Genomic DNA, 144,179 nt, shown 5'->3' with positions numbered 1-144,179 from the left:
GTAGCGCTGTTGAGGCAGCTTCAATGTCCCTACTGCACAGACTTTAAGGAAGACTCCCTACAGGAGATGCCATTTGAGCTTTGCCTCAAAAGATAAAAAGGATTTTGTCCAACAGACATGGAGAATGATGTTCCAAGGTGAAGAGAAGAGCCTATGTTAAGGAAGTCCCAAAGAGCCTCTTAGTGTGACTGAGCTCTATCCTGGCAGGATGAGAAAAGGGAAAGAAAGTCAGAAAGCGTTTGTGGCCAGATTATGAACAACCTTGAACATCAGGCTAAAAAAGTCCAAACTTTATCACATGAACCACGGAGAGCCATGGAAGTTTCTTCAGCAGGGGAATGATGTCTCCGTGCAATCAGAATCAGGTTCCCACAAAAGGTAGAAGGGGTGCCCTGATTTCTCATTTTTGTCATGACTACAAGATTTATGTCAGAAGAGGGAGAAACGCCAGAAAGACGCAGAAGCCTGGAATTAACTGCGCAGGCCTGTATTTTGAAACAGGTGGCTCGTCTTCCTTGAAAGAGGACAGTTCTCCAATCTTTTTGAGGAATTGTTCCAAGAAAGAGGAGTAATAAAAGACTTCCACTCCCAGAGAGCATAGCTCTGCTCACATGTTCCAGTAAGTAATGTTCTCTGTACCACAATGAACAGAAAAATGTGCGTGATGGAATGAAAATCCGCACTGCCTGGCTACCCGTGGGCAGCCTTGGTTACTATGGAAAATTCCTGATTAAAGTCAGCAGAAGAATTTCCTAGCTAACGACTATTATTAATAGGAGCTTCAGCCTTGCGCTGACATTCAAGATTGGGTTCTTTAATATGTCATTGCACAAGCCAGGTGATTAAACTCTTATGTTTTTTAAAAGCAAACAGAATGCACGCACCTTCTCTAGGCTGACTACCCTTTTTAATAACCCATGCGGTCCTGCGCAGTTAGTATGAGAACAAAACTGCAACCATGAAATTATTTTAATAAGACCATAAAAAAAACAATTTGCTTGAGTGATGTTTAGCTAGAAGGGGGGTACCCACCCTCTCTCTAAACTAATTAAACTGTACTATATGTCCTTGTGTAGTTCCTGACATTTTTCTGGTTCACTCAGTTTGAATTGCTACATGGGGATCGGTGCCAAGCTCCCAAATGGCTAACTCAAAACAAAAGCAGGGTCTCCGGAGTATTCCTAGGCATCCAGCAAATTGAGGGAAAGTTATTTTGGGTTAATCAATGTACTTCAGTTGCAATCACTTCTTGCCCCATAGAAAAGATGAAAACAAGGACTCACTGTTTGAAGTCTAACACAGAGTGAACTAGGAAGTGACATTGACCTTGTTATGTTCTTCCTGTTTCATTATTTTATTTTCTTCTGAAAAATGACACCCTGCTTTGGATGAAGCCAAAAACAGTAGCCCCTCATGTTTCATTTCTCCCCCAACCCGCTGATAGTTTACGTCTTTCCCACTCACACTGGCGATTACCAGAAGCCACCGGCAGCTTCCTTGAATGTCTTTACAGGCACGGAGTCTATTCTCAGCCTGGTAGGGACTAGACATTGATTAATGGCTGGGAACTTTGGTTTCTGGCAAGACAGGCCTTAGTTTAAGCTGAGGAGGCCTTTGGGTGTTGGTCAGACTCTTGTCAAAGTCAAACTGGGAGGCACAATGAGTGTCTTGAACACAGCACTGTCAGGATTGTCTTAGTCTCCTGAGAAACGTGCCCCTGTGTATTGAGACCCAATATCATGGCCTTACACTCCTTGAAACTAATGTTTACCAACCCCTTCAGAGTTTAGAGAAAATGTTTGCTTTTGAAAAGCTCTTTAACATTGATGAGGCAATCCTTTAAATTCCGAAGAACTGTGGAGCACAGATAAAACACATAATTCAATTCATTTCCATTTAAAACAACATACAATGAACAACTGCCATGTGTGAGGTACTGATGGGGTACCATCCTTTGCGTGAACAAGATGAAACTGATAGAGGTGCTTCTTGACTTCAAGGAAATTAGACTGTCCTAATTTAAGGGAGGAATCAGTATGATAAATGGTAGAACTGCTCATAGTGATAAGCCCTAACATTTTCATTACATTCTGCAATATGCAAAGTGCATGCGCATAAGTGTATACACAGCTACGAGTCCATTCTTATCTCTTGGCAATGGATGCCAGTGGTCTCTGATTGTTCCCCCACTGGTTCATCCAACCCAGTAGGAAAAATATCGGCTGGACTCATGAGGTATTATGCAGGTGAAAACAATCAGATTGTTGACTAAGAAAGTCTGGGACTTTGGAGTCAAACTGAGATGTGAATCCTGGCTGTTCTAACTCGAAGCCTGTCAAATAAGAAACAAAATGCCCACCTCTAGGGCCACTGAGAGATAGTTCCAAGATAAAATATTGTGGCCTCAATCCCTGGGACGTGGACAGTTCTCAATGCCAGTCACGTTGTTCTCCATACTCGCTTTATCAATTCCAGGTGTGCCTTGTACAGACGTGCTGGGCCATGCCTCAGCCCTGCCATGCTGTCCTCTACCTGGGTGCCCTGTCCTGTGCCATTGTACATGTTGTCTCCTGCCCCAGAGCTCCATGAAGAGTGTCGTCTTGCTCTTTGCAAAACATCTGCCTCTTTCTTTGTCTGGAGGAGGAGCTGCCGGGAAGGGAAGCTGCCGGCAAGAACAGCAACTCAAGTTGGGCTACTTCCTGTTTTGAAATCCAGGGACTTGCTTGCAATCAAGGAAGGGTTGTAGAGGCTTGAGGAAAATAGTTCCCAGCACCCCATGCAAAAAGGGCTGGTTGTGGCCTGTGGTTCGCACGGCTGGCAGTGTGCTCTTGAGCCTACTTCTGGCTTAACAATATGCCCTCCCTCCATGGGACTGCATTTTCTTAGAAATCCAAGATGCCAAGAAGGGCAATGTTGGTGGCCTGATCTGGTACAGGAAAGCTAGCCTGATGGTATGTGTTCCTCTACCTTTGCTACTTAGTGTTTTCCTCCTTCCTTGTTCCCATGGAGAAGAAGAAGCAGAGCTTCTGGTGCACTTGGGGAGAACTCATGACTTACTCCCTGCAGCTTTCCAGAAGCACAATGCCTGGCCCTCACCTCTGGCACCACAGTCGCTCCCCTCTTTCAAGCTGCATCATCTCTTATTTGAATGCCTACAATATCTCCTAGTCACTGTCCACACCCTTGCCTTCCTACAATACGTAGTCCATGCAACAGTATCATCTTTTCAGAATGCAACTGTGACCCAAAGCTACCCAATCAGAGCATGACACCGCCTGGCCGGCATGGCTGGTTGTGGGATGGCCTGTAATCTTAGCTAGTGAATAATTATAACTCTCACCTTTTAAGCACTTGCTGTGTGCCAGACATGGGGCAAAACCCTGACAGCCAGCATCCCACTTCAACCTCACAATAATCCTATGAGGTCAGCACTATTATTATTAGAGGGGGTTAGTAGCTTGCCACAGGAATCTAGTGAGAAAACCGTCAGAACCTGAATTCAATACTTTCTAACTCCAGAACCCCTGCTTATGATGAAATGTGAATGAAGACATAGAGCACCCCGTGGCTGTTCTCTCCCAACAACACTTTTCACTATGAATTGTATGTCTTCTAGTGAGGCCAGTGTTGTGGTGCCATGTAGACAAAACCAAAAACAACATACAGGGACTGGGGGGGACCTGCTGAACAGCCTGGCTACCCAGGGCTTATCAGCGAGGTTGTCCTTCCTCCTACAAGCAAGGTAAGGCATATATGCCCCCTAACAGTAGTAGGCTTTTTTTTTTTTTTTTTTTCCTGAATAAAAAACCATCGCATTGTAGTAATCTGCTACATCTTGGTGGACTGATCAGGTTCTCCTCCTGAAATTGATCTGGACATTTTTTCGCATTTATCCTGGGATGGAATCTCCTGCAAGATTCCTCCTTTTTGATTTGGTATAAAACATAATGGGCTTTGCCACCATTACCCACATCCTCAGCACACTTAGCAGACTGTCCCAAGAGAGGAAGAGTCCTGTCGTGCACTGGGCCATGAGTCTGGCGTCAGAAGGACCAGTGTGAAGAGCTGTGTAACTCCAACACAGCACAGGAGCTAGCTAAACCCATCTCTCAATGGGACAAGAACCCTACCTTTCAGGGCTGGAAGGGCTGTACTCATTTCTGTCCATGCTTAGCCAAGTGCCTGGCACGTACCCTCCTAAAGACTTCGTAAATTGTAGCTTTTATTATTCATTGTTCTACTGAAAGGAAGAGTTGATTTTAAACTTGTGATTATTGGTTTCATTAATTTATACCCCAAAATTCAAACACATGTTGCTGATATATAAGTAGCCCAGTCCTTCCACTTTTTGTCTCCCTTTCTTAATAAAAAAATATTACTCCTCCTACAAAATGATCGCTAACACCACTGATAGGGTGTGGCTGTGTCCCCACCCAAATCTGATCTCACATTGTAGCTCTCATAATTCCCGTGTGTTGTGGGAGGGAATCAGTGGGAGATAACTGAATCATGGAGGCAGTTACCCCCATACAGTTCTCGTGGTAGTGAATAAGTCTCACAAAATCTGATGGTTTTATAAGGAGTTTCCGCTTTCACTCGGCTCTCATTCTCTCTGCCTGCTGCCGTGTAAGACCTGCCTTCTGCCTTCCGCCATGATTGTGAGACCTTCCCAGCCACCTGGAACCTTAAACCTCTGAGTCCATTAAACTTCTTTTCTTTATAAATTACCCAGTCTTGGGAATGTCTTTGTTACCACTGATTTCTATTTTTTAAATTGGAAAATGTACATGACATCAGTCATTTCTCCCTATATAAAAACCCATGATGAGGTACTTAGGGGCACCAGAAATCACAGAGACAGAAAGCAGAATGGTGGTTGTCAGCGGCTGGAGGGAGGTGGAAATGGGGAGTTCTAGTTTAATGGATACATAGTTTCAGTTTTACGGAATGAAAAGAATTATGGACATGGATGGTGGCGATGGTTGCACAATACTGTGAATATATGCAATGGCACTAAACTGTATATATTAAACACAGTCAAGGTAGTAATATTTTATGTTATGTATATTTACCACAAATTTAAAAATTGGAAAAAACTCATTGTAGTTTTCTGATTATAAATTCAACATCCGGGCTAGGCACAGTGGCTCACATCTGTAATCCCAGTGCTTTGGGAGGCCAAGGCAGGAGGATCACTTGAGGCCAGAAGTTCAAGACCTGGTCAACATAGCAAGACTCTACCAAAAAAAAAAAAAAAAAATCAACTTAGCCAGGCATGATGACATGTGCCCGTAGTCTCAGCTATTTGGTAAGCTAAAGAAGGAAGATTGCTTGAGCCCAGGAGTTCAAGGCTGCAGTGAGCTTTGATCATGCCATTGCACTCCAGCCTGAATATATAAAATACAAAATAAAGCATAATTCAATAATCATGTATTCCAGAAAATTTAGAAAAATCTTAAGACCACTGAGAAAGTAATATGTCACTAACATTCTCATGCTACTACCTAAATAGTTATGATCAATGATTTGGTATATTTCCTCAAAATTTTCTGTCTATGTATATTTATGTTTTTAAAAATAAATAGGATTATCTCATGTTAAAAAAAATGTAAGTCATTTCCAATTTAGGTGACAAAGAAAGTTTTACTTCTGGGCAGGGTGCAGTGGCTCATGCCTGTAATCCCAGCACTTTGGGAGGCCGAGGCTGGTGGATCACAAGGTCAGGAGTTCAAGACTAGCCTGGCCAAGATGGTGAAATCCCATCTCTACTAAAAATACAAAAAGTAGCTGGGTGTGGTGGCGGGCACTTGTAATCCCAGTTACTCAGGAGACTGAGGCAGAGAATTGCTTGAACATGGGAGGCAGAGGTTGCAGTGAGCTGAGGAGCTGAGATCATGCCACTGCACTCCAGCCTGAGCGACAGAGCGAGACTCTGTCTCAAAAAAAAAAAGGAAAGAAAGTTTTATTTCTGAGACATAGTATACTTTTTCCTTATACGGTACAAATAATGTAGCACCATTTTTTTTCATATTTCAAGCATCATCATGTTTTCCTTTTTGTTGTGGCCACTGGGAAGCTCAATCTAAATGTGTGGCCAACTTTGATAAATGCCTAGAATCCTTTGTCTACTTGTTTATGTCCTAACTTCCTTCCTGCTCTTAATCTAGTAAATCAATCTTTCCCTAATCCTGATTTGTTCTCTATGTATAGCTTTCTAGTTTATTGTTGTATTGTATTGTGTTATTGTACATACATAATATTATAGCTACTATTGTAAGCTCCACATGGAAAAGGGTCGATGATATATAAGTAGTCACTAGGAAGAAGATTCATCAACATTAAATATTCTTGTAATCTGTCACAATCACCTGATTAACCTGTCATCATCTGGTAAGCCCCAGGTGACAATGAAGCAGGGGAGGGGATGGCCAGTGTTTATATGTGTGTGGGGAAGAGATAGAGACAGAGAGGCTTCAACCACCCTGTATAGAACTCCAGAGTCTGCTTGGGTTCCTGGTGGCAGTTTGTCACTTGAGAGAGTGTTTGTGAGCTTTATCTGCAGTCTCCTGATAAGCCTGGGTGACTCATTTGTCTCTGGCCTGTACGTCTGTCACAGCTCCTGACCACTCCCTGGACTCCAGAATGGGCACCTTCAATCCACTTTCTACTAGGTCCCAGGGTTGCTTTATTTTTGTCTTCAGTACAAATGTGACTACATGACTCCCCTGCTTAAACCCTTCAGTGTTACCCACAAAGTACCCTTAAAAAATTCCTACTCTAATGCAGCCCTCTCATTTCATAATTGAGAAGAATGCGACCCAGAGAGGTAAAGCAATTTAGTGGCACAGTAGGGACCAGAACTGAGGCTTCATTTCTTTGTTCATTCATTCCTCCATGCATACATTTATTTACTAAAAAATTTTGAGGACTAATAGGCATCAGGCACATTGGAGGCTCTGGAGACATAGCAGTGAGTGACACACGGGGTCTACTGTCTTACGGCTCCCACGCTGGAGGGGCAGGATGCAGAAACAGATTGACGCAGAAATGAACAAGGTAGTTTCAGATTGCTCTAAGGCCTATGAGACTTAAAAAGGGGGGCACCATGCTGGAGAGTGGGTTGGGGTGGGGAGGTGGAAGAGGCTTGAGGTGGGGTAGTCAGGGAGGCTCCCTAGTTGTGACATTTGAGCAGCGGCCAGCATTGGGAAGATCTGGGTCTGGGCATGCATATAAGTTCCTGAGGAGAGCACCCACTTGGCTCCTTCTAGCACTCTGAGGAGAAGGAGGGGGCAAGAGGGGAGTTCTGTAGCAGGGATGGCAGAGTCGAGACTTGGAGAGCACTGGCAAGGTCTCCTGCCCTGTCATCACAACTGTGGTTTCCAAAACTCATCACAGGCTCAGGTGTGTTTTCAAGCCAAAGGACTTTGGTTGAAAAGCAAGGAGAAAATGGAGAGCGGAGCCTTTCCTTCCGTGCCCAGCTCAACCAAGTCACAGCCCTTCTCACTGGATCAAATTTACACCTAACGTTATTTTTAGTCTTCTCTCTCCAGCTCAATGAATGCACCCCACATGAAAGAGAAGATGAATTTCTCTTTGTGGTTGAGAAATGCTCACATGTGAGAGCAGGAAAGAACACAAACTTTGGAGAGAAGGAGAACATGGTTGAAACCTCAGTCCTGAAACCTGGTGTGGTCTTTAAGCCAGGTTCCTCACCTTCTACCCCACAGTGTCCCATCTGTCAATAAAATAGTAAAGACTGGGGTTTATAGAGTGCTTTGTGTTCTTTACAAATATTATCTCAGTTTATCTCCTAAGAACTCTCTAATGGTACTGTTATTTTCAAGCCCGTTTTACTGATGGGGAAACTGAGACCCAGAGAAATGGACCTGAATTTCAAGCCCAAGTGGTCCTACACCAAGGTCTACCCCAAAGTCTTCATCAGGATGCTGTATCATCTTGTGCATGGTACTGCCATTGGGAAGAATAAAAGAACTGGGGCTAGTAAAAGGCCCAGATTAGAGTCTGGGCCACTTCAGCAATGAATCCATCTTCTTTTTACTCTGAAGAACCAGACAGATGGGGCACAAGCAGGTGCCCCATGGCTGCAAATGTGAGGCAGTACAGGGAGCTAAGACTGGCTGGCTCACCAGGGTCCCCAACCCAGCAGCCTGATGCCCTGGTATTCCTCCTGCCTTCTGCCAAGGAAAAGAAAAATAGGTTTGACTTCTTCTCACTGTAGTCGTGATCCCCAACCATGACCCTTTCCCCTAGATTTCATTGTTATTCAAAGACCACTCTGTCCCAGGCAAAGCATGTCCTTCCTTTGGGCTCCCACTGCACCACGTACATCCTGTATCTCGGCCCTTATAAACCTGTATGGTAATTACTTTACTTGCCCAGGGCAAGAGTACAAACAGAGACCCACATATTATATATCTAAATATTAAAAGTTATAAATCAAGCTAATGAACTGTTAAATAAAATATGTTCTAGCTGCATACCTTGACAAATATATCTGCCTAACAATCTGGAAGGCCGAGATTGAATTTAGAAATCTCAGATGCCTCAGCATTTTGTGCCTATAGGTGGTGACGTTCAAGACCCAATCCCCAGCCTCAGGCCCGACCCCTGCCCCACTTCTCCCCCCGCCTTGGTCTGTAGCAGTACTGAGATTGGCCTTGTGTGGGCAAAAACACTTGAGGGTGCCCCAACCTCACGGCCAAGCCCTGTTGTCTTGTTCCCCTCCCAACCAACAGCTACCCTTTGGCCACCAACGGGCTTCAAGTTTTGCACATGGGCAGCTTGCTCAGCCTTTGGGAGGACAGACCTGGGGAAGGAGTCCATGCAGTTTCTGGAAATAAGCTCATAGCTGTTTGGGCGAGGCATTCTAGTCCCCAGAATGTGTGCATAGACCGTGATCTAAAACATTGCTATCTAATAGAAACATAATGTGAATCGTAAATGCAAGCCACATGTGTAATTTAAATTACAGTTAATCTTTGAATAACACACAGGTTAGTGGCAGTACCCCTCCCGAATCACAGTCAAAACCAGCTTATAACATTACTTCCTTCAAACCTATCTACTAAGCTGAAGCAGGAGAATTGCTTGAGCTCAGGAGTTTGAGACCAGACCTAGCAACGTAGTGAGACTCTGTCTTTACAAAAAAAAATAAAGAAAAATCATCCGGGTGTGGTAGGGCAGCCTGTAGTTCCAGCTTTTTGGGAGGCTGAGGAGGAAGGATCACTTGAACCTGGGAGGTTGAGGCTACAGTAAGCTGTGATTACGCCACTGCACTCCAGCCTGAGCCACAGAGCAAAACCCTGTCTCAAAAACAAAAAAACAAAAACGAAAACAAACTACTAATAGCCTACTGTTGACCAGGAGCCTTACCAATTAACACATATTTTTTATGTTATGCATATTATACACTGTATTCCTACAATAAAGCAAGCTAGAGAAAAGAAAATGTTATTAAAAAATCATAAAGAAGAGAAAATACATTTAATATTCATTAAGCGGAAGTGGATCAGCATAAAGGTCTCCATTCTTATTGTCTTCAGGCTGAGTAGGCTGAGGAGGGGAGGGGGAGGAAGAGGAGGGACTGATCTTTCTGTCTCAGGGGTGGCAGAGGTGGAAGAAAATTCATGGGTAAGTGGACCCAGGCAGTTCAACTGACACCCTGTGTTGTTCAAGGGTCAACTGTATACTAATAGCTCACATTTTTTTTTTTAAATAAAAAGAAGTGCTGGGTGCAGTGGCTCATGCCTATAATCCTAGCAATGTGAGAGGCCGAGGCGAGTGGATTGCCTGAGCTCAGGAGTTTGAGACCAGCCTGGGCAACATGGTGAAACCCCATCTCTATCAAAATACAAAAAATTAGCCGGGTGTGACGGCACATGCCTCTAGTCCCAGCTACTCAGGAGGCTGAGGCACAAAAATCATTTGCGCCTGGAAGATGGAGATTGCAGTGAACCAAGATCGTGCCACTGCACTCCAGCCTGGGCGACAGAGGGAGACTGTGTGTCTCAAAAAAAAAAAATAAGAAGAAGAAGAAGAAAAGAAAAAAAAAAGTGGGTGAAATTAATTTTAGCAGTATATCTTATCTAACCTAATGTATCCAAAATATTAGTCCAACATGTAATCAGTGATAGAAATGTTACACTCTATTTTGTACTAATTTTGTTTTCTTTTTAAAAAACAATTTTAGGCCGGGGTGGTGGTTCACGCCTGTAATCCTGCACTTTGGGAGGCTGAGGTGGGTAGATCACTTGAAACCAGGAGTTTAAGACCAGCCTAGCCAACATGGCAAAACCCCATCTCTACTAAAACTATAAAAATTCACAGCTAGACAGCCAGGCGCGGTGGCTCACACCTGTAATCCCAGCACTTTGGGAGGCCAAGGTGGGTGGATGACCTGAGGTTGGGAGTTTGAGACCAGCCTGAGCAACATGGAGAAACCTCATGTCTACTAAAAATACAAAATTAGTTGGGCATGGTGGCACATACCTGTAATCCCAGCTACTCAAGAGGCTGAGGCAGGAGAATTGCTTGAACCCGGGAGGCAGAGGTTGTGGTGAGTGGAGATTGCACCATTGCACTCCAGCCTGGGCAACAAGAACGAAACTCCATTTCCAAAAAAAATCTAGCTGGGTATGGTGGTGCACACCTGTAATCCCAGCACCTCAGGAGACTGAAGCAGGAGAATTGCTTGAACCCAGGAGGCGGAGGCTGCAGTGAGCCGAGATCACACTCCACTCCAGCCTGTGTGACAGAGTGAGACTCTGTCTGAAAAACAAAAACAAACAAAACACCATAAAATTCACCGTTAACAGCACATAATGCAATGGATTTTAGTATATTCACACAGTTGTACAACTATCACCACTACCTAATTTCAGAACCATGTCATCATCTCTGAATGAAGCTGTGTACCTGCGAGCGGTCATTCCCCATTCCCCTCAGCCCCTGACAACAACAAATTATTTTGTACTAAATCTTTTAAATCCATTATGTGTTCTGCATTGACAGTACATCTCAGTTGGACTGGCCACATTTTGGGCACCTAGTAGCTACTTGGGTGAGTGGCTGCCTTGTTTGGCAGTGTAGGTCTAGAACTTGCTACTGTGAGTGTGATCTGTGGACAAGTAGGAGCTGTAGGACCTGTAGAATCTCAGGCCCCCACCTAGACAAAACCAGCATTTTAGCGAGGTCGCCAGGTGGTGATCTGCACATTAGAGCTAAAGAGGCTGGCTGCTGTAGAAGGTTCCTGAGCATAGCCCTTTGACCTGCTGACTTGACCCAGAGAGGTCCAGAGCTGAACTGGGGGCAGGGTTGGGGTCCTCTTAAGGGTAGTTTTGTCAGACTCTTCCTACTGATCCACAATGCCTCCCCTTAAGGCCCTTGACTTTGAGCAGAAAAGACCAGCACAACCTGAAAAAGGAGAATGCTGAGGGCTCGGTGAACAGGAACAGGCTTCCTAGGCAGTAGGAGTGGAGACATCTGTGAAAAGGAAAAAAGACAAGAAAGAGCATGATCACAGGGGCATAGGAGGCCAAGAGTCCCAGAGGCAGGTCTGGAACAGGAAGCTTTACAAAGGCTCTGGTCAGGATGGGAGATGGCGGTAAATAGTTTGTGCTGGTTTCTGGGCATGACCAGGTAACTGTCTAGTCTTCGAGATAAGCACATGGGAGGCTTCTGAAGAGAGCTATATGGGGAAATTTCATATATTGAATTCTTGATCACAAGCCTTTACATTGTAAAATCAGAGCTGTGTCTCAACAGATTAAATTCACCAATGGTGTAAATTGGCATCTTGTACTGAGGGTAGAAGCCAGTCCCACAATATGCTTTTCACTGAGATTTCTCAGACATGCTGGAGGTGAGCTCTTCTGCTAGAAGTTACATTGTGGAAACTTCATTGTGTTTATCACTGACATCATGTATTTTTTTTTTGGTGGGGGAGAGAGAGAGCAGCTCTCTAGGTTCATTTCACTGTTGGCTCCAGCTAGACGAGATTGAATGGACAACAGCACCTTCAGATGAAAAGGAGAGGCAGAAAGAAGCTAAAGTCTATGCAAATAAACTCGATGCTTTGGCTTGATACATATGAGATCTCCATTCATGTCCACCATGCCTCTCTCAGGTAAGTGTCGTTACATCAGTCAGGAGGTGTTCAGCAGCAACCAATAGGACATCCCGGCTAACAGTGGCTTAAAAAATGTCTCTCAAAACATGGTTCAGGCCGGGCGTGGTAGCTCACACCTGTAATCACAGCACTTTGGGAGGCTGAGACAGGAGGATAGCTTGCATCCAGGAGTTGGAGACCAGCCTGGGCAATATAGCAAGACCTTGTCTCTACAAAAGAAATAAAAAAACAAAAATTAGCTGAGTGTGGTGGTGCATGCCTATAGTCCCAACTACTCGGGAGGCTGAGGCAGAAGGATCACTTGAGCCTAGGAGATCAAGGCTGTAGTAAGCTGTGATCACACCACTACACTCAGCCTGGGTGACAGAGTGATACTGTCTCAAAAAAATAAAATAAAACAAAATAAATTGTTCACTGGCATCATCAGCATCACCCAGGAACTTGTCAGAAATACACATTCTTGGGCTCCACCCTAGACCTACTGAATAAGAAACTTGGGGAGTGAGGGCAGCAATCTGTGTTCGAACAAGTCCTCCAGATGATTCTGGTGCATGTGCAGGTTTGAGAAAAGTGGTTTCAACAATAGAGACACTAACATTTCTCAACAAAATGCTCAGAAGCAGCTCCACACGGCCAGCACTCTGGCTCAGCATCTCTGGGATTCTTTTGAGCTTTCCCTCATGGTCACAAAATGGCTGCCACCGCTTTTAAGCATCACATTCTCACCTTGCAGCATCTCAAACAGGAAGGTCAGGGTGACAGCAGAAAGGGGACTCTTCTTCATGTAGACTTTCTCTTTTATTGAGAGGAAAATACATCTCAGGAACCTTGTCAGCAGACTTCCTTTCCCAACTCATTCTCCAAGGTGGGTCTCATGGCTGTCCCCAGGCAAATCACTGGTCCCCACAAAGACTTAAACAGAGCACAATTCATCCCCTTGAGCTCACTGCTGCTCCTCCGATGCCTGAACAAAATGATTTCCTTTTACTATGAAAGGATCAGGGCATGGGGGTAGGGAATGGTTGTTCGCATGCCACTAGCGGTGTCTGCTACAATTATTGTCCCCGGTTTACAGATGTGGAAAGTCAGGCTCAGTGAAGACCACATAGCTAGGAAATAGGGCAGCTGAGATTCAAGCTCACTTTTTTTCTAGCTCCCAAAATCTTTCTGCTACCTTCCTTCACCCGCAAATTTACCAGTGACCCAAATGCTGGAAAGTATAAGAGGTAGATTCTGTGACTTTATGCAGTAGCGAACACTGAGATATGGACTACAAGTTGGAGCACAGGATGTCAGTAGAAGAGAGGTCACCACCTGGGCACCTGTGGGCCGTGTGCTTCATTTGGTAAAAAGTTTAAATTTGTCTTTTTAATTCATGTCCCATGTTTAATATTGGAAGTCTTCACATACAAATTCTGACTTCTAATGCAGATACACCTTCATGGCAAGAATCTGTGGGAGCTGAGTGGTGCCTGCTCCCTTTGGATGGAGCGAGGCATCCTAATTTTACTCATTTCCCATCATTCTCTATGGCCTTACACCTGGCCCAGTTCACCTATTTGTATCACTTGCCTTGTCCTAGCTGGCATGTTGTCCCCCAACCTGAATCTTGTGCCCGTGTGTCTAATACTGCAACGCCAACGGTAAGGTCCAATAGCATCTATTCCCCTCTCTAGCCCCCAAAACCTGCAGCCAAGTGTTCCACAGAAAGAGAAAAGATAGTAGGAGCTTTCAGAGTGAATTTGAATTTTCCTGCCGGGCCTACAGTGCTGTAACTCCCTAGGACTGTTCTATAGTCACTGCTCTGCAGTTTGCGACATGACTCCAGAAGGCAGGACTGGGATATACAACTCTGGGTGTCATTTGAGGGCCCTGAACCAGCGAGCAGTTTGGGATAAGGTCTGGAATTAAGGAGGTAGGGACAAGCCGGGCTGCTTTACTTCCTAGAAGCTAGCTTCTCCTGAAGATCCCAAATTTTCCTTCGCAATTTTATATTCTTCAGTCTCTGTATGCCCTCTGAGACCTGTAGTTGTAAAATGCCACCTGGGGACTAATTGTCCTCCAGCTTAAGTCACTACCAGAAGAAGTTGTGTATAAACTTTGCACCTATTTCTTTATCTTACTTTTCAACTCTGAAATGCTGGTCCCCTATGTTAGTTCATTTGCAATGCTATAAGGAAATACCCGAGGCTGGGTAATTTATAAAGAAAAGAAGTTTATTTGGCTCACAGTTCTGCAGTCTGAACAAGTAGCACGGTGCTGGCATCTGCTTCTGATGAGGCCTCAGGAAACTTACAATCCTGGTGGAAGATGAAGGGGGAGTAGGCATATCATGTGTCAAGAAAGGGGGCAAAAGAGGGAGAAAGAGGTGCTACACACTTTTAAACAACCAGTTCTCTCATGCCTGTAATCCCAACACTGTGGGAGGCCAAGGTAGGAGGATCACTTGAACCCAGGAGTTTGAGACCAGCCAGGGCAACAAAGTGAGACCCCATCTCTACAAAAAAATAAAATCAGCCAGGCATGGCGCATCATGGTATATGTGTGGACTGACATGTCCCTGGAACCAAAGAGGAAGGCTGTGGATGAGGCTGTGGGAGTAAGAAGCAAGTCAGTGAGGATGGTGGGCTTCATCTGAAAGAATGGAGACACCGTGAAGGGCCTTAAGGAGAGATGTGACATGACCCGATGATTGGAGAGTGGATAGGAGCCCAGTGACTACTCTGTGCTATTGCCCACTAAGGAAAGAAGGAAACTCATATTTGCCCTCCTTCTCCAGGGTGTACGATCTCTGGAAATGACACTGCCATCTACCCAGTTGATCAAGTCAGGGACATCCTCCTTAACATCTGCCTCTCTCTTACCCTCAATATCACCAAGACTTACAGAGTCTGCATTCTCAGTATCTCTCCAACATGCTTATCCTCCAACTTCCCCGCCATCATAATCTCCGATGGCCTCGTAATGTTCCCCTGCCTCCAGCTTCTTGCTCTTCTAGCTATTCTCTACATCACAGCCATGGTCTTCCTAAAGTGCCGGCTTAATCTTGGCATTTCTTAGCAGAAAAAAAATTTTTTTTAAAGCCCTTCAGTGTCTCCTGTGTCAGTCAGGATTCCTACTGCAATCAGAACTCTAACTATTGAAACAGAAAATAGATGTATAAAAAGGATATACAGCAGCAAGGCAAATCATCAGAATTTCGTTTGTAAGCTCCTTTTGTTTGGCAAATGATGTGCCTTATGTTTCAGTCATCTGTTGTGTCATAAACCATCTCAAAACTTAAAACAACACCAATTGTATACCATGACTCAGGGCTGACTGGGCTCTGCTGGGCAGTTCTACTGGTCCTCATGGTTGTGGCAGGAGCTGTAGCCTCCTGGAGGCTCAACTCAGCTGAGACAGCTCATTCTCATGACTGGTGGTTGGTCCTAGCTGTCAGGTGGGAACTCAGCTGGGGCTGTCAACTGAGCTTCTCAGTTCTCCCTGTGGTCTTTCTATGTGGCATGTGCAGCTGGATTCTAAAAAGGAATATTCAAAGGGTGTGAAAATGAAAGCTGCAGATCTCCTATGGCCCCGCTTTGGGAGTTACACAGAAGCACTTCTGTTGCATTCTTTTGGTCAAAGCAAAGCAAGAGGGTCAGTTCAGATTCAAAATAGACTCAAAATGTGCAGCCATCTTTATATGAACCATCCCTTACTTGTATATCCTCCTAAATCACCTAGTAGGATACATAATAGGTGCTTAATAAAAATTTGTTTGGGATCAATTTATTCAATTATTTATTTAGAGATGGTGGCTGGAGTGCAGTGATATAATCTCAGTTCATTGTGACCTCCACCTCCCGGATTCAAGCAATTCTCCTGTCTCAGCCTCCCTAGTAGCTAGAACTACAGGCACCTGCCACCATGCCCAGCAATTTTTTTTGTATTTTTAGTAGAGACAGGGTTTTGCCATGTTGGCCAGGTTGGTCTGGAACCCTGACCTCAAGTGATCCACCCGCCTCAGCCTCCCAAAGTGCTGGGATAACAGGCATAAGCCACTGCATCCAGCCTGATTTAATCATGTATTTATTCATTTATTTGGGAATAATTGACCATGAAATAGACCAGTAGTCTTGGAAAACACTATAAGGCAGCTAAATGCTCTGAAAAGAGTCCCCCAGACCTATGGTCAGACTTTGTCTTGGTAATTTACTTAGTCTTTGGAACTCAGTTTCCTCATCAGTAAAATGGGGATAACTATGCCTACAGATGAGAGTAACGACACCCACCTCACAGGGTATTTCCAGATTTAATTGGTCATGTGTTCTAGCCCTACTTGTTCACTTTGAGGTGATATGACCCAGTAGAAGAAAATCTTACTCCCCAGAGAAACAAGTTTTATTTTAGTGGTGCGAGGCTAGGGGACTCTCTTGTGTTACTTTAGAGCATTTTCATTTGAAACAGTTACAACACTACAAACAAACAAGACATAGACTTTTTGTTTTTTGGAGATAATTAATTGAAGAAAATGAGTAATAGAGGTTGCCTCTGGGGAACCAGGAAGCAGAGATGGAAGGGAAATGCCTGCTTTACTCTGTACTTGTTGGCACTCTGTGAAGATTTTTCTTAAATGTCTCTCTCTCCAAACAGAGATTTCTCTTACATGTGTCTTTCTCCAAAAAGAGAGAGAGAGAGAGAGAGAGAGAGACAGAATTTAAACATGAGGAATTCAAATACTGTTGAAACCATTTCTTCTGGGTCACAGTAACTTCAGTGAGCACATAGCTGTTCATTAATATAATTCACAGCCACACACACACAAAAAAGATGTAAATCACATTTTCCCTATAACAAGGAGCCTCGAAAAGAGCACCCGGAGGGTGGCTCTGAGGCTTATCTTTCCACCCGTGTGGCAGTTTCCTCTCGGATCCTTGTTCATTAAGTGCCTGCTCAGACTGGAGATGGCTCAGGCAATGTCCTGTCATTGCTGGACATGACGTGTTCCATATACTGTCACAGCCTCCTTGCCACATGCCCCCTCGGTGGCCTTCACTTCTGTTTGGCTCAATCATTTAATTTGCAGATTCCAGACAGCCTAATTCCTAATCTTTCTTTAGCAAGATCATGATATGGGATGCATTGGGAGTCAGTCAAGGACGGGAGGGGAAGTCTGGAAGAGGAATAGATGAAAGAAGGGCAGGAAGGGAGGGAGGAAAGAGGAAGGAAGAGGTGCTGATTCTTGCAATTTTCTAGAACCTCTCCAAAGTCTCTTTTCCTCCATGCCCCGTTCTCCCCTTGCCCTGGGATTCTCTTGTCCTCTCTACCCTTGCAGTCTCCCACTCCTGCGTACTGTACAGGCTGGTGCAGACTGAGAAATGTTGCTCTGAAAGACAGAAAAGGAATTTTTTTTAAACGTCTGCTTCATTCTCCAGCTCCCCACTGCCCAGCCACCAGTACACACACACACACATTGAATGCCTCCACAGGTCCTCTCAGCTCTGTGAAAATGATGAACTATCCAATCATTCACTTCTCTAAGTCTCTACCACTCCATCCCTGTCACTCCAGATGAGAAATTCATATAAAGATGGCTTTGCTCAGAAAACAATGTTGCCTGTGGCCATTAAGAAAAAAAGGTCTACCCACCCTGAAATGTTTATCATAGCTCCTGATTTTTTCTTTTCTTAAATCTTCTTCTTTTTTGACTTAGGGCAAGGAGGGTCTGATGGCCACTTGGAGACTGGTTTAGCTCCAAGTGACAGACAGACCCTCCTTGCCCCAAGTCAATACCGCCTTCATTGGTAGCTCTGTTATGGGTAAAACTGTGTCAGCCAAAAAGATATGTTGAAGCCCTGACCCCCATACCTTGGAGTGTGACCTTCTTTGACAGTAGGGCTGTTGAAGATGTCCTTAGTTAAGATGAAGTCATACTGGAGTAGGGTGGGCCCTTAATCAAATATGACTGGTGCCTTCCCAGAAGAGGAGAAGAGACATATACATGCAGTCACATAAGGGAAGCACACCATATGACACCGGAGGAAGGGGCTGAAGTGATGCAGCTACAGGCCAGGGAACATCAAAGATCGCCAGCAAACCACTAGAAGCGAGGAGAGGCAAGGAAGCATCTGCCCAGAGTTTCAGAGGAGCAGGGCCCTACTGACACCATGATTTTCCAACCCTGGCCTCCAGAGCTGTGGGAGAACGCATTGCCATTGTTTTCAGCCACCCAGTTTGTGGTACTTCGTTATGGCAGCCCTAACAGGTTGATATAGCTTTCCGCTGTTGCCTTTGAAACTACAGCTGGACAACAGTCTTTCAAAAGGAACTAGGGGTTTGATTTCAATGGGACGAATTTGATTTGAGTTTTGGGAGTGAAACACATGTGCTCTCACTGAATTCTAAAAAAGCCTGATTTCCTCTAAGTGTCCTATCAAAAATATAAAGACATTTGAAGATAAAACACACCTTCCTTTTCCTTATCCAAGAAAACCCCAAGTTCTCAGGATAACAGACACAGGAGGGCAGATCTCAGGAGACGGTGGACTGGTGCAGAATGTGGAATCCCGGGCCCACCGTGTGGCTATCAGCTGTGTGGTCTTAATAGAATGTGTCAGTCAGGATCCTGGAGGAAATGCCACTCACTGCAGATGGGTCAGGTGAAGAGAATTTAAGGAAGGGACCACATGCTGTGTGCTGTGGCTCCCACCTATCATCCCAGGCCAAGGTGAGAGGATCACACAAGCCCAGGAGTTCAAGGCTGTGGTGAGCTATGATCGCACCACTGCACTCCAGCCCGGGTGACAGAGTGAAACCCTATCTCTACTCTAAAATAAAAATAAAAATAAAAATGAAAAAGAGGGAAGGGACCACACAGGTGCTGGAAGGATGAGGAAGCAAACCAGGAATGATGAAACATGCAAAGAAGAGCAACAGGGAGGAGTTGTTACCCGCTCTAGAGCCGAGGGGACAGAGGGAGGAAACAGTGGGATTGGCATCTATCAGGCATAACACTCATGGAAGGACCCAATGACTGACAGACAGGTGGCACCTAACTAGGTAGGGAGGGGGAAGAAAGACTTCAACTTCTCTCTTCTCCTGCTAGTGCCTCTCTTCTCCTGCTAGTGTCCTCCTGCTGGGTTAAGCAGGAAGCCCAGAGGACAAGGAGCCCAGCACAAAGAGAGGGCAGAGAGAGCAAATGGAGAACTACTACAGCAAGCTATTCTCCATTCCTAACTATTTCCCTGGCCAAATGGGAGTAAGAATACTGACTGCTAGGCTTGTGAGATGCCTATCGCTTGGTCATGAATTATAAGGGACCTAGCGCAATGCTGGGCAAAGAGGATTGTCCTGGAGAAACACCCAGTGAATAAACAATTAATGGGCTGAGTGGGTTTTCTTACAAGGCAAACACATCATTCTTTTAAAAAAAAAAAAATTCTCCAATGATAGACTTGGATAAATTATGCCTCAACTCCATGTCATAAAAGGTACAGAGGGAATTATACAGCATATTAGAGATAATTAACTCCAAGTTGAATCAGGGCTGCCAGAATTCAGGAAGGACTCTGCGAGTCAATCTCACCCTAAAAAGACACTGAGGCACATGTACAGAAAGGAAAATAGAAGCCAATTAATTCAAAACATTTGGTACCTTGTAGCCTCAAGAGGTTTAGATGGAAGCACTTAGCGAGTGTGACTGAAATAGCAAGTGCGTCCGGCTGCATGTGATAGACTGGTGAAAGCTGATGCAGCCACCATGTAGAGTACTGCGAAGTTGTGTCCATTTCTAGGAACTGTTGACTCAAAGGCAAAATGCAAGATGGAGCTTCATTAGGGCAGGTGGGTTTTGAAGGAGAGTTGAGACAAAGGTTATTTTTTTCTCAGGGAAGCTGTTTTCCAATCTCTCCCCACTTTCAAGGAAGGGAATGGATAGAGCACCTACTGTGTGTTGAGTATGAGATGGAAGGCTCCTGCACACCACTTCGGCAAATCCTCACAGCAACCAGGAGAGCGAGAAGAGGCAACAGGCTCAGGGAAGGCAGGAGCCTTGTCCAAATTCCCAGCAAAGCTGGGGGGCCCAAGAGGAATTCAAACTTATGTTGTTTTCACGCGATACCATGTGATTATTTTTTCCTTTTCCTTTTCTTTTTCTTTGTTTCTTTCTTTTTTCTTTTTTTAGACAGGGTTTCACTCCATCATCCAGACTAGAGGGTAGTGTACAATCATAGCTCACTGCTGCAGCCTCAACCTACTGGGCTCAAACCATCCTCCTGCCTCAGCATCATGAGTAGCTGGGACTACAGGCACAAACCACCAAGCCAGGGTGACTTTTAATTGTTTTTGTACAGAGCAGGTCTCCTTATTTTGCCCAGGCTGATCTCAAATTTCCTGGGCACAAGTGATCCTCCCACCTCTGCCTCCCAAAGTGCTGAGATCACCGGTGTGAACCACCGCACCCAGCCCATGTGACTTTTTCCATCTCATCATGTGAGTCAAACCTCTTGGCTCCACTCTCAAGATATGGTCCTAACAAACTACAGAAACAATTTCGCCATACTGGAAGAAAACAAATATCAAACAACAAGGGAAGAACAGAAAGAGGGATCCTGCAGGGAAATTCCAGTTCTGCCTCTGCCCCGTAGTTTGCTACCACCAGATTTTAATGGTTCTACCACACACATTTTTTGTTTTCTTTTTCACATTTTAACGTCTCAAACATCAGAGTATATTTTACAATTGACGGCATGTCAGAGTTTAATTGACAGTTGTTATTCTTTCTTGATGGCACATTACACAATGGTGAGCTTTATCATGTATTGTTGGTACATTTATGAAATATATTATTATCAGCTTCATTTTTTACAGATGAGGAACGCAGCCTGTTCACAAGCAAATTGGTGCTTCCCTGCCCGTCTCTCTGACCTCACCTCCTCCTAGGACACCTGATTCTTTATTTTCTTTCCTTCCTTCCTTCCTTCCTTCCTTCCTTCCTTCCTTCCTTCCTTCCTTCCTTCCTTCCTTCCTTCCTTCCTTCCTTCTGTCTTCCTTTCTTTCTTTTTTTTTTCAGTCTCACTCTGTTGCCCAGGCTCTGGGCTCACTGTAGCTTCCATCTCCTGGATTCAAGCAATTCTCCTGCCTCAGTCTCCTGAGTAGCTGGGATTACACGCACCTGCCATCATGCCCAGCTAATTTTTATATTTTTGTGGAGACAGGGTTTTGCCATATTGGCCAGGCTGGTCTTGAACTCCTGACCTCAGGTGATGCCCCTGCCTCGGCCTCCCAAAGTGCTGGGATTACAGGCGTGAGCCACTGCACCTGGCCAACACCTGATTCTTTCTACATTTGCCCTCTCTTCCTCCCTCTAACCACTGTCTTGTTCCTATTTGTACTGGGCCCTGTGGGCTGCCTTGTTAACACTCTTTCCTTTTTCCCTCCTGGCCAACAGGACTCTTATTTGATAGAAGTGTCCACTGACTAAGATAGGTTATCTTACCCAGTATCAATTAGATACCCAATGTAATCATGGAAAATACCATTTCTCTCACTTGTGTAGTTCGGGCTGGGCTTGTGAGTCACTTGCGGTCTAAGGAAAAGTGTGCTGGGGACTCCTGGGGAAAGCTTCTTCTCTTTTAGAAAAGATACAGAAGTTTTCTTTGTTCCGCTAGGCACTGTTATGTCTGGATGTGCCTGGCACTACAGGCACCATGAAGGGACCCAGTCTTGGGATGGGCAGAGACACAGAAGGAACTCAGGCCCTCATGACGTGGTGGAGCAGTGCTGTGTTCCCCATTTTCCACCCTTTTACTTGAGAACTCCCAGCTCAGTGAGATAAAAATGTGCTTATCGTAGAAGCCACCTTGAGTCCGCCTTTTCTGTGACTTTCAGCTGAAGGCCTCCCTCACTTACGGAAGGTCTCCTTATTTACAGGCAGCCTCAGGGCTTTCCTCTCTCTGTTTTTCTGCTCGACCCACTCCCCCTGGCTGGCTCCACCTCATTCTTCAGGCCCAACTCAGAGGTCACTCCTGTCACCTCCCTGTTGGATGTGCTCCCTCCAGTCACTCCATCTCATTCTGTTCTGTTTCCCGCAGAGTCCCTGGGACTCATTAAACTCATCTTGTTTAGGGACAGCACTTGACTCCCTCACATTAGAACATAGGCCCCAAGACAGCAAGGACACGTCTGTCTTATTCACTCCAGGGCTTCAGGACTTAGCTTAGTGCTTGCCATATAGTAGGCGCTCAATAAATCATCTCTGAGTGATCAAGAAGTGGACAGCTGGCATTTTAAACCCAGACATTTTACATCTTGCTAGATACCACCTTTCAGAACTCTTTACCTCCCTGTTTTAGGATTCAGGCTCCTTGTTTCCCTAGCGAGGCCCTGCTCCTTAGCTCACAGATGCAACTTCCAGTGAATTCACCTCCCTGCCATTTCCCCATCAGCATCCGCATTCTCTCTTTGCAGGTGAACTCTTAAAAAAGAGACAACCAACACATAAGCAGCTGCCTGCCCTGCCCTCCATTTCTCAGCTCAGGATTGATGGCTGTTTTCTCTAGACCAGAATCCTGGGCACAGAATTGGAATGGCCTTATTTTCCCTCTACTCCACCTCCTCGCTTTCTCTGCCAGTAGCCCCCACCTAATCTGCTGCGGGATTGGGGGTGGGGGGCAATAGTTATGATGTGATGGCACGATGGATCCCAAGAATTCCTCAGAAATTAGAAATTTAGGCTCAGACAGGGGAAGTGATCTGGTCCTAGACAGTAGCTGGAAGATATGGGAAGAGACCCCGACTTTCCGCTATCTCCAGGTTCCAGGATCTTTCCAGTAACCCGTTACTTCTTTTTAGATAGAGACACAGTAAACTGAAAGTTGTCGTTACATCCAAGGTGACCTAGAGCATCTGCCTATGTTGCCCAGGCGTTTCTCGAACTCCTGGGCTCAGTCCAGCCTCCCACCTCAACTTCCCAAAGTGTTGGGATTACAGGCATGAGTCACCACGTCCAGCCCATGTGACTTCTCTCATCTCTTCATGTGAGTCAAACCTGTCGGCTGTTTCAGTTCTGTGAGCCTCAACTTACTAATCTGCAGATTGAGGCACTCAGCCATTTTCTTCACAGGGGGTGTGTGTGTGTGTATGTGTGGGCGTGTGTGTGTTTCTTAGAAGATCATGCAAGGGCTGATATAAAGGCCATAAAAACACTAAAGCAGGCTTTCCCGTAGGTCCAGGTTCAAGGGTCCCTCTAAATCCAGCATTTTAAAATTTGACCCCTTATAAACACACAGCTTCATCCTTAACAAGATGCTTGGCCTGAGCATCTATCGTCTGCCGGCTTCCTCCTCCAGCCCATCTATCCCCATCCCCTGGACATCTGGTGCCTACAGCTGATCCATTAGCTGCCTTGCCTGCCCCAGAGCAGAGCGATCCAGGCCGCCATGAAATATTTAAGCAGCCCTGACAGCAGATAACTTACTCTGACTGGATTCTGCTTTGGCTGTGGGTTGGGTTACAGATGAGAAGCCTGACCAGCTAAGGCAGAGAAGTTAAAGGCCTGGTGCAGGGCTGCCCTTAAAATGGGGAATGGACACTGGAAAATAAATTGCAGCTAAGGATGCCACTTTTTTTTTTTTTTTTTTGAGACGGAGTCTCGCTCTGTCACCAGGCTGGAGGGCAGTGGCGCGATCTCGGTTCACTGCAACCTCCGCCTCCCTGGTTCAAGCGATTCTCCTGCCTCAGCCTCCCGAGTAGCTGAGACTACAGGCACGTGTCACCACGCTCAGCTAATTTTTGTATTTTTAGTAGAGATGGGGTTTCACCATGTTGGCCAGGACTAAGGATGCCATTTTTTAAACAAATACAAACTTTGCAAGCTCAAATTTGCTCCCGGCTTATAAAGAAGTAGCCAAGGCGTGAGAATCCGTTCCTGACAGTAGAGAATTTCAGCCTTTAGAGGCATCAAGACATGAGTTCAAGTCAGCCTGGCTGCTTTCTAGCTATAGTCCGCTTGTGAGTAACTAAATTGTGCTGAGACTCAGTTTCTCTATCTGTAAGCTGCGGAAAACCGCCGTTCTCCTCCAGCTTGCCATGAGACTTAAATGCAATAAGGTGTTTGGAGGTAGCTGACAGGTGTTTACATTATGTGAGTTCCCTCCTTCCACTCAATCGGGAGTTTCTTATCTGGGTCAGCCTTAGGAATGAGAGATAACTAGGTATCTGGATGGATATAGGATGACAGTTTAAGGGTCACCTGCACTGGAACCAAATTCACTTCATCTGGGCTGTTAGAACACATTCCAGACTCCTAGAATTTCTTTAACAGAGACTTCATTCCAAAAAAGGATCTGAGGCTCCAGAGTGCACTTACACATATTACTGTTCATAAAATAGGAGTCGGAGTAAGAGCAGCTAATGTTTATAGGGCTTACTCTATAGCAGGTACTGTGCAAAGTGCCCTACCTCACATTATTTTTCTTAAATACAGCACCCTGGCAAGCAGGCAGAAGGCTATCTGCTAAGCATCAATGGCCCTTTCTGGCTTTAATGCCAGAGCAACCCTGACTTCTAGGTCACGGTTGTAAAATAAATTGTTGCGATGGGACCGACAAAAGGGGAAGTTTATACTAGAGAACTCTATAGTCCCAATAACAGAAATAATTTTTCCTGTAGGAGTCCCAACAGTAAAGGTGTTTTTATAGCTGGGAGTTCATAACCACAAAACCTAAAGTCACCAGCTCCTACAGGGAAGGATCACATGGCACCCTCCTTATCACCACCAGCTCTGACATTGGTGCAAAGCATCTTACGCATTTTCTAATCCTTTTTATCATCTTTTCCAGCCAGTGTTATGATAAAGTCTTGCAAACAAAGCAAATGTTACCACGGCAAAGCCATTTGACCTATTGTCCTTGTGGTTCTCTCAGCAGGGGGACCCTGTAAGGCCAATTGTATCCCATAATAATCCATCAGGTTATCCAGTTGCATGATGGGCACTCCCACGGCAGAAGAAAAGCTTGTGGTTGAGTGTCCAAGGTCTCTCTGAGCTCCTTGGCAGTCCCTTCCCAAAGGGAAATACAGTGAAATTTAGAGGGAGCCCTCCTTCCCTGAAAGGATGAAGAAAACACTGTGGGTGCTGTTGCTTTGGCTTGGTTCCTTTGAAGTGGGGTGCTGTCTAACCAGGCTCTGGATGTTTGCTTTTCAGCCTCTTTGGCTGTGACTTCTGTGGGGTGAACATAGGATCTGTCTGTCCCACTTAGCGCAAGAAGCTGGTGGGATTTGGCAGACCCCCAAATGTGCCAGATTCCGTCTACGAGGATGGATTCCACGTTCTTCATCTCATGGAATCTTGACAGTTCTTCTGCGAGGCAGGCAGTCCAATCCTCATTTGACAGATGAGGAATAAAGGAGGCTCAGAGAGATAGGTTGAGCTGCCCAAGCTCACACAGCAGGGAAGTGGCAGAGTCTGACTAGACCCAAGATCCCCTGACTCCAGCTGCAAGCTTCAGAGAGTAAGGATGATGACGTGCCTCCTCGCACATAGGGAACAGGTGACAGAGCTGGGGAACCAAGTCCAGCACTCACCCCACTCCGCCCAGCACTCACCCCACTCCACCACACAACCTCCCCGCTTGCATTTGCCCGACGAATAAATATTTGCTGGCCACCTGCCAGACACCAGAGGCTATTGGATGTCCTGAGGATGCAGCTATGAGCAAGTCAGGCAGGATCTGTGTGTCCCCAAGGAGCTCACCTTCTAGTGTGAGAGACAGATGATAAATAAGAAAGCTGGTAGATTGACAAGGTTATTCTTGTTGGGATTATCTCATGGTGGAAATATGCAAGGGCTGGAGCAGGGGAAAAGGGTGGGGTATGTGGTCACTGCTTTAGACAGGAGGATCAGGAAAAGCTTCTATGAGGAGGTGACATTATCTGAGAACTGCAGGATGTGTAGGAGCCAGTCATGGTAGGGAGAACAAGAAGGGCAGGGGCCTAGAGGTGAGATGTAGCTCACCCCGGACAGGGAATAACACAGGGCAATGTGGCCAGAAGGTCACAAATGAAGACCAGAAGGGCTCAAGATGAAGGTGGACAGAGGCTGGCAACAGATCTTGAGGATCACATAAAGGGGTTGAATATATTTTCCTAAGGGCAACGCAGAGGCATCGAAGGGTTTAAGTATGGAGGTGACATGACCAGATTTGCATTTTAGAAAGATTATTCTCTCTCTCTCTCTCTCTCTGTGTGTGTGTGTGTGTGTGTGTGTGTATGTGTGTGTGTGTGTTGTATGTGTTTTAGAAGGAGGGGAGTGGGGAAGGGTTGCAGGATGGGGACCTGGGAAGCCAGTGGGGTGCTGTAGAAGGCCAGACACAGCTGAATGAGGGCAGTGGCAATGAGAAAGGAAGAATGGGGCAAATTTGGGACATGTTTAAGAGCAAAATAATGCACACTTGTCAACAGCTTAAAAGTGAGTAGCAAGGGAGGGGAGGTGTTCAGAATGACTTCCAGGCTCCTGGCTTGAGCAAACTGGGTGAAGAATAGGGCTAGTCTAAGGGCTACTGGAACAGGACTGTGCGGGAGGGCCTGGGTGAAGATTAAGAACACTGTCCCAGGCTTGAGTTTTGAGTCCCACCCTCCAGCAGAAGCCCTGCCACCAGCAGCAAGATCCCTTCCCCCACAGAGCAGGCAGGACCAGCACCGAGATAACAATCCCCTCTGCCCAGAGCCTTCCGGGAACGCCGGCCAGCCAGGCCTTGCTGCAGCCAGGGCACTGCATGCTCTAGATTGGGTTCCTGGAAAAACTGTTCAATTATTGATAAGGAACTCTCCTGACAACACTGAAAGACAACAACCCTCTCTCCTTGCTGCCCCGCAGATCTGGGTTCCCCGGCTTGGCAGCTGGAATATGATGGGGGCAGGGGCCAAAGCAACCCTTGAAATGCAGCCACAAGAAAACACTCAGCACACAAAAATAATAACAACGCTGTAATCACTTACATTTTCTGAACCCTTGCTATGTGCCAGGCAGGGTTCCAAGAAAGCTTGGAACCCCGGAATCTTGGAACTCTTCTTAAGAACTCTAAGATGGAGGTCCTATAATTATTCCCATGTTACACATGGAAAAACTGAGGCAAAGGGAGGTTAAATAAATTGCCTCCTTAGGTCACCCAGCTTGGAAATGGTGCAGCAGTCTGGCTCCAAAGTCTGTGGTGTCTTCTGCTTCTCTGAACTGCTTCCAGGTAATAACCCAGGTGGGGAGGGGGAGCTAGTAGCAGAGAGGCCTATTTTACCTTTCTGCATTTGAAATAAATAAGTTAGATATTAGAATGGGCAACATTGAACTAAACCCCTATTCAGTGCAAATATTCACCACTTTACTAACCCTCTGTGCAGCGAGGAATCTGCTCATACCTATTTTATAGAGGAGAAAACTAAGGTTAAGAGAGATGAGAGGTTTCACCAAAGACTGGGCAGCTTGGAAATAACTAACCTGAAATTTGAACCTTGGTCATTTAACAACAAGGGCAGTGAGTTCTGTCTACTCCACATGTAGGTATGTGCATATACTGTGTATATAAATTACGCACAATCCCTGAAAAGAACACTGATGTTCCCACATAGAGCACACATGCTACACAGTCCAACCTCATGTTATGATGACCATCTGAGTATTTCCATCCTCACAGAAAGCCCAGTGAAAGATCCACTCTGTAGCTAACACTCCAGCTGCGGCCACCTTACTTGTTTTCTGATCTTGGGTGGGTGCACTTCTTTCTGTGACCTTAGAAGAGAGGAAGTTACACCCTAAACCCGTTTCTCTAATCTTCCACCAATTTTCTGCTTTGAAATATTCAATTACTTCCTTTTATTTTCTTGTCTTTGAAATTTGTTCAGTAGTTTGCCTTCTTCTCTTCCTTGCTGTCTTCCTTTTTCAGACAACCAACTTTTGCTGAGCACCTACTTAGCAGTACAATGTTGTAGAAAGACCATCACAGTGGAGCAAAATAGGCCTATGATCAGATACCAGCTCTGTGGCCTTGGGCAAGTTCTTTCACCTCTCCCAGCCTCAGCATCCTCATCTGTAAAATGGGCAGATCCTACAATCTATTCCTCATGAGTTGCCACAAACAGAAAACAAAGCCACAGTTGTGCAAGTATCTGACAGGAAGCTTGGCGCATAATTGGTGCTCAGTACATATTTGATGAACATTGAGACTTCAGGTGGGAAGGAAGAGAAGAAGAATCAGACACAGGCCCTGCCCTTGAATAGGTTCCTGCCTACAAAGGGAGAGAGGCAGAAATGAGTGAGGCAACCCGTGACAAGGTCATACAAAGGGGCAGATAAAGAGTCCTGAGGACTAACAGGAAGGAGAAATGCTTGTCATGAAAGTACGTTAGGTTCCACAGAACAACCTAGAAACACATTCCTGTCTCTCCCTCTCTCTGAGGGGTCAGGAGGATGCTTTTCTAGGCCAGATCTGAATCTGCCCTGAATCCTCAGCAAAATAGGGCACAAGGTGATGAGAAAGAGTGGAGATGACACTACCTGTGATTGAGGCCAGTGGCTTAGAAGCAGTAGAAAGCAACCCTTGGCTAGTCCCATACGTGGCAAGAGCCAGACATCCGGGTCTGCCTCGCGTCCTGGCTTTGCCATTTCCAAGCTATGTAACTTTTAGAAAAATGTCCCCCAACACCCCGAAGCCTCAGGCCCATCACCTGTAAAATACAACTAAGGCCGGGTGCGGTGGCTCAGGCCTGGAATCCCAGCACTTTGGGAGGCCGAAGCGGGTGGATCACCTAAGGTCGGAGTTCGAGACCAGCCTGGCCAACGTGGTGAAACCCTGTCTCTACTAAAATACAAAACTCAGCTGGGTGTGGTGGTGGGTGCCTGTAATCCCAGCTACATGGGAAGCTGAGGCATGAGAATCGCTTGAACCCAGAAGGTAGAGGTTGCAGTGAGCTGAGATTGCACCACTGTACTCCAGCCTGGGTGACAGAGTGAGACTGTCTCAAAAACAAACAAACAAACAAACAAACAAACAAAAACTCACAATAGCTTCTATCTTCAGAGCCGTTATGAGGATTGATGGAAAGCACAGTAGGCAAGCTCAGGGCATATGGAATCCATATAATAAGGACCAACTTTTAGCTTTTGTTCTCTTTTTGCTAAGTGGGGTGTGTTTGGGGCTCTTCTATGGCAGGTGCATTTTATTGGCCAATTAGAATTTTGGCAGCTCCATTTTAGAAAAACGAAAGGGTAGGCCCTTGACAATTTTATGTTTTTACTGTTCAACAGAGGAAACTGTTTGAAATATGTGTGTTGAATTAATGGAGACAAGCAGGAGCCAGATCCCTGCATCCAATTTAGACGTGAGTTCAGCACAGCATCCATCTGACCCCATCTCATATTGAACAATGGGTTTAACGTAGACTTGAAGGGAGAATATCCATGAGTACTTGGCAGCAACCATCAAAGTGGGACGAGCCCTATGAGCAGGCCAGCACCATCAATTGATAGGTTCAGAGATTCACAAAGCATACACACACATACAGAGGCTCTGCTGGGCTCATTCATGCAGCCAGTTCATGCATATGGATAAAGTAACTGTTCAGCGGCCAATCAAGGGACAGCTCCTGAGCAGAAAAGGAAAGAGCATTATACCAGGGAAGCAGAACTCTATTTCAAATTCTCGTCTGCCTCTTTCATCTCCCTGAGCCTCAGTTTCCTCATTTGTAAAAATGAGTAAAATATAACCAGGGTTATCAGGAATATTAAATGAGCAAATTGATACGAAAATGGCCTGATATAGTACTTGGAATGTAGCGGGGGCTTAATAAATGCCGGCTAAATTGGAATCTGCTAAGGACTACAGAGACATAAAGATTTAACAAATATTTATTGGTATTCTACAATATGTCAGCCTTGTGTCAGGTTCCGGGCATGTGGAAATGAGTAAAACATACCATTGTCGGGAGTCTACATGTTAGATCTGTATTTTCATTTTATTTGTGTATGTGGAACAGGCATACAGAAACATCAGGGAAGACACCACAGAAGAAATGAAGCAGGATTTGAAGGACGTGAAGGAATTTGCAATCAGAGTCACTCCTGATCTTGGAAGGTTCCCTTTGGCTATCTGTGGCATTTAAGAGTATGACCATAGAGAAAACCTAGGTTGAGTACTAATTTCATTTTGAATAGGCAAAGAGCCCACATCCCTAGTATAGAGGGTTAGAGGTCATGCCAGCCTTCCAGTTCAGCCAGCACAAACCTAGTCTTAGCCCTGCCACGCGTCTCCACAATCCCAGAAACAGGTCACTACCACTGGGATTCCAAACTTGACTTTTCCTCTAAATCTCCAGTCCTGGGGGACGACAGCCTCTCTAGGGTTCCAGTTGAGAAACAGGGTTTCAGAAATCTTCCCTTTGCCTCTCTAGACCCACAGTCTAGCCTCTTGCAAACTGCTCTGTGATTCTGGGAGCTCATTTCAGTGACCAGAATCAATGGTGCCCGTTTGCTCTCTGGTTCTTTGTTGGGCTCAAACAACAGGGGGTGGGGCAGGAAACAGAAAGTGAGGTTGGAGTATTTATTCCCCTGCCTCCACTTGCTGGGCCACTATCGGTTGGCTGAGTCCCTCCACCAAAGGCTACAGATCCTGCACACCGGGCTCTCTATCTCAGGGTCCAGGTCAGCACTCTGTCTCTTGTCCCCTCAGGCCTAGGAGACTTGACAGCACTCAGCTATTACCAGCCCCAGGAAACTACACCGTATCTTGTGGGTTGCCCATACCTTTGTAAATAGCTCCTTTATTAAACATTCCTCAAATTGCCTAATTTGAGCATGCCATCTGTTTCCTCCCAGCCCCTGACTGACACCTCCAGGTTCTCAGCCTGGAGACTGCTTTGCACTGTGCATATATTTTTCTGGACCAGTGGAAAATAAGGCTGCAAATTTGGCTGTGACAAGGTTGTCCTTCCAAATCTTTGCACATCCTGTTTGCTCTTCAGTTTGGGCTGGTTATAAGAGTCACTTTTCCTCCCAGTCCTTAGGAAAAGTGATTTTTCTGGAGTAATCTGAAATCAGGAAGCTCAGAGATATGTGTGGACAAAATTCACATTAACTGAAGGAACCTATTCATCTACCACACACCGTGATCTCGGGATGAATTTGAATTACACAATGCCAATCTTCCAGGACAACGTCTGGCACAGAGTAGGTCCTCTTAACTTCATTAGATCGTATCATTGGCTTGACTTTACTCCCCAGTGATTCCCATGGATATTATCCCAAACATCCACTCTGCTCTGCAGCCTTCTCATTTATACACCTGCAATGTATAGAAATGTAATTCACAGTTTTGGAACTCCTAGTAGGTGCCAGGCGCTTCAGGCAGTAAGGTAGAGGGTGGCAATTGGTACAGTGAGTAGGCAGGCTTACCCTACCCACTTCTTCCTTTATTCACCTACTAGCTTGTAGCCTGAACCCGTTACTTAGCACCTTCGTTAATGTCTTAGTTTCCCTATGTGTAAAATACACATAATAATATTACCTACATCTTAGAGTCGCTGGGAGGATTAAGTGAATAAGATGTGTAAAGTGCTTATATACGTGTATTATGATTATACCCATTATTTCATTTAATTCTCATAACCCTAGAGGTATGTGTGAGTGTCACAAATTTGCAGGTCTGTCTGACTACAAAGCCTGGTTTCAGCACACTGTCATTATGGCCAGAAGCAGCTGCCGTTACCAAAGCCGATCACAGTGCCCATGAAACAGGAAGCAGGCAAGGACCCTGTCTGTCCGGGCCCTCCACAATCCCAGCTAGTGGGAGATTATGTTGGGGAAGAGAATTCAAGGGGGGCTGTAACAAATATATTAACAATGGCTGCTGTGTGTTGGGTGGGTACTCTGTGCCAGGAATCATGGTAAGCATTTTGTGTATATTATCCCGATTTCAACTCACAGTGATGCAGAGAGGAAACCATTATCAACTTCATTTTACGTGAGAAACTGGGGCACCAAGGTTGAAGTTACATGCCTAGGGTCACACATACAGCAAGTGGCCCTGGCAGGATTGAATCTTGGTCTCTCCACTCAGAATTTCATGCTCTTAACCACCAAGAAAAGACAGAGTAGCATGCTGCTCAACTGACGAACCAAGGATCCCACAGAAACCTGTCTAGGGATTCTGCACCGTGAACTCCATCCTAACATAAACCTGGTTTGCATCCTTGCTGCAGCAGTGAGGAGTGTAGCGCGGTGCTGAGGCTGGCAAATGCAGCATCTGATGTAATCTATTGCATTACTGAATGTGCAGTAGCTCATGTTTTAAAAACAAAAGAAAAAAGGAACGAAAAAAAAAGAAAAAATAAAAAATAAACCTCTGTAGAAATGGTTGGAAGGCGGGGAGGCCCAGAACCTGGCCAATTGAAAAGCAGCAGCTGGCATTACCAACGTCGATCACAGTGCCCATCAAACAGGAAGCAGGCGAGGACCCCGGCTGCCCAGGTCCTCGCCAATCCCAGCCAGCCAGACAAGGAAGGCTGAGGGCACTCTGACAAGGCCCTTTCAGCCAGCTCCCTCAGCCAGGCCCAGCTGTACAAAGCAGGGTCACTGCCTCAGAGGAGACCATCTGGGGGACAACAGTTCCGGGATAGTCTGTCCTCTCTCTGTGCGCTCTGTCACCCCCAGGCTCCGCCTCAGCTGCTGCCTACACCAGGCCAGGGCCAGACTTCCCCATTTCCTCCTTTAAAAGGCTCACTAGGAAGGAAAGAAGAGCAAAAAGCAACAGGTAAAATAAGGTTTAGCTTCAGGCAACACAAAAGGGGGTGAAATAAAGGACAATTGTGTGTCAAACCCAGTATGAAAGATACTGGGGCAAGGCTAATGAGTGGTGGCCCACACGAGAGAGAACGTCAATAGGATCTAGCAGCCGGTCGCCACCACTGTTCAAGGGCTTTTGCTAGGACCAACTGGACCGTGTCTGCAGTCTTCTGGCTCGGACCGACAGTTTCAGGGACAAGCAGCCCAGGATGCCAATCCCAGCTCAGTCCCAGGTACCCACATGCAGCCACCTCCGCTGCACCCTGTAGCCCCGGCCCTAGGCACGGATGATTGAGCTAGAAGAGGTCAGCTGACCAAGAAAGACCAATCAGAAACCCACTCTTCCAGTGGGAACACCCGCCTCTCAACACCTCGAGAGGAGGACCCTTTTGTTTTGGTGTTTGTTCTTCCCCGCCCTTTTCATCTATTTTGTGCACTGCTATATCTTAAATGCCTAAAATAAAACCCAGAACCTAGTAGTTGCTCAGTATATATTTAACTGAATCATGCTCTACACTTCAAGTCTTTATTCAGCCAACTGGTCTCCCTCGAACTGGAACTGAAGTTCCCTTAACTGGGAAACTGGGGTAGTCCTGCTCTGCAAAATGGACTTCAGGGTGTGCAATGGAAAAAGAAGGAGGAGAATGAGCAAGAAGAATGGAGGCAGAGAGAGTGGTGACAGGCTTCCTGAATACATCCCAGTATCCTTATGATAATGTTCTTCTTCCTTAAGTTAGCTGGAGTGGGTCTTCACATTTAAAACCAAGTCATTCTAGCCCAAACAGCATGTCTCCCTGAAATCCTTTCCCAAAAGGATTAGTGAAAAGTCCCGTGAACTCCTGAAATATTTTTAGCTTAGTGCACTTGGAGGCATGAGGCCCAACTTTAGTCCTTCCTCAAATACCTTGTCTGATTTGCCAACTGAGACACCTCAGAGGGAAAGTGATAGGGTGGCCAGTTCTGGGGCCTCACTGCCTGACCCCAATCCTGGCTTCTGCCCATCCTCCCTGAAACCCAACTCAGGTTATCTAACCCTTCTGAATTTCTTCCTTTGCAAAATGAAATTAGAATAGCATCCATCTCCATGGCTTATTTTGAAAATATAAAGTGCTTTGTACAGTGTCTAGCACATGGTTAGTGCTAGATAAGTAATCATGTATCCAATACATTGAATAAGCAGGACTCATTAAAGCAACTTTATTTTTGTCTCCCATTTCTCTTTAAAACTCTTCATTGTGTTCAGTCCATTCTTTGCCCTAGAATGAGAATATGGACAGATCCTTGAGTTTTCTAATCATTGTTAAGTAATAAAACATCCTGTGGTAGCTTTAAATCAGGGATGTTGCTTCAATTCATTATTTACATTTTCTTCCCTCTTTCCCCTAAGGCCTGCTGCCAAAAGAAACCTGTGGGTCTGGCTTTTCTGCTTCTCCACTAGCTTGCTAACCTATTTTCTGGTCCTTCCAAGAATCACATGGGGATAGAGAAGGGAGACAAAGGGGATGGGGAAGTTCTTAATTGGATGGGACTATCAAAGACTGGCTTTGTCCTCTCTGAGTCTGAGAGATGTTTTAAGTTGACAATTTCCCTCCTGAATGCTCTGTAGGTTATTTGGGGAGAGCCATGCTGCCCCACCAATGATTGCAACTCCCTCGATGCAGGTGAGCTTTTTGTTTGCCCAGTGACTCGCCACTCCCCTTCTTGGCCTCTCCAGGTACTTCCTTCTGAACAGAATCCCTTTCACAATGACCCCAGGCTGACATTCCTACTAGGAATGTAACACCCCCTTCCCCTACCCTCCGCCTCATCTATCATTGCCCAACCATTGTAGGCCATGTCCCTACTTCCTCTCCTCTGCTGCCACCAACTACAGCTTCCTTAAGCCTGAGTCAGACCCCAGCCCACCACGATCCCCCAGTTACAAGGCACACAAAACAAGCTCTCTGGGAGTCACTAGGAACTAGGGCTAAGAGTGAAGGCACAAACTCCTTTTCCAAAGAAGTCTTCACAAAATCTTTCCGAAATTTCCACAGCCCAACCCTTTTCTGTCTTCCAAAGAGGTGGCAAGCTTCGGTAAGTGTGCAACTGGTTTTTGCATTTTACTTTTGTAAATTCTGCACTCTTGGGCTGGCCTCAGTCCACCTGTGGCTTGCAGCAGCTGTCATACCTTGGTTCCTCAGCTAAAACTTCAATTTTAACTTTCCGTTACACTAATAATAAATCAACATGTGCACTTATCCTTTCAGAGCCCAAAATGTGGTCGTGTGCATTATCTTAGCTATTCTGCACTGCAGCTCTATTGAGGTGGCAGTTCTGTTCTCTCCATTTTTCAGATGAGGAAACTGAGGCATAGAGAGGTCAAGGAGCTTGTTCACGATCACACGTCTGGGAACTGAGAGTCAGATTTGCACCCGTGTCTACCTAACTCCTTTTCACTGCCACAGATAACCTCTCCAGGGGAAAGATGTATAAGGGCCCTGTGCCCTTGCTCTGTGAGGCCTGGCACTTGGGCCTTGAGACTTCCATGGCCCCCAGGCCCTCCTGATTCAGGGGATGTCCCAGAAGACTCCCTGGAAAGGCAGCGGCCTCCTCAATACAGAACTAAAATACAAACGTGAGACTTCCTTGAAGCGGATCGAGGCAGCCAGCCCTGTGACAGGCAGCTGAGTTCAGAGAACCAGCCAAAGAAAAGCCGTGTTTCCTTTGCACATAAAGCATCCATTCTCAGCCATGCACACTGGCACAGACACTCACAGAGCAGAGCCTCAAAGGGCCGGACAAAGAAACAGACACAGGCAAGAGCTAAAGATTTTTTTTTCTTTTCTAAATGCAAAGCCCAGATAATACTCAACATGTATATACAATTTTCATATGAGCTGAATTTTTTATAGAAAAGGCAGAGATTTCTTGTGCCAAAGTTTTGGGGGCAGATGGCTGGGGGGGTGTTCATAAAGACAGATTTATAGCCTGTGGCCACTTCTTCATGGGCTGAAAATACCCCGGCTCTGTTTCCCCCATATTTCTCATTTTGCACCCATCTTCTTTCTCGTTTTCCCCTTTTCATTTTTGATCCCTTTCAGTGGCCAGCCCTGGCCAGCTACCTTTTAGTAACCACAGAGATGAGCTATTCAAACCTGCCTCAGGGCCCTACGGTCAGGTAGGGGAGACAGACAAGAAAAGCCAGCTACTTGGAAGGCTGAGGTGGGAGAATCACTTGAACCCAGGAGGCAAAGGTTGCAATGAGTGGAGATCACATCATTGCACTCCAGCCTGGGCGACAGAGCAAGACTCTGTCTCAAAACAGAAAAAAAAAAAAAGACAAGACACGAATAGAGCAAAGGAAATATACATAGAGTGGGGAGGGGGCAGGTGGGATCACAGGGGATTTTCACAATATGTTACCAGTGGTACTAACTGACCAGAGAGAATGATTGCCTGACCCATTGGAATGGACTCCAGCCTTTACATGGGATTTGGTGACTATCAGCTCATGGTAGAATAAGAGAAAGCTTCATGGAGGAGGTGAAGACTGAGCTGAGTTGCAAAGGACATGTTTGTGAGGCGGGCATATTTGAGATGTGGCAGTTTCAGGCCAAGGGAAGAGTAAAGGCAGAGAGGCAGGAGAGAAAGTCCATTAGGGGATCTATCAGGACCTCTCCATCTCTGATCCCTCGGAGGCCCAGAGTGGTCAGTAGATATCTGTTGAATTAATAAAAGAATAATGAGTGAATGAATGAAGTGGAGAAAGTGTGGTTGGGAGGCATGGAGGGTGAGGCTGAAGGACAGCAGGGAGGCAATAAGATAGCTACCATTTATTGCAGTCTGAGATGTGCCAGAACTTTACACAAATTATATTATTCCCTCCTTCCCATCAGGGCTAGCTAAATTGTTTATGTTGGATAAGTGAAGAACCTAGAGCAGTCCCAGGCACAGAGAGAGTGTTAGATAGGTGTTAGTATTACTCCAGAGGTACAGATATGCACGTTGAAACCCAGAGAAATAAGGTAACAGTTTTTACAGCCAGCTCTTTCTGACCCCAAATCTCATTCTCTTATCCCAAATCCTAGAGGAGAGTAGGGCCATTTAACTTATGTGCATTTCACTATACACATTTGGGGGGTTGGTGGGAAAGGAAATTTTAAGAACATGGGCCATTCTTCTCATCATGATTTATGCCATGGAGTCAATGTGGGGCAGAGTCTGAATCTAAAAATGTTGCCTTCATTCCTCTCTGTTCCTTTGGGCTTCTCATGGCCAATGTGTGTAGGTGCCCACATGATTTCCATACAACAAGGTTCCTAAACGCAAGACCACTACTTTACTGGGGCTCAATCAAAGAAACAGTGATGTATCTCAGCCAACTGTGGACGTTAAACAATCACTCTTCCTATACCATGCACAGTGATAGACAAGTTAGGAAATTTTTGAAGGTGATTTTTACAATATCAATGCGGTCCATGTTGTCTTTGGAATGTACCGGCCCCAGTGCAATTATGCCCAGGGCAGCCTCTAGGTTAGGAATGGCCAGCTAGTCTGTGGGTTAAAGACCCTTGCCTTGGCAGCCATCTTCGTGCTCTTTTGTGCTTAGAGTGCCAAGCGTCTTCTGATTCTCAACGGCCAAAGCATCCAGATTTTATCTGAAACCCAAGAGTGGTTTTCTCAGCTATGGGAACATGATGAAGACCAAATAGACCACACTCTGGTATTGTGGATGCCATCCCTTGGCTTTCCACCACTGTGGTCTTTCTGTAATTAATTTATGGCTCCCAGAAAGGAAGGCTCCATAACGGAGCTGGAAGGTTCTCTTCTGGGCAAGAAGGAGCTGCTGAGTTGAGACCTTTCTCTTGACATCTGAACATCAGAACATAATCAAGTATGAGGACAGTTGCTTGGACCCATATTTCTAAGGTGACTCAGCCTGACAAGGCGCTAAATAACATCCAAATATTATCCCACAGAGGGAGAAAGAAAGAAAAATAAAATCAGGCTACTTCATCATTTGTCTCTCATGAATGCATCTTATGAATATTTTCCTTTAAAAGACTAATCTGCTGAGGACTTGGAAGAACGTATTTGTGTGCATTCATTAAGTCTCCAACTTAGAGGCACATTCTGGGACTAATTATTTTTTAACTAACTAATCAGCATGTTTCATTCATAAATTGGGATTTATCAGTATAGCACATGAAAGGAGAGAACATATTATTATTTTAATTTGGTTAATATGCAAAAACGTGCTGTGTTTGTAATGACCTGCTTTCACTGAATAGACACAGCCTGGAAATAGTAGCAGCTTCCTCTAATGAGGGTTCTGGCTCCTGGCCCCAGCTGCTCGGCACTAGAAAGTCGGTTTGCTCGCTGACCCGTCAGCGTTTGCGCTTCTCTGGTGAGGAGGCAGGAGTGATTTCCTCACAAGCAGAAAAACCAAAGGCCTTGTGTTTGTTCTGCTGATAGAACCAGTTACACCCGCTTTGTTAGTGGGAAGAAAAAGCATGGGGGCGGGGCGGAGAGTGGTGGTTGGAAGGGGTTATCACACACACACACACACACACACACACACACACACACACGCTCCCAGAGGCCCAACTCCATTAATAAGAGATTCCACCATAATCTAGTGATTCTTGTGTCTTCTTACTCTGTTGCGCCCATCATCCATGTACAGCTTGTCTACCATGCAAATACATCCTCTGTTCTGAAGTCCCTTGATAAAGGGATTTATTTATCAGCCTAAACTGGTTATCCCATTTGCTCCTGCAAATGTGTGGTTCCTCCTTGCCTCTGAGCTGTCACACACGCTGGTTTAGAGCCACCGAGCCACGGCCTCAGGTTCACCCAGCCTGTCGGGAGCCTGTGTTATCTCCCAGACCCCTGCAAACATTCGGCCCAGCTTTGAACCTGAATCATCTTGCCCACCGGCCGATGGCATTGCTCTGGCCTCACCTAGAAGGGCAATGTGGGGCATGAGTCACCGCTGGCCTTTCTGTGACACACTGGAGCAGGGTCCAGCTGTATGTTTTCTGTCCAGCCCTGGTGCCAGCCTGCTGAGGTCTCCACCCAGACACATCCTGATGCGGCACATTTTAGAGCCAGGCACTGCTTTTGTGTTTTAAAGGAGGACATTTCCTCTCTGTTTTTGTTTTGTTTTGGTTTGGTTTGTTTTTTTTTCACTGTAGAAGCTCTTTTTGCATTCTGAAAGACATACACATGCTCATTGTAGAAGATTTAGAAAAAGCAGAAAGCTATCCATTAAAATTAAATCTACAATCCCACTAGCAAGAGACTACCTGCGTGCACACTGACATTTGGGGCGTTTGCTTCTGGCCGCTTGCGCCTGCAGCAGAACAGGTCTTCTCCAAGAGGGACAGTGACCTGGGCTTCCTCTATTTGTGAATCTCTGGGTGTGACGTAATACTAAAACAGAATGAAATCCATTGTGCTGTATTTTAAATGTGTATACTCTTGATATACTGTGCACAGATATACTCTTGCCATTTATCATGTGACTCTTACAACAGTATATCTGTGACTGTGTGAAACAGTGTTTAGAGTATTCCTGTGATTATTGTATAACTGCATTTACAGGTCACATCCAAAGTCTCAATTAATGAACATGAGGCCTGGTCAAGTGGCTCTCCTGGATCCCTTCCCATAACCCCATGGGCATTTGTACTTACATCACATTGGAGATCATACTGCCTTCATATTTTTATATTCTGAGTTAATATTATTTTGTTAGCCTTTCTACAAGTTAATAAAAATTCTTCCACAACAAACTTTTAGTGGGTACTTAGCATTCTACTATGTAAACTTACTACCTAAGCTTTCGCCCATTATTGAACATTTCAAATGGCTCCATTTTTTCACCATTATAAATAATACTGCATTAAACATCTTTCTGTGAAAATCTTTGCAACCTCTGGGGTTATTTCCTTTGGATGGAGTCCTAAAAAGAAAACTAATGGACTACAGGGTAGGAACATCTAAGAGTATCTTGTTTCATGTTGCTCGATTTGTTTCCAAATAGGTGCTACTGATTTATCCTGAAAGTTAAAACATTTACACTTTTTTAATTAGTCTCTAATTGCACAAGCAATTCACAGGAATACACTCTCCTTGTACAAAATTTAAGAAAGTAAGGCCTAAGTCTCTTTTAACCACCCCCTCCAATCCCTGAGGTAGCCACAGTTTTCAGCTTAACAAAAGTCCTCTAACAATGCATTTATTTAGTTATCTGTGTTCTTATATAAAATTGCATTATCTATAAAGTATTAAAAACTTGCATACTTCTATAACCGTAGAAAACAGTATTTTTCTGTGTGAATTTTTTACGTAAATGGTGTCATAATGTATAAGTATTATGCGACTTGTTTTTTGCCTTCTGCTCTCTGTCTTGGAGCTGTTCCTTTGTACATATAAATCTACCTCATGCTATCTAACTTTCCATATGTTTCCATGGACTACATATAGCCTACATATTTGGATCCTCCCAATTTTCTCACATTTACAAACAGTGGTGCAATATTTACACTTTTACACAAGCGATTTGAATAAGATTTTTCTCTACTTGAAACCAAATGGTAGAATTTCTGGGTCATGGGATATGCACACTTTTAATTTTAATAGATGCCAAATTAGGCTGGGCATGGTGGCTCACACCTGTAATCCCAGCACTTTGGGAGGCTGAGGCGGGCAGATCACTTCAGGTCAGGAGTTCAAGACCTGCCTGGCCAACATGGTGAAAACCTGCCTCTACTAAAAATGCAAAAATTAGCCAGGCATGGTGGTGCGCACCTGTAATCCCAGCTGCTCAGGAGGCTGCGGCAGGAAGATCGCTTGAACCCAGGAGGAGGAGATTGCAGTGAGCCGAGATCGCGCCACTGCACTCCAGCCTGGGCAACAGAGCGAAATTCCATCCAAAAAAAAAAAAAAAACCATAGAGGCCACGTCATAGAGGACATTTTAAATTACTTTTATTAGGATATTCTAGAATGCTGTGGATTGGGGCCTAATTATCAAGGATGTAGTTCTGTGTTCTATTATGTAGGACGTCACCCAAAGGTCTTTTCATGTCTTCATTCATTCCCTCCATCTCCATCTGCTCCAGGCCCAGGGTGGCCACTTACCTGGAGTACACAGTCAATGAATGTGGGTTAGGCACTTTCCCCTTCACCCAGTCCCACCCTTTCAGAGCCCCAACCTGACATCTGATTCCCTTCAGCACCTGCCAAGACCCTGCTCATCTTTCTAGATAGAGCTCACATGTCCCATCTTCTTGGAAGCCCTCCCTAGAGTGCAGGCTATGTAAAGCAACCTCTCTTCAGTGTCCCCATGGCACCCTTATTTATTGGCTTGTCATGCTTATTGCAATTTGGAATTTAGTCACCTCTATTCTGTTAAAATGGACAGTCTTGGGCTTTCAATGGTGCAGCATTCGGGTGTCAGCTGATGAATGTGGACCACTGACTGAATGACAAATGTGCTCGAATGGCAGTCTGTCGGTTTTCAAAGGGAAGGGACCGAGCACATGCAGTTTTTTTCATAGAGAGCTTAACAGAAAAAAGTCTGCAAAAAATTAGATGGCTAATAATGGACCCTTCATGGTGACCATGATCTTAATAAAAATGATAAACAGTTGGTGAGTAAAGTAAATCACAAACTCTCACACGTACAAAAATTGAGAACCATATTCTCCTCTCTGGAAAGTGTTTATATCACTTCTTGCTTCAATATTTCTTCATGAAATCTAGAAGCTTTTTATGCAACTTATTTTTTAAAATGCATCACAGGGAATGATAAACAGCAGCAAGAAAGCCACTCAAATAGTTGGAATATGGTGATTGTATTGTCATAAATCTCTGGGTAGAATCTCAATTATGAAAACAAACGTATGAAAAAAAGACTGGAAATAAATATAACAAAATGTTAATAATGGTTGCTCCAGTGGGACTGGGATGCTTTGCAAATTTCTTTTTTTTCTTTTCTTTTTTCAAACTTTTGTGATTATTTTACCATGAACATAAATTCATTTTGTATTAATTTTCTATTTTTTTGGAGACAAGGAGTCACTGTGTCACTCAGGCTGGAGTGCAGGGGTGTAATCATGGCTCACTGCAGCCTCAACCTCCAGGGTGCAAATGATCCTCCCACTTCAGCCACCTGAGTAGCTGGAACTACAGGCACACCACCATGCCCAGCTAGTTTTTGTATTTTTCGTAGAGACTGGGTTTTGCTGTGTTGCTCAAGCTGGTCTCGAACTCCTGGGCTCACGTGATTCACCTGCCTCGGCCTCCCAAAGTGCTAGGATTTATGGGCTCGAGCCACCATGCCCAGCCATAAATAGAAATAACCAAAAATTTTTTCAGCAATTAATCAAGCTTCTAAAGAGAAAAGTTTACATACTCTGATTTGCATACATATATGACAGGATAAAATAATTCCAAGAGAACTAGTCAAAAATATCAACTCTCAGATTAGATAGTCACTCATTCAGGATTTACTGGGTACCCTGTGATGTGCCAGGGACTATACTGGGGGAAAGGGTATAGCGCTAAACAAGTCAAGTGCTCTTCTCACCCTCAGGAAGCTCATAATTTAGTAAAAGTCACAAACTCAAATATCAACAGATGCCAGGCCGCAAGGGGAAAGCAGTGAAATCCACCAACAGGCCCATTCTCAATATTTCCTAATATTTGCAGGTCCAGGGAAATAATATAAATGGAAGCCCGCTCAACATAGTCTAAATACTTACAAGCTCTAAATCAAGTTATCAAATTTAATTAATTAATTTTTTTTTTTTCAGATGGAGTTTCACTCTTGTTGCCCAGGCTGGAGTACAATGGCACGATTTTGGCTCACTGCAACCTCCGCCTCCCGGGTTCAAGCAATTCTCCTGCCTCAACCTCCCAAGTAGCTGGGATTACAGGCATGCACCACCAGGCCCAGCTAGTTTTATATTTTTAGTAGAGTCAGGGTTTCTCCATGTGGGTCAGGCTGGTCTCGAACTCCTGATCTCAGGTGGTCTGCCCACCTCGGCCTCTAAAAGTGCTGGGATTACAGGCGTGAGCCATTGTGCCTGGCCAAATTTAAGCAATCTCTTATCTTGACAAATATACCTTTATAACCACCCGGAGGTCAAGTTCAAATTTAGCATTCTCCCTTGCCTAAAGATGATGACTTAGGAAAAACTGGTCCCCAGTCTAGGGTCCCCCCTCTTCAACACACCATCTGCTCTTCTTCTCTTCTCATGTTTGACTCCATTTCACACAGCAGGGGGCTTTGCGCAGGTGGATGGACACTCTGGCCTGCACATCCAAGCATCATCCTCTTCCTCACCAGAGAATAATAATAATAATAATAATAATAATAAAACAGCTTTTCATTGCCACCCCTTGGGTCCCAGGGTGTGCACCCTGGCAGTGCTGGGTGAATTAACCAAGAAAATAGGTCTCTGCAGGCTCCAGAAGCAGGCTCGGCTTATGTGGGCTGGGCATTCAGGGTCTCTTGGTACCTGCAGTATGGTGTAGAAGAGGCAGTGCAGGCCTCTATTGGCTCCTCAGACTTCTTGCAGCATGGAGAAGGTCCAGGGTGGACCCTCTAAAGCAGGCCAAGGGCAGGGGCCCCACTTCTCTGGGCCTTTGGTCAACACCAAAGACTGGATAGAGACTACGGAGAATTGGAGAGCAGACACCCCATCTTACAACAGCAGCAGCTGCTCGACTCCAGCCCCAAATTATCATACGTAGGAACATGTATCCAGATGGCCACATCTTATACTTTTTGAAGAAAAGACACAAATCTGGGTTTTCTTATGAAATTGCATAATTTTTATATGTTAGCAGGTAATAAGAATAAAAATGTAAATTACTCTGCAGGCCAAACTAAAAATATCTGTAAACCACCTGTCTGTGACTTCTATGGAAGGAAAGCAAACCAAAATTCTGTTTACACGTTGCTTGACCACCATTTAGTTTTGAAAATGATATTCTCCAACTCATTAATGTCATTTGAGCCCATAAGTAAACGATGATGTCTCCATGGCTGTATATAGGTTTGAATTTCATGCATACCTTGTTCCCCAGCAGAAATAGAATTTACCTGGCACCTTCCATTACTGATGTATGTCCCCATGAGCCATCAGAAAAGATCTGATGTATGGATCTACACATTTGTCTTCCCTGATGCTAACTTTGATCATGCTCTCCTCTCTAACCTTCCATCTTAACCTGTGCACAAAGCTCTCACTGCACTGCACATATCTCTTTACGTGGCTGCTTAAATACCATTATCTCCTTACATGGCTGTTACTTTGAAAATTATCTCCATGTCCCCAGGGCCTACCATGGAGCCTGTCATGTGGTAGACACTAGTACATTTTGTTTGTTCTGGAACTGAATTCACTGGTGTTTTGTTCTCCACGATGACCCACATGTCCCCAATCACAAATGAATAATAATTATAACTGATAGTTCTTGGACATTTGCTGTAGGCTAGGTGCTATGCTAAGAGCTTTATACATATTACCTCATAGAATCCTTTCAACTAACTGCTCAAAAAATTTTATCCTCATTTTCCAGATGCTGAATCTGAGGTTCAGAAAGACAAAAAGACCTGCCCACAAGTCTCTCAGCTGGTAAATGGGACTTGAGCCAATCCTGCCTGCTCTGAAAGGTCTGTGTTCTTAACCAGGAAGTCAACGCTTCCCTAAATGTCCTTGAGCTCTTTCGGATAGTACACAGAGGAACTGTCTCTTAGTTTGATTTCTAGACATTTGTTCCACTCGATATGCACTTATTTCAGTGTATATTAGGAAAAATAAATAACAGTAACTTCTTATGGCATATATTGATTTTTCATTTACATTAGTAATACAGAATTTTCCTTTTAACATTTACTTGGGTTCTAAAATATTGAGTCCATTTATAAGCAATGTTGAATGAATAATAAATATGATATGTAGTACAATAATACAATACAAATTATGTATCTAAGTATATACAAAGGACTAAGATTTGAAAAATCCTGCCTCAGAAACCACCATATATGGGTTTAAAAGAAACACACACACAATGAAACTAATATTTAAACTCTCACCACTCTCACTTGGAACTTGCATTTCCAAGTTTGCAGAATGTTGCTTAAAAAAAATATTCCAGACCCTGCCTAATGAAGACTCCAAGCAGTCTCTAAACTTCTAACTTTGAAGCGTGTTTATTTCTTTTTCCTGTTTCTATTTCTGGAACTTAAATGGCTGAATGGATTTTTAAAAATTGCCTCTAAATAAAAAATGAGCCAGGGGCCTGGAGCTCTCCTCTGTCTCATTTGAACTCTGAGCAAATGGTGAATTACAACACCCCTGGTCATAGTGGTTTCTAACTACCAAGCTGCCAGCCTTTTAAATAACAGCAGCACAGAATTGTGGCCATAATGCTACCTATTTCCCTTGCTAAATTATTTATGCATTTATTATATTTTACATGGACTGCTGAACCTGAAGGTACTTCTTCAGGGGCCAGGTCATTTCAAGAAGCCCATTACTAAGAATCAACTCAACAACATTAGAAACTAGCACATCCAATTGTACGTGATATTGCTCATTAATATTCTATCATTACTGCCTCAGCAGTTGTTTCGGGTGGTGATAACTTTATGTGTGTGTGTGTATGCATGCACTATACAAAAGCTTCAAGGCAATCCACTTCATTAAGAAACTGTTTAACATTGAGGGTACATCAATAAAAACTAGCTTAATGCAATCGTGGAACTGTACCTAAGATGAGTCGGCCAAATGAAGCTATTACCCGTATAATGTGTTTTACACAAGATGGAAATGGTTTACTAAGTTTATAAAATCACTCTCCAGGATTTACAGTGACTGATTTGCTGTAAGATCAGCAGTGTGGTAGAAGTTTTATTTTAACAGTAACTTCACATATGCTCTTAGGAAATTGCTATATTTTCTTCCAAAATGACACAAAACAGCAATGAAATAGAGAGCACTGTTTATCAAATGTTCCAAAGCATGCTTGTAACTCACCATAACATTTAGTATTTGGACTTTTTTTATGACTTTCATAGAAGAAGAAACACATTAATTAATTCAGCCTTAATTCAACAAACACTCATTAAAGACTTACTATGTGCTGGACACAATGCTGGGCCCAGGGAACACCAAAGAGAAAAGAAGAATTCCTGACCTGGTGGAGGAGCAACTCCAGTAGGTAGGAGCTAAATGGTCAATTCCATAATTGCCAATTAAGCAGCTAAGCGTCCATGCCAACCTAGGAGAACCTTCTGTTCGAAGAGCAGAGAAGGCCATGCATGCTTAAGTAGGAGCTCCCTGGGCAAACAAAGCAGGTGAGACCTACGGTAATTTTATGGTGGGCATGCAATACACTTGTTGATTCCTCCAGAGCCTTTCCCTCCTCCTTTGCTAGCTGAGTCCTGATTTTGTTTATGTTTTAGCTTGAGCTCCTTTGGTCCCAGGGAAGGTGGGTCCATGTCTGATCTAGATCAAGGAATGTGACCCAGCTCTGACCAAAAAGATGTAACAGGGAGTGAGCAAGTGGAAAAGGCCTTTCCTATCTCATCAGAGGAATGTTCATGATGAGAAACTCTAGGCTCTTTGCAGCTCTTTCCCTCTAGCTTCTGAATGCCTGTATGATGACAGGGACTGTGGCAGATTTCTTAAGACCTTGGAGGGAAGACCAAAAACATCTACAGATTCCAATCCAGATCCCTGACATCACTGGCCTGCCAGCACCAGCAACCACCCACCTCCAGCCTTCTTGGTGTGTGAGAGAAGTAACCTCCCATTGTTTAAGGCACTGTGTTACTTGCTGCAAATAGCATTCATAACTTATTGCAAGTTTGTGGGAACACACGTTTTTCAGTGTGCTTGGAGCAATACTCTTAAAGGGTTGCAAGAGATGATGCTGAGACGTCAAGCAGGTGCCAGGCTGTTGATGGCCCTGATGCCACATTAAAGGAGTTTAGCAGTGCTTTCCAGGCAATGGGTCCTTTCCCAGTGGGATACATGAGATGACTGGAGGCAGCACACATATAAGGCAATGCATAATCTTGAATCATACAACAAGACATTTAGCTCTGTCCCCATTTTCTTTCAGTCCTTCTAATTACATAAAGAAGATCTTTCAAAATTGGCCTAGGGTCTGGCCACCGTGGCTCATGTCTTAATCCCAACAGTTTGGGAGGCCAAGGTGGAAGGATCACTTGAGCCCAGGAGTTCAAGACCAACCTGTGCAATATGGTGAGACTCTGCCTCTACAAAAAATTTTAAAAATTATTAGCCGGGCATGGTGATGCACACCTGTGGTTCCAGCTACTCGGGAGGTTGAGGTGAGAGGATGGCTTGAGCCTGGGAAGGGGAGGCTACAGTGAGACAAGGTGAGAGAGCCGTTGTACTCTCTCTGGGTAACAGAGACCCTGTCTGTTAAGAAAAGGAAAAAGAAATTGACTTAGGAAGTCTTTATTCTCTCCAACCTTATTAATCTTCCTTTTCAACAAAGATAAATAATTTTGATAATTACCTTTTGGTTATAGCAAGTGGTAGCTGTTTTTCATTTTGGTTGGTGAATCAAGTTTCATTGAATGTATACTTATTCAAATTTTTTAAAAAGTGAGCCAACTTACTGAAAAATATTGAATAGGTGATAGTGCAGGAGCTACACCTACATGGCAAAAACGGCAACGCTGTAATGGAAAACACTGAAGTTTGAAAAATACAGTTGAGTACATCAGGGAGCCACTCAAAAGTGTTTAAGCAATGGAGTGATGTAATTAGACTCCCCATTTACAAAGATTCAGTGGACAAGGCCAGACATTAAGCCTGAAAATAACTTTTGAAAAAAAAAACAAACAAACAAATTTCAGATGAGAAATGATCAGACTTAAAGCAAAGCTCGAGACAGGGAGAAAAGGAGATGCTAAGGTGGGAAAAGGAGGAAAACTTAGGGACCAACAGTAAAAGGATGGAGAGGGAGAGGGAGGAGTTTGGAATGATTCCACAGTTTGGCTTAGGTAACCGAAAGAATGAATCATGGCACCATTAAATGAGCTAGAGAAAATGGGAGGAGGACTAGGGCTGGAGGGAGGGTGATGGGTGCAGTGGGCCACATTGAATTGATGGCCTCTCATTAAACCCAGATGGTGCTGTAGACCAATGGTTCTCAAAGTGTGTTCACCAAACCATCAGCATAGCCTGGAAACTTGCTAGAAATGCAAATTCTTGGCGCCACCCATACTTATTGAATGAGAAATTCTAGTCTGGTTTCACTAGCTCTCTAGGTGATTCTGATGCATGATTAAAATTCAAGGACCACTGAGCAAGAGACAGAATTCTGAGTCAAGATACCTGGACCAAAAAACCCTGGATTATTTTAGACAAGGCCTTTCCTTGGGCCTCAGTTTTCTCAGTTGCAAAATGAGGGATTGACTGCGCTATAAGATCTCCAGTAAGTCACCAAACCTCACTGGGTCTCAGTACTTTACACCTAAATTACCATCTCCCCCTTCTTCTTTAGTAATAGAACCCCAATTTTTAACTAAGAACTTGGGAGTCCAGAATAAAGACCGTACTTTCCAATCTCTTTTGCCACCAGGTATGTGACTAAGTTATGACCGATGTGCAGAGAATGGAAGTAATGTGTGTGTCGTCTGAAACGTTCCCTCAAAGAGAAGAGTTCTGTCCTTTTTCATCTTTTCCTCTGTCCTCTGGTCTGGAATGCAGACATAATAGCTGGAGCTTGATCAGCCATCTTGTATCATGAGGGAGAAATCATACTTGGAGGAGAGAAGAGCAATGAGTTAGAAGGAAGCTGGGTTTCTGATGACTCATTGAAACCACCCACTGGCTCTATGTTAACTCTTCTAAACTTCTTTAAAGTGAGAAAGGAAATATTTTATTCTAGCCATTTTTATTTTTGACTTTCTCTGCTCTTACATTATTACTAGAAAATCCCTTGTACCTTACACTTTTATTAAAAAATACTATGAGAAAGCTGAATCAGAATATTTGGGGGCAGGGCCTAGGAATCTGCATTTGATGACCTCCCTTGGGAACTGATGAACTCTAAAGTTTGAGGTTGGGTGCCTAGGAATTAACTCATATTATTGTTTTATAGTAATATATATATACTCCAAGAACAAGGGAGTAAGAAATTTGGATATTAAAAAGATTATTTTGGTTTTTGTTTTTGCACATATTGATGACTTTCTTTGCACTTCTTTTGCTTAGGGGTTCAGAATTGAAACTCTTTATAGTACAAATTCTGGCCATAAGGAAACCATCAGACAAACTGGACCAGTGCCTGTGAGCTTATGGCTATGTTAGGGCTAGACTTTTGATCCCTGACTCCCAGCTATCTGACCTCTGGACCCTGCAGCTTCCCTGCAATCTCTGAAAAGTTACTTTTTTCCCGGCATTGCAGGTGAAAATCCTCCAGCCTAGCCACAAAGTGTTACAGGGCAGCTGTTCAGCAGCATGGCCACAGTTTTGATAGAGAAAGCGAAGTATGTCCAATCAAAACAGCAAAGGGCAATCTAGGTCAGCAGCCTGGCCACATAGGTGGCTGGAGCCACAAAAGAATCCAACTCATCCCAAAGTGATGTGTGTCACAGTTTGGAAGGTCAACTCCCTGCTCTAGTTCACCTAAATCTTTGCCAGCATACGACAATTTCAAGTGAAGCATATCTGTGTCCTGGACCTTTCCAAACCATTTATTCAATAACAATGCATTGGAGGGACTGGCTTCACAACTCACTATCAAAATAGCTTGTTAACTATTCACTCTGTGTTAATGATAATACCTCAAATGGGAAGGCAGGAAGAAAATCATGTTTAAAATGCAAAGGGCTTAAACAGGTTGCAAAACAACAAACAAAAGAAGAACACACGACCCAGCATTAGTTGTAAAAAAAAAAAATTGGTTATTTCTAAGTAAATATGCATACTTTCCAATACTGAAAAAGAGTGAAGATCAGAAGTAGGGTTTAATAAAACCTGCTTTCACGACTTGGTTTTGTTTCTATCAAGCTTGCCTTATGGTAGTGAGCTTCCAGGTACTCTTGGAGAAGAGGATATTCCAAAGGTAATTTCTTCCCCTACCTTCAGAGGCCCTGCCTTTGAATATTATTATTATTTTTTTTAGTTTCATTAAACATATATTCCACCACTACATCAGAATGCTTATTAACGCTGCCAGGCAAAGTAACTGCTGGGTATTAATCTCTTGGAGGCCTGGACCATATGCTTGTCCAGACTTGTCTTCTCAGTACAGCTCACTAACCAAAACCAACACCAAGGACACAGTGTCCTTCAATTCAATTACAGAAAGTTCCTGGGCCGCTAACTCTAAGAGGATCAAGTGCTTTAAATATTTCTTTGTGCAATAAGCATGGCTCATGTAATGAGCCTTTTTTATATGTGTGTCAAATTTGTATAATGTGCCCCTGTGTCTGATGTAAAGGAACTGAAACAGGGCCACTGCCTTGTACAACTCCACTGGATGCATACACATACTAGTCTGTGGTGCCTTACGGAGTTGCACAGTGCACAACTCGGGCAGCCTTGGGTAGTGGTCCTGATTGTTGATCATTAGACAGGCCTCTGGGGAGCTTGGGTGTGGGCTATTGGGAGAAGGCTGACAATGTATGCTTCAAGGAAAGTAGGGGGGACATTAGAGCTGGATTGGGGCAGAGTTCACCCTGTGTGATGATGGGGTGGGATTTATACTGCTTGCCAAGCTTTAAAAAAGGCTGATGAAGGAGATATTAATGCCTTGCTTCCTGGGAGGCTGTAGGTTCTGGGTGTGGTTGACCTCAAACCCCAGAGGGGGCTGGGCAGTAGCCAGCAGGTTACAGGAATTCCCCAGCCTACAACTTCTCTGAAGGTGTGTTAGCCCTCACTGTACTAGATAGGGATGGAGCTGTTTATTATTATTTTTTAACTAGTAGCACCTTAATGTTTGGGCAGAACTTGCTTTCCCTGCAACCCAAAAACTTTCTGGCGAGCACACCTCATGAGAAGGGCTCTCTTCTGCCAGCAGAGTGCTCAAGCCAGCGCTCACCTACATCTGTAGATCCTTTTGGAGATCCTAAATGGAGCTGCTGAATTGTTGTCATAGTTACCATGGGAAGTTTCTGAGGTCAGAATGTTTACAAGGAGCGCAGCCCTGGGCTCTGGGTATCCTGGGTTCCTGAGTAGGCAACTGATGCAAAAAAAAAAAAAAAGAAAGAAAGAAAGAAAGAAAGAAAATAATAGGTTCCCCCTTCCTTCTTCCATATTTCCAGTCCCTAAGCAAAAGTCTGATGTCTCAGTGGTCATCCTAGCTCCAAACCATCCCAAATCTACTGCCCACATCTGACTTAGCCTTAAAAGATTAGCCTGGCCTGGCAGCACCTGACTGTGGCCCTGGGTGTCTCCACCTTTTATCAACCAAGACAAGTTCCTGGATTCCCTTGTGCAGGCAGCTGCTTCTAGGCAAAAGACACTTGCGAAGGAATTCCCTGCATTTAATGTGTTACAAAGGAAGTGATATTTTTGAACACCTCTGATATGGTTTGGCTCTGTGTCCCCACCCAAATCTTATCTCAAATTGTAATCCCTACGTGTAGAGAGAGGGAAGTGATTGGATCAAGGGGGCAGTTTCCCCATGCTGTTCTCTTGATAGTGAGTTCTCATGAGATCTGATGGTTTTATAAGTGTTTGACAGTTCTTCTTTCACTCTGGTTCCTCCTGCCGCCTTGTGAAGAAAGTGCTTGCTTCCTCTTCACCTTCCGGCATGATTGTAAGTTTCCTGAGGCTTCCCCAGTCATGTGGAACTGTGAGTGAATTAAACCTCTTTCGTTTATAAATTACCCAGTCTTGAGTATTTCTTTATAGCAGTGTGAAAATGGACTAATAAAACTTTTTAGGAGTCTAGCACTTCACATGTATCTCATGTAATTTACAAACTTAGCAAGAGAGGAAATATCATTCACATTTTATCTAGGAGGAACCAAGGGCTTATAGAGGTGATGCCCAGGTCTGCACAGCTAGGAAGCAGCAGAGCTGGTATTCAAATTCATGGCTGTTTGGTTCCAAAGGTGCTCTTTTTTCCAAGTCATGGCTGCCATTTTAGCCACTGATAATTAGTAGCTCTGAGGGACCCTCAACCATCTACGGGGCATGGAACATTCATTTGTTCATTTGATAAATGTATTTTGAGTCTGCTCTGTGCCAGACCCTCTTCTGGCCACTGGGGACATAAAGCTAAATCAGACACAACCTCTGCCCTTAAGAAACTAACCCACTGACAACCAGCAGTAATTAAAAGAGAGGAATCTACAAGATATTAGAGAGAGGGCCAGTCAAGGAAACCATTCTGGAGGAAATGACGCCTGACGGAACCAGCTAAGTTTCCAGGCATGTCCAGTTGTAGGGAATAAACAGCAGGTAAGACCCAATCTCTATGCTCAAAGAATCCATAGAAGAGTTACAGAGACACGACTCATGCTCATGACACAATGAAAGAGAATAAAATCACCAGTTGAAGGCCCTCAGGTGTTCTACATGGAAGTGATGGAGGATTGACAGACTGAGGCAGAAGTTGAGACCATTAGAGGAAGGCTATGGAAAATGAAATGGAAGCCACCTTTGTTCACACTATTCTTCATTAATCTTGGTATCTTACTTTTCCCTCTAGTTTTGCCAGTTACTTTTGGCTCTACCCTGATTTCTTTGTTCATTTTCCTTCCTGCTAAAGGAAAATACTTATTAACATCTTTAAAGCTGTGCTGAGAGCAAAGTATTATCCTAAGCCCTGATGGTGGTCATAGCATTGGAAATGTACAAAGATAAACAAGACATTAAAGCCCTTGAGTAGCAAACAAATAATGAAAAGTCTGATATGTGAGCTCCAAACCAAATGGCAAAAGGAAGGAAATAATTAATTCAGACTTGGAAACAGGAGTGAGGGGTGGGGGATGGGTGATGGGTGGAAGGCGTGGTGGTGGGGTGGGGGACTGTCACCAGGAAAGACTTCATTGTTGCTGATTTGTTCATTCACATTTTCAGGATTCATTCACTGATGTCTCCTATCTACAGTGTCTGCTCCTCAAAGAGCCCACAGTCCAGCACAGGTCTGGAAGACATAAACCATCACAATGTAGTGTGAGAAATATGTACGAGACCTAAACAGGGCCGTGGATGCTTATAAGAGAGAATTCAGAAGATACTGTTGGTGGCTTTGGAACTGATTCCTAAAAATAAATAGGAAATTACCAAAGGAGAAGAGTGGAAAAGGCATATAAAAAGGCATTGAGAGTGTGTTTGGAGGGGGATGAGGCACTAAGATATATTACCCGTTAGGTAAAAAGACTTGAATACCAGACTAACAAGTTTGGCCTTTATCTTCGAAATAATGGGCAACCATAGAAGAAATAGGAGCATATGAGGGCCAAGATAAAATTTTAGTTTTGGAATTTTCCCTTTGGTATTGCGTGTAAGGTGTACTAGAACGGGATGATACGGGGGCTTAGCCACAGACGCCTCAGCTGCATCTCTGTGCCTGGGAGACTGCACCACATGCGAGCCTAGCTGAATGGGAGAGTGGGAGGTGCGGGTGAGTGCTTGGAAGGTTAAAGGAGAGTCCCTCGTGAGGTCTACATTCTGTGCAAGGGCAAACGCAGTTCTAGGCACCCCACAGCTGCTGGGAAGACCCGCCTCCCCTTCCAGATCCCTCTGGGGCGGAGCTCGGACCAGAGCACGTGATGCTTGGAGCACCACCTTTACTGTGGGCACTCTTCTCATTCATCCGCGGTTTCACGGGCCACCACTTCGATCTCCAACACCTTGACCGTATGCCTTCGTGAGCGAGGAATCCGTTCTCCTTGACACGTCGCTATTACTCCTCCTGCAAAGCCCAGTTAGGGAAGAGAAATATCAAAGAAGTCCCTTGCCCACACAAAAGATGGCGACCTGCTGCGCTCACTCTGGGTGGGGAGAGCGGGTTCCAGGCGCCCGGCCTCACTAGGCGAGGCGCAGACGGAAGAGGCGTCTCTGGAGGTAACTTTTCGACCTTCCTGGGAGTAGCTCTGAAGCGAGGGGGCGTGGTCTAGTCTGAGTTCTAACAGATGATTGGTCTTCCGGCAGGTAGGTGGGGTATGCGCGCTACCCCACCCCTCTCTCTTCGAACCGGAAGTGTCTCTGGGTCTTTCCAGCTGGTTGTCATTTCACTCGGCTCGGTCCTGAGGAGAAGGACTCAGCCGCGGCTGCGGGACCCGGGCACCGGGAGGCGGTGGCGGCGGCGGCGGCGGCAGCAGCAGCGGCGACAGCAGAGGAGGAAGAGGAGGAAGAAGGAAAGAAAAAGAAGAACCAGGAGGAGTCCTCAACGACAGCGGGGACTGCGGGACCAGGGTAAAGCGGCGACGGCGGCGACGGCCCAGCAACCGTGAGGAGAAACAAAAGCCTTCTAAATTATAGTTTAAAAAAAATTCTGGGAGAAAGAGAGAGAAAGCCGAGGGGGGAGGCCCTTCTCCTTTAAAATAACTACGGTAGTGGGTTTTTCCTTTTTTTCCTCTTTTTTCCCTCTCTGCGGAGAATCGAACTGAGGGAACTGAACAAACCGCCTCTGGGTCCCATGAGGGAAAAAAACCCCGGAGCCGCAGAGAGGGGAAGAGGCAGAAACCGCAGGACCTTCCAGGTCGCCCCCTCGGTCCCCGCACCCCCGGGCCGCCCGCTCCCCCTCGTCGAGTCTCGCTAACCCCTCCTGATCGCGACCCCCACAAGAGGGAGAAACGGGTGTTTCCAACCCCTTTCATGGGGGAGAGGAAGCCGCGGGGAGCCCAGGAACAGCGACCGCAGCAAGATCTGCACCCGGAGCCTCAGGAACAGCCCCAGAGGCCAAAACTGCACCCTGCGAAAGAGCAGAAAACAGGACCAGGAACAGCAGAAACCTCCCTGCGATCATCTTTCCATTAGTCAATGCTGATTTCCTCTCCCGAAACCAGGAATTCACTTCCCACCCCAGATAACCTAATATAATCTATATATATAAATATATAATATATAATGTTCTTAAATTATTCCTGATTTTTTTTTAACCAAGCTGCCAAGAAAAGAACGTATTCCCCTCTTAGCCCTATTCTAATTTTTATGTGAGTGAATCTAAACTGCTGAGGAAAACCATATGTGATTGTTAAATTATATATATCTATATTTTTACTCCGCGCAAGGCTTATTCTTCTACATCCATAGATGCTTGAGAAGCTCTGTTTTTGTCATTCATGTACATTTTCCTTTGGAAAAAGAAAGCGCCTATTTTACTAACCAAAGACTTGATTTTTACCCTCTTCATTTTTATTCCCTCCTAAAAATAAGCCCAATTGGATCCATGTCAATGTTTTAAGAGATTTTTTTAAGAGTTGTTTTTTTCTGTCAGAGACCAGAATTCCAAATCAGAACAATTTAAGGTGATAAGCTGCGATCTTTGAGCTAGCTATAAATAAGACATTTCAAGCAGGCAAGCAAACAACTTAAATTTTGGGTAGAGGAAAAAAAGGCGTGAGGCATCAGGTTGTCATTTTTTATTGTGAGATTCTGCTCCTAAAAATAATAAATGGGGGATTACGGGTTTGGAGTGCTAGTGCAAAGCAATACTGGGAATAAATCTGCTTTTCCAGTCAGATTCCATCCACATCTGCAGCCTCCACACCATCACCAAAATGCCACCCCCAGCCCTGCTGCTTTTATAAATAATAACACAGCTGCCAATGGCAGCAGTGCTGGGTCAGCTTGGCTTTTCCCTGCTCCAGCTACCCATAACATTCAGGATGAGATCTTGGGGTCAGAAAAAGCAAAAAGTCAGCAACAGGAACAGCAAGACCCTTTAGAAAAGCAGCAGCTTTCCCCCAGTCCAGGTCAGGAAGCTGGAATACTGCCTGAAACCGAGAAGGCAAAATCAGAAGAAAATCAAGGGGACAATTCTTCGGAAAATGGCAATGGGAAGGAGAAAATAAGAATCGAATCTCCAGTGTTGACAGGGTTTGACTATCAAGAAGCCACTGGGCTGGGTACTTCAACCCAACCCTTGACATCTAGTGCATCGTCTCTTACTGGTTTCAGTAACTGGTCAGCAGCGATAGCGCCTTCCTCCTCTACAATAATCAATGAAGATGCAAGTTTCTTTCACCAGGGAGGGGTCCCTGCTGCTTCGGCTAATAACGGTGCTCTGTTGTTTCAAAATTTTCCCCATCATGTCAGCCCTGGCTTTGGAGGCAGCTTCTCTCCTCAGATCGGGCCTCTCTCACAGCACCACCCACATCACCCTCATTTCCAGCATCATCACAGCCAGCATCAGCAGCAAAGGAGGTCTCCTGCCAGTCCCCATCCCCCACCCTTCACACATAGAAATGCTGCTTTTAACCAGCTGCCTCATTTGGCGAATAATCTTAACAAACCCCCCTCTCCATGGAGCAGCTACCAGAGTCCGTCACCAACACCCTCCTCTTCCTGGAGCCCGGGCGGTGGTGGATATGGTGGCTGGGGAGGTTCCCAAGGCCGAGATCACCGCAGAGGGCTGAATGGTGGAATAACGCCCCTGAACTCCATCTCGCCTTTGAAGAAAAATTTTGCAAGCAATCATATTCAGCTCCAGAAGTATGCCCGCCCCAGCTCTGCCTTTGCACCTAAATCCTGGATGGAAGATAGCTTGAACAGGGCTGACAACATTTTCCCTTTTCCGGTAAGATGATGTTCCATTAATAGATTAGGGTGAATAAGGAAATCGCATGGTGTGGTATCTGTGCAACTAGAGTTTGAAGTGCCCGTATTCACATCAGAGCTTTTCTTAGATCGAAAAGGATTCAATAACCAGACTTTATTTTAGCAGGAGTGTAATTGGAACAAAATATTCAGCTGTTTCCTTGGCAGTTTTCTAAATTGTAGCCTTAATCTTGTCATAGATAATTATGAATACCTAGTAGCTGGTGATGTAATAATTATTAACTCTAATACCTTTCTTGCCTGACATGAGAATCAGGGTCAGTTTTTTCCCTACTTATTTAGATGAGAATAAATAATATGTAGATATAAATATATTTCATTGCAGAAACTAATGAATGTTTTCTGAAGTAACTATATAACTAAACAAATTTCTTTTGACACTGTAAGGTAGTGACTCACTGACAACCAGCTATTGAATTACAGTTTTCTCTCTGGTTGGTTGCATTTTAAAACTGGAAACTCTCTGAACCTTGTAGGTCTGAACAGCCTGAATTGATGGATTTGGCAATTCCTCTTAAACCTCTTCAAATTTTGGCCTACGTTGCATGAGTAAGGACTATCTAGTGAGAGAAATTATCTAAATGTTTTCTTCATCCCCATTTATTTTTGAACACTGTGAAACTGTTCGTCTCAGAGTGACTCTTTATGCTTTTCACCCATTTGCTAATTTTCCAATGTTAACATTGGTGGTATAGATAATTAAACCATTCCTAAAAATAGATCCGGGCAAAGATCATTTGTCTTTCTTGCTACCAGAATATCTTTATTCTGGCAAGAGTCATTGATGTTTTTGAATTAATGAGCAGCAAGTTAGGTTGATATGAACAAGATAAAGGGAATTTCATAGGTGGTTGAATGTCAGATGCTCCACTAAATGTGTGTACTTTGAGGGTATGATTGTATGTGTTTAGGAAATTTATAAGGAGTAAGAATCTAGCATTGAATCTAGTTTTCCCAGCAACCTCACAGGGTGAATTCTGTTATTATCCCGATTTTACAGATGCAGAAGTTGAATATGAGAAATATATAATAACTTAGCCAAGGGTACACAGCTGGTCAGAGTACAAATTCTAAGTTAAAAAAAAAGACAAGGATTGAAAATATGTATACATACATGTGTGCACATACACATGTGCTATAGCTAGAGGGTTGCTTTAGAAATATTTCTGCAAAGGCTAAAACAGATTACAGAATCATTGCACTGTTCCCAAATATGATGTTAGCCCTAGCAGAATTATTTGTTTTAATTAGTAATTGGCTGAGAGGCAGGGGAAGTTTGCTAAGAGAACCCTATATCATTCCTTCCCTGAGGATTCAGGTGCAGTGCATCTTAAAATATGTGGGTATATTTAGTTTTTGACTTTTAAAAATGATTTTTTTTTTTTCCTATCAAAAAGCTATTGGCATTTGCTTTAAAGAGTTTCAGTTGTTAAAACCAAAGATCAATTACTGTGCTTTAGTGGTCAGGTAAAAAGGCTGTTTAAGAAGTCCGTTTTTAAAAAGTTGTCTTTGATATTCCTTTGAACATAAATTTCAAGAAAATTTACTGCAAAGATAAGTTTTATGAATTATTCTTATACTGCTAATTTTAAAAAATGTAAGTTAACATTCAATACATTTTAACTGGATTAAGATTTGACTCAAAATCAAAATAAGAAAAAATACACCTTTTTTTCTTATTTTGCTGCCATATGCTGGCACAGTGAATTTATGTGGCTTCATGGTTTGGTTCCCATTCTCAGCTTTGATAAAGATTGCTTTAGGAAAAATGAAAAGTTCAGACAATGAATAAAATATACATATATGCACATTAATATTTTTTTCTGTTGGGCTAATAGAGTGTGTGTTATGTGTGAAATCTTTTTGAACAGTTTCTTTGGAGATTACGTTGATTTATGAAATAATAGTTAGACTAAGATTGATACTAAATATATTGTTAGAAACTAACTCTTCCCTTAGAATTGCTGTCTTTTATATTGATTATGGGAAAAGGATGTACCTGACTTTCAAATATGGTACCTGACTTTCAAATATGGTAAGATTCAAAAATAAATTGTTAATTCTGCTCCCCATCCCCACCATTTGTAGCTGTGTGTGTGTGTGTGTGTGTGTGTGTGTGTGTGTGAGAGAGAGAGAGAGAGAGAGAGTGCATGCACCCATGTTTGAGGAGAGAGAGCTAGCAGTGGGGTGATTTGAAAGTCACAAGAGAAATAAGTGGTTTGAAAAAAATATGACAAGAAACTCCTATTAGGGTTTTGAAAAAGTCTAAAGTAAACTGACTACTGTGATTCTTACTTAAATGAATGCTGTTCATTTTGCTTTTTAAAAACCAATAATTCTTCTGAATTAGTTATTTTTGAGAAAAAGTATCATTTTAAGTTGGTATAAGTAACTTGGTTAAATTTGTCTTATTTAAATTTATAACTTATAGGCACATGCCTGTAAGTAATCCCAGCTGCTTGGGAGGCTGAGGCAGGAGGATTACATGAGCCCAGGAGTTTGGGACCAACCTGGGCAGCATAGTAAGACCCCTATCTCAAAAAAATAAATAATTTATAACTTAAACACTACTAATTTTAGGAAAGAAATTTTATAGATATTACCACTTCAATTTAATTACTATTAAAAAGAATTCCTTTCTTCTGCAATATTTCTCATAGGGAAAAAAAAGAATAAAAAGAATTCCTTAGGTGTGATAGAGAAATCTTGAAACTTACCACAGACATTAAAGGATCGTGCTCACATGAGTACATTATAATAATGGTATTCAATCAGAGGCCAGCACGTTATTGTTATATTAAAAGGAAATAATTTACCTGAAGTGTAACCGATAGTAGGCAATGTTTATTTTAATTTGAGATGAACTAGAATGATTTTTACATCTGTTTACTGCAGTTTGGGCATATGTAATAAATTAAAATTAATAACCTTTTAAATTCATAATCCCCCCCTCCCAATAACTGATAGGGGAAGACATTTTATTTGGAGGATTTTTGTATATTAAAATGTGTTTCTAAGTTATTTTTGCTTAGCTTAAGGCTTCATTACATGAATTCAGAGGGCATCCCTCAAATCCTGATTTTGTTTGTTTGTTTTTTTGAGACAGGGTCTCGCTTTATCACTTAGGCTAGAGTGCAGTGGCATAATCACAGCTCACTGCAGCCTTGACCTCCCTGGGCTCAAGAGATCCTCCCACCTCAGCTTCCCCAGTAGCTGGGACTATAGGCACACACTACTATGTCTGGCTACTTTTTGTATTTAGAGACAGGGTTTCACCATGTTGTCCAGGCTGGTTTCAAACTCCTGAGCTCAAGCAACCCACTTGCCGTGCTGAGATTACAGGTGTGAGCCACTGTGCCTGGCCGAAATCCTGTTTTTAGACACAGCTAAAGTAATATGTATATAATAATAGCTAACATGTGGCCGGGTGTGGTAGCTCACGCCTGTAATCCCAGCACTTTGGGAGGCTGAGGTGGGCAGATCACTTGAGGTCAAGAGTTCAAGACAGGCTTGGCCAACATGGTGAAACCCTGTCTCTACTGAAACTACAAAAGTTAGCCGGGCGTCATGGTGGTTGCCTGTAATCCCAGCTACTCCAGAGGCTGAGGCAGAATCACTTGATCCCTGGAGGCAGAGGTTGCAGTGAGCTGAGATCATGCCACTGCTCCCTAGCCTAGGGGACAGAGTGAGACTCCGTCTCAAAAAAAAAAAAAAAAAAAAATCTAACATGCCTCTTGTGTTCTAAATGTTTTACGTGTATTGATTCATTTAATTCGTTCAACAATCCTATGGAGCAGAAATTATTATTTTTATTCAAAGACAAGATTTGGCTGTTAATCATTAGACTACAGTGCCTCTTCACATAATGATAATATGGCAGGGGGATAGTGGGTGCAGGTGGGACCGGAAGGGAGAGTGCCTCCCAGACGCATGTAAGATGAGAGGAAAAATTTTACAGTGATACATGGTGATCAAAGGCTGATTGTAGATAGGGTATTGAAAGGGGAAAATAATTGAGTATACTTTTTTATCAACTTTAAATGCTAAACTTAGATCATATTTAGATCAATGCTTTTGTTTTACATTTTGAGCACATGTTATATACCAGGCACTGGGCTAGGTGCTTTCAAATATGTTATTTCACTTCCTATGTAGGATTTCTCAGCCCTGTGACATGTGGTTTTATTGTTCCAATTTCAAAATGAAGGTCTATATTCATGCGACTACAGGCATGATTTGACCCTTACCGTAAGCAGAAAAAAAAAAATCCTGTCTTACCAAACATATCTTAGAATTCTGACATCCAAAGCAGATAATATATTGGGGCACCTGCCAGTAATTATATTTGAATATAGCATTTCTTTGGAGGGGTGCCTAGATCTTCTATCCTTACAGGAAAGTAAAGGAGAATTACTTAGTATATGTGCTGACATCCTCTTAACTGCAGCTCAATTATGTTGCCACTTTCATTAGCTAAGAGTCAGGTAGGAAGGAAAAAGACAAAATCTGTATGTCACAAAGACTATCCTAAAACTTGTTTGATAGGGAAACAAGTGTATAGATCCTCAAACTTATATACTGCATCTTATATTTGCAAACGGAACACCGCTGCAGTGCTTCAGTTCTGAAAGTCATGGTGGATTATTAAAATTGTCTAATGTGCAACCTCATTACATTTTCTTGTTTCTTAATACAGTATCGTTCCAAGAGGGATCTTTGCATAGGAAACATTTTCTTTGACTTAGAAAGGGAGAAACCAATTTTTTCACAGTAAATTATGGGTCGGATGTTCTAGATCTAGCAGAATTGACATATTGGAAAAATCTTTCTCTTTGTAGAAGGCTGTTTAACTAGGTTAGATAGCTTTTCTGATGAAATTAAAACTAATTCCAGGGTAGAGTTTTTTTATTTTTTTTATGTTCAGAGAAGCATGGCATATGATCAGCACATTGTTCCAACACCTTTCAGGAAAAACCTGTTTATTGCAAGCCTAATGAATGTGGTTGTTGCTAATTGCAACTAGAAAGATGCTACTTACTTCATGAGTTTAAGTTTTTGAAAGTCATCCTTGTTGGTGTTCATAAGAAAGAATTGGGGAACGTAGTTTTTAAATTAATATATGCCTCGGTTTGGATTTGACAGTCTCAGTTTATTTTCCTTATGACTTTTTCTCTGTTTTGCTAGGAGGAAAATAAGCTTGATAATTCACTGTTGTATTTCTTCAGTGCTGAATTGTACCTCAGTTTTTGGTCTCATCACACATAAGATAATGTGAATAATGTGTTTCTCTTTAAGGCAGAGAACCTATAATGTGAGCATTTTAACTTTTTGTGACAAAATTCATTTTATTTTATGTTTAATTGTTCAAAACTGCCTTGCAGAAATTGAAAGTACATTTTACCATGATAAATTTAGAGCAGTATATTTTTTAAAATTCGATTTTATTGTAGATTCCCATCCATTTTTTTCTCATCACATTTTATCTTATTGAAACAGAATGAGTTCCACCTTTAAGTTTTTAAAAAATACTTAGTAGATAGAAAGATAAAGGTGTTGATACTATTTTCGATCAATTTCTGAAGGTAAAAAGTGAATAATTATTGAGAAAGGCAATTTTGTGAGCCCAAAAATGCAGAGTGAAGCATAGGCTGTGGACTCAGACTTAAGTTTGACTCTGAATTTGAATATAATTATTTACTGTATGAAGCTGTTGTAAAAATAAACAAAATGCATATATAAAGCTTTAAAAATTTGTCTCTGAACTCTAATGAGCAGTGTGACCTTGAGTAAATCTTTTAAATTCCAGAAGAAAATACGATATCAAGAAAATAATACCTGACCAGGCATGGTGGCTCACACCTGTAATCCTAGCACGTTGGGAGGCTGAGGTGGGCGGATCACTTGAGCCCAGGAATTTGAGACCAGGCCTGGGCAACATGGTCAGACCCCGTCTCTACAAAAAATACAAATACTTTTTCTAAAATATAATAATACCTAACAGTGAAAGGTAATGTGAGGCCCCTTATGTATGTGGCCATATTAGGTTGGTTAACTTTTTAAATTTAAAATGTGGCTTTCTAATATTTAATAAAGTTATGAAATTAGTTACAAATATAGCTGTGTTACTGTGAAATATTTTAGTCAAGCTTATCTTGCTGTATATGCTTTATTGAATAAGCTATAGATACAACCCCAGACAGATAAAATATTTAGCAGAATTGTTGATTTTCTTGAAGAGAAGTTTTCTAATTCAATATAAGCTTAAACTTTGATTAGCATTGACAGCCTGTTTCTTTCAGTATTTTGAAAGATTTTGGCTACAGTTGTTTTATTAAGAACTTTAGAACATGTGATTGCTTTTGCATACATTAGAGGAGACTACATTTTAATGGAGAATTTATGATTTTTCAGTAAGAGATATGAAAGGGTGCCATAGTTTTGAATCGAGAATAGTTTGGCTTTTATCCTGGAATCAAGAGTTTAAAAAAAATATTGTAATGTATGTAGCACACATTTATTGGAGCACCTACTATGTTATAGACTAGGCACAGGACTGTCATAAAAAATAAATCAGTAACATGGTTTGTAATGTATTTTTGACCTGTGCTAATCTTTGAGTAAGACTGAACATGCATTTTTTTCTCATTATAAACAAATTATCAACTAGCCCAATAGTTTCATTTCATTTTAATCTATAAGTTGTTTAATCTTTAAGGCAAACTAACAGATTCAATTTTAGCTATAACAAAAAATTGTATAAATGGCATTTCCAAACACTTTTATTAACATAGTCATTAATGTGTTTATAAATGTATGCTTATGTTTGGAAATTTTACATTTTTAGAAAATTTATAATTTTTTTGGAAAAATATTTGGAAAATGTAATTATCAATTATAAATACACACTTGTATAAGTTACCTGTATATTTATATATAACATGTGCTTATTTACATTCTATGACAAAATGGTACTACAAAAGGCAAACTTTAACTTGGATAGCAGAATTCTGGTCCCATTACACGCCAAAGAAAAACTCCATCAGCTCTCTGTAGGTGCTTATTCATGTTTACAAATGGGATTATTCAAGTTCAAAGCTCTAAGCTGTACAAGCACATTTTATATTGTAGGTATTTTGGTTGGGCAATTTCTATTTGCTGAAGATTTATCAGATATATTCCAATCATTTTTTAGTAGACCAAAACTAAGTTATAATTAGTTTCTCAGTATTATATATTTTAAGTCTATATTTATTTAAAAATACCGTGTAACAATTTAAATAATAATTCTTCCAGGTATTCTTGAGGAATGCATCTAGTCAATAGGATCATGGTACTAGTCAGTAAAATAGTTGCCGCCATTTTATTGTCTATGAGACCTTAAAAAAATAAAACTCAATATAAGAACGTAACTCAGAATGTTCATATACTCTGAAAAAATGTTATTAGAAAAATATCTTAGTTAATGGAAGTCAGATCTGGGTTCCAGATATGGCTCGGCCACTCATTAGCTATGTGACCTAGGCAAGCTACACCACCTTCCGGGTCCTTTATTTTCTCATTTCTTTTGTCTGGTATTTTTGAGGATAAAATGAGATATGTCTAATGTTTGACTTCTAGAAGATTCTATTGTTTTAAGAAAGCAAGTCGTCAAACAGAAATATTAAGTCACAGTTTTATTCAAAGTATAGCACAATTTCTTAAAATCTGAAAACCCATGTATAACTGGTGTGTGATAATTTGAACTTAATTTTATTTTTTGAGACAAGGTCTCATTCTGTCGCTCAGACTGGAGTACAGTAGCGCGATCTTGGTTCACTGCAACCACCACCTCCCAGGTTCAAGCAATTCTCGTTCCTCAGCCTCTCCAGTAGCTGGAACTACAGGCATGTGCCACCAGGCCCATCTAATTTTTGTACTTTTTAGTTCACCATGTTGGCCAGGCTGGTCTCGAACTCTTGACCTCAGGTGATCCACTCGCTTTGGCCTCTGGAAGTGCTGGGATTATAGGCGTGAGCCACTGCACCTGGCCTGAACTTAATTTTAAAAAAATAAAATACAATTCCTAAAGTCCCTATACTTAAATAATGGTGGGACTGAGGCAAGATGACACACTGATTTTCTTGAACACTGCTGAAAGTGACCAACTGGTGATATCTTTTTTTCTCTGTTGGTAAAGCACCCCCTGACCCATGTCTTCTTAAATTTTTATTATGGAAAAATTTAAACATATTCCATGGTAGATAGAATAGTCTAGTGAACTCCCATGTACATGTCACCTGGCTTCAACAATTATCAGCTCCTGGACAATCCTGTTTCATCTATACCCTTAACCTTCTCTCTCCCCTTTTGTATTATTTTGAAGCAGTTGCCTCATATATTATTTCATCTGTAAATGATTTAGTATGTGTCTGTAGAAGGAGTCTTTAAAAGAAAACATTAACGATTTTTTCAAGTTGTTTTTTTAAAGAAGGGTAGTGAGAAAATGAAGCAAGGCCCACGTTTCTGTTGTACCTGCTCAGCCTGTTTCACTGCTCAACCTGCTGCCAACAGTGGTGGACCACTATTGGCGTCATCTCCTCCTTCTGTAACATAGAAAAATAAGAGATCCAGTTAAAGCACCCAAATACCACCTGGTGATTCGAAATTTGGGAGGAGAGTATACCGTTTTCCTCCCTTCATCTTACCCTTTCTCTAGGTTCACACTTCTGTGGACTTGTGGGTAAGACCTCTGAAAGGAAAGATGAGAGAGATAACAGGACAGGACTGAGCTTTTATGGTTGTTGTCTTTTTTGTTTTTCTGTTTTTTAAGAGGAATGTAGAGGTTTGGGGTCCTTTGCAGACTTTTAGACTGAGTCAACTTTTTAAATTTCTTGTTTGCTTTCAGTGCACAAATGTTTGATGCTTTTGAAGGGCCATGGGCTGAGGATACTTAACTATGGCAAACGTGATCCTTCTGCTCCTGAAGTGTACTGGCCGGTGACCTCCTCTTTGTGCCTGAGTGTTGGGGAGTGCCTTCTGCCCAGGAGATTCTGGAGAACTATGGATGGGGGTCGGGGGGGGGGTTGTGAGAGTCTGGAAATGTGGAGGCTGAGCACAGGATGCTTTTTGAGATCACTGTCAAGGCTCACAAAAGAGAAGAGATGCCGAGGGTTACAAGACATAAGCTTCAGTTTAGGAATACAGATTGTGCATTGGCCAGGCGTGGCTCACGCCTGTCATCCCAGCACTTCAAGAGGCCAAGGTGGGCGGATCACCTGAGGTCGGGAGTTAGAGACCAACCTGAACAAAATGGAGAAACCCCGTCTCTACTAAAAATACAAAATTAGCCTGGTGTGGTGGCGGGCACCTGTAGTTTCAGCTACTCGGGAGACTGAGGCAGAAGAATCACTTGAACCTGGGAGACAGAGGTTGCGGTGAGCCGAGATTGCACCACTGCACTCCAGCCTTGACAACAACAGCAAAACTCTATCTCAAAAAAAAAAAAAAAAAAGGTTGTGCATTAGGGTGGACTCCTCTGCCTGCTGACTCTGTACCTTACTCAGGCCTAGCAGACATGGAGAAGAGGAACTCTAACAGCCAGTCGAGGTCAAATGACTTCATTCCTCAAGGCTGAGTGTTAATATTGTTTACCTGCTTGCCTGCTTTCCTTGAACTAATGACTTCTTGCCCTGAATAGCTTATTAGAGAGAAGAAGTCTTATACTGATAGTTTTGGTGTCATAGGTTTGAACTTATTTTGATTATCTCTATGAAAAGAGGTTATAGAAAATAGCACAGAATGGCTGACTTATTCGGATACAACTGATATCTAATTTAAAATGTGAGTTTCCTGCTTTTTTCATTGCACCATAGAGAGAAGGGGCAGAGAAATGTTTATTGAATGAGTTCACCAACTGCCATGCCTTGTGCTCCTGCTGCCCTTATGCCTTATCTCATTGGCTTTTCACCACAGTTTGTAAGGGAGGTGCTATTATCCTCATTTTGCTGATGAAATTAAGGTTCAATGATGTTGCAGCATCAAGATCACTTGCTTAGTGTGTTTGATACTTAGTATCACAAGTATCAAAGCTTGTGATAGATTTTAATTATTTCTCTCTGCTAAGCAAGATTAGTATGAACAAATTGTCAAGAAGAAGAAAAGGTCTATTGATTCAGGAACTGACTAATCAAGCCTAGAATGGTCATTTGGTTTTTTAATACAAATAAGCGATGACAAGAAATGTTTATCATTTTAAGGATTTATAATGCTCAAAATGAATGTGATTTATTTAGTGAAGGTGCAATAAAAAATGTTCTCAGAGGCTTTCTGGAGACAGCTTATTTGTCAATTCACATGGCAACCAAATGGAGCTGTTGATCCAAGGTAATACACTGAAGACATTCGTTCATTTAGTTATAGGTTATAATTCTATTAGGGAACTTGTGGTAACCTAAGATCTGTTAGACTCTACCTTCATTACAGGAGTCATAATGAAAAAGTACTGATTGAAGAGGGAACTTGCTAAGAAATATGAGATGCTGTTAAATGTGGTCCCTGCTGCTTCAGATAATTACTGCTTTAACTTTAATCTCTGATGCTCGTTGTCTTCATTCAGGCCACGTATATATGGTGAAGGATTTCATACCTTGCAGGTAACAATAGAGCAAAAATTCTAGGCCCAAACAAAACTTCACTTAAACCACTTTTCCTGAGCATCTGCTCTGAAGTCAGACTCTACCACTTACAGTGTGACTTTGTAGGGCAATTAGTTAACTTCTCCTAGCTTCATTTGCCTACAATGGGGATAATAAATGACAGTACTGACTTCACATGATGGTTGTGAGGAACGAATATATGTAAATGTTATGTAATTCACGTAAGATGCACAACACAGAGCTAGGAGGAACATATTAGCCGCTTTCTATATCGGTGACGATGGCTTTGTGGCATGCTACAAGCTGTGGATATGAAAATGAGTGAAGCTCATGGTGCGTGGTGATAGCGATAAGCTCTTATAACAGAGCTTATCACTATCTTGTGGGATGTCAGAATGCTAGGGAGACATAAGGGAAAAGGGATTTGCTGCCTGCGTAGGGATGTGAGGGTCATTTGGAAGTGGAAACTTGAAACTTGACTGGATAGTCCACTCTTGATAATCTGTGAATTTACATATTATTTAATTCAAGAGGAATATTTACATTTTGGCAAACCTTGAACTGAAACTCCCATAGTTACCTTTGATTAATTATGGGCTCTACTGGCATCTCAAAATTTCTATTTATTTTGGCAGCTGACACACTGGCGTACACTTTCCTTTCAAACCAAAATATTTTCCCTCCCTTCTTTACCAGGGAAAGTTTAAGCCAGAAAGAGAAAGTTCCATAGCCTGGTACAGATATGTAGCAGTCTGAGAAGTGATGATCACAGTAATAGATGTTTTTATAGAAATAGAATGAGTCAAGGGATAGCTGAATTTTGGCTTCGGTTCTTAATAATGTGGTTACATTCAGTTAATTACATTTTGTGTTTTAGACTCAGTCTAGTAATGCCAAAACATACTAGCTCAAGTATAAAAAGAAGCAATAATAGGGTGGTGGTGGGTAGCATGGGTTATATTTAGATGAGAACATTTAAGCTCAGTACAGTTATTGCCTCTGAGCACATAACCTAACTGTGAACATCCCAGCATCCAAGAGAAAAATGTAACATGATGAGTGATGTAAATCTCATTCTCTAATGAAAATAAGCATACTTTTAAACAAGAGTGAAATAGTTTTGAGAGAAATTTGCCTCGCAGGTTTCTAATCATGGGGCATTGACAGACAATGAATTTTTCTGTTGCTGACAAATTTTACAAGAAAATTCATAGATGTTTAACAAATGGCAGTTACTAATATCTTCTGCTTATTCAAATCTGAGATCACACTGTTAAGCCATAGTTCTATAAAAGCAAGTCAAAAGGGACCAGTATATACTATGTATTTTCTGATGATGTGACTTGATAAATAGTTTGAATCTGAAGGAATGAGTAATTAGCATGTCCTTTGTTTAGACTGTTTATCTTGGCTTATAGGGCATTTGACCAGTTGTGAGAGAGAGAAGACCTGTCAGTAGTAAATACCTGAAGGGCAGGTATTCCATGTCGCTGAATGAAAAATAAAAAGGCTATATTCTTAAGATATGGGGTATATGAATGCCAGATACCCATTATTGTGAAAATTCAAGCAGCAAATTTGTATTTTGTTTGTTCTTAATGGTGAGCCACTCACCTCTTGATGCTTTTTCTCAAGGAATTTTGTTTTGGTGAAATTGAACTTTATTTTAATCTTTCCAAAGGTATGGACCTCAGAACTTGAAAGACAGAGCTGTTTCAGGTTTTGAGAGCAAAGTCCTTCTCTTCATAAGGAAATCTTAAAATAGTTCCTGTAGAATATTTAAACTGGACTACATCATAGCTGGCCAACTAGGATACAAGCTATAAAGCACACCCCTAAGGATCTAATGAAGTTAACCTGTTGAATGGATTTGCTTAACTCAGTGGTTCTCAAAGAGTAATCCCTGGTGTCATTTGGAAACTTGTCAGAAATGCGAAACCTTGAACCCGACCCATGCTGAATGAGACTGTGGGGATGGACCCAGTCATCTGTATTTTAACAAGACCTCCAGGTGATTCCGACGTACTCTCAAGTATGAGAAATGCTGGCTTAGATCAACCATCTGGATGTTAAAATAAAAAAAATGGCCACAAATGATTATTTTGGTCTGTGGTATAATTACAATTTAGTTGTTTTTCCTGATAGGACAGACCAGCAGGTTCACGTGCTGCTTGTGGCAGCTTCTGGAATGTTATGAAAAGCGTTGTCATTAGCTATATACTGATGTAGGTCTTCCCATTTTGCCCTGGCAGGCAGTATCATTCAGGTGTATACTAAAAACAAGGGTCCTCTCTGAAACGTTCATTTTGTTTTGTCAGAAGTTTATTTTTATCAACTTTGATTTTCATAGTGGTATCATAAGGCTTTTATTTTAGAAATTGTCCTGTGAAGTAGGGATGACAGAAACTGAAACTAACCAGTTATTGACATTCAACTCAGTATATTAAATATAATAATTAAGACTACAAAATAAGATAAGGTTTAAACATTGTGATAAAGTTTGCTTTGCTTAGCTTTGAAAATCATTGGTGATCTTATATTTTCCTTCATGATTACTAAGCTCACATGTTCTAGAGTCAGAAGGCCTGGGTGCACATTCTGCCTCCACTTACCTGACATTGATGGAATTATTTAATTACTCGAAGCTTCAGTTTCTTCATCTGTGAAGTGGGATAATAACTGAACATACCTAATTGTATCAGGGTTTTGTGAGGAATAAATGAGCTTATGAATGTAACCCATAATGTCAGCTGCTGATAGCAATCCTATTATTACTGTTACTACCACCAGTACTACTGTGGTTAATAGATAACCCAGAGATGCATTTATGATAGATTTCTAATTTGTGTGCCACTCTGTCATCTCAGTAGGGAGAAGGAAGATAAGGTTTCTCTTTCTCTTCTTATGGTTTTAGTACCTCTGATATATGTCATTTGTATAGGTAAAATATAAAAGGTAACATTTGTATAAGTAAAATATAAGTAACATTTGAGTGCCTACTGTTTGCCAGGCACTAGCCAGCATGTTCATCATACCCTCAGAACCCTTAGAGTGCCTCCTTTATTCAAATGTATGTCTTAATTAGTGTGGTTCTTTGACTGCCATGATCATTACCCTACCCAAGGAAGGATCACTTGGTTTATAGTAGGACTTGGGTTTGAATCCTGACTATGCCACTAAACTATGCAGTAACGAATCTGTGTAGTAAATTGTGTGAGTTTTCTTTAGTCTCAGTTTTTATTATTAAAATAGGAATAATAGGCTGGGTGCAGTAGCTCATGCCTGTCGTGCCAGCTACTTGGGAGGCTGAGGCCAGAGGATCACTGGAGCCCAGGAGTTTGATGCTGTGGTGAGCTGTGATTGTGCCACTGCACTCCAGCTTGGGCGACAGAGTGAGACCCTGTCTCAAAAAAAAAAAAAAAGGAATAATAATAATAATATAACTTAGGAGGTTTGAGTTTTAATTAAGACAGTATTAATAAAGTGCTTAGTAGCTGCTCAATAAAAGGTGGATCTGCTTTTCTAATTTCTCCCTTTAGGGAGCCAAGAGAAACTGGCAGTGGGGTTGAAGCAAACTGAGTTGTCAGTATCTTTTGTTTTATAAGAGATTCTTTAATCATCTATCTGAAACCACACTTAACTTTCCCCCAGCGAATTTTTTAAGTAGATTTTTTTTTCTTGAGAGAAGCTTATTTTATGTTTTGTGTAGCGTAATTAAAATACCATGATTGTCCTTTTTTTTTTTTTCTTTTTTTTTTGAGACAGAGTCTTGCTCTGTCACCAGGCTGGAGTGCAACGATGCGATCTCAGCTCACTACAACCTCCGCCTCCCAGGTTCAAATGATTCTCCTGCCTCAGCCTCCCAAGTAGCTGGGATTACAGGTGCCTGCCACTAAGCCCAGCTAATTTTTGTATTTTTTCACCATGTTAGGCAGGCTGGCCTCGAACTCCAGACCTCATGATCTGCCCGCCTCGGCCTCCCAAAGTGCTGGGATTACAGGTGTGAGCCACCGCACCTGGCCATGATTGTCCTTTTAAGACTCTAAGTGATCATTTTCTTGCTAATTGATCACTGACCCTTGCCTTTTTTGTGGACAAAAGTGATGGACTTTGATTAATAAATTCTCATCCTTATTTTTGGTTCCTGCCATAATTGTCATAATTTAAACTGTAAATCTTGAAAGAGCAAGATATGTTAGTATATCAAAAAGCTAGAATACAAATGTATTTTGGAATTAGGACAGGGACATTAGAGATCCAATCAAACCACTCCTTTTATGGACCAGGAAAGAGGTCTAAAGGACGAAAGTGCCCAAGCTCATATAATACGACAGGCAGAGTTGAAGCTTCCTAGTGTCTAATGCCCATTCCACTCATTTATGCTAATGTTCATGTTTTGGTCATTAGCTCAAGTTCAATCAAGAAGAGCATCACCTAACAAGATTTCTATTTTACAGTTAGTTTAATCTTTGGAATCTTTGGGAAATGGAGCCTAGAAAATAGGTCAGTGGTTATATTTGATCCAATTAACAGTTTAAAAAGGCAAAATCGAAGAATGAAATATGGAAATCAAAGCACTCTTACACTTTTGATTTGACTCTTTAATTGTTGCGTAGGAAAACCAGCATTGTTTGTACTGTTCTTATACTCTGGGTTTATTTATCTGTGTCCCCCTTACCTATTTCCTAATGGTACAGACACATTTTAGGATTTTTTAAATTAGATGTTAAAAATGGACAGAAAAGATCAGTGAGGGAGTAAATCAAGAATGACAACCTTAAAACCTGCTCAGAGAACAGAATGCTTACTTGACAAAATATGTGGCTTTTGCACTCTTTGAATTACCAAAGCGTCATAAACAAAATGTTTATAGTAGCTATACTTGCTAGTAAGTTTGGGTCGTGGGGAAGAATACATATTAGACTAGATTTGGCAAGAATGAAGTACTTGTGCCGTTGGACCTTCTACCTTGTAGCAGTCTGTGGAGGCAGTTTCCTTCTGAGTCCCTGTGGAGTCTGAGAATCCTTCTCAAAACACCTTGCATCTAATAGTCAGTACCAATTGAACAAACTTTATGTATTTGTATTTACTTGTCATCCCTGTATTGTAACAAATTGTAGGAAAAAATTAGTATCCTTACTAAAAGTTAGTGTAAAAAGGGTGAATAAATTTTTTTTTCATTTCATAAAACGTTACTGAAAATTTAAAATTTAATTTAGGATTTTAGTTTTAATGTACTTTACCAGTTAGAGGTCAGCAAAAATCTTTGTTTCCTGCAATATGCTTGGGGTGCCCATGGGGCAGGCTAGTGGGAGGAAGGTGTGGAATCGTTTACTAAATTCCATTCATAATACCACGTTTAAAAACCTGTAGGTTGCCAGGTGCAGTGGCTTACGCCTGTAATCCCAGCACTTTGGCCAAGGTAGGCGGATCATGAGGTCAAGAGATCAAGACCATGCTGGCCAACATAGTGAAACCCCATCTCTACTAAAAAATATAGAAATTACCTGAACATGGTGGAACACACCTTTAGTCCCAGCTACTCAGGAGGCTGAGGCAGGAGAATCGCTTGAACCCGAGAGACGGAGGTTGCAGTGAGCGAGATCATGTCACTGCACTCCAGCCTGGTGACAGAGCGAGACTCTGTCTCAAAAAAAAAAAAAAAAACCTACAGGTAAAAAAACAAAAACAAAAACTTACAGGTAAAATGGAGGCTTCTTGACTTACTGGAAATAGTTCTTATAAAGCAAACCAAACAAAAATAGTCTGTGTTATATTTTTTATCAATTGCTTCTTTTCAGTGCTCTTGTCATTCAGTGATTGACAAAATGCATGTTTCAGAAATTCATAAGGTTGCTTACTCTGTTAGTTGCATGAAAAACAACACTAAACTTAATTCCTCCCCTCCCCCAAAAGAAAACAGACAGCTCTTTAGAGGGAAAAGAGGAAATATAAAGACAAATCTTAAGGAAGTAGCAGAGAATAAAGATTTTAAATGTTTGGAAATTACATGAAGGAATACATCCATTCATTGATTTAGCCAACATTTGCGTGCTTTCTACCTGCCAAGACCTATGTGAGGCAGAGTGATACAGAAATACAGGACAGTGCTTCTTAACCTGTTTTACAGCATGACACACATAGAAAATGATCATTTTTAAACAGAGATCATCTGCCAGGAAGCTCCTGCCACCTCAGGATCTTTTGGGTAGTCTCGTGGGCTTAGGACATGACTGACTTGGCACACCATCACCCCGCTGTGGTAGGCACACTGGAAATATTTGATGTGAGACATAGTTCCTGTTCTTGGGAAGCTCACAGTCAGGGAACGGACACCAGGAATTATTGCCTCCAAGACCGGTTTGTATTGGAGATGGAAATGGATGGTCCTTTTAAAGGTGTGGTTCATTGCTGAAAGAGAACATATCCAGCAACTACAGAATGAGATAGTGTAATTTTATATTAACTTATAAACCTCAAATTATGCCTCAAGTCTACTTGGCTTCTGAAAGAATATGCAGGTTTTGATTTAATTTAGTGCTTGAGATGAGGAAGTGTAAACACAGAACAGCTTCTCTCTTTTGGGAATACTAACCCTTATTCTGATCCTGGCCATGTGTACTCCTGCCTCTCGTTAGATAGATCTTGTTCAGGAGATGAGGATAATGAGGAAAGAATCTGGTGGAAGAGGTGAGGCAAAGATGTTCTGGAGGGAGTCATACCAGTTTAGAGCAGTATAGAATGGTAAGGCACCTGTTCACTCTTCCCCATCCTCATCCTCACCCTAATCTTCCAACCCCTGGGGGAGAACTTGAAATACTGTCTCTTACCTGTAATATTGGATTCTACCTAAATATACTGTCCTTGGACTCCTCAAGTTGCAGTTGTATTATAAAACCACTCAGTGCACATTACTGAATATCTGCATGATGAGATGGGATCAGGAGGATTGGTCCCTATTTCAGGGAAGCAGAATAATCCTGTGGGTAAGATGTGTTATAAAAGCACAGAGGAGAAATGTTAGGTCCATCCAAAAAGAATAAAAATGCTCTCAAGTGGAGGACATCCTCTGTCAGCTTAGAGGTTCTAGAAGTTAGCTAGGAAAGTAGAAAAATGAAGGGGATACAATTAGGAGGTGATTTTTTTTAAAGAAAAGTCAAAGCTTTGAATTTAAATAGTAATGTAAAAGGAAACATAATTGAATAGAAGCTTTTAGAAATCTCCTTGCAGATTCCTTTGGGATCCGCTTTTTCTTTAATATTCTTGCAGTGGCCTTTGTGTGTTTATGTACAGTATCCTTAAGGTGGGTCAGAACATGTATTATTGCTTCGTCTCAGTTTAATTTTAAAATATTTTCATCTCCTACTTCTAATTTATCAAGCTAAACCTTAATTTTAGTTGTCTCTAGTACTCTTCATCCTGACGAATGTCAGAGCACTTGGGATATTGTATATTTTAGGATTCCGTTCCTACTCTCGAAATGCACTTGATTAAGCCAGGGGTTTAGGTCAGCAATGTACCCCACACTCTTCCTTCCTTTTAATTTTAATGGCAACAAAATCAAGCCTAATTTTGCAAGTTGAGAGTAAATAAGAATTGAGATTTTGTTTTGTTTTGTTTTGCTTTCTCATCTAGGTTCTAACTCTTATTCTAACTCTGATCCTTTTATCCTTTATTTACCAAAAGTAATGACTGGGTTGTTTGGGGACCTAATAACATGTTGCACTGGGGGCAGGGAGGGACAGAACATGCTTCAGCAGTTCTCTATTGCTATTCTCATCCTTCTCCTTAGAGAAAGCCTCGTGACAGTAATGAGAGCAGCTTCTGTGCTTCATTATTCCAGATTTATTTTTATGTTGGGGGAAGGGAGAGTTTACCAAAAATTTTTTTTACATGTTTTTTGGAAGGAAGGAGATTTTTTTTCAACTTTCTATATACATTATTAGTTTTAAAAACAAATCTTCAGAGAAGGCAAATCATTAACAGTCAAGAACAACTTTGATAATACATAGAGATGGATAAATCAATATTTTTATTTTCATAAAATAAGTATATAATTTATATTGGCTGGATCCAGTGGCTCATGCCTGTAATCCTAGCACTTTGGGAGGCTGAGGCAGGTGGATCCCTTGAGGTCAGGAGTTCAAGAACAGCCTGGCCAACATGATGAAACCCCATCTCTACTAAAAATACAAAAAATTAGCTGGGCATGGTGGCGGGTGCTGGTAATGCCAGCTGCTCTGGAGGCTGAGGCACAAGAATCACTTGAACCTGGGAGGCAGAGGTTATAGTGAGCTGAGATCACACCACAATACTCCAGCCCAGAACAGTGTGAAACTCTGTCTCAAAAAAAAAAAAAAAAAAAAAAAGATTTCTCTCATTTGTTTTTGTATACTTTACCATTTAGTAGTCTTACAATCATTTGATGACTATTTTTAAACTTTGCCTTATAAGAAAATATAGCTATTTTGAACGGCACATATAGGTGCCAGTCTAGCAGATAACTAATGGGACAAGTTTGGAAAGCTTTGCCACGTTTTTGCAATCTTAAGTGATGGGAAAGAATCATGATTTTTTTTTTCTTTTTACATTTATGTAGTGTTCTTAACTAATACAGAAAATAGTTTTAATAGTTTTGGCTTTCTGAATAAACGTGATGCTTTTGTTGAAATTATTATTAGAAATCAAATCACTCTTTGCTGAGCCCTGTGCATGCACTTTTATGGTTTTTGATGTTTGGTGTTAATAATAACATTTAATAATAATGTGCCTTATATAGAGAGTAAAATTGCTACTTTGTGATCTGTGTCCCATCTAATGAAACTTACTGTCCTGTTTTATATTTAAATGCTATTTTAAAAAGTGGTTTGTGGCTGTTTGTGTCTACAGGATCGCCCCAGGACATTCGACATGCACTCACTGGAGAGTTCACTCATTGACATAATGAGAGCTGAAAATGATACCATTAAAGGTAAGTTTAGAAATATACCCAATTGATTTTAGACAATAGCTTTAAATGTGTATTAACTATTTAATCTGATACACAGTATGGCAAATATTATGGAGTCACTTTGTATGCAGTAAGTTCTATCAATTTTACACATATACCTCTTTTTGTTAAAATATCCAACATATTTGATGGACCTCTACAGTGGAGCCATCGTGATACCAGTTAAGAGTACTACATGCATACTAATTGCCAAGAATGGGCAATTAGCTCAAAGATACCAACCACATCCCTTATTATTATTATTTTTTAAATATCTCAGGCAATAACTTCTCAGTGCCTCAATTGTTTATGTCTACCTACTTATGACAGTGATTATATCCCAGGAAGAGTTCACATGTTGGTAGAATTTTTGCTTAGTTTCATATTTTAAAAAATAACCAATAGTTTCAAAGTTAAAACGAAGTTTCGTAGTTCTCAGAATTTTTTTCTATGTATTATGTTAAAAAAAAGTACGATTTCTGCATGGATTCTGGTCTCATGTTACTGACAAGTTGTGTTACCTTGAATAAGACATTCTGTTTGACTAGGCCTCAATTTCTTCATCTTTGTAAAGACATAGAGTTACCTGGGGTACTTTAAAAATAAAATGTAGATGTCTGGACCCCATTCCATACATGGGGTGCGGGCTTGGCATGGTATTTTTTTAATATCTTAGGTGATGCTAATGTCTAGCCAGGAATGAAAATTACAAGACTAGATATTTCCTAAGGGCCTTTCCTCTGACGTTGGGAAAAGTATCTCACAAAACATTTTTCTGGATAAAAATATCAGTTTATTAGAAAGCAGGTTTTTGTTTTGTTTTGTTTTTTTTAGAAACTGAGAATGTTTGGTTTATTTGGTCATCCCACTTAAGTTGTTGGCTGATTCATTCATTCAGTGATTCAATGTTTATGACACTACTTTGTGCCAGACATAGAACTTTGCACTGAGGTCAAAGGTGACAAGGCAGCCTGTTGTTTCAACTGGTGACCCGCTTAGCCTAGTTTCCCTTTGAGTTTGGCTTATGTTACTGATGCAGAAAAACATTTTATGTATTTTTCAGTAGACCAATGGTGACAATTTTTTTTAATGAGGAAAGCTTTTAGGTGTCTGGAGAGAGGGAAAATAAAATAATGTGTAAAAAGTAGGCATCCATCTGATGTGATACCTTTGAAATAAGAATATTTGGAAGGTCTTTACTGAATTTCTCATGGAATTCTGGTGGATGACTCTAGTGCAGATGCATGCTAAATAGCTGTGGAGGGATGATCTCTCACTCAGAATTGGCTTTATTTTTGCTACTTTTTAGCACTCTGACTTTGGGTAGTCTTCAGCCTCTTGGACCCTTTGTTTTCTCTTCAGAAAAACGGAGAGTCTAAGGTGCTATTTCTAGCACCAGAAAAATTGTACACTCTTAAAAAACAGCTAAAGGAAAAATATGAATAAGGTCTGTGGGTTGTACCAATGTCAATTTCCTGGTTTTGTATTATAGTTATGTAAAATGTTACCATTTGAGAACACTGGATAAAGGGTACATGAGGCTTTCTCTGTACTACTTTTCCAACTTGCTGTGAATCTATAGCACTTTGGGAGGGAAAGGAGGGAGAATCACTTGAGCCCAGGAGTTCGAGACCAGCCTGGGCAACATGACAAGACCCTGTCTCTATATAATAAAGTAATTTGAAAAAGGAGAAAACATGGTGAGACCCTGTCTTTATATAATAAAGTAATATTTTTTTAAAAAAAGTTAAGGTCTGGTGTAGTCGCTCACACTTGTAATCCCAGCACTTTGGGAGGCCAAGGTGGAGGGTGGCTGGAGCCCAGGAGTTCAAGACCAGCTTGGGCAAGATGGTGAGACCTGGTCACTACAAACATTAAAAAAATAAAAATAAAAAATTAGCCAGTTGTGGCAACCCACATCTATGTTCCCAGTTACATGGGATGCTGAGGCAGGAGGATCACTTGGGCCAGGAAGGTTGAGGCTGCAGTGAGCTGTGTTCCTGCTCTTCAAGACCCTGTCTCAAAAAAAAAAAAAAAAAAAAAAATATGGAAAAAGTGGTTAAAGAACATTTGTATATTCTTAATGTGTTTAATTCTTCCAGCAAATTTTAAAAGAGCTTCCCATACACTAGGTACTACAGATAATAAGTAATTAGAAATCATTTTCTAAGTGCCTATGTTTTTTATCACAGAAAACATAGGCTACAAACAGCAGCGGATAGAAACAACTTGTTATGTGACATTTTAAGAAGCAAGCCTCTAACTAATACTTAGGTTAGATAAAAGAGTTGGCACACATTATTATTATTTTATTTTATTTTATTTTATTTTTTGAGACAGAGTCTTGGTCTGTTGCGCAGGCTGGAGTGCAGTGGCGCGATGTCAGCTCACTGCATCCTCTGCCTCCTGGGTTCAAGCAATTCTCCTGTCTCAGCCTCCTGAGTAGCTGGGACTACAGGTGCCTGCCACCATGCCTGGCTAATTTTTGTATTTTTAGTAGAGATGGAGTTTCACCTTGTTGGTTGGGCTGGTCTTGAACTCCTAACTTCAGGTGATCCACCTGCCTTGGCCTCTCAAAGTGCTGGGATTACAGGCGTGAGCCACTGTGCCCGGCAGCACACGGTATTCTGATACGATTGACAATGGAATTTCCTTGGCCATCGGTTTTAGCCAGGACATCTCTATCAGATTTTTTTTCTTCTAGTTTGCTCAGTGGGTAATTGTTTAAAGTTCTGCCTTTATTCTATATTCTCTTTTTAAGTTCTCCTTACCAATTTTTACTAAGTTAAGTTTCTTTAAGCTGATATTATAGGGATAATCAAAAGTTAGGTCTGATGACAGAATAAATTAAGTCTGATTGATCTAATCTGGGAACATACAGATTTTGTAAAATAGTGATTTATAGACTGCAGCATGACAGAATAGAAAGACAGTGGGTTTTGGAATCTGATCTGGTTAAACTGCCACTCTGTCACTACAGTCTCTGGTGGCTGTGAGGATGACATGATATGATGCAGCTATAGATTCCAGCATATTGCCTAGTTCATAGAAGACACTAAAGAAATTACATGTATTATTACAAAACATCTAAGTCTGCTTTCATGCTCATCAAAAAAGTCAGCTTCAGTTTAAGTTTAGGTGCCAGTCTGACTTGAGTATATTACAGGAACCTTGTGTGTTTTTTCCTACAAAGAGCAGTGAAGAATTCACAGATGAGTGCATGGACCTAAAATGCCAGATTATAGTTGTGCTTGTTTTCTTTTTCAAACAAGATCACGACCTTTGTATCACCATAGCCTATCACTGCCAAGACATTGTTTTTGCTCAGGGCAGCATTTCATTTCTTGTCGAACTACCTTCTGATTTAGACAGCTATTTTAGGAATACTATGCTTGATTTTAAGTGGTTCATTCTATTGTGAAATTTTGTTTAAAGGTAATAAAAATAATAAAATTTGAATAACAAAAAAATTGTCATTTTGAAATAGGTGTCTAACACCTACCAATTCATTTTGAAAATAAATAAAACACTTTTCCGGTGGTCTGCTTCCTTAGAAACAGAAAATAGAAAATTGACATTAGCCAGGTGTGGTAGCGCACACCTGTAACCCTAGCACTTTGGGAGGCTGAGGTAGGTGGATCACCTGAGGTCAGGAGTTCGAGACCAGCCTGGCCAATATGGCAAAACCCCATCTCTACTAAAAATAGAAAAATTATCCGGGTGTAGTGGTGTGCACCTGTAGTCCCAGCTACTCCAGAGGCTGAGGAAGGAGAATTGCTTGAATCTGGCAGGCAGAGGTTGCAATGAGTCGAGATCGGGCCACTGCACTCCAACCTGGGTGACAAAAGAGAGAGACTCTGTCACCGCCCCCCCAAAAGAAAAGAAAAGAAAAGAAAATTCGTATTAATTCTGAGATTAGTAAAGAACAATATACCTCTCAGAAAAAAAAAAAAAAGATTTGATTGTTTTAAAGACTTTGCAATTCAAAGACAACTTTAATAATCTTAAAAATAATTTCATAAATTATGAATGACCTCATTTGTTTTTCTCTTTCATTTCTAGTTCCTCGTAGGTATGCAGTTTGTGTGTGTATGTTTAAATAATAACGCCTAAAATTGCTACGGGAACTACAAGTTGAATCTATTGGTGTGGCTCTTATTAACTTAAATTTTCAAAAGAGCTAGAAAACTTTATTTGTATTTTTCATTTGGGAACAAAAAAATCTCCCTTGCTGTAATGGAGTTAAAAAATTTTATGTTTACTATCAACAAAATGCTTAACAGGCCTAGGAACCTTCAAGTACAGCTTTTGAATTTCTTTATGAATGTGTTATTGATTCCAACTGCTTTGTTGGAAAACTTATGTTTTTTTAAACAAATGTTCAAAGGAGTACCTAGCTTTCATAATTCAATTAGGTTTTCTTATAATTTATTTTTAATTGCTTTTCTAAGAATTTTGAGGCTACTACGATTTTTTCTATGTACAGGGATTTAGCTCTTTGTGCTGGGAGAAACAGTTCTCCTCATTCCTTATCTCCCTGTCCTTTCTCTGGTCAGCTGGCAAGTCTGGATGTTATTTTTATCCACGAAATTGTGTATTGCCTTCTCCATAACCAACACCAGTGACAATCCTCTTCCCTAGAGACCGAATTCATTTTCTTTACTGCACACCCAGTCTCATAAGCCTAGAGCCTGAGCTACAGGCTGATTTTGAATTTTGATCCCCCAGGTGGCAGCTTGTGCATTGCTACAATATTATTAGGCTTATTAAGTTTTTTCTTCACCTGGACAGAAAAACTTTTTACTACTGTAGATGCCTAGATGATTATTTGGGGAATATTGTATCTTATGGTTATTCGTGTTTTTTCTCGCTTGTGAAATTGGTACTTGTTACTTAGAAATGGAGCAGCATGAAACAGATTAAAACTACATGCGAGTACATCTGTTTTCAGCCTTCTGAAGCACAGGTTGGATATAGTGAAATAAAGATTCATGAGGCAGTGTTACATTCAGTGTATAGAGAGAACTCTGAAAATTAGGGAGCCTTTTTTTTCTTTTCTGTGTGTGAAGGGAATAAAGAGACAAAAATAGTGCTTAAAAATTATCAGATGTCACACAGAATATAACAATCCACAGTTTCATGATAGTGGTTGAGTATTTTATATCCAATATATGAAAACAACATAATATTCAATCTGCTTCATTTCACTAGAAAGCCAAAACGAGACAGCAAAATTATTGAGAGAACAAAGGCAATCTACAGACTGTCAAAACATTATAGTTGTTCTTCAGATATTAAATTATGACTCAGATATCATATTATTCCTTTGAATAATGTGAAAATGGAGTCTTTTTCTCTTCATATTGTTGTAGAATGTATCTTGCTTTCCGTTTTTGAAAGGGAAGGCTCAACATATCCACTGCAATTCCTCTGAGTTTCAGACATTTCAAGTACTTCATTTGAATGTAAGCCATAATGATTGCATTCAGAAATGCAAGTTGTTTAAAGTGCCAGTCTTTTACATATCCCCATGGTGCCCAGGAAACCTATTGCATATGTACAGTAAGTAGTGGAAGCATGTTATACATCAGTGCCTCATGTGTTTCATGCATTGCTTTAAGAGCTGTGGATCTGCTCCAGAAATGCTATGTATTTAATTCCTGACTGCCAAAGGTGTTGTGACCTTGCATTTTAAAACACTTTCATATTTTTTCTTGCTTTATCTACATGTTAAATTTAGAGACCCTTCGCTGACTATTTTTCATTGCTGTAAATTTGTTTGAAACAAATGCTTAAATGAGTGGGCAAGTGATGATTCCATCTGTGCTTCTTTTCTTTGTTGCTAAGCAAAAGAATTTATAATAGCCTTTCTAGAAGAAGATCATGAAACTCAAGTTGAAAGTTTTAGTACACAAAGCTTGTTTCATCAGTTTTATAAAAGTTTTTTTTTATATCATTGTAAGAGAGTGGCTGTTGGGATTATTTAAATGCTGTATCTTTACAGTTGGGGTAGAATTAATTTAGTGCTACTTAAAAATATGTAATAAATAATAGGAAACTTTAACTTTTCTTTTGATACACCGTTTTACTAATATTCCTATATTCCAAATTGCAGTCACTTAGTTGACTTAGAGAACACATGTTGTACACTGGTACAGAGACATTAGAACAAGTATTTTATACAGATACTGACTTGATGCAGGCTGAAATAGCTCTAGAAACCTGCTATGAGAGTTGCTAAATGTTGTCACTTATTTATTTCATATGTTATAAATTTGAAGTAATTTGGGAATAAGTACAATTTTTTCAAAACAAAAGGAAGTCCTACTAAAATAGCTTCTGTTGCTTTAATATTAGAATGATTTATTTCAGGTAGGAATGGTGGGGAGGGTCTATAATTTCTTACAGTATTTAACCTTTTTCTATTTAAATTTGTTTGCCTATGGCAAAATAAGAACAGATTACTGGTACCCTAACCTCCAACTTTTTTAAAGGATTAGATGGACATTTTCCTTTAAGGGACATTTAATGGGGCATGATTCAAAGTACCATAAGGAAGAAATGGATAGGCCAGGCATGGTGGCTTACACCTGTAATCCCAGGGCTTTGGGAGGCCAAAGCAGGTGGATCACCTGAGGTCAGGAGTTCAAGACCAGCCTTGCCAACATGGTGAAGCCCGTCTCTACTAAAAATGTAAAAATTAGCTGGGCGCAGTGGCGGGCGCCTGTAATCCCAGCTACTTGGGAGGCTGAGGCAGGAGAACCGCTTGAACCTGGCAGGCGAAGGTTGCAGTGAGCCAAGATCAAGCCATTGCACTCCAGCCTGGGCGACAAGAGTGAAACTCCATCTCAAAGAAATGAAGAAATGGATAATGCAAACCGGTTAATTTTACTTGGATTTATAATCAAATTTCTCCTTCCAAGTAAATTATTTGTATGTGGTACCAAATGTGTCTGGCGAATCGAGGGATCTTTAAATATCATTAAGTCTTTAGGATTCAGAGTTGGCCGGCAGCTGCCTGCGTGTCTGGCTGAAGCCTTCCTGAACCAGGCTGGCTCTTTCTTGCTCGGTTTGGATGATACCAAGTAATTCAAAGTAGCGTAACAGGGGAGTGACTTAAGTCTCCTAAGAATTAAAAAGTTGCCTTACTTCTCAAAGCCTCATAAGTAATGTAGGATGTTAAATAGCAAAGAGTATAATTTACACTGGGCTACAATTAATTGCGTGTGTGGCTATATAGGAATGAAGTGTGTTTCCTCTTCTCCTGTACTCTCCCTCTCTTGACTGCGGAAATGGAACATCCTAAACAGTCTTTCTCTTGCCTTGGCTTAGCTGTGCTGTAGGATGGGACCTGGGCTTCTGTGTTGAGGTAACTTCTATTGTGAGGAAGAAGAGGGCGAAGTTGTGTGGCATGATTTTTTTGTATGAAAAGTGAAGGGTCTATTCTTAATTTTGAACAACTGCCTGCTTTCTGTTTTACTTTTGATCCGGATTTGTTGGATTCCTCACTGTACTGTGTAGGTTGAGCTTACAAAGATGTGGATTTTGAGCAGTGTGATTACCCCCTTTCGGATTTGGGGTTGCTGTTGTTTTTGTCTTTTGAGTTTTTATAAGCGGGAGAGGGGAAGGGGAAATGCCTAGGAAAGAAAATCATGTGATGTATGTGAATGCCGACATGGTCATAGGATCGGACTGAAGTCTTCCTGGATCTAGCCTTTGAATGGAAATCAACTCGGTTCAAACTAAATGCATCTTGTGTGTGGGCCAGATCCTCATCTGCCCCGTTTACTTACATAACACATACTAGTCCATCGAAAATAGTGATCCTCTGCCCTCTACCTGCTACACGTTTGTGACTGAATATTTAACCCTTGTTTTTATTTGGTCTGAAAATCAAATAAGCAGTTGCCACAAAAGGGGAGTTTGTCTTATGTCATTCATGATATGGGTCCGTAATTACTTAAGCAGCCCCTTTATCTTAATCCTGAACGTTGAACATAAGGAATCCTATCTTGAGGCCATGACAATTGGTTATCGTTTTATTCTTTGTTACCTGAGTGAGAGGTGAGGGTAACGGTGGGTGGGTGGGGGAAGTATTATAGTAAACTTTTTATGTTATTAGAAGGTTAAACACACATTTAAAAGATTTTTTAACCCATTAACATTATTTTTTCTTTTCAGTTGTAGTAAAGCTCTCTTATTCTATGGTTATTATGACTTAATATTGTTTGACATCCATTCAGGGCAGGGATTTAACTACGTGTGGTAGTTAAAAACTTAGAGATAAATCAGAAAACAAGCAACAATCAGGTAACAAATTAACAAGTACTTTTCTTTAATGTTTTACTTTGTCTTGTTAAGTTTTGTGTACAATTTAAGCTTATGTTTTACCATCTGGACAAGCAAAAATAGTAATCTCCACTCAGAAATGAAATCAGAATGACAATTAAGTAGTAAGATTATCAGACTTTGTCCACAGTTTGTCAATGATAAATATTAGGGACCTTCCTACTGTAAAAAAGAGAAGGGGGCCCACAACATTTATGGTGATCCATGTCATTCATGTGCCACATCTCAATTAATAGAGTGTATTGTGCACCTTTAATAATGTCACTTTGTTTTTCTATGTTTTCCTTCTATAGTAAAATTCTATAGAGGTGACTCTTGCTGTCTCATTTCCTGACAGCTACAAAAACAGCCCAAATATCTGCTTAATAAAAAAGCCCTTCGTTTTCTATGAAGGTCTTAAGGCTTTCCTTCATCCTGTTATATAATCCATGACTATGTTATTTGCTGACTTTGGGGGAGGGGAAGAAATGCCGCCTGATTCATAGTTGTCATAAAAATATCCAAGATTCTCTGCATTTAGTTTAGCAACAGGAAGGAGGGAACAGTTCACAATTGTGCCACAGAATTATTACTTCCCAAAACTCCTGCATGGACTTTCTACCTGAATATTGTATGCAGTTGATTCATTTATCAGCTCTATGTGCCTGAATTGTGAATTTCTTGTTTTCCCCCTCACACTCCCATTATCCTCACTACCAAAACTAAAAAGGGGGAGAGAGAAAACTCTGAAATTGTTCTTGCTAGCCCTGTACAATTAGTCACACAATTTGTAAAAGGAATACTTTTTAAGAAGGTTTAAACTAGTTACTACTTTTCGAATCAGACATTGAGATGGTCAGGCTGCCTCTGGGCTTCATTATTTTGTCTAACTCACTGATTCTAAATTCAGTCCTACACCAGTGCACTCCGTTCTAAAAGCAAGGCTTTGTTTTATTCTGGGTATTACCTGGTAACCAGTCAATTAAGAACATTAGTGGAACTCTGAAGGGAAAGCAGTTCCATAATCTCTTTGGAATCCAGTTGGGCTGATGTCAGTTGCTGTATATTGGAAAAGAGAAGGAGGAATCAACCAATTAGGGCCCCCTTTTAGTGCCCTGAGAAACCAATGATAAAGAGCAAGTCTTAATTCTGAAGAGCAGCCGTGATTAATTGAAATATAAATAACTTTTTAAAAATCTAACTTCTGCCGGCTATAATATTCCAAATAATAAATGTCTGGCATGGTTGACTAAATAGAGGTATTTAAACCTGATGCCTGATTTCTGTATTGTAAGGATCCGAAGTTGTTAGCATATAACAGACTTTTTCAAATGTTACGAAATAAAAGGAGAAGTGTTTAGGGTTGTATTCAAACCTGGTTTGGCCACTAGTAGTGCCTTAGGTTGGTCACTTCTCTCTAGACCTCAATTTCCTCACCTGTAAACGGAGGGGTTGAACTTAATGATCTTTACATTACCATCAGCAATTCAGTCTTACATTACAAAACTGAAGGTACAGTTTTACATTTTAAAACTGAAGGTTTTTATGGTGTAATGACTGAAAGTAGCCCATGAATATCATGTGAGTCTGGGTGTGGCAGTATTTCATATGGAGTAGTTTGTGTAAGGGATATAATCAGAAATCAGATTTAGTTGGTTGTGTGAAGGCTTTGGGTCTAAACTACATCTTTTCTTTTTGAGATAGACCTAAAAATATTATGTTTAGAAAACAGTTGTTTAAACTTGGCCTCATGAAATGTTTTTGTTCTCCATTTGTGAACCATGTGCCTCTTCAGCCATGGGAATTATTTGATAGAGCCTGTGAACCCATTAGTGACCAGGCATTCCAGTTAGATGATAGATGTCACTTATGTATGCATGATTATCTTCCAAAAGCATGTGGATGCTGATGTAATGCAATTAAAATACATTTAAAGGTGTTGCTGAATTCATAGTAGCCTTCTGATATTAAGATTTTTGTTGTTGTTCTGTTTTACTTGTAGCATTCATTCGGGCAGAGGGAGGGGCAGGAGTCTTCAGTTATTATTATGGAGGAAAGCCTCTCTGAAATATTTTGATCAAAGTAGATTTTAATAGTTATTATAACAGATTATGAAATACTGCTCTAGAGAACTTCCCTAATTTTTCTGCTTTGTACTCCTGCCATTAGAATGCTCCTTTTTACAAAAAAGAACATAACATAAAAAAGGAATTTAACAGAGGAAATGGTGAGGAGGAGGACAGGGAGGAGTGAGGAGGCTACTTACCCTCTCCCAGATTGTCCTCTCCACCAAGTAGCATTTTGAAGCTTCCTGACATCTGAAGCCATCTTTATTCCTTTGTGGCAGGGTTAAGAATGTGGGCTGCTGAGGCTCTATCCTCCATGATGCCGGGGGTAGAGCGAGCCATCTGACGAGATGGGTGCGCTTCACGTAGTATGACATGGCAGCTCTTGTTAGGCGGGGAAAGCAGGTGCTCCTAAAGCCTCTTTAAGCCACGTGGTTTGGAAGAGTCTTGTATTTTAGCTTCTGCTTATACTCCACCTGCACAAATATTTGAACATATTCGATGTGCCAGGTGGGTTGAAGGATAGTTTTGATGCTGGGCTGCGTTTTTCCTTTTCAAGGTAGACCTGGACCTTCTGTATGGGAAGCAGTGTTAACAACCAGTATCAAGTGAAAGGCTGCTTACCTCTGATACCATTTCTCTTTTATTCAGTGACCCTTCTGAGAATGATTTCTTACCCAGATCCTCATAGTATGTGAGTTTTGTGGTCTTCATTTTATAGTTAAAAAAAATTGGAGATCCCAGAGATGCAACAGCTTCTGTAAAGTCACTCAGATTCCTGGTACCTCCAAGGGTCAATATAGGAGGAACACACAGCTTCTGGCTCCTGGTTCAATGGCCTGAGTATTTATTGTGTAGCCTCTGAGAAGGAAACAAACATAAGAAAACGTAAACATTTTTGTCTAGTATGCTTTGACAGAGGGTAGGCATTCAATTTTTTTTTTTCCTCTTTTTCTTTCTTTCTTTCTTTTTTGAGACAGGGTCTAGCTCTGTTGTCCATCCTGGAGTGCAGTGGCACAATCTTGGCTCACTGCAGCCTCCGCCTCCTGGCTCAAATGCTCCTCCCACTTCAGCCTCCCAAGTAGCTGGTACTACAGGTGCCTGCCAGCACCTGGATAATTTTTGTATTTTTTGCAGAAATGGAGCTTTGCCATGTTGCCTAGGCTGGTCTCAAACTCCTGGGCTCAAGCAATTCACCCACCTTGGCCTCCCAAAGTGCTGGGATTACAGACATGAGCCATCATGCCTGGCCAAGATTTCTTAATTTCAATTTAGGAGATCGTACAAAATTTAAAAATCTGTATTTTATCATAATCTATGAAAGATTCAGACCTCACATTTGGCTGGTTTCATACTGAAGTGCACCTTTTTGGGAGTGGAAACTTTTCCAAGTTGACTTGTTCTCTTCCCTGATTCTGATTCACCAGATTTGCCATGGGACTTAAGCATGTGTGTTCTTCATGTGATTCAGATACACTTCTTCCCTTCCCACACCCACCTTTGCGCCGCTTTGGATGTATACGTAAAGTCAAAAACTGTCTGAGGTCATTCATATAACAAATATACATCAGGCATCTACTCTGCACCAGGCACTATGGTTGTTGGGATGTATCAGGGACTAACTAAAAACAAAGGTTCCTGGCTACATGCAGCTTGTTTTCCAAATAATTACCAGACATCTTTGAATATCCTGTTTATTATTTAATTTAGAAGATTAATAAGAGGAAAAGTAAGAACCCTGAGTATTGATAGGAGAAAATAGGTAGTGGGCCTTCTGAAAAATAACAAAAGGTGAAATTCTTGTATCAAATATAAAATGCAAGTCCATTCTTCATTAAGGTTCAGAAAAGTTGTCAGAATTCCTGCTAAGTAAGTGACTAGAGTTAATGATAGTTCTGTATGCAGAAAGCCAACTAGTGACTTTACAGATTGCTTTTTGGGGTTTGCACTTCAGTAAACAGTTTTAAGGCAGCTTTTTATCAGTATAGTAGTATTCTATTTTATAAAATAATGGTTATAAATAAGAAACTCAGTCTTAATTCTTTTTAGTTTCTGTAGTCAGAGAAAAGTCTAATTAGATTTCTTGTGGCTTCTCTCTCTTATCTCTAAAGTTCTCAGTCATTTACACTGACTTAGCTTGTGGTCCCTAGAGACTTCATAAGTTTATCTCGGTGTTTTTTTATGTTCATGTCAGTACAGAGAGCCATCTGTCAAAATTATTTTCACCTTGGGGCCAGTTCTTTATGTTTACGTACTGGTTCTTCTAATATATGTATCTTGTAACATGCGCTTCTTTTAATCAAACTTTTTGCAAGGTAGGAGAATTTTAATTTACTGCCTTGGCTTTTTTTCTGGATTGCTTTAATTTTTTTCTACTACTCGGTCTGTTTTTCCACTTTTCTTTCCATTGTATTTTTTTCACCCTTTTTTTCCAACTGACTTTGGCTGGCTTAGTTTGGACAAAAACTACACCTAGTTTTGCTGAGTTTTTTAGAGCTTAAAAAATTGCCATTAATCACTGGTATCATAACATCCTCTTAAGGCAAGTTATCTTGTTGCTCTGTCCTCTAAATGTAGCATCTAGAGTCAGAAGGCTTCTGGCAAGGATAAAAATAGCCTTCCTGCTTGCTGGTTTGTTGTTAGCTTTACTGGCAGTAGGAAATCTTTTGAATTCCTTAATTGGGTCAGCTTCTTACTAGTTTCTCTCTAGACATCCCCTCCTGCCTGAAATTCTTAGATGCTTTTAGATCTTGCAGCTTCACACCTGCCCCGAGTTGTAGTCAAAGCAGTCCTTCCTTCATATGAAACCTTCCTCCCATCTGTAGAAACATACTCCATTGACCTCACCCATCCTACACATAAGTGTTATTTTATTTTGCCACTATTACAATCATCATACCACAACTGAAACATTAAATTTGGGGTTTTGGTTCAAAATGAAGATCTTTCCTGGTTTTACTGAAAAGAAAAAATTTAGATTGAATTTTTGAAGTTTTTATTAAAATTCTTTTGTATCTTTGCCAGTTTGGCTTTGATAAAAGTAAGGGGTTAGGTTTTGTTCTTTTCTCTCTTCCTGAGAAGACTTATATCCCTGTTTTTAACCAAGGATACTAGCAAATTCTCATTTCTCTGAAGCTGAAATATCCCATAGATTTGCCACTCCCTTCTCCAAGGTGCCAGTTTGGAACTTTTTGGCCAAAAGAAATCCTCCCTGTCCTTTCTCTTACAAGTGGAAAACTGTTGGTTATCTTCGGCTTATTACTGGGGAAGGGAAAGGAATTAATTTGGTTAAGTACCTACTGCATATTGAGAGACTTTTCTTGGCATTCTGCAAACATTATCTCAAGACTGTCTCACAACAGCTTTGTGAAGTCGATGGAATTATCTCTGTTTTCCTGAGGTTCAACAAAGCTTGACTCTACCCATTACACTGCATCTTCCATGGCAGAGAGACCATCAACTGCTGACTTTGCTTCATTCGTTTTCCACAGCTGTTTATTGAGCACCTTTCTCTGCTGCAGGCTCTGGGATATCAGACCCAAAATCCATAAAGATCTCATTGCCCTACAGCAAGAGATTAAAACAAGTAATGTAAATACAGTGTAATAAGTGTAAAGAATACTGAAAGGAGTACAGAGGGTTATCTGAATCACAGCAAGGATGATGTAGGGCAGGGAAGGCTTCTCATAAGATGTGAGGCCTAATAGGGGAACTGCCTGGACAAAAGTGTGGAGGCTTGAGTGGTAAGACATTGAGGGGCAGAGAGAGAGAGGAGGGCATTCTAGGTAGAGGGAGTAACCCAGAAGTTGAAGTTACAGGCCAGCAGTTCTGAATGGCTGGAGTGCCTGATGTGGGAAGCAAAATGGCAGTGTGGAGAGTTAAGAAAGCCATTAATTCAAAGATTTTTGTAAGCACTGGCTTTTGAGCTGAAAGCCAAATCTGTAGCAGAGAAGGGTTTTGTTTAGCCTAAACTCTGTGTGTGTTTAGTGAATTTTAAGTGGCTCTTTGGGAGGGGACAAGACTCTTCAGTTGATAACAGTTTCAGCCAGTTCCTTCTTTGTGATTTTGCATGGGAATGTCTTTGTTGGAGTTGGTTGTAGCACAGATAGATAAGGGGGTAGAATAAGCTTACTGATTTTGATTTGGGGAGTGATTTTTGTGTCAATAGACTAAATTATTAAAAATTAAATTTATACCATTAAATTATAGAACATATTGAATGCTGTTTTGTTCATATTGATATGTCTTTTGCATTTGTGTAAGTATAAAGTTGGCATTCATAACCAGTGGATTTATTACACATTTCTTGAGCTTTGCTGTCCAGTGTCCAGGTCCCCACAGCGCCATCTTGCTTCAAGCCTCAAGTGGGGTTTGTAAAAACAGAAGATGTGCAGGGCTAGGAGGACTACCTCCTTTAAAATATTACTTATGACAGTATAGTTTTGATTCACTTAGATGTGAGCTAAACAAAAGTAGCAGGAGCAGAGGCGGGAGCAGCACTTCTAGTTAGGTAATCAACAACAACACATGTATGTGTGTGTATATTTGTGTGTATATTAGAAATTTTTAATGGTGCTCACTGAAGACTCCTCTGCAAACACCCTGCTTTTCTTTGGAGTGTCCACATTTTTATAGGGTGAATCAATCAAAAGTTGATCCTTAAAATTTTTATGCCACTTGTCACTTTATAGGACTGTCTGTCTGTTTTGGAGAACCTTGCAGAGTTATTTCCTATTATCCTTCCTTGGCCTGTACCATGTTGTCAACATCGTTGTCATGACTGTGGAAAAGAAAAGGTTATAGATAGCGTGAAATCTAATTGCGCTGCAGATACATTTGGTACTTTTCGGTGTTTGTGTGTTTGAAATGGCAGCATTTATTTTATTATTTCCTGTTGAATTATCGGTAGTAGTAATATCTGGATTATTCTTTAGAAAATAACTTATTTTACCTAATTAATTAAAGTAATACTTATATATACTGCTAATGTAAAGGAGGATTTCCTCTAATCTTTTCTCCTTTTATTTTTTGACTTGGTTACTTTAGTTAGTGTCTTAAAAGGATGTGATACTACATACTGTTCTTTTTAGCACCTCCTCCCGCCACCTATTCTCAGTCAGTCTGTTGGTAAATATTGGTTCTTCCAACTGGCAAATGCTTAGCATAGAATTGCCTAGTTGACGTATGGATCTTTTCTAGGTTGTAGGATTTGGTAGTGTAGATCCCCAGAGTCACTCTGTATCTGTTGCCTATATTTGGCTAGGTTGAGTCATGTCACCAAATATAGCCTATGCCTTCGGCATGATGTACGCCAGGCTTCTGGTTCCAAATTCTGCAGCTGGCCTCCAGAGACTACTACTTTTCCTGTCATAATGTTCCTTAAGATTAGGGCTGCTGACCAGGCGGTATTGTTTATATTTATAACACAGTCAGTACCAAGAGCTTTCAAAGATTGAATTTTGCCCATCAAATAGGTTCACATGCTGAAATCCGAATGCTTTCCTTCTCCCTTGAGAAATTAATTCTGAATGTGCCCAAACCTGGATAATGATTAAAGATAGATGAGTTCTTGGCCAGGCGCCATGGCTCATGCCTGTAATCCCCGCACTTTGGGAGGCCGAGGCAGGGGCATCACCTGAGGTCAGAAGTTCAAGATCAGCCTGGCCAACATGGTGAAATCCCGTCTCTACAAAAATACAAAAAAAAATTACCTGGGCACGATGGCGGGTACCAGTAATCCCAACTACTCAGAAGGCTGAGGTGGGAGAATCACTTGAACCTGGGAGGCGGAGGTTGCAGTGAGCCAAGATCACGCCATTGCATTGCAGCCTGGGAGACAGAGCGAGACTCCATCTGAAAAAATAAAATAAAATAAAGATGACTTCTCAAAACTCCAACCAAACAAAACAGCAGGCAGGTACTGGGTTATATTAATATTCATACATCTCAATTTTTATTTTATTATACTTTATTTATGAAATACTGATGTTTTGAGTTCAGTGGAATTAACTCATCAAATGCTCACCTGGTACCCAAACAGGAAACTCAAGATGCCTAGGTATTAAAAGCTCTAATTCCAAAGGGGGCTTTAATGTAAAAGAGATAAGAAGGTTAGCCAGAAGCTGAAATGATTAGGTAAGCAAGTTAGTTGTTGCTTTGTAGCTACAAATAAAATTTGGTGAGTTCGTTAAAAATATGTTTCCGGCCAGGCATGGTGGCTCACACCTGTAATCCTAGCACTTTGGGAGGCTGAGGCGGGAGGATCACAAGGTCAGGAGTTCAAGACCAGCCTGGCCAATATGGTGAAACCCTGTCTCTACTGAAAATACAAAAATTAGCTGGGTGTGGTGGTGCGTGCCTGTAGTCCCAGCTACTCAGGAGGCTGAGGCAGAAGAATCGCTTGAACCCAGGAGGCAGAGGTTGCAGTAAGCCGAGATCGCGCTACTGTGCTGCAGCCTGGGCAACAGAGTGAGACTCTGTTTCAAAAAAAAAAAAAAGAAGATGTTTCCTTGTTGGGAAAGGTGTTTTGGAAAAAGGTGAATCTGAAAAAAAAATACATTTGAAAAAATCCTTGAGAAAATTTATGCCTACGCAAAAGCCTGCATGCCCATAGATGTTTACGGAAGCTTTATTCATAATTGTGAAAACTTGGAAAAACCAAGATACCCTTCAGTAGGTGCGTATAGATTAGTAAACTGTGATCCATCCAAACAATGGACTGTTATCAAGCACGAAAAAGAAATGAGCTATGAAACCATGAAAAGATGTGGAGGAACCTTAAATGCATATGACTAAGTGAAAGATGGCAATCTGGAAGGCTGCATACTTTATGATTCCAACTGCATGATAGTCTGGAAAAGGCAAGTCTGTGAGACAATAAAAATGCTAGGGGTTGGGGGCTGGCAAAGAGGGATGAAACTACTTTGTGTAATACCATAATGGGTGGACACATGCCATTATACATTTGTCCAAACCCACAGAATGAACACCAAGAGTGAACCCTCATGTAAACTATGAACTTTGGGTGTAACAAATGTATAGGTTGGTGCAAAAGTAATTGCAGTTTTTGCCATCAACCTATACCACTCTGGTGGGGATGTTGATAATGGGGTAAAGCTATGCATATGTGGGGGCAGGGGGATATCAGAAATCTCTGTATCTTCCTCTCCATTCTTCTGTGAACCTAAAATGCTCTAAAAAATAACATCTATATATTTATTTATAAGTATGCAAATATGCTTATATATAAGCACACATTTATATATCAACATAAAAATATATATTTATATATAAACTACATACACACCCTTCATTGGGAACATGGAGTGAGGGCCACTGTCTCAGGCATGGGAGGGGATTATCAACTAGCTAGCCATGGAATAGAAAATCTATAGAAATTTACACCAATGCAGCAGAAAGGATATTAGAACAGAAATAAAGGAAAGAGTACAAGGAGAGTGCAAAAAGGTTGTAGATAACCAAATTCCCATGGCACTTTTAATAGGAGCTTTTGGAAGATATCCAGAAAGGAAATGATATGTGTTATCCATAATAGATTATGGACAGCTCTGTAGATATTTTAGTTGTGGAGAGAATTTACAGAAGAGTAGGGCACACAGGTTAGGGAAGCATTATGAAAGTTAAAAAAAGAAACAGTTTCTTAATGTCACTGCCTATATGTTAAAATTTTAGTAGAAAGAATAGCTGATTGTCTAACAGAATGTCACAGGTGTGTTTGCTACTAGAGCCCACAATTGATTCTAACCTGAAAACAGGAATCATATCACAAGGCCGGATCAAAAAAATTAAAAACAAGTATCACTTTCAGAGTTCAGCTATGAACTTTGCCAGTAATTCTTCATTGTCGCATTGTGTCTTAGCTGGAGGGTAGAATGACTGTAACTTATAAGGCCGAGGGACAGCAAAAGTGTTAAAGGTCACTACTTTGGTTGCGGGAGGTCGCTCCAGAGATATGTGATGAGTTAATCTCATAATTGAGTTAAAGGACCGTTTTGTTACTGTCAAGTTGAAATTTTCTTTTTAAAAGGTACCCAAAACATGAGTTTGTGATAAAGTGGAACTTCATTTGTGAAACTTCATTGTGAAACCAGCCTGTTTAGTAATTGTCTTTTGGATTCTCATTGTTCATTATCCTCCCTTAGGGCTGGGTGAGGTGGCTCATTCCTGTAAACCCAGCACTTTAAGAGGCTGAGGTGGGAGGATTGCTTGAGCCCAAAAGTTCAAGACCAGCCTGGGTAACGTAGGGAGACCCCCATCTCTACAAAAAATAAAAAATTAGCCAGACGTGGTGGCATGCATCTGTCGTCCCAGTTACTTGGGAGACTCGAGATGGTAGGATCACTTGAGCCTGGGAGGTCAAGGCTGGAACTGAGATAGCACCACACTGCACTCCAGCCTGGGAGACAGAGTAAGACCCTGTCTCAAAAATTAAAATAATAATAATAATAATCCTTTTTTGGCATCAAATAAGAGGCATTATCGTTCATATAGAACAGCCTTGGTTTCTCTTGCAATGTTAGCATTAAATAATTAGAATATCTTCTTGGAGATAAGACGACATTTCCTCTTAATATTTCAACTAATGTTATCATATATTTTTGTCTCTATATTGATTTAGTCTTTCTTCTGAAAATGTTTTATGATAAATGAAAGTGTGTGATAGCTCTTATTCATTTACTAGAGAGTTTTAGAAGTATAAAATCTGTATATATGTTCCATTACAGAAAATCAGCTGCTACTTTTACTTGTAATTCAGAAACAGTACTCTGTTCCCACCTCCCAAGTTTTTTTTGTTTGTTTGTGTGTTTGTTTGTTTGTTTGTTTGTTTTGAGACGGAGTTTTGTCTTTATCATCCAGGCTGGAGAGCAATAGCGAGATCTCGGCTCACTGCAACCCACACCTCCCGGGTTCAAGCGATTCTCCTGCCTCAGCCTCCCCAGTAGCTGGAAATGATTGCAAATGTGCACCACCATGCCTGGCTAATTTTTGTATTTTTAGTAGAGACGGGGTTTCACCACATTGACCAGGCTGGTCTCGAACTCCTGACCTCAGGTGATCTGCCCACCTTGGGCTCTCAAAGTGCTGGGATTACAGGCATGAGCCACTTCACCTGGCCCTCCATCCCCCAAGTTTTTAACAGGGTCATGTTCTTGCTCCTAGCATCTCAAGTTTATCCTTTTAAAAATATATACTTGTGGCAGGCCATAGATCCAGGCTTTAGTTAAAAAGCAGCCTAGATAGAATTCAGTAGATTTGGGTGCTTGGCTATGTACATTAGCATTAAATAATGAAACTAATTTTTAGGAATAAATTGAAATATCAGAATTAATTTTTACCTTTTTTTCTTCCATCTCCATTCCTACCTCCACTCCCTATATAGGAACAAGCTGAAATTTAAATGGAACAATTACCAACTTAATTTCTTTTAAATCCTTTCGTTTGGTTTTAAAATTGTAGGAAAATTATAAAATTTAGAGTTTATCCAGACTTCAAGTTTTGGATATGGATTAATTAAAGCTGTTGGCAATAGAGAATAGTCTCCTCTTTTCGTTACATGAGTTCATTACTATGGAGACTATTTCAAAAAAGCAGCATTTTAAAACATTGAAGACCTTAAGTTCCTTTCTAAAGAGTTGTTAATATGTAGCTGTTGGATTGATGGGACCCCATGTTAGCTCTGGTTCTCAGAGTGTTCAGTGGAACTAGGTGGAGTCCTTGCAGGCATCCTGGAAGGCCTGCCCCAGCCGCAAGCCATCGGAGAACCTATGTTTATTCGTTTTTCCTTAGCCTTTGAGAGTCATGGTTCTGTGGGGTCAAAATTCAGACTGCTGTTTCCTAAAGGAATGTTTGTAGTTCTGAGTCACTTTAAAATTCCTGTTCTAAATCCTGATTTATAGAGGGCGGGACTATCGTAGAGAACTACCAACCAGGTTCCCCTATCCATTACTTAGATGAAGAAGACCTGTTGAGGGTTCTTCAGTCATTCTTCTCAAGGTGGGTGCAGATGGCATATGAGGTTTGGACACTTAAAAGTGTTACATGATGATTCTTATTTTATAACTTATAGTTTAGAACTAGGTCCATATGTGTACTCAGTAAGGATTTGTAGTATAGATAACTCAACTTACATGTTGAAACTCTTCCAAAACAGAAATGTAATTCCTTCAAGATAGAGAAATCCCAGTGCCATTCCCCCTCATGTGTTATTTGTGGCTACCAATTTGGAAGACAGTTCATCCGACAAAAATTTTAGTACCTTCACAAATTCTTTTTTGAGGGATATCTTGGGTGCCCATTTTAGTTTCAAAAGTAGATTTTGACACACTTCAAAATTCAGAGGAAAGTAACCCAGCATTTAGTGAGTGCCTACTGTGCCCTGGGCTTTTGATGTTTTTCATCATATGTAAGTTCAGTGAAATGTTCTTCCCTCTGAGAATATTTCGCCAAACCTGAAATTAAACCCATTAGCCTGTCTCTACATGTAGGCATAAGCGTGGCACTTTTCTTATGAGTCACATAGGAAAATATTACTGCCAATTACATACTTTCAAAAGTAACTAAACACTACGCAAATGAAGAAAAATTTTCACATTTATTGGGGCAGAAATGTGAAGATTGTCATAATGAGTTGCTGTTACATAATGGTATAAAGAAAATTACCTTGGATGGGGATTTGCAAATTAGAAGGACCTAGTTAAATATGAGAAATATTTTCTTTTCCTACTTTCAAACTTTTCCTTTTCGAATATTGATGAACATGCTGATTGATATATCCTCTGATTCAAATACCTTGCCTATTTGAAAGCAAGTCAGTTAGCTCTGTTATTGAATAAGTTTAAACCATCTATGAAAACAGTAAATTTAGTAACGGCCTTCTTTTACCTTCAGGTCGTCTAAACTATTCATATCCAGGATCCGATAGCTCTCTGCTTATTAATGGTAAGTGATAATCGATTTACCCTAGTGAAGTGCACAAAGCTGATACAGTAGTTGTGCTTCAGCAGTGGAGAAATGACATTAGTTTGTTCCGTAATGATAACTGTAAGTTGCTATTAAACTATCAGCTATTTTAAGAATAATTCTTTTACCTCAAAATTGTGGCAGAAACTTTTCTTTTTAATTTGAGGGCCAACTGATTCCCTGTCCTGAACTTGGTGACAATCAGAATAAATGAAAATCCCATAATGATACCTAAAGACTGGCTTTATCTAATGTTAGCTTCTATAGAGTGTCCTTTGAAATGTTAACATAAAAGCCATTTCCACATGGCTGGAAAAATGTTCCAAGAGGAAAGGATAAGCAGAGATCTAAAACCAGAAAAAGGCAGCCTAAAACCACAGTACTTGACATTGCATAGGACAAGGTGATTTGCTGTTTGCTGTCTAACAAAAACAAGAAAAATGAAGTTTTGTTGGCTTTCCATTGCCTTCATTAGATTCTCCTTTCCTGTGCTAATGTTCTGTTGAGTTCTCTTTTTACGTGCATAGTGAAGCAAGCTAAGTTTCACCAGGAGGAGGGAACATTCACTCACAAGAATTTTAGCGTCTGTTTTTTTAGTATCATGGTCTAAAACAATTGGATGAAATACAGAGGTCTTGTTTACTTACTTTCTACTAATTTACTTTGGAATGTGGATTTCAAATTTCTGTGTGTAGAAAATGCCTTCCATTTGTCAAAGCTCATTTTAAGTTCCACAACCCCTAACAAGTGTTATGGACTAAATAGCTATATTCTCATCATTCCCAAAACAAATAAAAATAAAAATTCTTCCATTCCTTGATTTTAGCATGTTGTGAATAAGGAATTAAAAATATTTTTATCACTGGATCTCCTTTTTGACTAGTGTTTGAAATCAATATGTTGTAGAACTTAGAAATTGCTGGGTACATCAGATCTTCTGGAGACTAAATAGCTTATAAAATCTTACTTGGTCATCAGATGTAGGTCTTTTCATGCTACAGTGCCAGAAATAATACCATTATATAGTGTTCTAGCATAAATGTATTAGGCCAAAAACCAAACCCAGTGGCGACAGTGGCATCAGGATAAGGAGAACATAAGGGATATATATATATGTAGAAGAGTTTACCTTTTCCTTTGGAACTAGTTCGAGTCAGTTCCAGGTACTGGAAATTGTAGTGAAACAAGATTTGGGATATTGCTGTGTCATCTTAGGCAAAGTTATCAACTCTTCTTTGTCCCAGTTTCCTTATGAAGGTGTTCCTGTTGGATTAGTTGCCTCTGGGGCCCATCTTTGTTGAGGGTTGTCAAGAAAAATAAGCTCTCTCTAGTGGGTTTTCCTTAAAGCTAAATTCACTTAACTAGGAAAAAAAGTCACCTGTAATCCCAGCACTTTGGGAGGTTGAAGCAGGAGGATTCCTTGAGCCTAGGAATTCAAGAGCAGCCTGGGCAACATGGGAAACCTTGTCTCTACAAATGATTTTTAAAAACTCACGAGGTGTGTTGGCACATGCTTGTAGTCCCAACTACTTGGGAGGCTGAGGTGGGAGGATTGCTTGGGATGGGGAGGTCAAGGGTGCAGTGAGCCATGATTGCACTGCACTCCAGCCAGGGTGACAGAGTGACACCCTGTCTCAAAAAAAGAAAAAAAGTATACTATTATGAGATTGCCTTACCTTTTTTCTTCATTACTATCCTTTCTTAAATAGATTATTTTTAGTGATCTTGTTAATGAAAAAATAAAAGTAACTTTTTCCCAGAATATTTATGTTTTCAAATTTTACTGGTCTATGAACTCTAAGAGAAGACTAAATAGTTTTTAATGTTGCATACATGGAAATGTTGTTTATTATAAAGACATACTGACTTGGGTTAACATTGCCTCAAACTGAAAGACTTGAAGATAAAGGACAAAGAGAGATGTCTTTCTTTTAAGAAACATCTCTTGCTGGCTCCTTAAGCAAGACCCAGGAGCGTGGGGCTACGATTGCCATGGTCTCGGGTCTAGTATTGAGCTTCGTGAGGCCCCAAAACTTGATTTTGTCAGATTTGATGAAGGATTAGTTTTTTAGTAACCAACCAGTTAGGACCAGATGCCAATTTTTTCATGTATAATGAAGCATAAAACTTCCAGGTAGACCAGATGCCGGGGATGACTGCTCGACTGACGTATTCCCTCTGCAGTAGCAATGTCCGGATTAGAGCAGAAGATTGCTTGAAAGTCATGAAATTAGATCTAGGTAGGGAGGAGAGGTGTTGAGACAATTTTTTAGTGACCTTGATCAAGATATGCACATTGTCCATTCTGTCAGTCATGTTTGTAAAATATCTTCTAGAGTGGATCACATCTCTAGACAAATTAATCTCATTGATGCATTCATTCTTAGTAGCTTTGCTCTCACTTTAGCTCAGGTTTTGGGGGTACCTGTATTGCAAATCTGGCATAATGAATTGTGCTTAGTGAAGATTAATTAAAGAATTACAAATACTACCCATCACATTTTGTTGTGGTGAAGATGTGTGGAAGTCACTTAGCATAGCACCTGGCACATAGTAAGTCAAAATAAGAGAATTAGAATAAGCAATATTTTTGGTTAGGAATTAATCTCATTTGTGTGTTGATTCTTAATAGCTGAAAATATATAAGAAAAAAATATAGAACAAAGGATTAATATGAGTTTGTAAAAACTGTTGAAAGTTGAACATGCTTTCGTTGTCTGTCATTAAGGTAGATAATCTAAAACTATGCACTTTCAAATGCATTCCCTTCATGTCTTGTGTCCATACAGCCTTTTCTTAAAACTGAAAATAAAAGCCTAATTTATTACGTCACTTTATAGTCATTGTTTAATTTTAAGACTGAAAGGTGCTGTAAGGAGCAGTTCTTCCTTGTCCACCATTATCTATTCAGGCTTCTAAAAACCTTTAATAAGGTGATTATATAGCCACTCTGCTTTGTTTCAATGGTAACTTTCAGAGCTTTTTCTTCCAAGTATCTGTTGAAAGCCCTTTCTTGTTTTGTTTCGATAAAAATATAGAGCAGCTGTTTATTCTCTTTCTCACATGAATGTTTGAATTTTGACTATCTGATTTTTATTTTATGCTTTATTTTGAAATTTTTGAGCAACCTCAACGCTTTTAGAAAGAGGTTTAAATCCTCAATAAATAAAAAGAAAATCCCCTAACCAGCCTCTTATTGGAAAAATAATAACAATAATTAAAAGAAAAAAAGTCAGAGTCACCAACCAGTTTTCAGTGGCTTATATTGAACTAAGGTTGTAATTTGCCTTTACAAAGATAAATAGGTTGTATTCATCCATGGATCAAATTATTTTTTTGCCCTGCTCGATCATCAATTTCCTACAGTTTCATACAGTGACTTTCATGTACCACTCATGTTAAAAGGCAGTGCCAATATAATTCAACAATGATTGGTAATTGTGTTAAGAATGTTACAGTTCACACTCTAGGGAATTTCTCAATTTATTGCTGTGTTAATAGTTGTAGAGATTTTTTTGAGGGGCAATCTTGGGGAGAGTTCTTGGATTTTCAGTGTATTTTTAAAACCAAACTCCCTAAAGCTACTTTTTGGGTGCTGCATTAGTTTGCTAGGGCTGCTATAATAAGTACTGCTGACTACTGGCTTAAACAGAAATTTATTTCATCACAGTTCTGGAGGCTAAAGTACCAAAGCAAGGTGTCATCAGGGTTCATTTCTTCTGAGGCATCTCTCTGTGGCTTATAGATAGCTGTGTCACCACATGGTTTTCCCTCTGTGCACGTCTATGTCCTAAGCTCTCCTTATAAAGACACCAGTCATATTGGATTAGGGCCCACCCCACTGACCTCATTTAACCTTAATTACCTTTGTAAAGACCCTGTCTCCAGATATAGTCACATTCTGAGGTACTGGAGGTTAGGACTTCAACAGATGAATTTGGACAGGAGGGTGGGGGTAGAGAGGGTGACCACACAATTCCGCCAGTAATAGATGCCTTTTACTAGTAAATTTCGTGTAGTAGGGATACAGTTAAAATGCCCATTTTATGGTTATGAGAAGCAAGCCTAAAACTTAGTTTCCCAGTTAAGTGACAAGAAGTGCTAAACATAGGCCAGTTACCTCAAATTCCTCTGGAGTATCTTGGCTTAGCTCCGAGATAGACATTGGATTAAAAGATTAATTTTCCTCTTACCTAGCTTGAAGTTTTATTTTACCCAAGAAACCACCACCACCTCTGTATAAAATGCTTGTGCATTATACTTTTTTTTTCTCTAACCTTTCATTCCACTGCTCTAGCCCTCAGGATTAGCTACTTCAAAAATGAACCTTGTAGTAGGAGAAAGTTATAGAGCAAAAAAAACCTGTTAAGTTTTAACAACTCATGTATTTTCTTTCCTTTGAGGAAGAGATTAATAAGGAGATCTATTAAGGGTAGTACAGAACAACACTTCTTTCTTTCTTTCTTTCTTTTTTTTTTTTTCTTTTGAGATGAAGTCTGCTCTGTCATCCAGGCTGGAGTGCAGTGGCTCCATCTCGGCTCACTGTAGCCTCCACCTCCCAGGTTCAAGCGATTCTCCTGCCTCACCTTCCCAAGTAGCTGAGATTACAGGCACCTGCCACCATGCCCAGCTAATTTTAGTATTTTTAGCAGAGATGGGGTTTCACTATATTGGCCAGGCTGGTCTCGAACTCCTGACCTCAAGCGATCGGCCTGCCTTTGCCTCTCAAAGTGCTGGGATTACAGGCGTAAGCCAACACACCTGGCCCAACATCTCTTAATTATAGTTTTTTGGAATGAAAGGAGGAAGATTGTTTGCTTGGGAGGGGGAAGAAATCTATCAAAAAGGAAGGTATAATTTACTCAAGAGAAATGTAGATGATGATCACTTACCGAAAATGTATGTAATATGGTTCTAGTTGCGACAATAATAAGCATGTTGAAAGATCCCTTCGTTGAAAAGATAATATGAAAACAAATTGTAAACTCTAAAGTGCTCTACAATTGTTAACCTTAAAATGCTAATGAAAAGCTAATTGTTGAAGAGATCATACTAAGAATATATGCATATGACTTTACTTTTGGGAAAGGGAGGAGATTATTTATTGAGTATGTGACTGACCACGACATATACACATTGTGTTTTTCATTATTCTCTCATTTGCTCCCCATTTTTATAAATAAAGAAACTGAGGGTTAGGGACATAAGGAAACTAGAGTTGCATTCTCTGCTCTTTTCTAAGGTAGGCCTTACAAATAATAGTGTCTTTATCATATCTTAGGAGCATTCTTTGAATGTTGTTGTGCCAACAAACTAATGTAGACATAAGCCAAAGTGATAGGAATTTCTAACTATAAAGCAAATGTAAATTAATTTTGCGGCAGTGAGCCTATTACGTATTAATTTATAAAATCATTTAAAATGTTTCTTTGCATCTTTGTTGAATTGTATACTTTGATCTTTGTAATGATTGTGTCTGCTTTTTGGTTCTACCATCTTTATTCTTTCGTTCACAGATTAATTCCTTTTAGCTTCAAACCTTTGATTTATATATTTTCAACTGATTTACTAATTTGGCTAATTTCTCCACCCCTCTCCCCATATATTTTCTTTTAGTTCTCCTGGAAAAATCAGGTTGTTTTGTTTTGTTTTGTTTTGTTTGGAGACTGAGTCTCACTCTGTTGCCCAGGCTGGAGTGCAGTGGTGCAGTCTCAGCTCACTGCAACCTTTGCCTCCCGGGTTGAAGCAGTTCTCCTGCCTTAGCCTACCAAGTAGCCGCAATTACAGGTGTGCACCACCACACCCAGCTAATTTTTATATTTTTAGTAGAGATGAGGTTTTACCATATTGACCAGGCTGGTTTTGAACTCCTGACCTCAAATGATCCGCCCACCTCAACCTCCCAAAGTGCTGGGGTTATAGGTGTGAGCCACCATGCCTAGCCAGAAGTCAGTTATTTGATAACATCTTATCATCTGAGTTACACCCCTCCCCTTTTTTTCCAAATAGCATTGCTATTTGTCTTCTCACCATGGGGCGTTGAGAGGTGCACAGATGGAGAGCCTAAGATAGATCAGCGTAACCCGAATAGGATCCATTGTTTCATTGTCCACTAAAACATAGTAATATCTGATCCTTCATGGCCTAAAGTCCTATTCGTGACAGAATTGATTAGGTGCTCTCATGTAGCAAAGTATGCTTTTGTATGAAAGCAATTATGTCATTTGTTCATTTTTAATATTAGTACCAAGGAGAAAACCAAAAAGGGTTCATTAACAAATATAGCAATATAGCATATGCAATAATAATAAATTCAAATGGTACAGAAAGGGATAAAACAAGAAGTGAATGCCTTCTTTCCTCTTTCTAGAAGTTTCTGTCTCCAAAGGTTCTTGTGGTTATTTCTAGAAAAAATATTTCATGGCCAGTCACAATGGCTCATGCCTGCAATCCTAGCACTTGGGGAGACCCAGGTGGGTGGATTGCTTGAGCCCAGGTGTTGAGACCAGCCTGGGCAACATGGCAAAACCCCATCTCTATAAAAATAAAAATAAAATAAAAAGTAAAAATTTTATGCATATTCCTACATATCTATTTATATTTTCTTTATTTTTAAATGTACACAATAAGGATTCTACAATACACACTTAGACGCTGCATGCAGGCCGACATCTTAGAGAGCTTTAGGTACATGAACATGAGCCACATTTAAAAATGCCACATGTTCAGTTAATAGGGTTGCTCCTTTGAAATAAATGCATACATACATATGTACATACATAAAATAAAAAATGCCACATACTACATGTTTCTTCTTTTGAATGTGTGGGTACTTTGTTTCTTTTTGATTATTACAAATGTTGCAACAAATGAGAAAAAAGTACTTTTTATGGGATAAATAATAATTTATTTTTATAATAAAGTATGTGGGGAGGGAGAAAGTCGGGGGAGGCCTGACAAGTCTTTCTGTACCTTCTTCGTAAGTCTGGCATTACAGATTAATGGAGTATTTTGCTAGAGGGAATTTGATTCTGTATATAAGGATAACAACAAAGAAAGGAAGCATTTGTAAGCAATCCTGTAAAGATGTTTTAGAAATAAAGTATATCAACAGATCTAATAGCAGGTATCCAGAAGTTATAAAAATTTATGGCCATAATACTTTGAGCCTTTTTTTTTTTTTTTCTTGAATCCTGTTAGTTCTGAACATTAAATTATTGAGGACTTTATAAATCAAAACTAGGCTGGGCACAGTGGCTCACGCCTGTAATCCTGGCACTTTGGGAGGCTGAAGTGGGCAAATTGCCTGAGCTCAGGAGTTTGAGACCAGCCTGTTCAACAGGGTGAAACCACGTCTCTACTAAAATACAAAACAAAACAAAACAAAACAAAAAAAACATACACCTGTAGTCCCAGGGAGACTAAGGCAGAAGAATTGCTTGAATCTGGGAGGCAGAGGTTGCAGTGAGCCGAGATCGCACCACTGCACTCCAGCCTGGGCAAGACTCCATCTCCAAAAATAAAAATAAAATAAATCAAAACTAAGAAATAATAAAAGTGGATAAACATGTAAATAGTATTCATTAAAACTTTGGTGGGACCGGGAGATTTTTATTCAGTGGTAATGGCATGCATCTAAAAAATCTTTTAAGAGTCTACTTTTTGGTAACTAACAGAGTTAGTTTTGCTGACTTAGAACGTTTCCAAAATGTAGATTTCTTTGAACATAATTAAAGTCATTTCTTACACTTCCTTGGACATTTAAGAAACATCAAATAACAAGCAACACTTGCTGGTCATGAAATTGGAAATCTGTCTGACATTTTCCTCAGGAAAGCAGAGAGGTTCTATGTTGCAAGAATTTCATCATAAAGTATGTGCCAATATACTTTGAAATAAGTGAGGAAAAGTGCTTAGTACATCTTTTTTATGTAAGATAAAGTGACATTATTTAGCATTATATTAATGTCTGGGTTCCGGTTACATAGATCTGTTCAATTTGTAGAAAATTCATTGAACTTATTATGGTTTGTTTATTTTTGTGTATGTATCTTATGTCAAAATTTACATGAAAAATAATGTATAAGGACACATGCTCGTTTTGAATGTTCCAGAATGTCATTGTTTTTATTTCTTCAGTATTAATTTACATTAATTTCCTGATTTGATTGGGCAACTTTTATAGTTGTAAACATTGTTCACTTATAACCTGTTTTCCCTTAATATGAGAAAATGTCTATGTAGCTTTCAGAATTTAATCTCGGAATTTAACCATGAATTATTTTATATTGACCAGTTTAATTTTACAGTATATAATCAAAGTTTGAGAGTATACATTTGAAGATTTCAAGAGTATTTGATTGTAACTTTTGATCCACAGCCCTTACTATTCTGGCAATTATTTATTTTTGAAATAATGGAAGCCATGAGAGTTTTCATGTTAATTTTGTAGCTATATTATAAAAGCTTATTCTTTTCAAATATCTGTTTTCTCAGAAATCCAAGCAGCATCAATCAACTTTTTAAGATTGACAGCACTAAGATTTTCAAATCATTACTTTGTTTCCCCAGACTCCCTTATCTTTGAAGCAGTTGTATGAATAGAATGTTCTTTTTTTTTTTGAGACAGGAGTCTCACTCTGTCTCCCAGGCTGGAGTGCAGTGGCGAGATCTCGGCTCACTGCAAGTTCCGCCTCCTGGGTTCACGCCATTCTCCTGCCTCAGCCTCCCACGTGGCTGGGACTACAGGCGCCTGCCACCACACCCGGCTAATTTTTTGTATTTTTAGTAGAGACGGGGTCTCACCGTGTTAGCCAGGATGGTCTCGATCTCCTGACCTCGTGATCCACCTGCCTTGGCCTCCCAAAGTGCTGGGATTACAGGCATGAACCACCGCGCCCGGCCGAATAGAATGTTCTTAAACAAGCATCTACTTTTGTGATGCTGTTTGTCTTTCTAACCTCTGTCTGATTAAGTCAGAAAATACCTACCTCTCCCCAACCCCCTAAACTTAAGACCTATTAAAGTGAAAGCACTACTGCTTGTGGGAGATTATATGTTGTGTGAATCCATTTGCTCAAATACTTTGGTGAAATTTGGGGCTATCTAAGTGTGGCAGAAATGTATTTTGGTTTGAGATATAATTTCACTTTGGAAGATAATCACATAATATTTCTGAGTTATACTTATTTAGCATTTCTCTAGAAGAATAAGAATAAAAACCTTGACTAGTTTGTGAGTCTGGGTAGTGATTTCTTAAAGGAGCTATACCTTCTGACTCAAAAACCTATCCCAGGCTGTAACCCCAGGACTTTGGGAGGCTGAGGTGGGCAGATCACTTAAGATCAGGAGTTCGAGACCAATCTTGCCAACATGGTGAAACCCCATCTCTGCCGAAAAAATACAAAAATTAACTGGGCGTGGTGGCACGTCCCTGTGGTCCCAGGTATTGGGGAGGCTGAGGCACGAGAATCACTTGAACCCGGGAGGCAGAGGCCGCAGTGAGCTGAGATCACACCACTGCAGCCTGGGTGAGAGAGCTAGATTCTGTCTCCAAAAAGAAAAAACTCATCCCAGTTTCCTGTTGAAACCTCATCCCCAGCCAAGTCCCCACTTGTTCTACATGCTTCTGTTCTGGCCACCTTTCCCTGAATGCTACAGCAGCACCCCTGCCTGTAACCCTGCTGAGCCTGGAGCCCTTCCTCTGTTTTTCCATTAAGGACCACCTCAAATTCCAAACCCCCTCCCCCAACTTTTTCATCAGAGCCAGTTCTTCCTCCTCTATTCCTGTTATGCCTACCTCGTAACTAGCATAACAATAGGCATGCCACACTGTTGTTTGCTTATGTGGCCTTCTGGCATTAAAAGCTGCTAGTTCTGGAGGTCAGGGACATGCTCTATTTACTATTTATCCACAAGATCGGGCATTCAAGAAATGTTTGTTGGATAGAATTGAGGTGTTTGGACAGGCTGGGCTTATAAGTGCCAATTTGTTTCAGGGAAGACATTTTCTCAAAGGTTTTCTGATTTAAAGTTTATACTGTCGTTTCCTGAGTATTCCAGTGGATTATTAATTACCTTTACTTTGCCACTTGGCTACAACCTACTTGGCAATAAAAATACCAAACCTTTTACTTTTCAACATTTAGGACTTGGTAGAAGACTCAATTAGGCATAGGGAACTGTTGGCTAAAAGGAAGTTGATGAATTGCTTAAAGATTTCATTTGTTATGATTTTCTCTTATAAAGGATTAACTGAGGAATACTGTAAAATTGTTATTTCTCTTCTGGTGGTGAAAAAGTCATGAATTAAATGTGGGTATATCTACTAAATTGCTAGTTAGCAGGGAATTCTGAGAGAAAACGTTATTAATATGGTAATAGTTGGTTCTGATCATGTTGTATACTGCCTTCGTTTCATAATAGTTTGAACCTTAGGCAACAATTACAGCAAAAAGCTTCCCCTAAAACAAATGAGATTCAATAAAGTTTTACAGTGTCCCTGAAGAAATTTTAAAAATGCACAAAATTGACCTCTTACCATCCAGTTCCTTGTTTTTTCAGACATTTACCAGGAAATGAAGAATGTAGTCACAGTTTTTCATTTTCAAAAGCTGGTAGATGAAATCACAGTTGATTCTTTTGACAATGTTTGAAAGGTTGTTTTGTTTTTTTTGTTTTTGTTTTTTTCTCATTTGACATGCAGCAAGGACATATGGGCGAAGGAGAGGTAACATTGTTTTTAACTTTTAAATGTATCACTTGTATTTGGAGACGACCCAAGCTTGTTTAATTTCTAACCTTTGTGGGGAAGGGGAGAGGGGAAATTAAGCATAGCTTTGATCCTTACATAATTTTTGTGTTACAGTTAACATTTTAGACATGATTTGAAAGAGTTAAGGAGCTCTAAAGAAATTTATCAGAATGGTGGGATTTGGATTTGAATCAAAATGATTTCCCTGTGTTATATTAGAAACTCAACTTATATCTAAAGATTTGCTTTTTTTCCTTTCTAAAAGGAATTTCTTTAGAAAAAAATTAAGAATCTTTAAAAAGAAAAATACGGTCACACTAGTCCCAAAATACCTCATTATCTTGGAGGTTTAATTATACTTACATGCCTTATGTCGACTTCTTTTTTCTTTTTTACTAAGTAAACAATACATGTGGTTTAAAATGAGATGAGCTAAATAAATGACTAATCCTATAAATTTCAAACATTTGGGGGAAAAGCTCTAGAAATTTTAGGTAATTCTAAAGAATCATTTCCTAGAGGTACCTGAATAATTTATTCTTGGCACCTATATTTTGTCTTTTTATAAGAAAGTAAGACAGTTAAATAGCTTAGATTTAAAGGATAAGTGATTTTTTAAGACCGTTCACGAAATAAGCTCCAGTTTTATAATCAGCTCGTGTCTTCACTTGACATATGCTATTATAGGATAAATTTATAAAAAATATACTATTATTATTTGTGTTTAGTAATAGAAATTGAAGACAAGTATGGCAAAACCTGGAATGTTTCTAGTAGAGTAAGAGCACTTGAGATACATTTCTAGAGGATCCATTAACAAATTCCTCAAGTAGTACCTAGAAGTAAATTGGCAGCCAGAAAAGTGATAAAACAGTGCTTGGGAGATTGTGCAGCTGTTTGTAGCTCTGTGTTTTCCTTATGATTTAAAAGTTTGTATTTTGCTGTCAGGTAAATATGGAAGGACTGTTATACATATTAGCATCTCTGGTGTTTCCTGCATATATATTCTGGATGATAAGATTTTCAATAGCAAATTTAATGACTAGTTTTTAGAAATAGATAATACCCTTAGCAAGCTGATAATAACCCAGCTAATAATAAATATATCTTTAGCATGCCTAATAATCTGAAATTCCATAAGACTACACAATGAAGTTGGAATATAACATTAAGTGGGTTTTGATTATATCCCATTAGTTAAAGTAAACAAAAATGAGTGGTCACTTTAAAAATCTACCTGTTATGTTAGCCACATGTCATGGCATGTGCCTCTAGCCCCAGCTACTTGGGAGGTTGAGGTGGGAGGATCACTTGAGCACAAGAGTTAGAGGCTGCAGTGAGCTATGATTATACCACTGTACTCCAGCCTGGGTAAAACAGCGAGACGCTGTCTCAGGGAAAAAAAAGAAAAAATCTACCTGTTCATTTTAAGCACATTCGTAGAGGAAATCGTGCAGGCTATATTGTTTGATTTTTTAAAGAAATGTAAGTGATTCAATGTCTCATAGCCAAATTTAATACTTAGTGTACATGTCTAGGTTGCCAGTAGCCATGGGGCCCTGCCAAGGGAATACAGTCTGCTGCCGACTGCTTGCTAAAGCGTGCTCTCTCCTCCTGTACTTCAGTTCACTTCACTGAAGTTTCTGGATCCCAGTGGGATACTTGAGTCACCCTCTATTAATATTTAACCATGTGCTTTCTCTCTGACTCAGTTGGGACTTTAAGTTGGTGGGAATTCAAGAGTATAGCTAAGTGTTTCTATTATTCAGTGAGAAAACAAAAGCAGCAGTTTTTATTGAATCTGCTGTTTCCTTGTTTCTTGTGCATTATAATCAGTGACAAGGAACATTTTCTGTTACCGTTTTTTCCCTGCTTTCTATTCCAGGTCAGTCTTCACTGTTTCCAATGGAAGATGGATTCTTGGATGATGGCCGTGGGGATCAACCTCTTCATAGTGGCCTGGGTTCACCTCACTGTTTCAGTCACCAGAATGGGGAAAGAGTGGAACGATATTCTCGCAAGGTGTTTGTAGGCGGATTGCCTCCAGACATTGATGAAGGTATATTTAGAACTGTTTATAGCAGGATGCCCAGATGGTGGCCCATAGTAGGAAACTCATAGATAGTGTTACAATAACAGTCTTATCTGGTTCCAATCGTTAGCCCTGATTGCATTATTCTCTTGTCCTATCCTCCTATCATGGCATATAAGATTAATTCATAGAAGGGAGGGGAGCAGAGCTGTGCCAACCAACTAAAGCAAGGGACTGGACTATATGAAAAGGAGTAAACATCACCAGGAAAGCTTCCAAGGGATTTGATTGTTGGGTACATACATGGGTACTAACTCCCTTTTTGTCTGTGTGTACTAACTTTGGACAAATTCAGTGATGTATTTTCCTTTGTTTTCCCAACTTTTATGAGTGCTCCACAAATGTGTAGCTCGTTGTTTAAAATCTTAGACTAAGCATGAACTTTTGAAACATAGAGGCTACAGTTGTACTACAAAGATAATCTTATTTGAGGTAGCGTACAAGATGGAAGGTCCCTGCTTACATAGAGGTTACATTTTATTGGGAGAAGGCCCATAAACAATGTATAAACATGCCAGAAAATACTAGAGAGCAAATGTTGAAAACCACACAGCAGGATGATGTAAAATAGTGACACAGGGGTTTTTTTTTAAATTAGGTGGATAAGAAAAGCCTCTTTGAGGAATTGATACTTAAGCTGAGACCTGAATAAGGAGCCAGCCATGCAAAGACTTAGAGGGACTTGTTCAGGAATATGCTATTCATCCATGGGTCTGAGTGACCCCGATGAAAATCAAAGTAGCAGACCTTATACCAATCACATATTCTTGGTTGCTTTCCTAATTTCTTTTGTCTTCATTTCCTGAGTGAAAATGGAAATCCACTAAATCATGTATGGAGAATAGAATAGATTTCTTTACACATGTATAAGATCTAATAAATAATAAGGTTTAGTATCTTCACATTTAGATTGGGATCAAACTTATCAAGTCACTTCATTTTCTTTAAGATGATTTATCCTTTGGAAGGTTGAGACACAAGTGGTTCTAAAAAGCCAAAGATCGAAATAAACTGAGGTTTTTGCTTTTTCTTTTTGTCTACAATAAAATGTCTTGGTGGAAGCTATGCTGAAATTTCAGGGTTGTCTGAATCACTCTCCATCCTGCTCTCAGCATAGCTTGAAGAATATTGTGTTCTGCAGAATTGTGCACTAAAAATTACAGGGTTTATGGGGGAAAATAAGGTTAAAGACAAATCATTTAAAACCTAATGAACTTTATACCTAAAGCACTAACAAGAAGAGAATTAGTACCTTGGAGATAACTTGGACAATTCCGGCAGGTAGCTCAACATGCTTGGGGCTGCTTCAGGGAATATTGAAAATGTACAAAACCAATAAAGCAGAAATGTTGGCTTGCAAGCATGGAGACAATGCATATGGAAACCGACCTTTGAACACCTGAGGAAGTGCAAACTAAACTGTCAGGAGATAAGAGCCCCACAAGGTTAGGGGCCTAGCTCTCTGACAAGAGAATTCTGGTTGCTGCACTTATTTTTAATTTTCTTATAACAGAGCTGGGAGGGTTTGTATCTGTACATCAGACAAGTGGGGGGCTTTTTCCTTTTGCTGGTGAAGTTTATAGTTCTTTCCTCAAACTATGCTAGCTCACCTTGCCTAGGAAAAATCATTTATGAACCAGTACAACTTCCATGTTATACCAACATTGTTCCCTGTTTACTAGACTCACACAAACTAAACTTACCGTAGAAACAGATATCGTAGCAGAGCAGATTAGACTGTTTCATAGTCTGGGGAAAATGAAAACAGCTCTATCAGACTGGAATTTAGACATACTCCTCATCTTTCTTTTCTGTTCCTTTACCCTGCCCTATTATCATGTCTTATCTACACATGCTTACCTACTCTTTCTAGAAGTCTCTTTGAAATGTATCTTTCCATAATCTCTTTAGTGTCCAAATGTATCATGTAGCATAATTTGTATCATCTAAATTAACAGCAAAATATGATCAGGCCTTCCTTGTCTATCATTTTTTCCCATTCATCCCTTTTTCCTCTCCCTTCCTCTAAGGCTGAGCTATTGCTGTCAAGGAAGTGGATTGGTGACAGGGAAGAGGTCTCAAGAGGAGGGATGTGTATACATGTATGTGGAGGAGGCTTGCTCAGAGGACTGAGCAGCAGCACGTATAGTATCCAAGAAATAAGGGCGAGAAGACCCAAGGCACAAAGGTAGAAGGTAGAGGAGGCTAGCAAGGTAGGGAAAGATTGGTTACATTGAGCAAATTAGTAAATGTCTTTACGGGTATTGGGAGCGAAGTTTCTCCCTGCAAAAAGAGAATATAAAAATAGAAAGGTGGAAGGCTCGGAAAAGCCGTGAGATGTTGGAGTCATATTGAAAAGATCAGTATGAACTCATTAGTTTTTGTAAGTACATACACAGATACGGAAATAGTTATATATGCGTGTTTGTGTGTGTATTTATTTCCTAGCTTCATTCATTGTGAAGACTTAGAAATAATGAATACTCACTAGCAGTGAGCATATAGAGCACCTGTATCTTAGTTTCTAAATATCTTTTGCCACTAAGATGATCAATACATCTTGAAAAAAAAAGACTGATTCTTGGGCTGGGACAGGGAAAGAATAATATGAGCCTGGAGTATCTTCTTAGGCCAGAAAGCATGAAAGTGCTTAAGAATGGTGGCAAGAAGTACGAAGGACATAGGAGCCTCCCACGCCTATGGGACAAGCGGGGACAAATTGTCCCTGACAGTTTTACAATTAGAGCCAAATCAGGGACAATTTTTGGGACAAATTGAGCATCAAAATAAATGAGTGAATTGGATCACAACCCATTGAATAAGATAGACCCAAACTGATATCAATAAATGAATAAATCAATGGGACAGATGGAAAACTCTTCCCTACTGCACAATACTAACTAATACATGTAGAAGGAATGATGGAAACAGATAATCATTATTTGGCAACCATTATTGTGGTAGTTAATATAGGCATGAGTCTTCAATGGATACCAAGGCTCATGAAGGAACAGGATATTGGTGAGCAACACAATATACTCTTGTAAAACACTAATTGAGTACAAAAGGAGAAAAGGTTTCCTTGTGTAGAGAAACCAGGCGATCAAGATTAACATGCCCTCCAGGTGTGATGGTATGCACCTGTAGTCCCAGCTACTTGGGAAGTTGAGGCGGCAGGATCACTTAAGTTCAAGACCAGCTTGGGCAACATAGTGAGCCCTTATCTTGGGGGGAAAAAAGATTAACATGCACATGGTAGGACAGGATGGCATTGCACCATTAGGGTGATATTCCAGTTTGGAATACATAGCATGATTCTGGTCATAGGAGGCAGAGCACAGACCCAGGTTGAGGGTCACTATCTTAAATCTGTTCAGGTTGCTATAAAAAAATACCATAGACTTAGTGGCTTATAAACTGAAATTTTTATTTGTCACCGTTCTGGAGGCTGGGAATTCCAAGATCAAGGCGCCAGCAAATTCATTGTCTGCTGAGGGCCTGCTTCCTAATAGAGAATAATCTTCTCATTGTACCCTCACATGGCAGAAGGAGTGAAGGGTCTCTCCGGAGCCTCTTTTATAGGGGCACTAACCCCACTGAAAGATTCCACCCCCGTGACCTAATCACCTACCAAAGACCCCAGCTCCAAATACCCTCACACTGGGGAACAGGTTTCAGCTTACGAATTTTGAGGGAACATAAATGTTTAGACCATAGCAGTCATTCTATAGAATGACTATGAAAGACAAGAAGGCACATGGAGCTGTTTCAAATCGGAAAAAGACTGATGCTCTGAGGATATGATAATTAAGTACGACCTATGTTCTGGATAGCAGTGTGGATCAGAAAGGATTTTGAAATTTAAATGAAGTCTGTGAATCACTAATAGTGTGATATCAAAATCGTTATATAAGGGAGTGGCCTTGCTTTGAACAGATACCAGTAGTTATGTTTGGGATTACAGGGCACCATTTCAGAAAAAGATGCTGGCTGGATGGCAAGATTGATTTATATGTACAGATAGAGGGAGAAAGAGGAAGAGAGAAGAAAGAGGGTGAAGGCAGATGTGCAAATTATTAACAGTTGGAGAATTTAGATGGGGGGATAAAGGAGTTCTTTTTACTGTTCTTGTAAATAGTAGATATGAAACTTAAAAAAAAACTTTCAAAAAATGATCATAAAAACATTTAAATCTACTGTTTTGCTTTGTTATTAGATGAGATCACAGCTAGTTTTCGTCGCTTTGGCCCTTTGATTGTGGATTGGCCTCATAAAGCCGAGAGCAAATCGTATTTTCCTCCTAAAGGTAATTCTCAAGATTCATTATACTTATGTAATTTATTCTTACATTGTTTAATGTGTAGCCTTTTCATAAATGTTCACCTTCACTGTGAAATGTTTCATTGTTAAACTTGCATTTTCCCAAATGCTCTTTAAAATTTCAACCTAATATTCTTTTAATTCAAATTTAATTTTACTCTAAAAGATGTTTCAAGATACTATCAAAAGGAACTGTATGTTGATGTTATCAGACTTTTGGTATAAATATTGTTTTAATTTTTTTTCCTATTCCCTTTTCCTTTCTTTAGTTTTAGTGCATGATTCCTTTCCCCTGAAGAATTACCAAAAAATAGGAAAACATATAAGCCTTCTTTCCCCCTTTTTTTCAGGCTATGCATTTCTGCTTTTTCAAGATGAAAGCTCTGTGCAGGCTCTCATTGATGCATGCATTGAAGAAGATGGAAAACTCTACCTTTGTGTATCAAGTCCCACCATCAAGGATAAGCCAGTAAGTACAGTTTAGCATAAAATAGCTTCTTGTTTTTGCCTTCATTCATCTATTCTGTGTGAAAAACCCATAGACAACTTGATGTGTTTCGAGTACTTAATTGACACGTTTGTAAGCAGACTAAGTAAAGTCTTGTTGTGAAATTCTTAACATTGACATTCTATATATTTGCACATATCAATTTGACATTTAATTTTTGGTTAGTTGAAATATAATTGGTAAATCTTTATTTTTAAAAGACTTCACGGCTGGGCGTGGTGGCTCACACCTGTTACCCCAGCACTTTGGGAGGCCGAAGCAGGTGGATCACATGAGGTCAGGAGTTCGAGACCAGCCTGGCCAACATGGTGAAATGCAGTCTCTACTGAAAATACAAAAATTAGCCAGGCTAATTTTTCCTGTAGTCCCACCTACTTGGGAGGCTGAGGCACAACAATCACCTGAACTCAGGAGGCAGAGATTGCAGTGAGCAGAGATCACACCGCTGCAACTCCAGCCTGGGTGAAGAGTGAGACTCTTTCTCAAAAAAATAAAAAATAAAATAAAATGAAGACTTTACTTGATAATGCATTTAATAAAATAGCTGAATTGCCTCTGAATAACAGAACTCAAATCACAAATACTATATGTGTGTCTTTCTAGCTTTTTCCTCACTTTGATAAAGATTTTACCCAATATTGTCCTTAACTGTATATATGGTACTCTCCAAAGTAGAGTGAATCGTGTATATATGTGTACAGATACATTGCATAGCATACTGTTTTTTCTTTTTGGAAAAGTTTATCGTAAAATTTAGCCTTTAGGAAGAGGAGCAACTGGCATGTTTTGATGAATCTGGCAAAGCAGCAGATTATTATCACTCAGCCAGCACCCAATGAATGATGGGATATAGTGCAGAAAGGAGTTGTCAGTGGGCCCAGCTTAAGCAAATAACATTTGTGGAGCTTCTCTTGATGTCTTGTGGTTGTCTAGGTCAGAAACTTTCTAAGAGTTCCTGTGGTCTGGACTCTTGCTGCTTGACTTGTTTATGTTCCCTGCCAATCCCCATCCGTATGTGAATTTGGGACCTTTGACCTAGGACTCTATTGGTGTGTGTATTTGGGTATACACGGCTGTCAACCCATAGCCGTTGGCGTGGGCATTTGTGATAGTTAGAAAATGTGAACAGTTTTAAATGAGGTACATGATTCTTGATTGACCAATCTAATGGATACACTGAAGTATTTGTCATATAAAAAAATATATTGCAAATATCATCAGTATTTTTACTTTCAAAACCATTTTGAAATAATGCATCAGATTTGATAGTATCAGGAGTAGTTTGCGTTTCCTGGACATACACTGATTGGACACACAATTCGAGTTTACTTAGCATTGTATATTGATTGGCATTGGATACCATGCTAAAAATTTAAATTATGTAAATACTGGGGCACTGGACAGACTAAAGGCCCAAATAAGCTAAAAAACAGTGATTTAACTTACAAATAATTATGGACATGTTAAGTAATTTGGCTTATAATAGAGAATCAAATTGAACTTTCCACCTTGGTTTAGTTTATTCCTAAAAATAAAATGATGGATTGGGATATACGATTTTTAAATCTTCTAGTTTCCCAGCTTTATTGACTTGTAATGATAGGATTATTGCTTTTAAAAATAAAATAATTTGTAATAATTTTTAACTTTTTTGCCCATGAATTGTCTGTATTGAGAATGAGACGTTTTGGTTTGCACATTCCCTAGGTCCAGATTCGGCCTTGGAATCTCAGCGACAGTGACTTTGTGATGGATGGTTCACAGCCACTTGACCCACGAAAAACTATATTTGTTGGTGGTGTTCCTCGGCCATTACGAGCTGGTATGATGAAACAGACAACAAACTCTCTATCCCATAGCACAGAAATATAAAGATCTTCAGGAGAAATTTTTCCTAGGAATTTGAGTTAACATCCAAAAGTGAGAGTTCTAGAATCAAACTATCTGGGTTTGAATTCACGTGCTCTAATAGTTAAGTGACCTTGGACAAATTCCATGACTTTTCTAATTCCCAGTTTCCCCATCTGTCAAGTAGGGATGAAACACTTTTCATCCCCAGGATGAAATAACACTAGGAAAAGTGTTTCCTAGTGTTATTTTGAGGGTTGAATGAGACGACCAGTGCAAAGTACTTAGTCTAGTGCTGCATAATGCTAATTATTACTCTCATCATTGTCTGAAAAGAAAAAAAGCCCTTGAAGAATAGACTCTGTATTGAGATTGTCAGTATTTGTTTCCCACATCCTCATTTGCTCAGCAGCCACTGACTGAGCTCTGGGATATAATAGACTTCTCAGCAATGCATCGTATTTTTAGAGTAGTACTTACAGAACAAATTAAATTCCTAACTTCAAGTAATTTGAGGTTTAATAGCATAAATGAGATTAAAAGAAACATAACATGAACAGGAATGTAGCTGCACGATTTTAACACTTCATAAAGAAGAAAATGCAGTCATTACTTCAAGGTTTTTTTAAATGAAAAATTGGTGAACCGATTGTGGGGGAAAGGGTTTTGATGGAAATAAGCCAGGAGGGCCCCCAAAGAATCTACCAGTTAGTTTTCTCGTGTTCAAGTAATTACTACATTAATCAATCCATTATTAACTGGTAAATCTATGGCAGCAACATGGCATAGAGCAGGCAAACATGGGAGTACTATCACTTAATGACCTGTGACCTTGGACAGATGGATCGCCCCTCAGTGCCTCAATTTCCTCGGGAAATTACTGCCTACTTCATAGAGTTGTGAGAATAATAAAGAGAACATACTAGAAAACACCTAGCAACCCCTTGCCCACAATTAAAAGATTAAGGCTTAGCACAATGGATGACTGGTTGTAGTAATGTTTCATTTTAATAATTATTATAATGATGTGAGCTGAGAGTACAGATGAATTGCTTTTGATGAAACAGTTGGTGAGCCAGATGAATTTTCCTAATTTTAAATATCCTCTTTGCTCCTTTCTTAATTAGTGGAGCTTGCGATGATAATGGATCGGCTATATGGAGGTGTGTGCTACGCTGGGATTGATACTGACCCTGAGCTAAAATACCCAAAAGGAGCTGGGAGAGTTGCGTTCTCTAATCAACAGAGTTACATAGCTGCTATCAGTGCCCGCTTTGTTCAGCTGCAGCATGGAGAGATAGATAAACGGGTAAGCCTTATACTACATTTTGGGAAATTCTAGAAATGGTCCTCTAAATGTGTGATTACCAATATTAGAATGAGAGAATTTTATGACAGTAAAGTGACAGCTGACAATTTTGCCTATAGAGTTAGTTATGCTCTATAATACATGAAATAATTTCCTATGAATTTCTTTTATCTTTTAGTTTTTTGAGTAGCCTAATCAGAACACTATAATTTACCTGAGTTAATTTAATCTTCTCTAAACTGTAGCTTCCATTCAGTCTCCGTCCATGCATCCATTCATTCACTTAGTTTGTCATTCATTCAATAAATATTTAGGGAATCCTTTGTACTGTGTTATATCAGGTATACAAACAGGAATGCCCTTGAGGTTTCCTGCCCTTTTTTTGTTTGTTTTTTAATCCTGGGACATAGCGAAGACCTCAACAAGCCCCTATTTCTCAATGAATTGCAGATTTCTCTCTTTTTTTTTTTTTTTCTTTTTCCACAGCCGCCATCTCTCACTGATTTATTTCTTAGCTTGGTGTTTCATGCATTCAACAAATGTTTTAGTGCTTAGGGCAAGAAGTTCCTGTCCTCATGAGTTTATTTCCTAGAAGATAGAACTATATCACTTGCCCTTACTACTCAAAGTGTGGCCTGTGGACTGAACACCAGTTTGCAAACTTAGTTTGTAGTGAGATAGGAATTTAGACCAGAATGTGTAATCAGCTACATTACTGGGCACAATGTTTGGTCCAGCTGGCAATTTTTTTTCATAGAAAACCTTTATTGATGAGGGAAGCAATATATTGCTTTATATTTTGGTGTCTCCTTTTTATTTCATGGCACTTTCATGCGCGCTGACTTTGATATCCAACACTCTGAGACATTGTGCTAAAATAGATTGATTTGATCGTGTTGTTCTCAATTCAAGATGTAAAAATGATCAAGTCAGTAGTGGTTTCTGCTTTTTATGTTTCATGTCATGTATAGTCTACTTCATTGGCAGTAAAAAAAATTAAGATAGTGGTGGTCATCCTACAAACTGTGAATATATTAAAGAGAAAAGTAGCTATTCTATTATAAGCATCGGGCAGGGACAAGGTTAGTATGTTAACATACCAACTTTGTTTGTTTGTTTGTTTTTTGAGATGGAGTCTCTCTCCGTCACCCAGGCTGGAGTGGAGTGGTACAATCTCGACTCACTCCAACCTCTGCCTTCCAGGTTCAAGTGATTCTCGTGTCTTAGCCTTCCAAGTAGATGGGATTACAGGCACACACCACCATGCCCACCAAATTTTTGTATTTTTAGTAGAGACAGGGTTTCACCATGTTGGTCAGGCTGGTTTCGAACTCCTGACCTCAATGGATCTGCCTGCCTCAGTTTCCCAAAGTGCTGGGATTATAGGTATGAGCCACCCACCACTCCCGGCCTACTTGGTTTTTTATGCACACTAAAATTACCTACATCTCACTGCCTCATTCCAACATAAGTTTCAGAGCTGTGGGGGTGGTCATTAGAAATTCAGACTGAAAATGTGTTCCTCTGCAATGAAATCCTTTGCCCAGGGTTCTTGTCACTCTGTAGACATTATGGAGCAGCCTGGAGGCCAGAAGCCCAGTGCTGTCCTTACGCCTGCTCTTCCTGGACTTCATGGCACTCTTCTTCTTTTGTACTTTTATTTTTTTAGTTAAAAATATTTTTTTAGAGGCAGGGTCTCACTCTGTCACCCAGGCCGGAGCACAGAGGCACACTCATGACTCACTGCATGTTCTTCTCCTTTTGTTCATGGCTAATCTTGGTCGGGATTCCTTGTCAGAGCTGGATGCCACCAGTGGTGGTGACAGCCTGCTGTAAGGGAGTTTCAGCCATGAATCTCTCCAGACTAAAAATAACCAGCTCTTTCCTAGCTGATGAATTAATAACCAGGTGACTGTTAATGCTTGAAAGGTTCACATGACAGGTTGGCCGACAGAACGCTGGAACAGGCCCAGTTTTAGAAATTGACCTCTGACTTTTAGACTCAGGTGAACCATATTCTTACTGAGAAAGAACAAAGCAGGGTTTTAGACTGAATCCTATGGCTGCATCTTTTTTTTTTTTTTTTAACAGAGTTCCAGGTTTGTGATTATAACCCAACATGTGTACACTATAAATAGAAACCACGAGCCAGGCTTTACGACAGCTCAGAATCTTGTGACGCAGTAGTCAGGCGTCTTCCCACCAACTTGAATATTGAAGTGCAATTGTGTGGAACTTGGATCCTCTTAGTTGATTTTGTTTAAATTATGATTCCACATATGACAAAAATCCAGATCCACTAATTAAAATGAGGGTTTGTGTCTATGAAAAATCTCCTGTGGGTTTAATCTCATAACGTTCTAGTCCCAACAGTTGGCTTCACTTCATGAAGTCTGCTGAAATCCTTTTTCCTTTGAAGGATGTTTATTTAATAAGAAAAAAATATAAAATGATAGATAATAAAAGCCTTACTAGGTTCTTAAAAGATGAACTATCCATATTTCAGTAAATGGATAATTGGTCCTTCCTCTTTGGGCACCTTCTAACAGACTCATTCAAATAGTGGGTGGAAATGTACATGTGTGGTAAGCATTGCTGGTCTCGTCACTGAAAAATGTAAACTCCTATTTTTGATTGCAGGTGGAAGTTAAGCCATATGTCTTGGATGATCAGCTGTGTGATGAATGTCAGGGGGCCCGTTGTGGGGGAAAATTTGCTCCATTTTTCTGTGCTAATGTTACCTGTCTGCAGTATTACTGTGAATATTGCTGGGCTGCTATCCATTCTCGCGCTGGCAGGGAATTCCACAAGCCCCTGGTGAAGGAAGGAGGTGACCGCCCTCGGCATATTTCATTCCGCTGGAACTAAAGGATAACTACAGTGCTCATTTTCAGGCCTCAGAATAAGTGCACTCTTCTGTTAATTCTGACCCCTTCCTCAACCTCTTCACGCTGGCATGTCCTTTTGTAGCAGTCTGTAACTTAACTATAGTATAATGAAAAGAATGACCTATAATATAGGTGTTTTGTAGATTCTTGTGTCACTGCAAACAATATGAACTCCTTTTTCGTATTGCCATCGGATTGCATGGAAGTTTTATTCTCTTGTTTTGCTGGAGACCAAGAGGATCCAAACTTCCTGCAACATTTTCTTAGAGGAGAGAGAGAAATATTAAAAGAGAAATGAAACAATAGAGTATTTTGGGTTTTTAATTAAATTATTGTTAATAATATAACATATAAGAATACTTTTATTAAAATAACCATGCAACAATAACACTATCGGTCTATCTGACAGTTTTTCCCCCAGGGAAGTGCTTTTGCCTTTTTCTTTCTTTTTTTTTCTTTCTTTTTTTTTTTTTTTTCATCTTTTTTGTCTCTCTCTTTTTTCCATCCCTTTTTAATTTTTTTAACAGCAATAGAGGAAGTTAACAATTTTTAATGGAAAGAGCATGTTAGAGCAAACAAATGCATAAGCAAGATTGAGCAGCATTATAATTAATTTTCAGGGTTTTGAGGCTGAACATAATTTCATTATCCCTCAAAAAATTACCACCACATCAGAAAAAATAAAAAACAACAACAACAAAAAAAGTAAAGTAGGCAGAGCTAGGTTTATTTTCTCTTAAACAATTTTTAAAATTCAGAATGTAAAAATTGGGTAAATTTACTACTGAGGGGAGTGCACTTATTTATTTAATTTACTTATCTGGTCAAAGCCCCAGGAAACCTACCAAAGCTAGAATTAATGACAACTGGTGGGAAACCTAGCATTTCCTCTCCTGAAGAACAAATGTATAAATTTTATTTTTGATGTTTATATATAAACTCTATATCCTAATTTACTAACACTCATCAGGTGTCAGCCTTTGCTCTCCATTTTGACGTTAAAAAACAACAGATCTAGAGATACCTCAAGGATATAATTTTTGATTTTGTGTTACAGTACACTTGTAGCCAAAACTGGAAGACAAAACCAATATATAATTTGGCTGCTGATTGGCTTACTTTTAGATTTAAAGTTACTTTGGGTATCCTGTAATTTAGTTGTAACATAGAAAATGAAAAAAAAAAAAGTTTAAAAAAAGTAGTTGCAAAGTGTTTTGCACTGTTGAACTAAGTAACTGTGTAAATCTGTGCAAAGGTACGTATGTTTATCTTACTCTTCCTATAAACTAAAATAACAATACAGTTTCAGAATTTAGCATGGGACATAGTCAGTGTTTGAAGTGCCAACTTCATCAAGTAATGCATGCTTTATTATAAGTAAAATTCTAGCTTTGAAAGGCGTTATGTGTTGAACAGTATGCTTCAGGGGTAAATTTAAAATAGTCTCTTGAAGCCCTAGTCATGGAAGTAACTTTTATTTTAATTGACATTCTCTTATTAAATGCCCTATCCATCATTAAAAGGATTATTATCAGTGGGCAAAACATGAAATAAAATGATCGAATGGCAATCTTGCTAGTTGTGCTACCTAACAGTACCATCTTGGATCCTTCAAAACCAAAGACTTGCCCCAGCACTGCTGTGGAACCACCTGGCTTATGACCCCTATGGACGATCTTTAGGAAAAGCAGCCCTTTATTTTTAATACAGGCTTTAATGAACTATACCTGTTAAGTTCCAAAGGTCAAAATGGAGGCATTTGCTGTCTAATATTCAAACATAGAAAGGGAGCTGCTTTTAAAGAATTCCCTGCAAATATTGAAAGCAGTCATGCGAATGGAGGGTGCTCTTGTGTAGCTGGTCAGGGACTTTTTTTTCTTTTCTCCTGAACTACATGATTCTAATTGGAATGTTCATTTGCCTCTTTTTACTCTTTTAAATGCTTGTAGGTGGCTTGGGGTGTGCTATCGTGCTGTTCCTACTCAGTAAACAGGTGTGATGAGTTAACAAGAAATAACACTGTTTGAGAACTAGCTTTGAATAATAATTTTTCCCTTTGTACATGACCTGCTGAATTTCGGTACAGTGTTTTTGTAGCTAACTTATTTTGTCATGCACATAATGTATATTTGTTATGCACTACTTTTGTATATCTTGTTTTTCCAACAGTGAACATTTTTAGGCACACTTTTCACTGACGGGATATCTCTTTATGCAATACCTCAATTTTTCATATTGCAAAGAGTAGCTTTTTGTACTTTTATTACTGAGAGATCTTCATATACTTCATTTTTTAATATAAATAATTTTAATAAATTTTATTTTCTTATATTCTGCTTTTTATACATTTCAGTGCTCTGCATACATTTTAAATTATGAATGTCGTGCACTGGCAATGCTATTTTAGAGTCTGCAGAGAAGAGAAAGCATGTTGCTTAAACATCCTTCCCCAGCACCAGCTATTGGTGTACCTATAATTTAAGAAATAGTCTATGTAAAGTCACAAATTACTGAAAAAAAATTCGCATGAAAATGACAGATAACACTGTAGTTCCTTAAAAAAAAAAAAAAACTAAATGCATAAGCATAGGGTAGAAATTTAAAATAACAAAATTGTCTACAGCTTCTTACTAAGTTTTTAAAATTATTCATAAAACGCAGACATTTTTGGTGAATGTTTAGCCATTTTTAATATTAATAAATTGATGTTAAGTGTTTGATTCAGAGATGTCTGCTCTTTTAAATTATATATAAGGAAAAAAAAAATAGCCTGCCTTGGGACAGGTCTGTAATGTTAGTATGCATGATTAATGTAAGAAATTGTTATTCTACTAATATTTACTTGTGATTGTGTGACAAGCGTGTTTACAGATTATTTGGTTACACTTCAATTTACAGGGCATAAACAATGATTATCTATTACTCTGAACTTTATTGATTACATGTTCTTCAGATTACATGGGATTGTAGTTGGGAGTTACCATGTAACTCAAACATAATTAACATGTAATTAGTTTACAGATTTTAGGGCATCACTTCAGTTCACCAAGCATGTAGTTCTAGCGCACTAGCATGGCACCAGCCATGTACTTACAATGTAGTTACAGAGTAATTACATGGTTATTTTTGCAATGTAAAATAAAGTGTTTCTGATTATTTTCTATGTAAAGGAACCCTCTCCTTTCCCCTCTGGTCCCCGCGCTTTGGTATAATATATATACTTCTCCATACACAGACCTCTGCAGAATGCAAAATAAAACTTGCAGTGAATGAATTTAGCATTTTATGAGAGTGCTGTTGGAAAGACTTGATAATTCACCCCTTTTGTTTTGAAGAGTTGAATCTTCTGTTAAAAGGTGATTTAAAACTTGAATGTGATGAATTGTGGCAAGTTAACTTCAAGTTATGTGCAATACTTATTTCAAACTTTTGAAAGATCTTTGCAGTGTAATTCTTTGTTTTTAATTGCAGACATTTAAAAATGTCATTTTCTACTGTTAAGAGTAATCCTCTTTCTTGCTGGTGTTTCTAAAGAAAAGAATCAGAAATCAATCTTTCTACTAATGTAAATTTGAGATTATTTTTAAAAATGGAATAAAAGAGGTTTTGGTCATTTGCTTTATTTTATTATTTTAAAGCTACTGTGATTGATAGCATTGTAAGAATCGGGACAATATTGTATTCAACTGTTTTATTTTTTATATTTTTAAAATTTAAAGTATAATTAGTTTTTATAATTTTCATCAGATTTTTGTTATATTTTTTGGAAGTGAAACTTTTAGCAAGTGGTTGTCTAGTTTTTACTAATCCCTAATTTTTTTTTCCAGTGTATTGCTCATATTATCAGAAGGAAAAGTTATTTAAGTATGTCAGTTAATTGTACTACTTGGCTGAATTTCCATATAGTTTTTACTGTGTATGGGGAGGTTGTAGTATTTATTATAGCATTTTAAATAAGGGTAATTCATTTTTTATTAAAGTCATTTTCACGTTAAGTTCCTATTTTTGTATGTTCTACTCTTAAGTTATATAACACAGTTCCTTTTTTAAAAGAATTCATTTGTTGAAGTGCTAGTGGAAAATTAATGTTATTAAATAGTTTGCAAATGACTATTTATACCAGTATGCATATAATTTTTAAATATTTGTAATGTGAGATGTTGAATGAATAAAACTTTTAACTCAGATTTCTTTTAATATACTTATTTCTTTTTAACACAAGTAGATTATGCTTTCTTGATTGGGAATATTAACATTTTAAAATATTAGGACTATACTGTTGAGCTAATGCAGCACAAACCAATATGAAAAAATCTTCAGTCATATAAGTACTGTGGCCACTGTGCATTCTTATGTAAGCCTATAAGTGTCGGTGGGTGGTTGTGTCTTTGGCCTGTACTGTTAGTGCACCTGCTGCCTGCCCCGCAGAGTTCTTTTTATTTGTAGCCTTCAATATGTATGCGGGCTGTAAGCCCAGGATCTCAGCATTCAGTCGTCAGTTGAAGGCCAAATGCCCAACAAAAGTGAAAAACCCAATGTTTAGTTAATAACAAAAGTCCGTATCCGGGAGGTTCAGTTTTGAGTCTTTGTCAATGAATCTTGATTTGTGGCCAGACTACCAAAGGGCGTGAAAACACGTCTCTTTTGACTTCTAATTCCCATTTCCTCCATAGACCTTAGCGTCATAGGATACGGTGTGTGGGATGATAATCTCTATGGCATGTCAATTGAAAATATTATCTTTGATTTGACCCATTAATCATGTGGCCTACCAAGTACTGTAATGTGTTAGTGTTTATATTTTAACCTGCATTCTCAAACTTTTAACATAAGGATTTATTGTAACAAAATATAACACTGAGAATATCCTGTTTTGTCAAATTTGGTGTATCTGTTCTTTCTTGAGTATGGTATTCTCAAGACTAGAAGAGGTTCTTGTCCTGAGAGAAATGGACTATGAGATCTTTTGCTTCTAAATTGTCTTTCCCAACATGCAGCTCTTCCAACTATAGAGATTACTGAGGGAAAGGGCAGGCTGGACAACTTCCTCTTTCTCTTATCTGGCAATTCCCAAACCTTATGTTGAGCATTCAATGAAGGGCCTTGAGGAAACCTCAGGGATGGGACTCTGGAGATATGGGTGGCATTTGGTTACCACGTCTATAATATTCCTAGGCATTCTGGGATGGTTTCACTATTTTAAGAAAAAAAAAAAAGCCCAAGCATATTTATTTTAGGAAATGTTTATTTCAGGTAAGTGAGGTATCAATGATGCTTGATATAACAACTTTATCTTGAAATTATATAGGTGCATTGCGTTGGGTGTTTTAAATCACGGAATGGTGCATCTGGAAAGGGTGTAAGAGGCTTCCTGAGCTATATTTCTTTATTCACTGATTGCCTAAGCCTACCCAACAAGGAAAATTCTTTTTATTTTTATCTTTTGTTTTTACTATCTAACCAGATGAATAAACAATGGAAATTCTCTACCACATTCTTAACAATCAAGTTATTTCATAACCCCTTTTGGTAATGGGTTTGTGTCCATAGCTAGGTCAGAAAGTAATTTTTCTAGGGATTTTTTTTTTTTTTAAGTTTGGGAAATACTCAGTTTGATCAAAAGTCATGGGGAAAGTAATCTCTGATTTTAAAAATTGAAGAATATTGAAGGTGTCAATGAAGTGAGTTAGAAATTTTTAAGGAGTAATTATTTTCTGAAATGTGTAATAACCAAATAATAAACACGATGAAACTCTAATATTTCAGACTGTGATCTTCAGAGGACTAGGATAGTCCTTGCCACAAGAAAAAGAAAAAAAATAAGAAGTTTTACCATTACATACACTTAGAAAATGGTCACCTTGTTTCTTGCAAAGTCAAAATAATGCACATTTGCACATTAGCTTATTAAGACTTCGAGAAGTTCTACAATGAAGAAACCTTTTTTGTTTGTTTGTTTTTGTTTTTGAGATGGAGTTTTGCTCTTGTTGCCCAGGCTGGAGTTCAATGGTGCGATATCGGCTCACTGCAACCTCTGCTTCCCGGGTTCAAGCCATTCTCCTGCCTCAGTCTCCCAAGTGGCTGGAATTACAGGCATACACCACCACGCCCAGCTAATTATTATTGTATTTTTAGTAAAGACGGGGTTTCTCCATGTTGGTCAGGCGGGTTTCAAACTCCCGACCTCAGGTGATCCGCCTGCCTTGGCCTCCCAAAGTGCTGGGATTACAGGCGTGAGCCACTGCGCCCAACCAGAAACCTATTTGTTGAAAGTGTCCCCCTTACCCCAATTTCTCTGACTACACATTCTGTTTACAGGTAACACAGGATCCCCTGGAACATACTTTGGGATATACCACTGTAACATTTTAGTATGTTTCAAGAAGCTTTGAAACCCCATTTTGTTTTTTGGCATCCATACATGTGTTCTGGAAGGGTGCTTGGCCCTGCCACTTGCGAGTCACATTCAGAGCTGTTTTCATTGCCCACACATACTTTACCGGAGTTCTAGGTATTTGCCTAGCTTCTAACCCCTGTCCTAGTTCCAGTGCATCCTCCTAATTCTGTCCTCCCTCTACTCCCATCCCAGAAGAAAGAAAAATAAAAGCTACTTTGCACAATAAAGCTATTTTGATTATGCTTTTCCCTGGCTGAGACCAGCCCTTGTTTCTCATGAGTGCCTCAAATGCCACTTCAGACAAGCAGCTCGTGCTTTGAATCTGCCATTCTATGATCTGCTGTGTCTCCCTTTCTCATTATTCCTATATCCTCCTTCAAATTTTTCTTCTGCAAACTTCCCTCAGCACCCCTCACCCACCGATTCTCTTGAGAATAGGGGCCACTGGCTTAGAATAAATTCTAAGAATTTAGAAAATGAACATTTGCGCCTCACTCGGAACTCTTATCTAGCAATACGCATTCAGTCGTTCTCATTTTATTTTGCCGTGCCTTGAGTCTTCTCAGGATATTTTGAGTTATCTTTCTCTAGTCAAGTTGGGTGTCATTGTTGGCTGTCTGGAAAAAGTGTCTTACTGTGATTCAGCGTGGTGACCAGAGTTGGAAAAGTACACATTGTCTCAGGGAAGTTAAAAATGAACAGCAGCATCCCAAATCAGAATGTGAGCAAACCTCCAGCCTTTAGTATTGCGTGTAATTTGATTCAGTGTCAGGGAAAAACTGCCTGTGGGTAGCTGGGCTGGAGGTGGTGAATCAGTGCATGCAAATGCCAGCAGCTAAGCTGGAGCTTTCTTTATCCTTTTCATCGGAGTTCTATTTCAGGAAGCCCGGCTTTGATACCATAAAAATGTCAATGTGATCAAGCAAATGTCACCATTTTAAAGAGATTATTTTCAACTCTTCTCTCACCTCCCTGTGAGACCTAGGAGTGACTCCCCAGAACCCACCAAAGGCAATAGAGCATTTTAAACTCGTGAACTAAGTTACCCAGGAAAAGAACCAGGAGGGGTGGTGGTAAAATAAATATGTGAGGCTGCAAAGAATGTTTTAGGTAGGATCCAGGAAAGACCTGGCGCTTCCTTATTTGGAGGAATGAAGGTGATACAGGAGCTGAAAGGAAATTATTTAGGCGGTGAGTGAGGGTAAGAGAGTCCTCAGTAAGGCTTCCCTTTTAACAAAACGCAGCCCCAAAATCGTTTCTTTTCTAACAAAGAGCAGCCTGTGAAATCGAGCTGCAGACATAAATAAGCAAGCTGGAAGCCGGCATAGGTCAATGCCGGCAGCTGAGCCAGTAGGAAAAGGCTAGCTGGGGGCCAGGCATGTTCAACGCGGAGGCTCCCTCTTCCTTTTCTTTGTCGCTATGTGTGCAGTAGAAAGGCAGGCAACATGGCGTTGGCCAGGCAGAGACCCCATCTGCATAATACAAGATTAGGGTGGGATGGCCAGCTTCTTTGTGCCTGATGCAAGTGTCACACCTGGTCCGACCAATCTCTCTGGCCCTACGTGAATCAGACACGCCTCCTCAAGCTCATGTATAAAACCCATGCATTTCACTCGGGAGCCCTTCTCGCTTGTGAGAGAGCGAGCTATTCTCTTTTGCCTATCGAACCTCCACTGTTAAACTCAATTCTTGTACGTCCGCGTTGTTGATTTCCCTGGCGTGAGATGACGAACCTCGGGTATTTCCCCCAGACAACGACGCCGCTTCAAAGGCACAATTCCCCTTTCATGTTTGGGGCAAAAGTGCTGTGGGCCCTTGCGTGTTTGGTGATAGAAGGTTTGGTTCCAACAGCAGGCTGTGTGGGGTGGGGTGAGGGTAGGGTAGGGTGGGGTGGGGTAGGGTAGGGTGGGGTGGGGTAGGGTGGGGTGGGGTGGGATGGGGTAGGGTGGAGTGAGGGTAGGGTAGGGTGGGGGTAGGGTAGGGTGGGGTGGGGTGAGGGTAGGGTAGAGTGAGGGTAGGGTGGGGTGAGGGTAGGGTGGGGTGGGGTAGGGTGGGGTAGGGTGGGGTGGGGTGGAGTGAGGGTAGGCTGGGGTGGGGTGGGGCGGGGTGGGAATGTGGAAGAGTCACATCCATCACATGACTCTCAGCACTCCTGACTGCAATGACGGAATGATTTGGTTCAGAAGAAACTAGTAAATGCTGATCACCTGTTATTTATCAGGCCTTACATACATTAACAAGGATAACACTTCCATGAGGTATTGAACAGATCATAGAACTGTCTCATGGAGAAGGTGGGTGATTTGACCAAGGCTGGGATGTGCCTAGGTCCCAATTCTCATCTACTAATCTCAAATCTTCTCCTTTAAACCTTCTTGCCGCTGGATTAGCAATGAACAGGATCAGGGCTTTTAATCTAAGTTGAGTTTTGTTTTTAAAACAGAAGTTTCATTCCTAAACCTAATCTGGATGTAAGTGTCATATTTGAAAGTATAGAGATAGGATGATAAAACAAAAGTTGTAAGATGGCCGGGCACGGTGGCTCACGCCTGTCATCCCAACACTCCAGGAGGCCTAGGTGTGAGGATCAGTTGAGCCCAGGAGTTCAAGACCAATCTGGGCAACATGGCAAAACCACGTCTCTACAAACAAACAAACAAACAAACAAACAAACAAACAAACAACGTAGCTGGGCATGGTGGTGTGTGTCTGTAGTTCCAGCTGCTGGAGGATCGCTTGAGGCTGCAGGTTGAGGCTGCAGTGAGCTACGATCATACCATGGCACTCCAGCCTGAGCAACAGAGTGAGACCCTGTCTTGGGGGATAAAACTAAAACAAAAACACCACAAAATAAAACCAAAAAAAACCTCAAAAGTTGTACAATGGCTGAGAACAATGACTCATGCCTGTAATCCCAGAACTTTGGAAGGTGGGAGGATCCCTTGAGGCTAGGAGTTCTAGACGAGTTTGGGCAGCATGGCAAGACCCTGTCTCTAATTTAAAAAATAAAAAACTTTGTAAGAGCAAATGTGAGTTTTGATTGGGAGTCCTAAAATGTGGCCATTTCCTCTCAGCTAAGAGAGTCACTCGAGGTCGTGAAATTAGTTAGTAGGAAGGCGGATAAGGAGGCCAGAGGGAAGCCCTTGAGCTCTGTCAAGCTCAGGTGGCTCAGGCCTACCTCTGCAGTTCTTGTCTGCCTTACTGGCCTCCATTAAGCCCATGAGTATGGCTCAGAGGCCAGAACTGGGTATGACATTTTAGGAGTAGGGACAAGGTAGTTGAAATGACATTTCTATTCACTTTGACGAAGTACAGTACAGGCTTCTTAGTACATATTCTTTCTCTTTGATCCAACCACCAAGAGAGACGCATCAGTTTGGGGTAGGAAACAAAGAAAAAGGAGGGCCCTTTTCTCTAGTACTGTAAACCCAAGAATTCCAGGAACATGATTTTAGGAGTGAGAATAATAATAATAATAATAATAATAATAAGGCTGGGGACAGTGGCTCACACCTGTAATCCCAGCACTTTGAGAGGCCAAGGTGGGTGGATCACAAGGTTAGGAGTTCGAGACCAGCCTGATCAACATGGTGAAACCCCGTGTCTACTAAAAATGAAAAATTAGCTGGGCGTGGTGGCATACACCTATAATCCCAGCTACTCAGGAGGCTGAGGCAGGAGAATCTCTTGAACCCAGGAGGCAGAGGTTGCAGTGAGCTGAGATCGCACCACTGCACTCCAGCCTGGGTGACAGAGCAAGACGCCATCTCAAAATAATAATAATAATAATAATAACTACAACACTGGTGGAGTGCTTGCCAAGTGCGAGGCATTTGATATAGGGATCTCCTTTCTACCTTCCCACAATCCTAAGTCATAGATGCTGTCATTATACAGTATCTCATTTTAAGGTGACCAAGGTTCAAAAATGTTAACTCATCTGCAAAGCCAGGATTCAAATCCAGGCACACAGGTCCTGCCTGTTTCACCTCAGCCCTTAGAAATGTCCAACCTAAAGAGAAATTTTATTAAAATTTCATTTATCCCCCTGCATTGGTTAAAAACTCACCAAGGAATAATGTGACAGCTAATCTGTGTTGTAGTTATACCATCCCCAAATTATCAAAGGACTAAGATGTGGCCCAACTAACCAAAATCACATGGATGCCGAGGAAGGCTATCCAGCTTGCTAAATGGATGAACAGATAGATAGGTGGATGGAGGGAGATATATATATATATTTAAAATATATATATATATATTTAAAATATATATATATATTTAAAAATATATATATATATTTAAAATATATATATATATTTAAAAATATATATATATATATATATATTTTTTTTTTGAGACAGGGTCTCACTTTGTCACCCAGGCTGGAGTGCCGTGGTACCATCATGGCTCACTGCAGCTTTGACCTCTTGGGCTTAAGTAATCCTCCCACCTTAGCTTCCCGAGTACGTGGGACCACAGACGAGCATCACCACACCCAGCTAATTTTTTATTTCTTGTAGAGACGGGGTCTCTATGTATATCTACAGATCTATGTGTATGTATAGATATACATATATCTCAGATATATATTTTTTAGATGCAAAGAAAAATCCCACCAAGAAGAAAGGGTTTTACTTTTTTCTATAGAACTATAATTGACCAACATGCGCTATATAGAAAATCAAGCCTCCTCTCACGCATCTGATCCTTTGATGTCTGCACAGTCTATGTAATCTCACAAAAATAGTCCTGAAATCCAAAGGAATGGGGGGCAGACTTAGGGATGTGTCCTTGTGAATTTCAAAACAGCACTTGAACGTTTTGCTTTTGGATTCGGATGTCAGAAGCATCAAAATAGATTTCTACGGAGAATTTATATTCCTGATTTTATATATGTGTGTGTGTGTGTGTGTGTGTGTGTGTGTGTGTGTGTATGCGTATATATGTAACGAGAGGCAGTGTCTGCCATTTTTAGCGCACTGGAGCTTTGAATTACGCATGGCTTTGATCCTTGCCGCAGCCTAAACAGCTGTTCTTGAGCAGATGTGATGCTGTAGAGCGTGGAAGAATCAACTTAGAATCTCTGAACCTAGATTTGCAGCAAACACCCTTCTGAGGGAGACGTTAAGACCATGGTCAAATACAGTCATCAGCAACTTCCTTTTTCTTTGCCCCTTCCCAAAGTTCAACTCCTACAAAGACCAAACATGAAATTCTAAAGCTGGAGAGGATGCACCTGGGAAATCAGATTTAGTCTCCTAAGTGTGGTACTTAAGTCAGGATCAGCAGCCCTCCGTGAGGGCTGGGGGAGGAGGGGGCGTTTAAGGGAGAGAGTAGGGAGAATTAGGAGGTCAAGAAGAGAGAGGAGCAGAATTTAACTACTGCATGCAATTTTGTGTCCAGAAGGCAACAGCACCCTCTACACACACGACTCATAACTAGGGATCTAAGGCCTTCCACACTCCTGATCACACCCTCATCGCTCTCCCCAGGGTGGGGCAACTTTACATTAACACAGTTATCACCCATAATGGGGAAAAACTGGAATTTTTTCTTGGCTTTCCTTATACACGTTTTGTCATATTCTTTCCGTTGAATTCTACATGGAGAGTGGAGCTCCATAATGGTTGGAAGTCAGGGTCCATCATCTGATTCTGGTAGCACATAGCACTGTGTTTAGTACCGAGTAAGCACTCAGTAAGTGTTAACTCGTCATCATTGTTGTTTGCTACTATTATCTATCCACTTACAAAGTGCCAGTCCCAGTGCTGAGTTGAGGGCAGAGGTGGGTGGCAGGGTCACTGCCCAGTGCAGGGAGTAGGAACCCCGGGATGCCCCTCTCCCACGTTCCTTTCCTCCTGTGGATTCTCCGGCTCCCACCCCATCCAGCCTACAACAGTTGCCATGGTGACCGAGAAGGCTCTGTGACTCCAGGCCCTGCTGCTACCGCAGTGCCCAGCTCTCGCTGTCTCCCTCTTTCCATCTTAGGAACTGGTGGATTCCTCCCACGTCTGGGAGTCATGAGCAGCAACAGAGGGGGTTGAACGTGTGCTACCAAACTGGACATAAACTCCAGAGGGGCTGTGTCCTGGGACTGGTCTTCTGGAAACTTTGGATAAGCCCCAAATCTTTCCCTTTAGGGAAAGAATCAGGAGATGGGAAGAGGAGTTGGAAATCCTGTGTCCTTCAGCGATAACTCAGTGATACTGCCTTTGAGGAAACAGAATTTTTAGTTCTGCGATTATTTCCCCTTTGTCCTTATAAACTGCAAAAGGTGGGTGGAGGGAGCCCAGACACCATGTGGGATAGTAGACCTGACTTGCATCTGGGAGTTAGGCATAGCTGGGCTCAAATGCCAAAGACAGGAAGCATTGTGGTTAGGGGTTTGGCTTTCGGGTGACACCAATGGGGTTTCTATCCTTGGACTACTGCTGACTGACCCAGTGACCTTGACCACATTAGGTGACCTCTAAGAATCGGCTTTCCCATGCATTAGAAGGGACAAATAATATCTTCATCACTGGTTTGAAGTTAGAATTCAACAAGGTATTCATGAAAAATGTGCTTCAGTCATAATCATTAGGGGCCCCCAGTATCATAAACATTAGTGCTCCAGACCTGACCATTGTTGTACCTAAGGAAAGTCCCCTCACCTCTCAGAGAGATGGAGATACGGCCTCCAGCCTCCACCCCCTGCAGCTAGGGTGGAACAGAAACCTGACTGCCTCTGCCCTTGCCTTGCAAAACACCCCCAGCAGCGTCTCATTGCCCTGGAAATAAAATCTGCTCCAAGGCTTTGCAATATCTGGCTCTGGCTCAAAACCTGCCCTTCTATTGCTCCTTCTTGATGGTGGGTGGCTGCCACTCTGCCTGGGCCACCGTTCTGGTGACGTAGGTCCCCTTCCCTGGTGCAGGGTCTTCTCACCTGCCTCCTAGGAAAGTGTCTGCCTGCTCCTGCTCTCCCCTTTCCTTGCTCCTCGCTTCTCCTGCAGTCAGCTGGCACGTTACCATCACCTCCTCCTCTGAGAGGACTTCCTGGGTCTCTCTGAAGTCCTCCTGGTCATCACTTTTTATTTGTTATCAGAAGCACCCCTTCTGACTCAGCACTAAATACTACGCCTACTTGTCACTGCCTATCATTTGTTTGCCTTTCTTGGGGGAGGAGACACATATTCTCCAGCTTGCCTGTGTCCTCAGGGCCCATCATGTGCCTTGCTCCTGGTAAGCGCTTACTAAATGTTTGCTGAATGAGTGACTAACAGGATCCCTACGTGAGCTCTCTTTCTTAGGCCGGCTTTCAAAATTGCCATTAAGAGGAGGTCAATTTTGTGCTTCAGGAGTAGAGGCCCACAGCTTATGGGGCCCCAAGGCTGGATGTTTCACAAGGAAAATGGAGATCAGAATACCTGATAAAGGTAGCTTGGAGCACTCAGAGAAGTACAGTCAAAAAGTTCACCTGGGGATCTTGTCAAAACACAGGTTCTGAGTCAGTGGCGCTGGGGGCCTGAGACTACATCTCTGACAAGCTGTCCAGTGGGCTCCATGCTACTGCTTCTCCATGGAAGTCAGTTCTTGAGAAAGCCGTGAACTTTCAGACCTCGGAGTAACATGGTTGGTCAGAATGAGTGCAGGGGCCGGGAGAGCAGAGCCTGAGTGGGTTGTGGGTGGGCCTCCTGCCTGACCCAGGCCCTAGAGGCAGGGAAGACAAAAGCAAAAGAAGGGCTGGCTCCTCTCTCTGCCTGAGCAGACCAGCCGGATGAGGCTGGAATCTGTTTTCTAGAATTTGCCTTAGTCCCAGGCAAAGAATTCCATCCAGGAGTTTGCTCATTCATTCATCTATTTATTTCTTCAATCAATGTTTGTTATTCTTAGGCCCCGAGGATGCTGTGGGGACAAGACAGGCAAAGGCTCTGTCCTCTTGGCATTTGTGTCCTGGAGACAAAGGCCTGGATTTGAGCCCTGGGATATATGTGTGTGTGTGTGTGTGTGTGTGTGTGTGTGTGTGTTGCTGTGTCTGATTTTGATGAGTCACTTCAGCTTCAGCAATGGAGCCTTAGTGAAATGTGATGGGTGTTATTGGGAAGATCTCGGGAAATAATGCCTTGAAAAGATAAGGCATTACTGTTCTGTATAGAACCACCCATCTGAAGGTCCAACTTTGTAACTGTTACCCAAAGTTGTTGATCTGCAAAAGAGCATTGCATCAGGGAGTTTCTTTATTCATTCAGTCATTCATCCAACAAGTATCTGCACTGTCCCAGGCTCTGGGGACGTTGTGGGGACAAATCCAGCAAAGTCCCTGTTCCCTTGGCATTTATGTCCTGGGAAAGGGAACCCATCAGATGGTCACCAAGTAAACATGTACGTAAGTAGGAAAATATTAGTGCTAAGCCTTGAGGAAATTAAAACAGCGAATACAGTGCAGACTAGGAAGAAGTGGGGCTATGTTAACTGGGGGATTAGAGGAGACCTCCCTGACAGGTGATATTTAAACAGATCTGAATAATGAGAAAACACAAGCCATGACGAAGTGTGAGGGGAAAGTATTCTGGACAGAGGAAATAGCACGTGCAAGTGTCCTGGGGCAAGACTGAGCTTGATAAATGTGCAAAGAAGAGCAGTGTGACCCCGGCACAGTGAGCCAGGGGGGTGCCAGGAGCTGAGCTCAGGGAGGTCGGAGGTGGGGGAGGGTGGCGGTGGGGGGTGCTGCACAAGACAAGACCTTGTTAGCCTAGTAGAGACTTAAGATTTTATTTTTAATTACATAGAGGGAGAGTCAGTGAAGAGTAGCTGCAGGGGAGGGATAGGACTGATTTGCAATCCCTGGGACAACTCTAGGAAGAATAGATTATAGAGGAGTCCGAGTGGGGCAGGAGAAACCCTTAGGAGGGGGTAGCAGTGGTGCTGGTGTCCCTGGTGTCAGTGGGCGATGGCAGCAGAACCGGGCCAAGTTAGCTCTTCCTGTCAGAGAGAACGTGGGCAGTGAGGAAGACACGTGCGCGTGACTTGAGAGTTGGCAAAGTCCCACATGCCCTACTATTTTGGGAGGAAACACGATTTACAACGCTTACTAATCTCGTTCCCTGGGAACACTTCAGCAAAGGCAAAACCTTCATGAAGTCGGAAGGAAACAAGGCCAGTTCTAATCCTGCCTAGACACACAGAACCTTCAAAAGGACGGTATCGATTACAAAGGGAGACTGTTACCCCAGTTCCCTCCCTGTCCTCTGAAGTCTCATTGAAATTCTTTGCTTATCTGAAAGGGTACGAGATCCTGCTTCAACAAGTAAGGAGTGGTGTTCATACTGAGTTGCACGAAACAGACTCTAATTCTGATCAAGCATTGCTCTAATTTGGCGGGGGCGGCGGGCGGTTCTGGAAGGAAAATGAGATAGAAGTGATGATGCAGGCAATTTAATTAATTTAGAGACTGGGCGCAAAACCCAGGAGCCAAGGTGTGTGTCGTGTCTGTGTTGGTTTAGTGGTGTGGAGGCAGCAGGGGGAGGGAGGAAACACTCCGTTTTCCGGCTACCAGGTCTAGAGAATTGTATCTCAGTTCCCCGTAGGGGTGGGGCCCTCCCATTGCTTCAGGGTTGGGCCAGGTCCCCTGGGCCCAGGGTCTTTTCATTACAAAGGACTGAAAATGGAGACAGCTGACATTATCTGCATTAAACAATAGCCATAGAGCTCCACTGCCTAGTGTCATAGAATTGAGCCCTGAACACCTTTAAACGCAGTACCATTATCACACCTTCTCCGGTAACCCACAAAGAATCCGGTCTTCCCCTAATTCTCAAGAAGAGCACAACGATGTTACATTGTACTTTGAGGCTTAATAGCATTTATTTATTTGTTTAACATACACATTTAAAATATATCACAATTTCTGGGTTTTTTTGTTTTTTTGTTTTTCTTTTTGAGATGGAGCCTTGCTCTGTCGCCCAGGTTGGAATGCAGTAGCGCCATCTCGGGTCACTGCAACCTCTGCCTCCCAGGCTCCTGAGCAGGTGGGATTACAGGTGTGTGCCACCACACCTGGCTAATTTTTATATTTTTAGTTGAGACGTAGTTTCCCCATGTTGGCCAGGCGGGTCTCGAATTCTTGACCTCAGGTGATCCGCCTGCCTCGGTCTCCCAGAGTGCTGGGATTTAGAGGCGTGAGCCACCGCGCCCGGCCCTCAATTTCTTTATTATAAAAAAGGAAATCTCTCTTCCCCTCAACCCATGGAACTGGCCTGGGCCTCCTTCCTTCACAGAGCAGTCCTGGGGTTAGCATTTTGCAAGTTGGGGGACTTAGGAGCAAGGTGTGTTCCAGCTCCCCACCCCCCCGGAATCAGTCCCCTTTCCACTTTTGGGAACACACTGGAAGCTGCCAGAAGCTGTGGCAGAACCAGCGGAGGGTGAAGGAACAGCATTTCAGGCAGATGAGGTGGGAAGGCCCTTTCCTGACAGCCATCCCCGAGGTGTCATCAGACGACCATATGTCCCAGACCTGCTGCTGGCCAAATGGATTTCATGACTAGGAATATGCACCGTTTGGTTAACTCTGGGCTCCTGCAGCTGTCTGATGAGGGGTCGCGAGGGAGGAGCCCGTCACCTCATTTGTGGGCTGAAATTCCATCTCCCCTCATGGATCCTGGGCTCCCGGGCTGCGCTTCCCCAAGCACCCGCAAGGTCCGCTTGCGCCGCGGCTCACGGGAGTTGGAGACGTACCTTCTCCAAGTGCTGTTTTCAAAAAGCTCAGGCAGGGAGCCGTGTTTTGAATTGAGGCTACTCACTTCATTTCTTGGTAATAATAAAAATTCAGGGAGGCGGCGTCGGGGGAAAAAAGGGTTTGCTTCTTAAAGGGGAAGGGGGGAAGGAAAGGGGACTTTTTCCGGGAGCTGTGACTGCCACCTGCTGGACGATGTCAGCTGAGCAAGACAAAGGCGCCCTCCTTCCAACCAGCCGTCCTGCATTTCAGGAGAGGCTCCTGGGAGGGAAAGAGAGAAACAACCACACACAGCGTCACGGATGCCGTGATAGGCGCGCTCTCCAACAGGGGCTCTGGGTGTGGGTGCCGCAGCCACACACAGCCTGGGTTTGAGTCCCTGCCCCGGGACTTCTCTGCTGTGACTGTGGCTGAGCGACTTAACCTCTCCTGTGCCTGGTCCTTCTTAGCTGTAAAATGAGGCTCACGGCCCCTGGCTCACAGAATGGCAGTGCCTGTCTCCTAGGTCTTAAGGGTGGAATGATGCACTCCACGTACACACCGAGCACGGGTCTGGCTCAGAGACAGGGCTCAGAAGTTGGCTGGTAGCAGGGCGGGAAACCCGGAGCCACGGGAACCTCTGGCTGGTGTCCGGTGCTCTGCGGCCCACGGGGGCGGGAGTGAGGGAAGAACTAGTGAGCAGAAACATTTCTCCTCGCCTCATCAGGTGAGGGAGACAGGCATGAACACTGAATGAAGACTAGAAAAGGCTGGTGCCTGCCCCCGTGGTCTCCTTGGGGAGGGAGACCTGAACACAGGTGATTAGAATTTGTAATAAGCATATTCTGGGATGGGATTCAGTGCCGCAGGAGCTGTCCCACCTGGGGAGTGCGCAGACTTCGGGGAAACAGTGGAGGTGGCGCACCTGGCACTGAGGGTTGGCCCCTTGCTGTAGGTGAAGGAGATGCTGGAGATGATGTCTAAGTGTTGAGATGAGCCACGGTCCTCTCCCCCTCTTACCAGAACACTTGAGTCCCAAGAGGCTGGTGGTCGGGGGGCGGGTGCTGATATGAGGCTGAGGTGGGGGAAGGTGACAATAAAGAAGTAAACAGTAAATAAGAGAGAATTTCAGAGCATGGTAGAGTCAATGTGTGAGGGAGGGTGCCAGGACAGAGCTGCTTTGGAGACAGGTCCAAGGTGGCAGCTCCCAGGAGGGGCCTTTAGGCTGAGATCGGAATCGTGAGAAGGTGTGAGCTGGGTGCACCAAGCTCATGAGGCTCTCGCGTCATCCTGCTGGGATGTTAGCAGCCCCGCGTGCTGACTGGAGAACAGGGAAGGCCCCAGGTGACAGGGACGGTGAGACAGCTCTGTGATTGTTCCACATGGACAGGCCCAAACAGGGTTTTAAGGCACAGTAGCCTCAGTGTCCTCTGTTCCTTACATCTCCTCCTTCCCTATTCTTTTAAAGGGAAAGAGTTATATCAGATTTGATGTCTCTCCTACCAAGATAAAAAAGGCCACTAGATTAAAAAGTAATTATTTTATAGTTATAAAAGTATATACTCAAAAGGACTGAAGAGCTACTGAGGTGGTAAAACCGTGAGGCGGGTGGTGCACAAGTCTAGGCAGAAGACAAGCATCAGGGTGATGCAATATTCAGTGTGACTTCTCCTCCAGACATTGGCTGATTGTGAGTGGCAGCCTAGAGACTAAGACGCTGAGCTGGAGGTGGCCTCATGGGGTGTAAGGGACAAAAATAAGACCAGGGCCAGAGAGGGCCCTGATAAACACCCTGGACTTTATATTGGGGCATTTAAGAGCTAGAGTCTGGAGTCAGACCAAACAAGACATACACTAGCCTTCGGAAAGTCTGAACCCAGCTGTTAATCAGCTTGATCCCAGATAGGGAATGAAGATGAACTTCCTCTACCTCAACTGCCCACTAGAAACAAAAGTAAATTCTCTCTGGAGAACGGTAACATTATCTGGAGCTTCAAATAATCTCTACAATTTTTATTACACACCATCTGGTATTTGATTTTAAAGAATTTTCCAGCACACCAGAATTCAAAATCCAATGACTAAAAAACTAAGAGAAACAAACAGCTTCAGTTACCATAATGGTATTTTTTTAATTTCAATAGTTTTTTGGGGGAACAGGTGGTGTTTGGTTACATGAATAAGTGCTTTAGTGGTGATTTCTGAGATTTTGGTGCATCCATCACTCAAGCAGTGTACACTGTTGCTGCTACCCCCGGAGCAGTGTAGTAGACCACCCAGTGTGTAGTATTTTATCCCTCACCCTCACTGCCACCCTTTCCCCTGAGTTGCCAAAGTGCACTGTATCATCGTTATGCCTCTGTCCTCATAACTTTGCTCCAATTTCTAAGTGAGAATATGTAATGTTTGGTTTTCCATTCCTGAGTTACTTCGCTTAGAATAATGGTCTCCAACTCCATCCAGGTTGCCGTGAATGCCATTATTTTATTCCTTTTTATGACTGAGTAGCATTCCATGGTATATATATATATTCCACATTTTCTTTATCCACTCATTGCTGAATGGACATTTGGACTGGTTCCATATTTTTGCAATTGCAAATTGTATGGCTATAAACATGCATGTGCAAGTGTCTTTTTTTTTTTTTTTTTTTTAATAAAATGACTTCTTTTCTTTTGGGAAAATATACAGTAGTGGGATTGCTGGATCAAATGGTAGATCTACTTTTGGTTCTGAAATCACCACACTGTTTTCCATAGTGGTTGTACTAGTTCACATTCCCATCGGCAACGTAAAACGGTTTCCTTTTCACCACATCCACAGCAACATTATTTATTTTTAAATTATGGCCATTCTTGCAGGACTACGGTGGTATCGCACTGTGGTTTTGATTTGCAGTTCCCTGATCACTAGTGATGTTGAGCATGTTTTCATGTTTGTTGGCCATTTGTGCATCTTCTTTTGACAATTGTTTCTTCATGTCCTTAGTCCACTTTTTGATGGGATTATTTGTTTATTTTTTCTTGCTGAATTGAGTTGCTTGTAGATTCCGGATATTAGTCCTTTGTTGGAAGTATAGATTGTAAAGATTTTCTCCCACTCTGTGGGTTGTCTGTGTGCTCTGCTGATTATTTCTTTCTTTTTAGTTTACTTAAGTACCATCTATTTATCTTTGATGCATTTGTTTTAGGGTTCTTGGTCATGGAGTCTTTGCTTAAGCCAATGTCTAGCAGGGTTTTTTCCAATGTTATCTTCTAGAATATTTATAGTTTCAGGTCTTAGATTTAAGTCCTTGATCCATCTTGAGTTGATTTTTGCATAAGGTGAGAGATGAGGATCCAGTTTCCTTCTTCTACATGTGGCTGCCAATTATCCCAGCATCATTTGTTGAATAGGGTGTCCTTTCCCCACTTTATGTTTTTGTTTGCTTTGTCAAAGATCAGCTGGGCTGTATTCGACTTTATTTCTGAGTTCTCTATTCTGTTCTGTTGGTCTATGTGCCTATTTTTTTTTACCAGTACCATACTGTTTTGGTGACTATACGCTTATAGTATAGCTTGAAGTCGGGTAATGTGATGCCTCCAGATTTTTTTTTTTGTCCTATATGAATTTTAGGATTGCTTTTTCTAGTTCTGTGAAGAATGATGATGTATTTTGATGGGAATTGCATTGAATTTGGCAGTATGGTCATTTTCACAATATTGATTCTACTCATCCATGAGCATGTGATGTGTTTCCATTTGTTTGTGCCATCTATGATTTCTTTCAGTAGCATTTTGTAGTTTTCCTCGTAGAGGTCTTTCACCTCCTTGGTGTATTCCTAAGTATTTTTTACTTATTTTTTACAGCAATTGTAAAAGGGGTTGAGTTCTTGTTCTGATTCTCAGCTTGGTTGCCGTTGGTGTATAGCGGTGCTATTAATTTGTGTACATTGGTTTTATATCCTTAAACTTTACTGAATTCATTTATCAGATCTAGGTTCCTGTTGGATGAGTCTTTAGGGTTTTCTAGGTATATGATCATATCATTGGCAAACAGTGACAATTTGATTTCTTCTTTACCAATTTGTGTGCCCTTTATTTCTTTCTCTTGTCTGATTGCTCTGGCCAGGACTTCTAGTACTATGTAGAATACAAGTGGTGAAAGTGGGCATCCTTGTCTTGTTCCAGGTCTCAGGGGGAATGCTTTCAACTTCCCCCCATTCAGTATAAGGTTGGCTGTAAGTTTGTCATAGATGGCTTTTATTACCTTAAGGTATGTCCCTTCTGTGTCAATTTTGCTGAGGGTTTTAATCATAAAGTGATGCTGGATTTTGTCAGATGCTTTTTCTGTGTCTATTGAGATGATGATGTGATTTTGTTTTTAATTCTGTTTATGTGGTGCCTCACATTTATTGACGTGTGTATGTGAAACTATCGCCGCATTCCTGGTATGAAACCCACTTGATCATGGTGGATTATCATGTTGATATGTTGTTGGATTTGGTTAGCTAGTATTTTGTTGAGGATTTTTGCATCTATGTTTATCAGGAATATTGGTCTGTAGTTTTCTTTTTTTACTGTGTCCTTTTCTGGTCTTGGTGTTAGGGTAATACTGGCCTCATAGAATGATTTAGGGAGCATTCCCTCTTTCTCTATGTTTTGGAAGTGTCAATAGTATTGGTACCAATTCTTCTTTGAATGTCTGATAGAATTCAGCTGTGAAACTATCTGCTCCTGGACTTTTTGTTGTTGTTCTTGGCCATTTTAAAATTACTATTTCAATTTTTCTGCTTGTTATTAGTCTGTTCAGTTTTTTTGTTTGTTTGTTTTAGACAGTCTCACTCTGTCCCCCGGGCTGGAGTGCAGTGGTGCCATCTTGGCTCACTGCAACCTCTGCCTCCCAGGTTCAAGTGATTCTCCTGCCTCAGCCTCCCAAGTAGCTAGGATTACATACACCTGCCACCATGCCTGGCTAATTTTTGTATTTTTAGTAGAGACAGGGTTTAGCCATGTTGGCCAGGCTGGTCTTGAACTCCTGACCTCAAGTGATCTGCCTGACTTGGCTTCTCAAAGTGCAGGGATTACAGGCATGAGCCAGTGTGCCCGGCCTGTTCAGAGTTTTTATTTCCTCCTGGTTTAATCTAGTAGGGTTGTATATTCCAGGAATTTATCCATCTCCTCTAGGTTTTCTAGTTTGTGCATGTAAAGGTGTTCATAGTAGCCTTGAATGATCTTTTGTATTTCTGTGGTATAGGCTGTAATATCTTTCGCTTCTTTTCTAATTGAACTTATCTGGATCTTCTCTCTTCTTGGTTAATGCCACTAATGGTCTATCAATTTTGTTTATCTTTTCAAAGAACCAGCTTTTTGTTTCATTTATCTTTTGTATTTTTTTTTGTTTCAATTTCATGTAGTTGTGCTCTGATTTTTGTTATTTCTTTTCTTCTGCTGGGTTTGGGTTTAGTTTGTTCTTGTTTCTATAGTTCCTTGAGGTGACCTTAGATTGTCTATTTGTGCCCTTTCAGTCTTTTTGATGTAGGCACTTAATGCTAAGAACTTTCCTCTTAGCACCACTTTTGCTGTAGTCCCAGACAATTTCATAGGTTGTGTCACTATTATCATTCAGTGCAAAAAAATGTTTAATGTCTATCTTCATTTGA

The 144,179-nt window shown here is 41.1% G+C and overlaps 1 protein-coding gene across 4 annotated transcripts; it reads left to right on the top strand.

The window, feature by feature from the left end:
- The first annotated feature begins 54,165 nt into the window (after window positions 1-54,165).
- Window positions 54,166-125,635, top strand: CPEB4 (cytoplasmic polyadenylation element binding protein 4). 4 transcript variants are annotated; one of them, XM_008015323.3, is made up of 10 exons: window positions 54,166-56,692; window positions 76,257-76,338; window positions 97,659-97,709; window positions 108,436-108,459; window positions 110,369-110,542; window positions 114,792-114,881; window positions 115,246-115,364; window positions 117,111-117,225; window positions 118,379-118,560; window positions 121,201-125,635. In XM_008015323.3, the coding sequence occupies exons 1-10, from the start codon at window positions 55,568-55,570 to the stop codon at window positions 121,426-121,428; spliced, it is 2,190 nt and encodes a 729-aa protein (XP_008013514.1). In that variant the 5' UTR covers window positions 54,166-55,567; the 3' UTR covers window positions 121,429-125,635. The 4 variants fall into 4 exon arrangements, with proteins under 4 accessions (XP_008013514.1, XP_008013516.1, XP_008013515.1 ...); XM_008015325.3 differs by lacking the exon at window positions 97,659-97,709; XM_008015324.3 differs by lacking the exon at window positions 108,436-108,459.
- Window positions 125,636-144,179: the final 18,544 nt, after the last annotated feature.

The sequence above is a fragment of the Chlorocebus sabaeus genome, chromosome 23, assembly GCF_047675955.1.
Source record: "Chlorocebus sabaeus isolate Y175 chromosome 23, mChlSab1.0.hap1, whole genome shotgun sequence".
In the NCBI taxonomy this organism is placed as follows: domain Eukaryota; kingdom Metazoa; phylum Chordata; class Mammalia; order Primates; family Cercopithecidae; genus Chlorocebus; species Chlorocebus sabaeus.
This window is presented reverse-complemented; position numbering and strand designations above follow the sequence as displayed.

Excerpts from the sequence above, each read along its gene's own strand:
- CPEB4 (XM_008015323.3), top strand. The coding sequence starts at position 55,568 with ATGGGGGATTACGGGTTTGGAGTGCTAGTGCAAAGCAATACTGGGAAT. Across the intron at positions 56,693-76,256 it reads ACAACATTTTCCCTTTTCCG|GATCGCCCCAGGACATTCGA; the intron begins GTAAGATGATGT and ends TTGTGTCTACAG. Across the intron at positions 117,226-118,378 it reads TCCTCGGCCATTACGAGCTG|TGGAGCTTGCGATGATAATG; the intron begins GTATGATGAAAC and ends TTTCTTAATTAG.